Below are 132,768 nucleotides of genomic sequence, written 5' to 3' on the forward strand. Positions count from 1 at the left end.
GGCGGCATCTGGCACAATTCACGCGCATCACATTATTTTCTGTTAACACTCTACTACACCCCCATTTAATTTTTATAACACGATATTTTCCGATTTTCTAGTTATAATGATAAAAATATATCTAACAAAACTAAAAATAATCTTAACTTCTTTCCAAATATAGTTAATTTTCTTTTGTTATTTTGTGAAATATGGACCGATTTTTTAGATTTTTTCAGCTGTAGTTTTTATTTATTGAACAGAAACAGGTGTCGTTGTCCATGTAGCGATTCGCAAAAAGCCACAGGAGTTTCCGTGTTTATTTACATTGGTAGGTAGACAAGCCCTTTGATAACAGATCACGTGATAAGATCAGTTTCTGTAAACTTTACGGGCGACAGCGGCATCGCAGATACCCCACAAAGGAGTTATCACGTACTTGACAAACTGAGTCGGAAGCTTTTATTTTCTTAAAGAAATCAGTGGGATCCGAATGTGCTAATTTTTCGTTGGAGTTCCTGTCAATATAATACTTCCATGGACAGAATAACTGTAGTCTTTGGTTATATGATTTGAATTTATATTCAATTTTTTGGTTTTGTTCAATACACTGTGCTGTTGGAATTACCCCCTCCCCCAAAAATATATATATAAAAAAATATTAACCTCCTTTCTTTTTACTTTTGTGCAATACAGTATGCTGTTGTGTATTGATACCCCTTTTTTAGCAATAAAAAATATTAGAAGAAATTTTCTGTTAAATTTCTGAAATCTGAAATGAGAAGAAAATGCTCCCACCCTTTTTTTTAATTTCCCTCAAGATATGGTCATAATCTCAATTCACAATGTAGTTTGAAATCATAATTACCCATTTAAATACATCATAAAAGTCTTCAAATAGAATATGACATACATAATCATGGCTTAAATTATTATTCCTTAACCACCATTTAATAGTTACTTCTAAAAATAAATTAACAGCTAATCACCTCAAGACAATACAGCATTTCTCTATACATATTTTAAAAAGAGGTGTTCGGGAGGTTATCCAAAATTATCATAACATTGTAACTACTTAATTTATAGTCCATGAACTAGGATACCCTAGTTTTTGCCCCTTTTTTTGTCCCTAATTAATAAACGGTTTGAGCTAGAACCACTCAAAGCCAATCCTAACCACTCCTTGAAGGTATGGAAACTCCTGATATAATTTCAGAGAGATCAATACACCATTCCACAAGTTTTTGACTGACTAGAAAAATTCTTATCAGTGCCCCTTTTCGGTCTCTTATTTCTAAGCTGTAGCGACAATAACCCCCAAAATCAAATCCAACCTTTCTTTTGTGGTAATAAACCTTGTGTTTAAATTTTATCAATTTCTTTCTTCTTATACTAAAGTTATTGTCTGGGAACAAAATGTCTTCAGACGATGCTGATCATTCTGATGAGGACAACGCTATACAAATATATGACAGCCATTTTTTTGCGGTCGTATAAAAATCAAAGGATAGTCACCTATTGTCTTTGATAAGGGTTATGATTATAAATATTTTTTGCCAAAAAAAATAAAATCAATATTGAATTGAAACTTTTTATTTCCCATTATTGACAAAAGATTGCACTTCCCAAATCATTAGTCTTACACTTGAATAACCTTCACGGGATACAATATAGAAATTGATCTGTCACATTTCAAACAATTCAGCAAGTTCATCCTGGATCTACGCATCCTTTTTCACAGATCATAAATTTAGCAGTCTGTCCAGTCTTCTGAAATAAAAATAAATCAACTAATTCAAACCAGTGCTGTGAAGTGGCTTACTCAATAATAAATTTAAATTTGCAGTCTAAGCGGTATAGATTGTTTTGTCATGAGTACTATTTTTTTCTTATTTCAAGTCTTTGTAAAAATTCATATTTTTTCCCTAATTGTCAACATGTTTAATAAGATCTTATTATTTAATTGAGTGCTAACCATTAAACTTTCATACCCGTAGCCAGGGGGGGTTCGGGGGGTTCAGATGACCCCCCCTTGAAAACAAATAAGCACTGTTAAAGTCGATGTTCTGTTCGAATTGTGACTGTTAAAGTCGAGTTTGTGAGTCAAACGAACCCCCCTTTGGAAATTCCTGGCTACAGGCCTGACTTTAAATCTGTGTATCATGTATAATTTTAATATGCATGATATGTGTGAGGCAGAGTTTTGATAATAAAATTCAAATTCATGAAGGAGAGAGTTTGGAAATATCAAAAATGTAATATTTACATAAGCAATACTTGTAATATCTAACCTCAAGGTAGACATTCAAAATAAATAATATACTGTAAATACTGTGTGCATTTTTTTTTAATCCTTGGCCACAAATGTAAATGCAAAATTAAACAAAAATGCAAAATTAATAGCATTGCAAAATACTTGTGAAGGTAAATCACTCTGAAACTATGAATCCAAGTTTTAATTATTGCAAACCTAATACTGTCCTATTTTTTGCATTATGAAGTTTTCACAATAATCTATGAAATTACATTTAATTCATTCAACCTCAGAATCTAGTACTCTATGATGATATTAATAATAATGAAAGCTGTGTACAACCCAATGACAAATTTTACATTCTTGAACATTCATTTATGCCGATATAATTTAATTTTTGATGTAAAACGCCTTCTGATTGGCTGACGTCGATTTGTTTATCAGCTCACAGACATAATTTTGTCATGTGACCGTGACGTCATTAACGTTTTTTCATGATTTACTCTGGTTAAAAATGAATTAAAAAATTAAATTATAAGAAATGACGATTATATTTTTTCTGCCTATTAGAAACAACATAAAAAATGTGGTGCACACTTGAAATAACCCTCTACGCAGGTTATTTGATGTGCACCACATTTTTTTGTTATTTCTTCATAACAGAAACAAATATTACAGTCATTCCCTAAATTATCCATGAAAATTAGAACCCAAAAGAATAATAATGAATTCACAATAAAAATATTTGATAAACTAATGTACACTTACTGATCTAGAACTTTTGACAAGTACGAGTTGTCTCTCTTGGTCTCCCATACTTGACACCAATACTCTAGTGTGTGGTACATGTGACCAAACTTTGCCCAAACTTGCTTTCTTTTCTCCATCACTTACTACAACATTATTGCTCACCTAGAATTAAATTTATATTACGCACTTAAGCAAAATAATATCAAATAAATAGCATTGGAAACTTAGAACTGTCAATTAGCATGTTCTAAATTTATTAAGGAGATCTAGAAGAAAAATGCTTCCAGGTGGATAATTATATTATAAATACTTATTCATTTAGATAGATTCCCTTCATTGCTAGAGTATATATACAATTGCATATCAATGTGATTAAATGTTTGGTGAAGGTGTTTCCATAATTAAAGGTATTTTGTGTTGGGGTAAAATCACTTTTTCAAGACCTTGCCCACCTATAAAACTTTTAATCATTTTACTCATCATTCTTACAAAATTCTAAGATAATGCAATCACCAATATTTAATCAATTTCAGTTCTTCCCATAGTACAGCTCCTCACCACCAATCAGCCAAAAAAATGTGTTTGGCTTCCAACAAAATGAAGAAAAAAAAAGGAGTAAAATGTTCTTAAAAGGACTTTTTTTTGTGGACATAAAAAAAATACAGAACGGATATTTCTCTGTGTCTTGGTTAATAAATAATTGTGAAAGGGAAATAATCAAATCTCACCATTTCCAGTTAACATAGTTTAGTAATTCAATTTTGGATGTAACACATCTTCTGATTGGCTGACGTGATTTTGTTATGAGCCCAGAGACATAATTTAGTCATGTGACCGTGACGTCATCAACGTTTTTTCATGGTTTTCTACAGTTTAAAATGGAATTTAGAATTAAATTATAAGAAATGACTGTAATATTTTTTCTGTCTATGAAGAAATAACATAAAAAATGTGGTGCACACTGTTAAATAACCCACTACATGCGTTATTCAGTGTGCACCAAATTTTTTATGTTATTTCTTCATAGACAGAAAAAATATTACAGTCATTCCTTAAATATATTTCAATAATATTAATGCTAACAGCACTTACCAATACAGACAATGAATAATCAACAGCCAATAGTTTTAGGAGCTGTGACAACTGTGCAATTAATCCATGACCTGGAAAAAATTAATGATGCATTTTATATTTTTTTAAATAAAGTGTGATGGAAAACATCTGGTGATTAAATTATTTGTTTTTAGGAGTTGCTGGAATATATTTATGGCCTGGGTTCCCATATGTTATAACAAGAGACCTTAACATTGTTCATTGAAGACCCATTGGTGTCGTAATCTTTCTGCTGTTGTCTGTATTTTGGACGGGTTGTTGTCTCTTTCACATATACAATGTATCCCATTTCCATTCTCAATTTTTTTTTTATTGTTTTTCATTATGACCACGTTTTATGTACATGCAGATCAATGAATACAAGCTAACTACTATCTAACTGGTTTCAACCAGGTATTTGGTAAATCACTGAATACTTGTTACCTACCATCTGACTGGTTTCAACCAGGTATTGGGTAAATCACTGAATACTTGTTAACTACTATCTAACTGGTTTCAACCAGGTATTGGGTAAATCACTGAATAGTTGTTACCTACCATCTAACTGGTTTCAACCAGGTATTGGGTAAATCACTGAATAGTTGTTACCTACCATCTAACTGGTTTCAACCAGGTATTGGGTAAAACACTGAATACTTGTTACTTACCATCTAACTGGTTTCAACCAGGTATTGGGTAAATCACTGAATAGTTGTTACCTACCATGTAACTGGTTTCAACCAGGTATTGGGTAAAACACTGAATACTTGTTACCTACTATCTAACTGGTTTCAACCAGGTATTGGGTAGATCACTGAATACTTGTTACCTACCATCTAACTGGTTTCAACCAGGTATTGGGTAAATCACTGAATACTTGTTACCTACCATCTAACTGGTTTCCACCAAGTATTGGGTAAATCACTGAATACTATTTACCTACCATCTAACTGGTTTCCTCCAAGTATTGGGTAAATCACTGATGCAACATTGTCAATTATAATCAGCTTCAAGCCAGCATAAAAGGGATCAGACTGAAAAATAAACATGAAATCAAAACTTGTTTCATAGAAAAATAAGATTTCATCTTAACTAACTTGACCTTTGCCTAAATTTTATTTGAATTGACCAAGGGCAGCTATTGAGAATCTAGTGCAACTTAATTCTAGTTTTAAATAAATAAATGAAGTCAAAAATAGTACCAATAAGTAGTGCAAGCAGCAGGCCCTGTTCATGTGCTAGGTTTTAAGATATATTTAAGAAAATTTCATTTCATTTAATGATTGAAATTTTTTTCACTAAGCTTTGTCAAAATTCACGTCCTAGCTAGGCCTTTTATTGAGAAGACAGTTTACAAGGTCTCAAGACAGATTTGGCCATGTTTCAGCCACAACCTTAAAATAGCATTCACAAGTAATATCTACAGCTTTTAAGTCCAGGACAATTAACACTCTTGAATGAAAGAGGTTTGTATTGATTACCTGTTGTATAATGTTTACTTTGATCTGTTGAAGCTCTGATAATAGGCTGTATATATCATACGTTTGGATGCATCTGATATGGCTAAACACATCAGGGTTGTCCTACAAAAAACAACAAATGTCTATATGTATTTCATTAGTTGTACTAAGAATACAAAAAAAAACATATTAAATATAGAGCTTGGCACAAGGAAAATATTTAGTAGATGTCCTTTGTTTCTGTATATCAAATTAATTGTTTGTTATTTTTTTGGATTTACAATAATCAAACCTTTAGGTTTCTATTTTGGATTGTTTTATATTTGTCATTTCATGGTCTTTAATTAGGGGTGGATCCAGCTACTTTCAAAAGGGGATTCCAACCCCAGGATAAAAGGAGGGGGTTCAACCATATGTCCCCATCAATATGCAATTTATTGTCCAAAAAAAGGGGGATTCCAAAAATGTTCACAATTTAAATTAATAATAGCCTTAAAAATGCTGAAAAGTAAATCAATAATGAGGTAAATTGCTATGGTGTCCAATCACATGTAAGTGAATGTTTGCCATTAATCTGATATCTTCAACATAATTTTTACTCACCTCCTGTTGATATTTAGTGTATAAGATTTCCTCCAGTCTCTCTGCACAAAATCCACCTGCCGTATCCACATACATAACATTCTGTTTAGAATGACATATAACTGATGCTGTCATACTTAAACATATCTAAAACAAAAGAATATATTTACTATAAATTCTTTCAATTGCCATCTGTTTATAATATCTTTTAAAACATGCTTCAGAAGTATAAGTGCAGCAGGAAAGAATTCTTTATGTAAACATATAAAGGCATATAGTTTTCAAAATAAAATAAAAAACAAGTGAAACTGCGAGCTACTGCTCACTGATGATACCCTCGCCGCAAGTGGATAATATTAATAGTGTAAAAATATGCAAGTGTTCGGTAAACAAGAAGTTGTCGAGTGATGAATCTGAAAACGCATCACACGGTATAGCTGACTTATATAAATCCTGAAACCAAATTTCAGAAATCCTTGTATTGTAGTTCCTGAGAAAAATGTGACGAAAAATATTCATGGGACGGACGGACTGCCTGACGGACAGACAGAGGTAAAACAGTATACCCCCCCCTTTTTAAAGCGGGGGTATAATTAAATGAGATAACTGTATTGTATTTTAATCCATTGGTGATTTGATGGTTACAAATCAAGATTACTGGCGATGCGTTAGCAAATCCAGAAAAGGGGTAATTTTTAACTTCAAATCACAGATGCTGTCAGAGCTTAAAATTCAATATTTTATCTCCATTCTCATGAATCTGATGGAAAACAATGTAAAAACATACGTTTAAAATCTGCAATACCTTGTTTGCGTAATTAGAAAATCCTGGCCATGTTCTGAAAATGCCTTTCTAATAATCTGAGATTTACAGACAAACCTGAGTTTTGCCAGAAGCTATTTCTCCTGCTACTTCTGTTACCTCTCCAGTATACAATCCACCATCCAGTATCTGATCAAACCTAAATCAAATCATATCATGCTTTAGTATTACAATGTAGGAAATATACCACAGGCATCCTTTAGCCTGTATAATGCTAAGGATTGTTCCATAAAATATACATGGACAAGGGGAGGCAACTGTAATTTGTAGTAATAGATAGATGTGATATGTCGTGTTGTACAGTCTCAAAAATGTTAATGTTAGTAGGTACTTTATCTACAACATGCATTCCTTTAATACCAGTTATGTTTTAATGGAAACAGGTAAAAAAATTGCCCCTCACTTTTTATGTACATGTTTAAAGTCAGGAGCCTGTAACTCAGTGATCTTTGAGGGTTGATGCATGTTGGTCATAGTTTCTTTTGTCATTCAACAGTCTGCAGGTTTTCTCAATTGAAATACCTTGTAATGGTCAACCAAGGCTCTTTCATAGCTTTCTATTTTGCCTAATATTTATCACATCCCTGTCCCCTGACCTCTTGTTGACATTGCCTTATTGGAAACTTTACCACATTTCTTTATTTTTCTAGAACATTTAAAAATTGTTTTGTTCTGAATCAATATTTTTTTTCAATCTCCAAATGATTTTTTCTGATTGTGTACTTAACATGTGTATTTGTGTAGTTTCTGTTTTTCATGAAACTTGTCATTTACTGTTGTTCTTCTATTATTTGGTTTTGTTTCATTAATAAATAATGGAGATGTGAGGTATATCCTCAAATAAAAGATGGCAACATTACGCCTTTCAACAAAATATACTTATGGTCATGATGGTAGACAGGTTTTTCAAAAATATTTTTATTTTAAGTTTTAAACTATAAAATTGAGAATGGATTAATATGGGGAATATGTTAAAGAGACAACAACAGGACCAAAGAACAGATAACAGAATGTAAATAAAATTTGTATGCATATATACATGTACCATGTAAACAAAATGTATATGTAAATAGATTATTTTTAACATAAACTTACCCTTGACAAGCTGTAGGTAAGATTGAGGTAGATGTAAGGACAGTGTTATACAATGCTTCTCCAGTTACAGGGAATGAAGAATACTGTGCTAACAAAACATTAACAATGGCAACCAAATCCTGCAGGAAAAATGAATTCATCAGAATCTATAATATATTGTTACCACATGGGTGTTCCATTTTTAGAGTGTAATATTGCAGGGTATAACTTCTCTTACTTTTTCCTTTGCCCAACAGGGCACAAAGTGGAACATCAAATGAGATTAACGAGGCGCTTGTTCCTTGTTTTATTGCTACAATAACATCCAATTAACACCTTCATAACCTATACAATTACATGCACCAGAATATACAATCATTGTAAATACATGTAGTGATCACCTGTTGAAAATGGGTGAATGATATTTGCGCCAATTTCATTTTTACATTTGCGCTGTTTGAATATTTGCTTTTTTTTGCATTTACAGTTTAACATAGGTGATTAAATACTGGTCATACATATATATCAGAAAGTCAATGCAAATGATTGCGAGAAAGGTATACATATTTTTTCTAAAGTTGTTATTCTTTTATTTGCGCCGATTTCGTTTTTTTCCTTTGCGCCTAATTTAAATCTGTCCTGATTGCATAAAGTTTAAAATATAGGTGAGTAAATACTGTCCATACATATCGTAAGGTCAATGCAAATGATCACAAGATAGGCAATATGTCTGCAATATCTGAAGATAAAATTTTTAAGTGCTGTCTGAAATACTTTTATCTGTTATATACTTTAAACAGCTGTAAAAATGGAAACTCCGTAACTCTAATTTACACCCTCTTACCAGCGAAAGATAAACCGAGTGTTATGAAGTTAAGTATGTGGAAAATAACTTGGGATCCCTGTCGTTAAAAACAACTTTCCTTTTGTGGCCCACATTTTGCATATTGACTTTCAATGAGCAATGCATAATGCAATTTTAGATGCTTTTGTGCAATGTAGAATAGATTGTTGTTGTTTTCAACTGGCTCAGAACTTGGCGTAGGAAAATTGGGCTAAGCAGAGTATAAAGACAAATTATGTAAATGGCTATCCCTATTACGGTAAAGGAACAGTAAATGGGCTATGTCGCAGATTTTGCTAAAAAATTGCAAACAACCTTGGCTCGTTGAACTACAACTGAAAATCGAAAAAATAAGACATTTATCTCTTTTATTATCTGAAAAATTGCAGATTGATTGCGGTGACCCTATCTTTATTTTGCATCATTATAACGGAAATTTATGTATCAACAACATATAGTTTTTTAAGAAAAATCTATGGAGTAGAATTAGAGATTTGTCGATTTTAAGACAAATTTTAGAAGGGTTTTTCGATAAATGCACTATTATTTCGATTTTCAGTTGAAGTTCATCGAGCCAGAGTTGTATGCCAAATTTTATTGAAATCTAAGACATAGCCCATTTACTGTAACTTGACCTTAATTGACTATTTATCACATTTGTACAACAACATGTGGCTGACGGAAGAGGTCTATTAGGAATATAAAATGAAAAATAACCTTCACCTGTAATTTACCTGTAAACATTGGTAAAAAAAAACGCTGGTTGAAAACTCAAGATTGTCATAATTTCCTCACTCAATATGCATAAACATGATAATTATCTTTTAATGAGGCAATACACAACATAAAATTATAAAAATAATTCACATTTTAATATTCTTTTCCTCTTGTTTGGTTTCACAATTGTATTTCACAATTTGTTTCTGTATTTTCTGGACAACATGGAGACTGATGCACAAATAATGCATTTTGCAAGTTTACATGTATTATATATGTATACATGTATGTACAAAGAGTTTTAAACAACAAAAAAATACTAAAAGGTAAAAATATTATTATTCTAAAACACAAGTAAAGGTAATATATGATCTGTTATTATACTATGACAGGATAAATGTAATACTTGCTGTTATACAAAATAAATGATAAAATATCATGTAAATAAATGTTTTAATTTTTTCTAAAAAAAAAAACTTTCTTGTTGCTAAAATTGTTTTCTTTTGCATATTCTTTGTATATTTATTTGGAATAAAAGGGGGGGCCTGAACCCCCTAAATCTGCCTCGGACTAGCTGTGGAACCGTAGCTCATAGGTCCTTATGTTATTTTTTTACTATATGCGGACCCGCAAATAGTTAAAAAATAACATAAGGACCTAAGAGCTCAGTACAGTTCAGCAGCTGGCCTCTGACAAGAGTGGGTCAATTTGTCAGTGGTGCAATTTGCCAGTTGGACGAGTTGTCTTGCTTCCTTGACCCCACCAGAATTCAAACTTGATCTGTATGTAATGGTTATATGTGTTTTATGTGTTTACATAAGTAAGTTTCATAACATTTGGTTGAGGCAAACTAAAGTATCTATATAGGTAAGGAGAAGGAAAACAAAATGATTATCTGAACCTTGTATGACAGTTTTGTTTTCTGTGATAAGTCTTCTAGATTTTGAGTGATTAGATCTACAACAGATCGGATTCCATTGTCTTTTAATGTTGTTACAACATCATCTGTTAAAGCTGAACAAATACCACATCGCAAAACTGACATTTCTTCTTAGACCGGAAATCAATTTTCTAAACTTTGTGTCCATCACGGTATATTTTCCGGAAAACCATTCTATTTACTGTGACTTTTTTTCGGTGAATGCACAGATATTTTTGTATAGTATAATATTTATACGCCTAAGTGGACAGATTGGATCATTTCATTGAATCATGCATCAAATTTAAAATGATGAATTTACCTTTAAGTAAGTAGGTTAGTAAATTTTATTCAAAGTCGACATATGTAGGACAACTGACAAGCCGGACGTATAACTAGACTTGAGAAGAAGACTGAGAAGATGCTTTAGTTCCATAAAATAGGCTCACAAGGAGCATAATATAATATGATCTAATATCATTGTAATATTATTATTTTACAAATATAATAAACAATACAGTATATATATAGTTAGTACTTACAAACACAAATAAGACACATCAGTTTTCACATATTAGTATTTATATATGACATATATATATAAAAGAGAGTGATTAAGGGGGGTGCTGAACAAGGAAACACGTGAAATAAAAATCGCAAAAACGTAGCACGAAAAATAAAAATCGGGAAAAACAAAGCACGAGAAATAAACTCGTAAATATTAAGGAAAAAGGTAGCAGAAGTTATTACTCAGCTGTTCTTGGATATTATGTAGCCATTATTAATGGGCATGAATGAAGACCTTGCTGTCACATTTTAGCGTCTGCTACTTGCATCTGATTTGATTTTTTTAATTAAGTATGGTAATTTGATGGACTTTATTACATATCAAACATATACAATAGAAAGTAAAATGGTAACAATATACATCAATTTCTATAAGATTACACAAGTTTAAGAAGGTACTCATGATATATCAAACTCGTCATAGATACCAGGCTTAAATTTAGTATACATTTTTATATACTAAATTAAACATTAATTTTTTTTAGACTGCAGATGTTATTATCTTCATTCTATAACAATCACATACATTTAATTTCAGGCAGGATCAGAACCATGAAAATCATTACATTACGTGTATATATATGTGTTTATTTTTAGTATTTTGGACGAGGAGACATTGTCTATACACTTACCTTCGATGAACGATGTTTCACGCAAAATTCAGATTCAGTTTTTAGCAGTTATACATGCATTAAAAATAAGGGACAATATACCAAGGGACAATAAGAACCAGATGTCGAACAAATTTACCGAACAAGCAGCAAAAAAGAAATCAGACAAATAACAGTTCATTAAAGACTTCACAAAAAAAACTAACATTTGTACAGCTATAGAACGTCACCGGTAACCGGGAATAAAATTTTGTCCTAAATAATTATAAACATTTCCTGCTTAATTAAGGGGACCCGTCGCGTTGCGAATGGATATTCAAAACGATATGTCGTATTTAGTTGTGTCCCTATCGAGGAAAAGACGACAGATTTGAGGCTGCGGCAAGTGGAGCATATCTGTTGTCATCTTTGATTTATATTTTCCATAATGCACAACTAAATTATAATTTCAAAGAGATTACATAAAGTTTACCGTTGACCATTAAAAGATCTTGATACAATCCCCCTGTTAACTACAATTCCTAATCAAGGAAACCGTAATATATGAATTTTCTGGCAGATATTTATTTCCTATGCAAGCGCTTTTTAAATGACCGTAAACAAGAAAATTTCACAAAAGAAACACATAATATATTTTCTTGCAAAGTGTAGATCTCTTCTGTGTCAACCTATATAGCGGAATAGAAAGTTAGATACTCATGAATGTGTATCATTCTTCGTCATGCAGAAGCTCCTGCATAAATTTGAAAATAAGTAGACGTGGTACGATTAGATATAAGACTTTATTTAACAAAAACCAGAGGGACACAATTATAATTGTGTTAACAGTTGTTATGTCAAACAGTTATATAATTACACCACCGTCCTAGGATAATGGAGGATTATATGCCTGCAAACATGTTTCTGTAAATATGTGTCTGTAATTCTGCGGCTGTTGTTTTATTAATTTGTACTTAACCAAGGCCGTTATAGTTTTCTCGTTTCATTGAATTTGGATACAGAAATAAAGCAATGGCAACATCGATACATTAGTAAGGAAAACCTAAAATATGATTCGGATAAAAAAATAATCATAAATTCATATTGCATCTTCAAAGTAGAAGGTGTTATAAGTCTTAAGTAATTTATTTGTTGTAAATATCAATGAAAAAAATCTTGACTACAAAATACCAAGCTGGTATTCATGCTTTCACTTCACAGCTGTTCATTCGTTTGGTGTTTTTTATCATTTGATTTTGCCATTTGATGAGGAACTTTCCGTTTTGAATTTTCCTCGGAGTTCAGTAATTTTGTGATTTTACTTTCTATAAAATCAGCATAATATATGAATAACAGAACAACAATGCAAAATGTTTTTTAAATCCGGCAAGCCTGTGAAAAACTTGTACTTGTCTTTCCGATAGTTTAACATATCTCGAAAGACTAATTTTATGAGGGTATGGAAAAGTAAAATCACATAAATACTCAACTTAGAGGAAAATCAATTCGGAAAGTCTATAATCAAAAAAAAAAAAGTTACATGGCAAAATCAAATAACAAAATGCATAAAAAAAGAATGGACACGAACTGTCATATGGAAGCGGTTTGCAGATTGCAGAACAATGTGCAAAATATACAAAAGAATGAACAACAAAAAAACTATTTTAAACAAGTATAATGAAGAATATAGAAAATGTCATATACAATTAAAGACTACAGAAATGGAGGACCACATCCAGACCTTCATTTAATTAGTCTTGAACTCCTCGAGTTTCTTTTTAATGTTTCCAATATGCCTACAATAATAATAACACATAAAAAAAAACATATAAAAAACACAAAAAATATCAAAACGACACATTAACTTAGATATTGCGTCTTCAAGTGCTTGGCCATCATGGTGCTGGTTGCATATTTGTTACTGTATTCAAACTTTTTTGGACGACTGTAATACAATTTCCTCCTAAACTTGTGCATTGATTAATATAATACTGACTAAATCGTTCTTCTAAATGTTAAGTTCTTGTAATATGTTGGTAATGACCAAGCTATGTAAAGTCATTCTCATGATTTCTTGTTCGCCAATGGCGTATCCATATCTATTTTTACTTCATTTTTGTCTTTTAGTTCCAAGTAATGTTCAGGGCTGTAAGATTTATTGTCAACAGATGTAGAGGTGTTTTGAATTTCTGTACGAGAACAACATTTTTTGTTCACAAAAGTTCTTAAAAGGAACAGAAGAAATAAGATGATATGACAAATTGGAATCGCTACCAGTACAGTTATCAGTGACAAACCGGTAGTGTATCCAGTATTGCTCCAGTCAAAGGTTGAATAGATATAGGATTTCTCCTGAGCATTGGTACCTCCTGATACCGTATATATAATAGAGAACATGACATACGCTGCACCAAATACCATTGGATGGAAGAGATGATAGAAACGCACAGGGATTCCAGTCAGGAATAAGTTGACTAAAACGTACACCATATTCAATCCGTGTGTTTCTATGTTTACCGCTGTAGTTGTGCTGGAACCTGAAAATACAAATACAAAAGTGTAATTATAAATAGATATAAGAAGATTTGGTTTGAGTGCCAATGAGACAACTCTTCATCCAAGTCACAATTTGTAAAAGAAAACCATTATAGGTCTTCAACACGGAGCTTTGGCTCACACCGAACAGCAAGCTAGAGAGGGCTCCAAACATTTCTAATGGAAAAGCATTCAAACAGGCGAAAAAAACAACGGTCTAATCTACATAAAAAAAACAGAAATTCAGGAAAATAAGTTCATCTCAAAACCGGATTGATTTTAAATTACAAAGGATATTTTAAAGTCGACTAACAAAGTTGAGAACATTAAAAATTAACTACAGACAGAACTACTTACTTGAATAAATCAATCCCCAATACAGCATAGTTACTAAAATACTTGCTGAATTTGAAACGTTAAAAAACACCCAATCAACTTTCAGATACCACGGCATTTCCGAACACGCACCTGAAAAAGAATATGGAGAAGAAAAGAATTTCAATTTTATTTTTATCCTTAGTAATGTTCCTTTAAATATTCATTCTGCTTTTTCTGGGTTCATTTTGGCGGACCTAAGATTTTTGAAAGGGGGCGTATTCCATATTTTTTTTTTTAAAAAGTGGAAAATTCTTTTTACGGAGTATTTACCAAATGATTTCTGAACAGAAGACAGTACAATTTTTAAACTGAATTAAATAGTCAGATAAAAAGTAGAAAAAATTTAAAGATTAAAGCAGCCATGACAATTTATCAGATAACTTACCTAGAATTATGTCATCTCTTTTGACAACAATGTATACCACACATATAGCGTCAATGAGGGTAGAAAAGGTCAGGACAAAATATGCCCAGTTTGTTACGTATATAAACCATTTCACTTGTTGCGCAGGGTCATCTCCAGCCCATTGGTAACTATAAACTCCAGTCAAAACAATCCAGACTAAATGGTACAGCGCCCAAAATATACGCCAAATTATGTATAGCTTTTGGTAACCAAACTGAGAAAATAAAATAATGATAATAATGATGGTGTCAAAAGTGCTAAGAGTTATTGTACACGCTTATTTCAACGGGACAGTATATTCGAAATAGAAGAAAACACAAAATGTCCAGCTATACATACTACATTGATTGATAGTACACTTATATCATGGGCCACCAGTTTTTACGGATGGAGGGAGCTAGACAGCCCACAGAGAACTATCGATATAAGTCAATCAAGGTCAAAGCCGAACGCATGTTGCACGAGTGGAGTTCGAAGTTTACATTGGGAACTGCATTATTTGTTGTCTAATTGCAGGGGCGGATCCAGCCATTTTTTTAAAGTAGGGTTCCAACCACATGTCCCCATTCAAATGCATTGATCCTCCAAAAACAGGGGGGTTCCAACCCCCGGACCCCCACCTCCAGATCCGCCAGAGTTAGCAAAAGAGGTCGAACGCATACTTGATGATATCAGACAGGTCCTGGATTAATTTGAATTTGGTATTTGAAAACTGATATTGAAGGGCTCTCTCATCAAAATCTTGCAAATCTTGCAACAAGAAACGTTGTATTGTGTGTACTGTTGTTTGGTTGTCTTTTCGTCGTTTTTTGGTTGTTGTTTTTTTTTGTCATAACATTGCCTGTTTTATAGATAATGAGTATAAATATTTCTTTGTATCTTTCGGCTTTTTTTTATATGACTGAATTGTAAACAGTTATAATAAACGGCGTTGTGTTGCTTGGGTTATTTAAAGATTTCAATTTCATTTTATTTATTACAAGTGAATAGATCTTTTTGTTTATAATGATAATGATTATATCATATAATATTTAAGGTGTTTAATCAGTTTGAATGAAGCAAATGTTCTTCAAACTAGGTAATAAGTATAAATCATATCAAACAAAATAAATGTCAAAATAACTAAGACTTAGAGACGAAGAACATCCGTAAAAGTTTTTCCTTTGCTTTTTGGATGTTTCCCCTAATCTTTCTTTTATCTCTGTTAATTCCATTTCATTGTTTCAGAATCAATATTGCCTATAACAATATAATCTAAAAATTTTCTATTTTCAAATAATTACATCAGATGTATGTTTCATTATAAAACTTTATTCTGATTGGCTAACTGAACATCACGTGTTATTCCGTACGCAATTGCATCACTCAATAAAACTTTTCATCCATGATAACACGTGGTCCAACAATAAAGTGCACAGGTGAATCAAATAAAAAAATATAAAATTCGTGTTTTCTAGATTATAGCTTAAAAATGTTATTATAAGTATTGAATGCTTCTTTTTTGTAACTTCATAGGGTTGTAAAAGTGTGACCGAGCGCACATTTTTAGAATGAAGCGCTTCTGCGCTTCATACAAAATGTTTTTCGGTCAACGCTTTTACACCCCAATGAATTTACAAAAAGAAGCATTCAATTCTTAAATGGAATGCATTTTTTTCTTTGTCGGTTGCCAATGGACAAATGAATAATTTACGTTTTTTGATTGAGGTAAGCCTTCCAATTTATATTTTATCGTGTGTTTTTTCTTTGTTGTGATGCTATACTATTGCATAAAAAGGAAGATAGTTTGGAACCATTAAACGTTTAATCCCGCTTCAAATATTTCCGCCTGTCCTAAGTTAGGAATCTGATGTAGTTATCGTTTGATAATGTAATTTATAAGTGTTTCTCGTTTCTGGTTTTTATATAGATTATACTGTTGGTTTTCCCGTTTGAAAGGTTTTACACTAGTAAATTTGGGACCCTTTATAGATTATTCATCGGTGTAAGCCAAGGCTCCGTGTTGAAGGCCGTACATTGACCTATAATGGTTTACTTTTATAAATTTTATTTGGATGGAGAGTTGTCTCATTGGCACTCACACCACATCTTCCTATATCTAAGTAAATGAGAAACACTGAAAAAAATTCCCAAACTTTCATTCTCAATTTAGTTAAATTCTTTATGAACTTTCATGACCAAAAGGCTATGGACTGAAAGTAGAATTTATCCCCGTACTTGAGACTCTGAGACTTAAGGAGAGTTGGTGTTGTTGGAATGTATTCATATGTATGCTAGACACTTGTAACCGTATGTTGCTCACTTAAAGTCTGCTTGTTCTGTTGTGCGGTTGCTGTTTTATTGACATTTATGACTCATATCTTTTGTTCACGAATACATTTTCTCGCGCTATATATATTATAGAGAGATTTTCTTTAAATGTTCTTCAAAGTTTGAAGTATAATATAATCATAGTTTAGTTTCACTTGTCCATATAAATGACCATATATAAAATTTTATTGACCATGTGCAAATTTAACCAGTGGGGTTTATAATGTGAATAAACACTTCATTCAGATAACTGAATGACCATGTTACATAAACACCATGACACATGTTACTTTAAAGGGTATTGGGGTAGTTAAGACTTTTAATAAGGGAAATGCATCGGTCACTTCAAAGTTGCAAAAATTAAGTACCGACATTTATGACTTTATTTGAATAATGGGATAATTTCTCCGGGTACTATATAAGCAAGTTTGTTCAGTTGGGGTACTATCTGTATATTCCAACTGAACAGAGCTTTGTGTTTTTATTTAAAGGTTAGTAGACTTTCCACAATTTATTTGGTAACTTAATCAATTTAATTGAGAAAGAATTTATGGTTAAAAGTACATTTTTAAACTGTAATCCGAAAAAAGAAATTTTATCAATTTAACGGAAAACTTAAATTGTTCAATGTCATTTGATTTATTTACAACTTTATTGTATTTGTTAATTATCACTATTTCTAATTTGTATTTTAATTTGATGTTTTGTATTGTGTTATTATAATTAAACAAGATCTGTATATTCCAACTGAACAGAGCTTTGTGTTTTTATTTAAAGGTACTATTTCTGGAACCCTTGTGGCATGATAAAGTCCTAAACACGAATAGCATAAAAACTACTGGTTATCCGAATAGCACACAAAGCTTCATCCAACCTCTCGCTACACCAAGTCGAGTTATAGTCAAACCCCAAAAACAACAATCAAAAACAACTATAAAATATATACGTCTCTGTCATTTATAGCAAAGTGGCAGTGAGGTCTTCAACAATGAGCAAAAACTGTTACCTCACTGCAAGTTTAGGACGGCACCTATTGACCTAATTTTGAACGGTTTAAAATACCCTGTTAAGGTAACCAATCCCAATACAAGATCAGATGAGACATTTCACTCCTATTCTATAAATACATTCCATTTATTTTGTATTCTTGTCCTTCATTTCGGCTTATGTGGTTTGTATGCCTTTTTGTGTTTCTTCAATACATATGAAGTGGGCCTGTACTTATACATTCCGTCATTGTGTTATTGTGCTATGATAAATTTTGTATTATTGTCTTTAACTTTTGCTAATCTGCTTTGCCTAGTATATGTCTTTTTGTGCCTCTTTGTTACATATTTGTTTGTTTTTATCTATAATACTAAAAATAACGAGGTCCAATTTGTCAACCTTCAAGGGGTAAAAACGACAAATCAAAGAATTCAACTATTTATATAGCTAATATAGGACAAGGGTGCTGATTAAAAATTACACCACTCCAGACACTTTTGTTGTCCACATAGTTAATATTGCTAATAATTAACAAGTTCCGGGTCGAATCTTCGATCGAATCTTTGATCGGGTTGTTGTTTCTTTGACACATTCTCTACTTCAATTCCCATCAATTTTATCATATCGCACCTTCTTTTTTTATTTATATCTTATGCATCGTTCATTCTTAATGTTAGGTGAGAGATTTCAGAGTGATTTTGTTATCGTCGTTCATATTTTGTGTTGATCACTACTACGTACTCAACTATTCATTACAAAATAACTTTGGCATGTTATCCCCCCTTTTCCGACCCCCCATTTTTTTTAAAAATTAACAACAACAAAACCCCCCAAAAAAACGTCCCGAGTGGTTGAACAGAACACCTGCAGTAAAACACTAGTAAATTAAGAAAATGACTTACCTGAAATTTAATAAAATCATTTGGTTTGGAGTAATCAAGTTTAAACTCACTCAACAAAAAGTAATCTTTCCAGGCCATTTTTTATACGTTTAGTTGTCCTATGATGATTTGTAGGACATACGGTGACACATTTTTAGTAAAAGTGTGTTAACCACAATAACATCGATAAACGTGATCGTTACTGGTTTATAAATTACTTTTTACTATTAAAATCACCATCCGTGATGTTACCGTCAATGAAGCATGTATTTGTTTATTTATAATATTGTTTATTTTTTAATAGGAACTTTCAGGGGCAAAGACACTTCATTCTTTTAAATACCAAAACAGTTTGCACAAAATTTCCGAAAAGAACTACGAGTAGAGACAAAAATAATAGAAAGGGAATTAAAATTGCCACTTAGTTAGTAGAGACATCTTTCTTTTTCTTTTTAACAAGTCAATTATGAACATCTTGATCCTTCCGATAAAAATACAGGAAGGAAACGACAAGAAAATGTGACATGATATCAAAATTTTTATATTACAGTATCAATTGATTATTTTCAGGATAGAAACATTAAAGAAGGTTTAGAAAAATAGAGACTGTCTGAACAACAAAAACATAGACAAAAAGAAGGGCTATCTCAGGTGATTCGTAAGGGTTAACAGATAATGCTCCACATGAATTCAGGATCTCCACAAGTGTGATAACAACTCTATATATTTAACCTGTTATCTTAAAATTAAATTCATACTCCGATTTAGAAAGATCGAGGTAGTTCTACAATCGCTGTGCTGGAATAAGAGGACCGGTGTGAATCTTTCCTTTTTTCTTTCTCTTTAACATATTCAATCTTTTATAAGGATATTTGCGTGAATACCAATTATCTGGTTTCCACTTTTGAATAAAAAAAAATACTGAAAAGTTAAATTTATTTCCAGAAATATTTTCAAAAAGGAAGGTTTCTTAACTTTCCACATATCAAAAGCCTGTAACGGGATCGTTCTAGTTTAATTTTCGACCATATTTTACGTGACCTAACAAATTTCCTTTAAAAAAAGGGTGATGAACAACTCTACTGCTTTCAAAGTAAAAACCACAGGTTACTTAAATTTAAGAGAAGAAAAGACGCAAAAAGCTAATCGATATGCGATGTTTTTTTACAAAAATTTAGAAAACAACCATCTCAAAGAAACATAGTTCTGGAAACGATTCACAAAGGAGGTATTCTCATGCATGTTTCACAATTATTTCAGTCCAAACTATTATATACCTGTACCATGGTTTCACGTTTTTATTTACATATGTATATGTTAAACTATATGTTATAGAATTTTATACATCTGTCATACAAGTAAGAAGTAAAGCTATCTATACGACAAGGTTTAATCCACGATTTCTACATACCAAAATTCCTGTATCACTACAGGAATATGAAAGTTGTTGTCAATTCGTTTGATGTGTTTGAGCCTTTGATTTTGTAAATCGATAAGCCGGATAAGGGACTTTCCTTTTTAAATTGTTCTTGGAGTTCAGTATTTTTATGATTTAATTTTATTCGATTTGTGGCAGACATGCTACATGATTTTTCAAAATACGACTTAAATCTGTGAAGTTGTATTATAGTGGAAGCTATTTAGAAGTAATTTCCATAAAATCCAGTGTTTGAACGATATTCAAGGGATAAAATATAAACGTTATAAATATTAATGAACTTTAATTCAAAAATGAAACACTTCTACAAATGGCATGCCATCAACGGAGTAACCCATTGTTTTTGCCTTTTTAGCTAAACCTTCTGTTTCAATATGGTGGTCAAACAGAGTTTCTGGAAAATCTAAACCTTTTCTATGACACGGTGCTCGTACAAGAAGAGTGCAACCACCAACACCATCTAGGGGGACAATACGCCCTTCTCCACGCAGATCGGGTAAGTATATCCTAGAAGTTGAACCATAACCTTCGAGTATCAGATAATTAGCAGGCATTTTCATTTGTTTCTCTAGAGAAAGGGGCGTTTCTCTCCACATGTTTTTGTCATAATTTCTGACAGTTCGTCCTTGTTTAAATAAACATGAGGGATTGACGATAACCTTTTTGGCAAATAACAATTGTTGTATTATATCTTGAGGTAAGTCGCCTATGTCGCTTTCTATCCATAACACATAATCTTGATCGGATAAAGCGTTTTTTAACAATAAATTTCTAGCTTTAGCCAAGTGTTGTCTACGTTTATATTGTTGAATTCTCTGATGAATATTCCACCAATCCCCACTTACTTGTTTACCGATATCAAAATGATAAAAACTGATGTTTATACGAAACCCAGACGCCTTCAACTCCTCTATGATAATTTTAGCTTTCTTTACTGTTCCGTCCGTACTCAAAACTCTAAACAATGTCTTCTCACTATTATGTAACGGTGTTAATATCAATATCTTATAAGAATATATGGTATTGTCAAGCTTAAGATTTTCATGTCGTAATGTATCTGACAACCGGTAAACGATATCAGAAACAGAGAATTTTGGCACTAGTGGAATAAAATTAATCGGTTTTGCAGGATCATATCTGTTTGAATCGATACTACCTGCTTGTTTCACACCTATCTCTTCTGTATTGTCGTAACTAAGACGAACTCCAGCTCCAACTTTGTTCTCGTTATTCTTATTAAAAATCGGCAATCCTCGGGTGATTCCGCGACGAAGGTACGGAATTGACCGATTTGTAACGAATGACTTTAACATTGGTTCTTCTGAACGTTTGTCTACATTTTGATGCTCTTTGGGTTTATCTATAGAATCAGTAAAGCTCCGTATGAGTTTTGTAACTACGACAACGTTAATAGTTAGTAGGGCTGTTAAACATCTTATTCGACGATGAAAAATCCGTCTCAACATTTTTATTGAAAGAGATAATGCAAATAATGTACGGCTATTATACCGGTTGATAGTGTAGAATACTAAAGTTCTACAAACGCACAGTGAGTCTTTTAACGGTAAACGGATTTTACCAACGTACAACCTTGCCTGCATATTCTTCAATATAAATCTCTCCGTTCAGTCAACATTTACCTTCTAAATTATCCTTGGTATACCTAGGACTTGTTTCCACAATCTAAAAGTGCAATAAAGAAAAATATGAACAAATTGTCTTACTAATGGCTTATGCGTGTTAATACATGAGTTATTAGTGTAAATGATGAGTTACTGTACTTTGGTAAAATTAAACGTGTAACAATGTTAATAACAGGAATAATTTATTTGATTAAATTGTCTCCTCAAAGATGCAAAATTCAAATCTTCGGATTGCTCATGTGCATTGTCAAAATACAATTATAGTCCAGCTGGGCATGTCATTACTGGCGACCTTGGCATCGTTACCATTGAACAATTAAGAGTGTTGTTAGCCAAAGGAAAAACATACTGAAGTCCTCAGCGCAACAATTGAAAAAATAACTTAAGGTAACTGATGGAGGCAGTTGAGGACTTTGCTAAAAAATGGTTAAAGCACAAACCATATGAACCGTAACTGTACACTTTGTCTAAATATATCATAGCTATTTAACCATGCATTCAGAAACTACGGTGTTCTATTAGCACAAGGGGTTAAAGCCCATTCAAGAACCAGGGAATTGTGGATGCTTTATCCTCTCTGCATGACCAAAATGCTGTTGTTCCAAAGATAAAGCTTCTAATAAGAGTGTCTTCGTATATGTAAAAATATATGTATTATTGCAACGTCTTAAAAGAGCTTAAAATAGACAGATCCACTGGTAATCCTACATTTTCTTTAACAACATTTACATAGGATGACATTTTACAATATCACAAATCTGTTCTTCTTTTATTTGGAAGTACCTACAAAGAAAACAAAGAAATCTACCGTCATTATACTGGATACCAAAACTTCACCAAAGTTCATATAAAGAACGATGCATAGCTTTATGCACCAATATATTCAAAAGTTGTGACTACCTTTCTTTCTACAGTACAAGCAAAATGTTGTTAATATGATAAATATTTACCATCTGCAATCTTGCAGCAACATTTGGACTTCTGATTTTCTACACTTACACTACGCATCCTTATACTCTTTTGATAGATCGAGTGCACAAACCCATTAAACAGAGCTTGTTCTATGATAGGGAATCTTAGATATAAATTTTTGGGGGTTATAATAATTCTTATTTTGTAAATAACAACTGTGACACTGATTCTTTCAGAGAATACAGTGAACATGATATTATCAAAATACTGGACATTTCAAATGACAATATATTTTTTGAGTTAAGAGAATTGATCTTTCAACAAACAGTAGAACACGAAGAAATCTACCGTCATTATACTGGATACCAAAACTTCACCAAAGTCCATATAAAGAACGAAACATAGCTTTATGCACCAATATATTCAAACGTTATGACTACCATTCTGTCTACAGTAAAAGCAAATTGTGGTTATGATAAATATTTACCCAGTTGTGTCAATCAGATAGGTATTCTTAAAAACTCTAAAGTTCTACTGCTAAATCTCGAATTATAATATCTGCAATTTTGCAGCAACATTTGTAACTCTGATTTTCTACGCTTTACACTACTTATCCTTACACTATTTTGATAGATCGAGTGCACAAACCCATTAAACAGAGCTTGTTTTATAAATAGGAATCTTAGATATAAATTGTTTTGGGTTATAATAATTCTTATTTTGTAAATAACCACTGTGACACTGATTCTTTCAGATAATACAGTGAACATGATATTATCAAATTGCTGGACATATTAATTGACAAATAAATTTTTTGAGTTAAGAGAATTGATCTTTCAACAAAAAGTCGATATTCCAATAGGTACTAATTGTGCACCCCGTCTGATCGACTTGTTTTTACACTCGTGTGAAGAAGAATTAATATAGAAACTGCAAAAGAAAAAACAGAAAGGAGAAAAAAGTTCATTAATTTTACGTTCATATATATTGATGATGCCTTATCACTGAATAACCAATTTATCAGTTAGTACTTGCATCTCATATATCGCAGTGCACAATTAAGGATACTACTGAAAAAGGACTAATTCATACATATTTATTTTTGGATTCGAGCGTCACTGGTGAGTCTTTTGTAGACGAAACGCGCGTCTGGTGTATATACTTAATTTAGTCCTGGTATCTATGATGATAATAACATTGAGAATGGAAATGGGGAATGTGTCAAAGAGACAACAACCCGACCAAATAAAAAAACAACAGCAGAAGGTCACCAACAGGTCTTCAATGTAGCGAGACATTCCCGCACCCGGAGGCGTCCTTCAGCTGGCCCCTTAACACATATATACTAGTTCAGTGATAATGAACGCCATACTAATTTCCAAATTGTACACAAGAAACTGAAATTAAAATAATACAAGACTAACAAAGACCAGAGGCTCCTGACTTGGGACAGGCGCAAAAATGCGGCGGGGTTAAACATGTTTGTGAGATCTCAACCCTCCCCTATACCTCTAACCAATGTAGAAAAGTAAACGCATAACAATACGCACATTAGAAAAATGTTTATTTACAATTACTTGGTTGATGCCACTGCTGGTGGAGATTTATTTCCCTGACATGAATTGAGTCTTTTCTAGACGATACGCGCGTCTGGCGTATATACTAAATTTAGTCCTGGTATCTATGATGAGTTTATTTACAATCACTTGGTCGATGCCACTGCTGGTGGAGATTTATTTCCCAGAAGGTATCACGAGCCCAGTAGTAAGCACTTTCTGTGCTGACATGAATTGTCATTGATATGGTTATATTTATAAAAATTCACAGTTTACAAACTTTTGAATTTTTTGAAATACTAAGGCTTTTCTACCTCAGACATAGATTACATAAGCTGTATTTGGCAACACTTTCAGGTATTTTGGTCCTCAATGCTCTGCAACTCTGTACTTTATTTGGATTTTTTAACTTTTTTGGATTCAAGCGTCAATGATGAGTCTTTTGTAGACGAAACGCGCGTCTGGCGTATATACTAAATTTAGTCCTGGTATCTATGATGAGTTTATTTAGTTACGTAAGCGCGTCCCTTTATTTGATATCCTGTGGTGTTTATTTTTGATAAAATATTTTTGTTGTTGTACTGTGGTTTGCATGTTGTGTGGACTATTATATTGTTTGTTTATTAGTTTTTTTGTTATGAATGTTGTTGCGTGTGTCTGTGCTGTATTACTGTCACGTAGTGTTTTAGCGATTTTTGTTTCTAATGTTTGAAAGTGGGAGTTTTGACTAGCCATTAGACCAGGTTCAACCCACCATTTGTTTTACATATCCTAAACCAAGTCAGGAATGTGGCAATTGTTATCAAGTAATTGATTTTATCCTTAGAGTAATTTTTATTTTTTATATAGGGCGCTCTAAAAAATTTCATTATTATTATTATTAAGTAATTGGTTTTAATGTGTGTTGGTGATTGATTTTGTTGCACTTCGGTTTTCTTGTTCTTTGTTTTCCTCTTAAAATTGAGTTTTCCTCAGTTTTGTTTTTTAAACTGGATTTTTTTCTCTCAGTTGATTTATGACTTTTGAACACCGGTAAACTTTAATGTTGCATTCATCTATTTGTCTATAACAGATTGCATAATATACATTGTATAATATTATACATCACAGTGACCAAATCGAATTTTTAATGTACCAGAAGCAGCTTGCGACCGACCAATCATATATTTCTAGCAGTAAGGGTCATCTTTATTCTATATTAATCAGAGTTGCGTTGCCTTTATACTTAGGTTTATTTTGTTTTTGTTGTCTTTATATAATTAACTGAATTGTTCTCTCTATGTCTTTATAATTATCTGGAAAAATGTCCTCAGTTTGAATTGAGATACTAGTAACTAAACATTTTATGCCATTTTTTCGATTCTTTATATTTTTCTCATTAGTCTCTATTCAGTTAACCCTTATAAACCTCCTTATAGCAGTCTCAGGTTTGTTAAACATTTTGGGTAAAAAACAGTCTAAAAAAAGCAATACAATCAAGGAATGTATACATACGTTGCAGACAGAATTATGCAAAATAAATAAATTAATATAAAAACGTGCAAATTCACCAAAATCATTATCATCTAATTTTGTAAACGTTTATGACTTTTTTTGATAACTTCAATGGTTAAAATATATATTTTTTTAAAGAGCATTTCTGTAGGTTATAATGAATTAAGCGATAATATTTCATACATCACCTTGCTAAGGATTGTTAGCTTATTTCCGAGGACAGACAGAAGATCGAGGCAAAATATGTTATTTTAATCTAAACAAGAAATGATTATCAGGACAACACACACAGACCATACAAGTAGCTTTTAACATGTTTACTCATAATATGACAACGTGATGGAGGATTCTCAAACTGAATATGTTGAAAACAAAACTGATAATGAAAGAATAAATATTTTATGCCATAAACATGACAATAAAACTGACTCTAAGTGGCAATGAGGTTAATCATGACGACATAGAGTTAAACTCTCTGGCGTTCCAAAAAATTAAAAAAAAAAAAAAATGTAAAAAATAACGGATTTTGATGCTTCTGACATAAATGTGAGAGGTTTAGCACTATAAAACCAGATTAAATCCAACATTTTCTATATTTGAAAATTTCTGTACCAGGTCAGGAATATGATAGTTGTTGTCCATTCGTTTGATGTGTTTTATCCTTTGACTTTGCCATTTGATTGTGGACTTTCCGTTTTGAATTTTCCTCGGCGTTCAGTTTTTTTTTTGTAATTTTTAATTAAGGTACAGGCTATTAATCCTATTTTTGGAAGTTGCATTTTCAAGAGACACGACTTTAATCGTTTAATCTGTTTGACAAGCAAATACTTCAGTTAAATAAGTCAAAAAGCTTTGCACAAACAAAATAAGAATGATCGTTGTTCGAATATAATGTCCATTTTACTTTTTCTAATCTTAAGTAAACACGTGTTCAATACTAAACAGAATTGCATTACTTCTTCGTAGATACATTGAAAACGATTCAGAGTTTGAAAAAAATAAACATGTTATCGGGAAGTAAATGTGGACATGAACGCATGCTGATTAAACGATTTAAGTATAAAAGACGGCTGTGCTCTAAAAAAAACTGTAATCTTTAATGATGAAAATATCTGTTTGACGAGCAAATACTCCATTTAAAAATGCATCAACCTTTAAAAATGATCTATGTGTTCGTATGCTATGTCCATGTTATATTTTCTTATTTCAAGAAAACACATGTTCAGCAGAATATATAATTGCATTTCTTCTTCTCAGGGTACTGAAAATGATTCAGAGTTGAAAAATAAAAATGATATCGGGAAGTAAATATGCACATGAACGCATGCTGTTGAATCAATTTCAGTATAAATAACAGCTTATAAAAATAACTTTTAATTAAAAAAAAAATGAAAATATCTATTTGACAAGCAAATACTTAATTTGAAGGCAATAACCTTACTTGATAAAAATGATCGGTGCGTTCGAATGATTTGTACATTTTAAAATTTCTGATTTAAAAATAAAATCATGTTCAACACAGTATATCATTGTATTACTTCTTCACAGAAACACTGAAAGTTATTCAGAATTGAAAAATGAAAATGTTATCGGGGAGTGAATTTATACATGAACGCATGCTGAATAATTGATTTATGCATAAATGGCAGCTGTATTAAAAGAAATAACCTATAAATCTTCAATAATGAAGATATCTGTTTGACAAGCAATAACTACACTTAAATAGGTATCTTCTTGTTGGCACATAATACAAATGATCGGTGTGTTCAAATGATACGTCCATTTTGCATTTTCTAATTTATATAAATACAAAAAAACATCTCCAAAAGCATATATGATTGCAAAATAGTTATCAAAGGTACCAGGATTATAATTTAATACGCCAGGCGCGCGTTTCGTCTACATAAGACTCATCAGTAACGCCCAGATCAAAACATTTAAAAAGCCAAACCAATACAAAGTTGAAGAGCATTGAGGACCCAAAATTCCAAAAAATTGTGCCAAATACGGCTAAGGTAATCTACTCCTGGGCGTAAGAAAATCCTTAGATTTTCCAAAAATTCAAAGTTTTGTAAACAGAAAATTTATAAAAAAAAAGGGAATATCTTCTTAGAGACACTAATCATGATTCTGAGTTAAGAAATACAAATGCTAAGGGAACGTAAATTCACGAGTAAGCGCAAGCTGATTGATAGATTTAAGTATAAATGGCAGCTGTATCGATAAAAAATAATCTTCAAGTCATAATAAACGAGCGACCGGTGAAAAATAATATTATTCCAATATTCGAACCAATGCATACAAACATCATAAACTTAGTCTCCTGTGCACAATTTAATAATTTTTTCGCCTATAAGCATTAATCTACGAAAGGGTTTACCGGCTTGGTAACACAATACAATTTTGTCTAAAATTTGATAATCGGTCCACAAACCGTCAACACGAAGATGTTATGTGACAAATCAAATACACTCGAGGGTTCTACCAATTTGTCTGTCATCAGAAGAATACGTTACATTGCTGACTCGTTCTTTAACGAAATGGTGTTCTTTGACAATGACTCTAGGATTTTGTGAGAACAAAATACTAGTCTGACTCGTATTTCAAAGAAACTTGTTACTACATTATTATCTCCCCGTTTCGCTGGCTACGTATATCCTCAACAGACCTTCATTATTTGTGTAATTTATAAATGTGATTTTCTAGACAGACAATGTTATCAATTGTCTTATACACTTTAATGCGTGTTATGAACTAACCTTTTCGGGTTTTATGTATAAAAAAAATTAGTGTGTAATATTAAAAAACCCTGTATTGACGTCTGGCAGTACACTTTCATTTACAAATATATTGTGTCACCGACAAATATGTCTCACCTTAATTATTATATGCGGCCATTTGGTTTGTGCTGTGTACATCTGAGATTACATTTTGGGTTGTTACTGACATGTGCGACATACTTTTTATACCAAATATATATTCAATTATGATAATTAATCACGAATCAGAACTATGCATCAAAACAGTCAAAAAATATAATTTTAAGATTTACTTAAGTCAGATTTAGAATTTTTGTCAGATGGTGGATTTCTTCTCTTTTCCCCCATAACACATGTAATACTAGTATTCATTTTTGTTTTTATCTAAGAATTTGAATAATACTTATGTCTGATGTTTAAGTGTAAGTCAGTCATATCCATTCATTTTTAAAATATTTGATAAATCGAAAAAGGCTTCAAACTTTTCATTTTTTTAGCAGTGTTTACCTTAACTAGTGCTTTTTTTTTTATGAAAAGCTCCAATTTCAATTTGTATTTTTTTTTTTATTTCATGTAAACACATCCTTTAACTCCAATTTTAACCAATCTTTCGAAAAAACACTGTTGTCCTAGCAATTGAAGGTTCTTTATATTTTCTACAATCCAATGTACCGCAAACATTAATATATTAGGTAGAGATAATTGATCCTATTTTTCAAATGGATACCTTTGAGACACTGACATTCTAAATCTTTCATAATAAATAAAAACAGTGTGTTCGAATGATATGTCTACTTTTCATTAGGTTATATGAAAAATAAAAAATGTTCAAAAGAATATATGATTGCTTTACCTCTTCTTCTCAGAGACACTGAAAGTGTTACAGCGTTGAAATAGAAAATTGTTAGAAGGAAGTAAATGTACACATGAACGCATGCTGATTAATCGATTTATGTATATATGACAATTGTATACAAAAAAAATAAATCTTTAATAATAATAAAAAAAAAATGATTACAAATACTTTTTTTTTCATGTAAAAGACATCCACTTTTGCACACACAGAACAAAAATGATTACAAATACTTTTTTTTTCATGTAAAAGACATCCACTTTGCATGAAAATACGGATTTTTGTGTTATTAAAATTTGCTGTTACAAATATTAGAAATTATTATAAATTAAGGAATGTATCTCCCTCGTGCAAAGCTCTGATTCCTTTCACGGATTTGGCTATACTTTTTGGACCTTTTGGATTATTGCTCCTCATCTTTTATATAAGCTTTGGATTTTTAATATTTTGGCCACGAGCATCACTGAAGAGACATGTATTGTCGAAATGCGCATCTGGTGCAAGAAAATTGGTACCGTTTATTTATTACTACCACTGGTCGATGCCTCTGCTGGTGGACTCTTAGTCCCCGAGGGTATCAACAGCCCAGTAGCCAGTACTTCGGTACTGGCATGAAAATACGGATTTTTGTGTTATTAAAATTTGCTGTTACAAATATTAGAAATTATTATAAATTAAGGAATGTATCTCCCTCGTGCAAAGCTCTGATTCCTTTCACGGATTTGGCTATACTTTTTGGACCTTTTGGATTATTGCTCCTCATCTTTTATATAAGCTTTGGATTTTTAATATTTTGGCCACGAGCATCACTGAAGAGACATGTATTGTCGAAATGCGCATCTGGTGCAAGAAAATTGGTACCGTTTATTTATTACTACCACTGGGTCGATGCCTCTGCTGGTGGACTCTAAGTCCCCGAGGGTATCACCAGCCCAGTAGCCAGTACTTCGGTACTGGCATGAAAATACGGATTTTTGTGTTATTAAAATTTGCTGTTACAAATATTAGAAATTATTATAAATTAAGGAATGTATCTCCCTCGTGCAAAGCTCTGATTCCTTTCACGGATTTGGCTATACTTTTTGGACCTTTTGGATTATTGCTCCTCATCTTTTATATAAGCTTTGGATTTTTAATATTTTGGCCACGAGCATCACTGAAGAGACATGTATTGTCGAAATGCGCATCTGGTGCAAGAAAATTGGTACCGTTTATTTATTACTACCACTGGGTCGATGCCTCGGCTGGTGGACTCTTAGTCCCCGAGGGTATCACCAGCCCAGTAGCCAGTACTTCGGTACTGGCATGAAAATACGGATTTTTGTGTTATTAAAATTTGCTGTTACAAATATTAGAAATTATTATAAATTAAGGAATGTATCTCCCTCGTGCAAAGCTCTGATTCCTTTCACGGATTTGGCTATACTTTTTGGACCTTTTGGATTATTGCTCCTCATCTTTTATATAAGCTTTGGATTTTTAATATTTTGGCCACGAGCATCACTGAAGAGACATGTATTGTCGAAATGCGCATCTGGTGCAAGAAAATTGGTACCGTTTATTTATTACTACCACTGGGTCGATGCCTCTGCTGGTGGACTCTTAGTCCCCGAGGGTATCACCAGCCCAGTAGCCAGTACTTCGGTACTGGCATGAAAATACGGATTTTTGTGTTATTAAAATTTGCTGTTACAAATATTAGAAATTATTATAAATTAAGGAATGTATCTCCCTCGTGCAAAGCTCTGATTCCTTTCACGGATTTGGCTATACTTTTTGGACCTTTTGGATTATTGCTCCTCATCTTTTATATAAGCTTTGGATTTTTAATATTTTGGCCACGAGCATCACTGAAGAGACATGTATTGTCGAAATGCGCATCTGGTGCAAGAAAATTGGTACCGTTTATTTATTACTACCACTGGGTCGATGCCTCTGCTGGTGGACTCTAAGTCCCCGAGGGTATCACCAGCCCAGTAGCCAGTACTTCGGTACTGGCATGAAAATACGGATTTTTGTGTTATTAAAATTTGCTGTTACAAATATTAGAAATTATTATAAATTAAGGAAAAAGTAAAATCACAAAAATACTGAACTCAGAGGAAAATCAATTTGGAAAGTCCATAATCACATGGCAAAATCAAAAAACAAAACGCATCAAAAACGAATGGACAAGAACTGTCATATTCCTGACTTGGTACAGGCATTTTCAAATGTAGAAAATGGTGGATTAAACCTGGTTCTATAGCGCTAACCCTCTCACTTTAATAACAGTCTCAGCAAATTCCGTTACATTTACATGATGCGTTAAATAAACAGTCACAATCAATAAAATAGTCAAAATATGGGAACATCAGTCATCATCGTATAACAATTTAACAGGACACAACAACATCTACTATCTACGAACACATGGATTGATTTGAGTGTCTGACGTCAGAAAAAATATATACGTCATATAAATTTGTCGTTCAATGTGCATACAATAGTTATCAAAAGTACCTGGATTATAAACAATTTTAAATTTTACATAGGCAATGAGCGCAGACAGGGTTAAAAAATCAAAAGTATGTAAGAATAAATTACAGAAATCGAACTAGTCCAAAAGTTATACATAGAATTTATGAGAATCCAAAACTTTTAAAAGGAACAATTTAACAGGACACAAAAACCTATCCACGAACACATGGATCTACTTGAGTGTCCGACGTCAGAAAAATTATATACGTCACATAAATTTGTCGTTCAATGTGCATACAAACAATTTTAAAATTTACATAGGCAATGTACGCATACAGGGTTAAAAAATCAAAAGTATGTAAGAATAAATTACAGAAATAGACCGAGATTCAAACTAGTCCAAAAATTATACATAGAATATATGAGAATCCAAAACTTTTTAAAGGGAACAATTTAACAGGACACAATAACATCTACTGTCTAAGAACACATGGATTGATTTGAGTGTCTGACGTTAGAAAAATTATATACGTCACATAAATTTGTTGTTCAATGTGCATACAAACAATTTAAAAAAAAAAATCATAGGCAATGTACGCATACAGAGTTAAAAAATCAAAAGTATGTAAGAATAAATTACAGAAATAGACCGAGATTCAAACTAGTTCAAAAGTTATACATAGAATTTATGAGAATCCAAAAATTGTCAATTCCACTACGCCATTGATTGATTTTGACGTTTGTGGTTCAACGTATACAAGTAATTCATAATAGAAATATATCATAATGACATATTATAGACAAATATCATACTGACGGGATCTTTTAAAGTACAGAGTCACGTTATAAGCACAAAAGAAATACAAAGAGTCACATATACAAAACAAATCACCAAAAAATGAAAGCCAATACAAACACATTGACGAGATGTATAAGTACCGAGCCACGTCAAACGGATATCACATAAATAATGTATCTCCCTCGTGCAAAGCTCTGATTCCTTTCACGGATTTGGCTATACTTTTTGGACCTTTTGGATTATTGCTCCTCATCTTTTATATAAGCTTTGGATTTTTAATATTTTGGCCACGAGCATCACTGAAGAGACATGTATTGTCGAAATGCGCATCTGGTGCAAGAAAATTGGTACCGTTTATTTATTACTACCACTGGGTCGATGCCTCTGCTGGTGGACTCTTAGTCCCCGAGGGTATCACCAGCCCAGTAGCCAGTACTTCGGTACTGGCATGAAAATACGGATTTTTGTGTTATTAAAATTTGCTGTTACAAATATTAGAAATTATTATAAATTAAGGAATGTATCTCCCTCGTGCAAAGCTCTGATTCCTTTCACGGATTTGGCTATACTTTTTGGACCTTTTGGATTATTGCTCCTCATCTTTTATATAAGCTTTGGATTTTTAATATTTTGGCCACGAGCATCACTGAAGAGACATGTATTGTCGAAATGCGCATCTGGTGCAAGAAAATTGGTACCGTTTATTTATTACTACCACTGGGTCGATGCCTCTGCTGGTGGACTCTTAGTCCCCGAGGGTATCACCAGCCCAGTAGCCAGTACTTCGGTACTGGCATGAAAATACAGATTTTTGTGTTATTAAAATTTGCTGTTACAAATATTAGAAATTATTATAAATTAAGGAATGTATCTCCCTCGTGCAAAGCTCTGATTCCTTTCACGGATTTGGCTATACTTTTTGGACCTTTTGGATTATTGCTCCTCATCTTTTATATAAGCTTTGGATTTTTAATATTTTGGCCACGAGCATCACTGAAGAGACATGTATTGTCGAAATGCGCATCTGGTGCAAGAAAATTAGTACCGTTTATTTATTACTACCACTGGGTCGATGCCTCTGCTGGTGGACTCTTAGTCCCCGAGGGTATCACCAGCCCAGTAGCCAGTACTTCGGTACTGGCATGAAAATACGGATTTTTGTGTTATTAAAATTTGCTGTTACAAATATTAGAAATTATTATAAATTAAGGAATGTATCTCCCTCGTGCAAAGCTCTGATTCCTTTCACGGATTTGGCTATACTTTTTGGACCTTTTGGATTATTGCTCCTCATCTTTTATATAAGCTTTGGATTTTTAATATTTTGGCCACGAGCATCACTGAAGAGACATGTATTGTCGAAATGCGCATCTGGTGCAAGAAAATTGGTACCGTTTATTTATTACTACCACTAAGTCGATGCCTCTGCTGGTGGACTCTTAGTCCCCGAGGGTATCACCAGCCCAGTAGCCAGTACTTCGGTACTGGCATGAAATACGGATTTTTGTGTTATTAAAATTTGCTGTTACAAATATTAGAAATTATTATAAATTAAGGAATGTATCTCCCTCGTGCAAAGCTCTGATTCCTTTCACGGATTTGGCTATACTTTTTGGACCTTTTTGATTATTGCTCCTCATCTTTTATATAAGCTTTGGATTTTTAATATTTTGGCCACGAGCATCACTGAAGAGACATGTATTGTCGAAATGCGCATCTGGTGCAAGAAAATTGGTACCGTTTATTTATTACTACCACTGGGTCGATGCCTCTGCTGGTGGACTCTTAGTCCCCGAGGGTATCACCAGCCCAGTAGCCAGTACTTCGGTACTGGCATGAAAATACGGATTTTTGTGTTATTAAAATTTGCTGTTACAAATATTAGAAATTATTATAAATTAAGGAATGTATCTCCCTCGTGCAAAGCTCTGATTCCTTTCACGGATTTGGCTATACTTTTTGGACCTTTTGGATTATTGCTCCTCATCTTTTATATAAGCTTTGGATTTTTAATATTTTGGCCACGAGCATCACTGAAGAGACATGTATTGTCGAAATGCGCATCTGGTGCAAGAAAATTAGTACCGTTTATTTATTACTACCACTGGGTCGATGCCTCTGCTGGTGGACTCTTAGTCCCCGAGGGTATCACCAGCCCAGTAGCCAGTACTTCGGTACTGGCATGAAAATACGGATTTTTGTGTTATTAAAATTTGCTGTTACAAATATTAGAAATTATTATAAATTAAGGAATGTATCTCCCTCGTGCAAAGCTCTGATTCCTTTCACGGATTTGGCTATACTTTTTGGACCTTTTGGATTATTGCTCCTCATCTTTTATATAAGCTTTGGATTTTTAATATTTTGGCCACGAGCATCACTGAAGAGACATGTATTGTCGAAATGCGCATCTGGTGCAAGAAAATTGGTACCGTTTATTTATTACTACCACTAAGTCGATGCCTCTGCTGGTGGACTCTTAGTCCCCGAGGGTATCACCAGCCCAGTAGCCAGTACTTCGGTACTGGCATGAAATACGGATTTTTGTGTTATTAAAATTTGCTGTTACAAATATTAGAAATTATTATAAATTAAGGAATGTATCTCCCTCGTGCAAAGCTCTGATTCCTTTCACGGATTTGGCTATACTTTTTGGACCTTTTTGATTATTGCTCCTCATCTTTTATATAAGCTTTGGATTTTTAATATTTTGGCCACGAGCATCACTGAAGAGACATGTATTGTCGAAATGCGCATCTGGTGCAAGAAAATTGGTACCGTTTATTTATTACTACCACTGGGTCGATGCCTCTGCTGGTGGACTCTTAGTCCCCGAGGGTATCACCAGCCCAGTAGCCAGTACTTCGGTACTGGCATGAAAATACGGATTTTTGTGTTATTAAAATTTGCTGTTACAAATATTAGAAATTATTATAAATTAAGGAATGTATCTCCCTCGTGCAAAGCTCTGATTCCTTTCACGGATTTGGCTATACTTTTTGGACCTTTTGGATTATTGCTCCTCATCTTTTATATAAGCTTTGGATTTTTAATATTTTGGCCACGAGCATCACTGAAGAGACATGTATTGTCGAAATGCGCATCTGGTGCAAGAAAATTGGTACCGTTTATTTATTGCACACACAGAACAAAAATGATTAGTGCATTCGAAAGATATACCCACTTCAATGAAAATATTGATATTATTAATCATGTATAATTTGGAAAAAAAAGTCTTCCAAATCTATATTGCCCTCTGTGACCTTTGGTGATCTTCTTCCACATCTTCATCATCTGCAAGTGTTAGATTTGACATGCATGTGTCTGTTCACACTTGCCTTTATATTTACAGCCCTTCTGACATGCATGTGTCTGTTCACACTCGCCTTTTGATTTACAGCCTTTCTGACATGCATGTGTCTGTTTACACTCGCCTTTATATGTACAACCCCTCTAACATGAATAAGTCTGTTCACACTCGCCTTTATATTTACAGACCTTCTGACATGCATAAGTCTGTTCACACTCGCCTTTATGTTTACACGTAACAGCTCCTCTAACATTCATGTGTCGGTTCACACTCGCCTTTATATTTACATCCCCTCTAACATGCATGTGTCTGTGCACACTTGCCTTTATATTTACATACCTTTTAACATGCATGTGTCTGTTCAAACTCGCCTTTATATTTACAGCCCCCCTAACATGCATTCTTCTATTCACACTCGCTTTTATATTTTCACGTAACAGCCCCTCTAACATTCGTGTGTCTGTTCACACCTGCCTTTATATTTACACCCCCTCTAACATGCATGTGTCTGTTCACACTTGCCTTTATATTTACATACCTTCCAACATGCATGTGTCTGTTCACACTTGCCTTTATATTTACAGCCCCTCTAACATGCATTAGTCTGTTCACACTCGCTTTTATATTTACACGTAACAGCTTCCTAACACTCATATGTCTGTTCACACTCGCCTTCATATTTACAGCCCCTCTAACATGCACACTCGCCTTTTGATTTACAGCCTTTCTGACATGCATGTGTCTGTTTACACTCGCCTTTATATGTAAAACCCCTCTAACATGCACAAGTCTGTTCACACTCGCCTTTATATTTACAGACATTCTGACATGCATAAGTCTGTTCACACTCGCCTTTATGTTTACACGTAACAGCCCCTCTAACATTCATGTGTCGGTTCACACTCGCCTTTATATTTACATCCCCTCTAACATGCATGTGTCTGTGCACACTTGCCTTTATATTTACATACCTTTTAACATGCATATGTCTGTTCACACTCGCCTTTATATTTACAGCCCATCTAACATGCATTTTTCTATTCACACTCGCTTTTATATTTTCACGTAACAGCCCCTCTAACATTCGTGTGTCTGTTCACACCTGCCTTTATATTTACACCCCCTCTAACATGCATGTGTCTGTTCACACTTGCCTTTATATTTACATACCTTCCAACATGCATGTGTCTTTTCACACTTGCCTTTATATTTACAGCCCCTCTAACATGCATTAGTCTGTTCACACTCGCTTTTATATTTACACGTAACAGCCTCCTAACACTCATATGTCTGTTCACACTCGCCTTCATATTTACAGCCCCTCTAACATGCATATGTCTGTTCACACTCGCCTTCATATTTACAGCCCCTCTAACATGCATATGTCTGTTCACACTCGCCTTTATATTTACACGCCCCTCTGCCTAGGTTATTACTGAGTATCTAAACAGTATGAATATCCCCGAAAGGTGATACATCATGGTCTTAAGTTTAAAGTACATCAACACATTAAATGGAACCATAACTTCAAAAATAAATATGGATTCCATTAAAAGACTACGTTAGAGCATGTGGTAAACGTCACAATCATAAATCGAAAAACATGTGTGAACGATCGACCAAATTCCGTTTTTAAAAACAACGAGGCTGTAAAATGTATATCACATTTCTACAATATGTTTGTTGTTCCTAGCTGCAATAATATTGTCTTTATATGTAAATAAAGTAATTGTCCATTAGATTTACTTACGTTTTGTGACAGGTGGCCTTCAGAAATACTATAAAACTCTTTACTAATCTTGGGTTCTTAATAACTTTAAAGAACTTCTGTTTAATACAAAATCTCGATCTTTCTCTGAAATAAGCTCTATCAAAACTTTTCGAGTTCTCAACCATAAAATTTTGGACTCATTTAATGTTAAGTAGTTTAGTTTAATCAAAACTTTAGTCTAAATGATAAGTACATGTACATGTAACAAAAAAAGCCTTGAAATCCATGTACATAAATATGTGGCGTCAGTCTCCGATAAAAAAAATATTTTGCTACATGTAGCTGAAGTTCTGATACATATTTACCAGTAGAAAACAAGTATAAGGGTTGATCAAACTTGGAGATATAGTAAGCTTGATAATCATATGATGTAAAAAGAAGGCAAGTTAATCATTTAAGATAGCTTCATATTTGGCATTCTATATACATGTCCATGCACATGTACATGAATCATAATTCTAATCACATACGTAGTTATGTATAGACAATACTTTGGAAGTTCATGATGGTAGCAGAGTAGACCAGAAATGTTCAAATGTCCAGACATCTAATTTTAAACCTAAAAGGCCTAAGGATGTTCGCTTATCTGTTTAGAAATATCAAGACATTTATAACCACAACACTTCTGACAAGCGCAAAGCATTGGTCAAGTGCTTACCGTTTTTTGGTTATTACGGACTCTTCCACGCTACATAAAAAACTGTAAAACTAAATTAAAACAAATATACATATATCTTATCAACATGAATTTATGAATTTAGAAGCTACAATATTGATAGTCGGCTTTCTAAACAACATAGGAACCATCATTACAACAGGCAAATCATGGGAACATCAACAACTTCTCGCGTCAACACTAAACAAAAGCATGCCACACACAGGTAGACGACCACTTTCACTACCAAAAAAATGGAAGACAAAATATCACCTTGTACACTCTTAGTACAGTACTAGGAGTGTACAAGGTGATATTTTGTACTACTAGAAAACTATGTAGAACAAAATTCAGGGCATAGAGAAAAAAACAAAGCATTTACCCATTGGGCTATGTGATCACCCCGTAACATGCGGAAGAGCGAAGGTGTATGCTGCGATGATTGTGACATATGGCATCATATATCATGCATCGAATTATGCAGAGCTAACTATGTACTACTAGTAATCGAAAGATCTAATGTTCAATGGCATTGCTGTAAATGTGATAGCATTAATATATCATCCTTTACAGTTCATAACTACGAGATAATACTACAAACTATCATGACCCACTTTCACATAACATCACGTTTGAATCCATATCAGCAAGCATATTCAGCCCTTTGAAAGCCAAGATAAGACAGGTTTATTAATACACTCAGGCACATTGTGTCCAACAAGAGCAACAAAATGTAGTATACAAAATAATAAATTGGTCATTAAATATTACAAATAAAACAGAACGAAACACTTTTATAAAAAAAAATGTTTTCAGTATTTGTGAAGTAAGTTCAGGATACACAGGCAAAATTTGCTCATGTGAATTTCACATGAATCTCACATGAAATTCACGTGAAAAATTTCATGTGAAATTCACCTCAAACGAGCTTATACATGAAACTCACGTGAAACTTTTCATGTGAATTTCACGTGAATTGAGATTCACATGATACTCACGTGAGAAATTTCTCATGAATTTCACGTAAACTTTTCAAAAAAAAATATTGGTATTTTTCATGATTTTACTTGAATTTAAAAATTTAGATGTTGTATGAAATACTATATTTTAAAAATTCATGTGAACTTCGCGTGAACAAATTCATGTAATTTTCATGTGAAGTTCACCTGAATTTCACATGAGATTCATGTGAAACTCACATAAACTGATTTCACGTGAGTTTCACGTATAAGCTCGTTTGAGGTGAAATTCACGTGAATTTCACGTGAGATTCACATGAATTTATATTCACGTGAAATTGATGTGAATGTAAATTGCCTGTGTAGTACTCGTGTAGAATAACATTTTTAAGATTGATTATTGATAGCCAGCAGCCCCAAAATGAGAACAAATTCAAAAACCAGTCAGAACACAAAAAATAAGAGAAAAACAGAAAGCAAAACATCTTCAACATACCGGAATAAAGAAATCTACGACTACTAACTATTAACTGTAGGAGCATAACAGACAAATCATTAGAATTCAGTCAATTTCATAAAACCCGACATAATTTGTGGACCAGAATCATGTTAAAAAGGAAAAAAGGAAAATCCAACGAAAGATGCAATAAAATCAAACGTAGTATTCCAAGAAGGTTATAGAGCATATATAAATGATAGGATGACGCTTGGAGGAGTAGTCTTTATATATTAGTCCACAATGACATTATAACTGTAAAACAAACTGAACTTGTTGCAAGCTGTGAAATAGAATTGGTTAAAATACAACTTAAGGGGAAAAAGAACTACTTATCGGCTCATTCTATATGTCACAAATGAACATGAAATTAGTAGACGAATTAGAGAAATCACTTAATATGGCAATAGCCAGGAATACCAACATCATGTTAACAGGAGACTTTAAGATATTAACTGGGAAACATCAATAGTTAACTCAAAAGCAAACGATGAAGAATTCCAAAACAAAATTATGGAACTAACAGCCACATTCCAACTAACTCAAATACATGAACTACCAACAAGAGAAAACAACCTCCTTGATTTAGTATTCACCACAAATCCATCTTTAGTTAACACATAAAAAAAAACGCACCAAGCATACGAAATGGTGATAACAGACTGTGTCACTAAGCCCTCACAAATGCTATATATACTCAAAGGTAAATTGGAAAAAACTAAATGAAGATATCCATAAAACATGAATAAGAATGAAACAGATGTACACACAAAATAAGGAAGATGCTCAAAAACAAATAAAATTGTCAAACTACAAGCTCTTCTAAAACAAAGCGAAAAAAATAAGGAAGGCGCATGGTCATATATCAACGCCATTATACTAAATTGCATAGAAACAAAAATACCAAGCCATTCTAGAAGTACATCAAATCCAGAAAAAAAAACGTTAACATTGGCGTCGTCCCATTAAAAAAAGGGAAAGCTGAAATACTAATACAGTTTAAATCGGTTTTAACAATAGATTAATCCACAACAATATCAGATACTACAACACGTATTGATGAATATATCCAAACCTTATAATAACAGAAAAAGGACTAGAAAAACTGCTGAAAGATGTCAACCTGTCAAAAACTTCTGGGCTAGGTGGCTTTCCAAACAAAATTTTGAGAAAAATGTTCAAGCCACATTTCACCAAGACTGACAGCAATCTTCAAACAATCTATAGACACTGGAACCCTTCCACAAGACTGACTAAACACATATCATGCGTTTTCAAAAAAGGCGATAAACATGCTGCTGAGAATTACAGACCAGTATCGTTAACATCAGTATCATGTAATTACCTGGAACATATAATATGCAGGAATATAACGAAACATCTAGAAAAGCATAATGTGTTAACATCTTTAAACCATGGTTTTAGATCCGGGTACTCATGTGAAACCCAACTACTTGTTACTATGAAAGACTTCGCGAAAGCATATGATGCCAGACTACAAACCGATATTGCCATACAAAATTTCTCAAAGGCTTTCAACACATTACCCCATAATAAACTAAGTTATAAAAAATGGGCGATAATGCAATTTGTGGGTCAATAAGCAATTGGCTAAATATGTTATTGACAAGCAGGAAAATGAAAGTGTTAGTGGAAGGAGAACAATCAGAAGAAGTAACGATGGACTCTGGAGTTCCGAAAGGCACAGTCCTATAACCATTGTTATTCCTTTGCTGTAAAACTGACCTCCAAGACGCCGTTAAATCTTCAGTCAGACTTTTGGCTGATGGCTGTCTTTTTTAAAGAACATTGAAGTCTCCGAAAGACCACGACTTACATCAAGAAGACCCTCAAAGACCTAGAAGTAGGGGCATATAAGTGGGAAATCCGGTTCAATGCCAAAAAATGCTATATCCTAAGCATTAGAAACAAGAGCCATAAATTCTAGTCTAAATGGACACAGATTACAGCAAGTCCAGCATAACCCGTACCTAGGCCTACAAATATCGGAGGATCTCACATGGACCACCCACATATCAAACGTGGAAAAGAAAGCGAACTCAACACTTGGCTTTCGAAGAAGAAACTTGAAATACTACCCACATACTTGTAAAAAAAATACAGCTTACATCTCGCTCGTCAGATCAACGATGGAATATGCAGTTATAGTATGGGACCCCTACAAGGTAACAAACATAAATACTAGAAAGGATACAACGTCAAACGGCAAGATTTATCACCAGAGGTTACAAATCAAGAGAGGACGGATGTGTCTCTAAAATGCTTGCCCAAGTGGAACTACAAAATCTCCAGACAAGACAAACAAGCCAGCAGTTATTATTTATGAACAAAGTAGTTGAGGGCTGGTTCCCTCTACTAGACCAGACGAATTCCTTAAAAAAGGCACGTTCGAAGAGAACCATAATTACAAATACATGTAAATTCGAAGAATACCACGCAACAAATATTGTACAAAAGCAGGTAAAGAATAACTGTAAATGTTTTGAAATTCCACCCAGCAAAACACCACACCATTCAAGCTCTTTCTTTGTAAAGACAGTCATCGCGTGGAATCAGCTAGACGACACTGTAGTGCGCGCATCAAACATAGAGATCTTCAAATCAGCTCTCACGCCCCGTCAATAAATCGGCGGCGCTCTCTCAAACCGTTGTATTAAAGTTATATTAGGTTTGGACAACGTTTTCATACAGATACAGATTGCGACGGGGTTTAAAACGAGTTATGTTGGATTTAAACATTTTAACCATCCCCTTATATATATATATATATATAAAAAAAAATATGTGGTAAATTGCCAATGAGACAACTCCTCACAAGAGATTAAATGACACAGAAATTTACAACTATACCTCACTATACGGCCTTCAACAATGAACAAAGCCCATACCACATAGTCAGCTATTAAAGGCCTCGAAATGACAAAGGTAAAACAACTCAAAGGAAAAAACTAACGGCCAAATTAATGTACAAACAAATGAACGAAAAACAAATAAGTAACTGAATTACAAGCTCCTAAAAGAACGAACCGTGAAAATCAGATAAAAAATATTAACTCATCAGATGAATATAAAAAGAAATACATATGACAAAAACATAGAGTGAATGTGGCCGGGTACTTGTATATCCCAACAGGATAAACACACAAAGTATTGATATGAGAATACTCACAATAACTGACAGCTAATTCAAAGCCACTAACTATAAGACAATAACAATCAAAACCAAGGAGTAAACAAAGACTCATAAAAGTAAAAGACACTTACATCAACAGTTACAAATAATAAATAAGAAACAACACGAACTCGGCAACTGTCCTTTTATTTCTTTGTTCAGTTCGGTAATAATGGAAGGTTATTAAGACGTAGGAAGAATTTCAGATATGATTTCTGACACACTTTTGTCATAATGGCCAATCAGTTCATAATAGCGACCGTAACATTTCTTGAGTGATGACCTTCCTTTGATTGATTCATAGCCCTGTCTTAGCAACTTTGGAGAAAGCAGTATTCCTCGTTCAACAAAATCAACGTACTTTGAGCTAGCTCCAGAGTAACGTATCAATTAAGATACATATACTCCATATGCTGGTGCCGCTGGGATGTTGCTACACAGAAATTGAAAGTTGACAATAGGAAAATTAAAATCATCGCGTTTGTCATAAATTGGTGTTTAACCTACAATCAGTAGTCATTTCGAAATACCACTAACAACAAAAAAATGCATCTGAGATTAAATTTACAATCAGTACACATCTAAGATCCAATGGATTTAGTGTAAAGACGTCAAAAACAGAGAAATACATGACCTTGAGCAATGCAAAGATACAGATATCGACAGATCGTAGATCCATGAATGCATATAAGAATAGACGATATAAAACAGAGATGAATATATAAACAATTAAATTTGAAGAAACTTTAATTTAGAAATGAAACACTTCTACAAATGGCATGCCATAAACGGAATATCCCATTGTCTTTGCCTTTTTAGCTAAACCTTCTGTTTCAATATGGTGGTCAAACAGAGTTTCTGGAAAGTCTAAACCTTTTCTATGACACTTTGCCCGTACCAGAAGAGTGCAACCACCAACACCATCTAGGGGGACAATACGCCCTTCTCCACGTAGATCGGGTAAATATATCCGAGATGTAGAACCATAACCTTCGATTACCAGATAATTAGGTCGCATGTGTTCTTGATTCTCTAGGGAAAGGGGCGTTTCTCTCCATATATTTTTGTCATAATTTCTGACAGTTAGTCCTTGCTTAATTAAGCACGTGGGTGTGACGATATCCTTCTTGGCAAATAACAATTGTTGTATTATATCTTGAGGTAAGTCGCCTATGTCACTGTCTATCCATAATACATAGTCTTCGTCGGATAAAGCCTTTTTAAACAATAAATTCCTAGCTTTAGCTAAATGTTGTCTACGTTTATATTGTTGAATACGTTGATGAATATCTTCCCAGTCGCCACTTACTTGTTGACCAATGTCAAAATGATAAAAACTGATGTTTCGAAACCCAGACGTCCTCAACTCCTCTATGACAAGTTTAGCTTCCTCTACTGTTCCGTCCGTACTACCGTCTTCTCCAAAAGCTATTGATATCAACTCATGTGCATATTGTAGTTCGCGGATCTCACGTGCAAATCTAAACAAAGTCTTCTCACTATTATGTAACGGTGTTAATATCAATATCTTATAAGAATAAATCGTTTTGTCGAGCTCTAGATTTTTATTTTGTATTCTATCCGACAACCGGTAAACGACGTCAGAAACAGAGAATTTTGGCACTGGTGGAATAAAATCAATCGGTTTTGCAGGATCATATCTGTTTGTATCGATACCTCCTGCTTGTTTCACGCGATTCTCTTCGATGTCGTCGTAACTTAGGGGAACACCCACGATTTCCTCGTTATACTTAAACGTTGGTTGTCCTTTAGGGTGTTTGTTCTCATTTGGTAAATCTCTGGGCTTATCCATAGAATCAGATAAGCTCCGTAATACGCCTGACTGCAGCAGTATGAGTATAGTTACTACTACAACGTTGAGAGTTAGAAGGGCTGTTAAACAGCTGATACGACAACGAAAAATTCGCCTCAACATATCTCATTGTAAGAACTACTGCAGTTAGTGTACGGCTCTTATAACTGTTACCGGTGTAGAATACTGGACACTGTCAACGGACAGTAAGACTGGTAACGGTTCACAGACTGTACCTATGAACCACTTAACGATCGTACTCTTCAATGTATACTAAATATATTTATATCCTTCTTTGGTTCAATCAACACTTACTTAGTCCTTGCTATGCCTGGTGGCACTTAACACAATGCAAGGTCGACAGGTTTCCTCAATCGATTCTGAAATTTAAAAAAAATGAGATATACTGTAATTAGTCCAAATATTGACTAGTTATTGTTAATAAATGAGTAATTAGTATATCTTTTGAGTAACTTGGTGAAATGAAATGAGTAATATTGTCTATTGTTTATCAAAGTAGATGCAAGAAATATTGTATATCAATAAATTCTTATGGGTTCCGGCAAAATACAACTCCTGGAAATGTATTGCGTGTAAGTATTACAGAATAAAATAATAAATCGTTGATCAATAGGTCTGATAGTGTGATAGATTTATCTTTCTTAGCTTATTGAAAACTTTTCACATGTATCATCAATTATTAGCACTCGACATGTCAGTCCTCTATATCATCACCCAACTTGTATCATAATATGAATTCTTTAAAAAATACATGCGAGGTAGATTTCATTTTAACAAAAAAATAAGACATAAAAAACATGATAGACATATGCCTATTTTCGAAGACATTCTGTTGTCCACTAAAACAATTTTGGTTACATATATTTATCGTCTGGCATTTTTCAGGCAGTTGTGGTCGTTTTGTTTATACTGCATTCTTCAGTATTTCATTGACTTAATACAAATGCTTGTCGTCCAAATTTGCCAGAGTATTTGGTAATTCTATAACTTTCTAAAAATCATCATAATAAGGCTCCATTCGTTTAATGTGTTTTATCCTTTGATTTTGCCATTTAATTGGGGACTTTCCGTTTTGAATTTTCCTCGGTGTTCAGTATTTGTGTGATTTACCTTTTTTTAACACATTAATTGACAATTAATTATTGTATGATTTATCTACAGATATTAATGTTGTCTTGTTTGGACTCAGTTATAAACAATTATGAATTAGTCTCTCTTTGACTTTATTATTATCTTAAAAACAGTCCGTGTGTTTGATCTTTTTATAAAATTGTATTTGATTACTCAGACAAATTAAATACATGTACGTGTAACAAGAGGATTACTATAACAAGGAATTGTATATGTATACACTTCCTTGCTATTACACAATAGTAGTCAGAGGCGGATTTAGGGGGGGGGGGGGGGCCCGCCCCCCCCTTTTTGGGAAAACATTTGGTTGCTTATATAGGGAATCACTGAAGCGTGACTGAAGTGGGCCCCCTCTTAGGTCAGTCAGTGGGCCCCCACTTATGGAAATTCCTGGATCCGCCACTGGTAGTATCGGGTTTGATTTAACTTCTGCATAAGTGATAAATGATTTGGGTCTTATATTTATCTGCATGCATTCTTTCAAGTTAAAATAAGAATAAGAATAATTGTATTTATAATTGAAATAATGTGTCTTATTTGTATGAATTGTCTGTTATATATTTGGTGGCCTGTTTGGGAAAATTCATCTAAAGACAGGTAACATGAAAGACGTACTGTTCCGTGTACTGTCATGCCCCCTTTTTTAATCAAAACTTACCACTTAAGGCTCTTGCAATGAACAATATCGCTATGAAAAGATTATTGACCTATGTAACGGTACACCTAGATATTACATTAAATACGTGTGTATGTTTAGTAAACAACTTACCTGTCATTTACCTGTTGGTAAAAGAGTTGTAATAATTTTTATCCCGTTAACGGATACGAATTTATTCCGTTTTTAGTTTTTCGCGCACAAACGTATAGGAGTCCACACTGATTATGGAGTTAAAGTTGCGCGAGAAGTTGTGCGGCGCATTCAGTGTTATTTTTGTGCATTGGGGTATATTTAAGGATACTTTGAAAGAATAAAAGAAGAGATATGATTTAATGTAGAACCTATTTTGGAAAACATAACGTTCATGTTTGAATGTTAAAGTTTGAAAACAGTAAGCGGTAGAGACTGAATTTCGTCAGTAATGATTTTGGCTCCCTATGACCATATTTAAAGAACAAAAGGTCTAATGACCAACCATACACTTAAGTACTTGTCATATCTAAATGAGTTGAATGATATACATGTATAGGTTGGTCATCCCTACCCCTGTCATTTTAAAATACTAACTGAAATATTGTAAAAGGTTGCCTGTCCCAAGTCAAGAGCCTTTAATTCAGTAGTTGTTGTTTTTTATGTGCTACATATTTGCTGTTCGTTCATTTTTTTGTACATAAATAAGGCCGAAAGTTTTCTCGTTTGAATTGCTTTACATTTGTCATTCCTTCTATAGCTGACTATGCGGTCTGCGCTTTTCCCATGGTTGAAGGTCGTATGGTAACCTATAGTTGTTAATTTCTGTGTCATTTGGCCTCTTGTGGAGAGTTTCCTTATTGGCAATCATACCACATCTTTTTTTTAATATGAGGCGCCCACCCTTTAACTACATATTTTCTAGTTTGTTCTTGTGTGGCCCCATGTTTATTTTTTCTCTTTATTGAAGCCTATGTGAATATAATTTGATACAGAAAGGTCGTACTTGTATTGTATCCTATTTTTAAAAGAGTGCATATGAGTGTATCAGGTGAAGAATCAACATATAAAAAATGTCTCCAGGAATCACTCCTTCCCATCAAGTTTGTGAATGTTAAAATATCTTGAAAATGGTCGAGAACATCCCCTTTTACCACATATGTGTTTCTTTAATGTTGGGTATACTTCCAATGCAAGATATGGCAATTCATTAAAACAAGTAAGCGAATGACATCTTTATTATACATCTTGTTTCACATGTGAATGTGACGGAGTGTTTTGCAAAATAATATAAATTAAATTGTATTGCAAAACATATTCTACAGACACCATTATCATTTAATTGACCGTGATGGCAAAGAAGTAGGTCCGGTAAGGGCCGGTTATGGCCTCAAATTTCAAGTTCATCTGTCGAACGATTTTGGACACTTTTTAAACACTTAAATGTCTGTTTGAATCAATTGAAATAGACATTTAAATGTTTAAAAAGTGTCCAAAATCGTTCGACAGATGAACTTGAAAAACCAAAAAAAGACCAAAAAGGGGTTCTTCTGAACCTACTCAACAGATGAGATCATAAACAATAGAATTGACCAAGCAGATGCAGATTCAGGAGGGGCAGGGGACCTGCCACCCTATTGAAAAAAAGGTAAAATTTTGGTTGATTATCATGATAAGGAATCACTGACGCTTGACCGGAGCGGACCACCTCTAAGCAGGCAGTAGGTCCCCACTTATGAAAATTTCTGGATCTGCCACTGCCAGGGATATATTTCAAATGTCGAAGCAACACTCCTGTCTAGTTTTCCTAGATTATAGCTTCTAGTAATGAGACTTGTCATTGAACTTGTAGAAACTCATAATGTCAAAATCGTTTGTGTACATACATCTGTTGTGCACTTGAATTACATGTTTTATTAGTTCTAAAAGTGTTTGATATTATGTGTAATATATAAAAAAAAAACATTTCTCAGAAGGCACATTAAATATAGACAAGGCTTGAATGTAAACCATATTAATTGTGTTTTATGATTTAAGCGTTATTAAGGGATAAAAGCTAAACACGGTCCTAAACAAACTGCCAATCTTAACATGTTAGAGCTGAAACATGTTTACACGTTGTACACCTGACCGAAACAGTAAAATCACAAAAATACTGAACTCAGAGGGAATTCCAATCGGAAAGTCCATAATCACATGGCAAAATTAAATGACAAAACACATAAAAAACTAATGAATCAGAACTGTCATACTCATGATTCCAAGTGTTCTAAATGTGGTTAAAATTGAGTTTTGGATCTAAACACCATGTTTACGGTGAAAAAACAACACGACGGGTGAAATATACCGAGAAGAATCGTTTTAATCTTCTAGTGATAATAAAATAATCCATATTTTTAAATTCCATGCAGTGTTAGTGGACTCTTAAACTCCTTTTTGTCATTTTTCACTATTGCGACGATATGTTGTTTTTTATTCTACTTAAATAATCATACATGTATTTGTGTTTAATTGATTCAGCGTCTTTAAAGCCAAAACCTTGATGACTCCTTCATTTAGATAACTATAATATTTATTCATCTGCATCATCCACGAAGAGAACTTAACTAATAAAATATTTAAAATAAGATTGCTAATGACACAACTCTCCACACGAGACCAAATGACTCAGATGTTAACAGCTAAATGTCACCATGCGTCCTTCAACATTGAGCAAGGTCCATACCGCATAGTCATCTTTAAAAAGGCTGCATGTGAATTGACAATGTAAACTAATTCAAACGAGAAAACCAGCGGACCATTTTATCTACAAAATATAAACGAAAAACAAATATGTAACACATCAATAAACGACAACCCCTGTATAACAGACTCCTGAATTAGGACAGGCACATACATTCAGAATGTGACGGGGTTAAACATGTTATTCGGATCCCAACTCTCCCTCTAACCTGGGACAGTGGTGTACAACAGAAGACTGAACAATAAAAATTAGTTGAAAGCGGCTTGACTCATCAAATGAATACAAATAGAAAACATCTATCAAAAACACAGAGTGGACGTGTATATCTCAACAACAAAAAGACACTAATTGCAGATATGATGCTGCTTGCGGTTTGTTGTCACCGAACACTGTATACTTATGGTAAGATTATTACAAATGTAACTCGGTTATAGTCCATGTTTGGCCTGTTTTTCTCAGTTGGTATTTTCTATATTGTAAGTCGTTGTACTGATTTCCCCATAATGGGTCCTCTATTGGATGTGAATTTTTTATTGTCCCTTTGGTTTCTGTTATATAGTATTCTACAAAAGAAAAGTGTCTATACCATATGTCGAGTTCTAAATCGTCCAAACTCAAAAATTGAGAACCAATTAATCGTAATTCACCAAAAATCTGCTATCAATATTTAATTCTCAAAATAACAAAGAAATTAAAACAGTTTTTATTAATAAGCACTTAATATTTAAAAAGTTTCATTGTCATATTGGTTTGGTTTTTTTAGAAAAAAAAAATGTAGCTATTTCTAAACTGAACGAATTTTGAACCAGCAAAATTATGGCAAATACTCAACACCACTGTAAAAGAATATGGGTTTTATTATTGGGGTAACTATTGTCTAGGCGATTACTTAACACAAGCACGAGCTAGTAATTCAATTTGATATATTCTCTAAAGATTTGAAATAGAACAATATATATACTGGAACAGGAAATCAATTATATGATAACAAAACGCGCTATAAGGTAGCAACAATAAAAATCTTCTCATATTTTTGCCAGAAGGAAAAAAAAACTTTCCCGCGAACTTTAAAGACGTATTGTCGAAAACATATTGATGACTTGTCTGGTTAGAGAACAATGATTTGTTTGTGTAGTACCAGTCGTGGTCGGACTATCAATTCGGCAGTTAATTGGTTCTTTTGACGGGTAAGACAATGTTATTTATAGATCTTGTCCAGTGAATAATGAAAATACTTGGTAGGAATTTCAAGTTTATGTGAACGCTATTTCATAGATAAACTACAGCTGTCTTTTTCAGTTGTGCTTCAATTGAAATAAATCCAAATTGAAAGATATAAGTGTATATGTTCCGTACCATATGAGTATTTGGACCATACGCATATGGTCATGACCATATGGGTATATACTCATATGGTCGGGGTAATTAACACTCTGTAACAGCTTACTTTAAATACGTCTCAACTCTTCATATGGTATGACTGTTCATTAAAAAGACGCTATCATATAGGTAATTTTATATTAATTTATATAATCATAACAAAAAGATTAGCTAAAAAAAATTAGAAGTTTCAAATAGTTAATTTTATTTACTATAATAAACACATTTTATACCAATGGTCATTGCCGATGGTCATTACCGATGGTTATTACCGATTGTTATAACGAGTGAATGGCAATATGTCGACTTAAAAAAATATTTCAAAAAATTTCTTAATGAACTGTTACACAAGAAGTCAACTGAAAGTAACACATTTATTTAATTTGTCTTGTGAATATGGTGTATTGCAGTCATGTAACGATATTTGAGATCTAGAGCTTCTTAAAACATCGTAGATATATCGGAATGGCTCAAGACCTCTGTATCACTGTACGCAGCTGCAAAAAGGCTAACTTTTCATTCGCAAACAAAAGATGTAAATGAAAAGGATCGTGCACAACAAGGACTAGTAAATGCAAAAAAGCTATGATACCGTGTGGAAGTAACTGTCACCTCAGGCCTACATGCAAGAATCATTAATTAGCGATGAAAGCTAACTAGGGCATCAATATTTAATTTTTACGTAGTGTTTGAATTATAAAATTAATACATTGTCATGTAACCATCATTGCTTTTTTATTTAGTTTTTGTACTGATACGTTTATAATGTAATTTGAAAAAAATACCTATATGGTCCAAATACTCATATGGTCCGGCCCGTTAAGGGCATACGATACAGTTTTGATCCTGTATTTACAAGTTCGTGAAAATTTGCATATAGGCTATTTTTTACCTGATTAAATCAAATATGTAATAAAAAATATACCTTCATGTGCTACTTTTTGAGTGAAATGAATTCGAAATTTTGTATATTTGCTCAAAATTTAGATTTGTGGCCGTAATTTCTTTTTCGAGAGAAAGACATAACTTTTTTGTTATAAAAGATAACCACAAATTGTTTTCTGTTAAATAATCGGTAATTTCTGTATTTTATAAGTACCCTAAACAATTATGCATTTTTTATTCAGAAATAACTCATATTTATCAAATGTTCATGAATTGAGGAAAATATGCCATTTTTTTGCTGCATGTTTGTCAAAATTAAAAAAAATCCTCTATTTACAGTTTTATAAAATTTGGGTCAGATAATCTCCCTGCAAAATGAAACAAATTGCTGTTTTGAAAAATAGGGGTCCATGAACTTGTTTTTAAATTAAATCAGTTTGAATGATAAAAATCAGTCCAAAAATGCATCTTTTCCCGATATGGCAAAGTTTGACGTCGCGAAAATAACATTTTACGTTAGCAACGTCATTACCTCCCATGTAACTGTATCGTATGCCCTTAAGAACCAAACGAGTATTATACTCATATGGTCCGACCATATGAGTATACGCATATGGTCATGACCATACGCGTATGGTCCAAATACGCATATGGTCCGGAACATATACAACTTCTGTAATACATAATGAAGCATCACATTAGCTTCACAGTATATATTGTTAATATATTCACGGTATTAATTCTTACCCGAACATACCAGTTCTTATCGGACAATAGATGAATTATCACGTTGTGATTGGTTAAACGCCGTCACGTGGTGACCCCCTATGAGACCGTTGGGGGTTCATGACGCGTTAATGGCGACGTCATCTATTAATGTTGTTGCGTTTCATTGTTTATTTTACAACAAAACAACGCAGAAAAAGTCCAGCGTCCGATAAATTCGTTATACGGTTAACTACTGACCCCCTACGGATCCACAGAGGGTGAATAAAATTCATAGGGGACTCGGCCTCCGGCCTCTCCCCCTATGGATTTTACTAACCCTCTATCCGTATGGGGTCAGTAGCGAACCATATAACTAAAAGAATACTATACAGTACAGTCAGAACTAAAATATTTTTTATATCATTCTTATAGTATGATTTGCACATCTACAATTAAAAAGGATAGATCTGTAATGCCCGCCCCCCTTTTCAACGGTAATTTGCCGAAACTACTTTCGTAACAATGTGTACGCAAGTATGTAAACACTGAGCCGATATCAATATGATCTATTCATACGCGATACACAGTCAGTTTCACAAAAAAAATCTTATTACTAAGATTGATCATAAGTATACCGAATTGTTCAAAAATACTTCTTACAATTGTTTTGCTCTATGCAATTTTAATATTCATGTACCGTACCGGTATATATCGAACAACGGTGAATGTACTCATTCCGATTTAACTTTTACGATTTAACCTCTTTATGAAATCAAGCACTGACACGCATAGTAATGTGCGTGCTTGCCTTCAGATAGAATACTAGCTGAAGGTCATTATAACTGTCTCATCCAGTCAGTACAAGGCTGTTAAAACGATACAATTGGTATTGAAAACAATTGATGAGTAACAATTCCTTTAAAGAAAACCAGAACTCTCTTGACGATATATGTTGTATAGTTATGTAACGCTGGCAAATCTCTATCAGGCTTTATATCAACTATAACATCAATAGTGTAGATTATAGATGTGTGTCTGGGAGAAAACGTTGGATGTCTAGTATTGCATATTCATCCAACAGATCTGTTTGTGCTTTTGACCCACTTTAAATTTGGCAAAAACATATTTACCAGTCGATGTCGCATATATTTAAAAAGGGCACATACTTGAACATGTATTGATGATAAAATCAATGGTGATATACGTCATTATAGTTGTCTTATAATATTTCGAGTCTTTTGTTTAAATTATTGCCATTGTGTTGCCACACCAAGACTTATCCAATTAGGTATATGTGATCGATGATCAGTAAACAACACCCCCCCGGAAAACCCTACTTGGTGAACTTTAAACTGTTCGCCATACAATTTGGAATCATATCTTTCAATAATTACATTAGATGTATGTTTCATTATAATAGGTTTTTCTGATTGGCTAATTGCACATCACATGTTATTCCGTAAGCAATTGCATGAGACAATAACATTTCATTAATTATGACACGAGGTCCCACAATAAAGTGCACAGGTGAATTTAAAAATTAAACTTCATGAAATCGTGTTTTTATAATCCTAGCTAAAAAATGTAATTATAAGTATTGAATGCTTCTTTTTGTAACTTTATAGGGTTGTAAAAGCGTTGACTGTGCGTACATTTTTAGAATGAAGCGCTTCCGCGCTTCATAAAAAATGTACTTCGGTCAACGCTTTTACAAAAAGAAGCATTCAATTCTTAATTGTTATGTGCATTTATAAAATGAAGAGATGTGTTATAGCAACTTAAGAAAGTCCAAATTACGATTATTTTAGCAATTTTAGGTCATCGTATGGACTTCAACAATGAGTCAAACCAATACCATCTAGTCAACATTAAAAGAAACGGAAATGATAAAAATGTGAAACATTTAATGTCTCATTTTGTTTCTTTTTTTTTAAATTGAGTTTCTGTCATAAATTGATAAATAAAACAGTTTAGTTAATGTCTATAGCACGTCAGCCGTTCTATTCATAATAATTTAAAAAAAAAAAAGAGATGTGGTATGACTGCAAATAAGACAACTGTCCACAAGAAACCAAAATCACATTGAAATTTCCAACAATAGGTCACCGTACGGCCTTCAACAATGAACAAAGCCCATACCGCACAGTCAGCTATAAAAGTCCCCGAAATGACAATGTAAATCAATTCAAACGAGAAAACGAACGGCCTTATTCATGTACAAAAAAATAAACGAAAACAAATATGTAGCACATAAACAAACAAAATCAGAATTACAGGCTCCTAGATGTTTTAGGAAAAAGGACACGTGACGAATGTACTGAAATATATACGTTAGTCTTCTATCCTCACCAAATAGAAAAATAAATAAATCAAATAGTTAATTGTGAATATTAATATTATTTGACGATGTCCCACGAGAAAGTATTTTATACGACAACTATCAACAAACGTTTTCCAATTAATTTTCATTTTCCCTTTGGAATTACTGATTAATTTAAACTCTCTGTGTAGATTTATGAAAAGGATCCAGAAAACAAATAAATAAACACTATTCGAAGGGAAATAGATGAATATATTTTAGTTTTGTTTGAGAACTCTGATCAACTATTGCATATCGGATTTTATGCCATTTTTGATTAACTCATAATACTCAAATTGATGAAAATGCTTCATTTGATAATGACTATGAATTTATTTAATTTCATATGGTCTCTTTTATATAGTCATAACATCGGAATATGAGACTTGTAATTATAAGGAATTTAAATTGAGTCAGGAATTAAAGGTATAAAAAATCACATGATAAGTGTATTGAGTTGGATATGAGGTATTGTGCGGGGAACCTTAAATTCGGTATTTTTAAATTTTTCAGGTCATTGTAATATTCTTTATTCTTTATATTTTCAGCACTCTATTATATTCTATTCTTGAATATCCCAGCGGATTTTTCTCTTTTCTTTGTCCTTTTGTCTTTATTCTCCACATTTTACCCACAATTATCTATTCTATAAACCCCATCGAGATCATCTGGGATATACAATATACTTTATTTTCTTTTAAAATAAGTCGGTTAAATTGTACATTTGAAATAATCGTGTTTTATATGAAAATGAAAGTGAGCTTTATAGAAGCAACACTTTCAAAAAGCATCGTCGATAAGGGATATTCGTTTTCAATAAAGCAAAAATCATATTCAGTCATTTCAGGAGTAGACGAGGGACAAAAAGCACAATGTCCATTAAGGAAGAAAAAATCCAGACAACTATACTATAATAGTAATTACCCACAAAACACTTCACAGCAAGACTGAGCTAAACTGTGAACGCAACAAATACCACAAAATATATCAGTGTGCTCCCAAAGAGTAAGCACACTCTTATTTAATACTTTTCTCTCTTTTGGCAATAAAACATATATCGTTCCCTTTACGTTACCGGGATGGTGATCAGAAAAGAAAAGCAGCCAATCAGTAAAGATAAACAGAGAACATAAATAGCATACATCTAAAATAATATCTGATGTTTGTCACTTTGTGTAGACAATAAGGTTAAAATGCGATAAAACATTATAGCTCCATGCGAAATTCCAATTGAATTGTTCAACATATTGTTCATGTCTGGGCTTTTCATAGCCGGTTATACGGTATGCATGGATTTTACTCATTGTTGAAGGCTGTACGGTTGCCTTAATTGCTTACATCCACTTTTCAGCTTTCTAGCCCACATTGTAGTGACAGACGGTTATACTATATATAATGTTCTGTACTCATATATTGTCTAAGGTCGATCCTTGTTTTATTTCAATAAGACTTTAGCAGACACGGGAGATTAATTCGTAGCAGACATACATGGATTTAATATCATATCATAAACCTTTAATACTCAGCAGCGTACATATAGATTATCCACATATGTAAAAACGATCACCACTAGCCGCCTTCATTCGGCAATAACTCTCTTTGAAAGGTCGGCATGGACTTTCTTTATGTCATATTGTATTGTTTAAAGGTCAGACCATGTAGGCTCTGTTTAAGGTTAGTTGTGTCATTAAAAGAACAATATTTAAAAGTCGAAAACAATGCTTATTACTTTATATATAACGGTTAGCGCGTACTAAAACTTTTTACCCCGCTACATTTGTTTGCACCGGTCCTTAATTAGGAAACTGATATTCAGTGGTTGTCGTTTGTTGATGTGGTTCATAAGTGTATCTCGTTTCTCGTTTTTTATACAGATTATGCCTTTGGTTTCCTGTTTACACTAGTCATTTTTGGGGGTCTTTGTAGCTTGCTTATCTGAGTGAGGCATGGAAGGCTCCGTGTTGAAGGCTGTTCTTTGACCTATAGTGGTTTACTTTTACAAATTGTGACTTGGATAAAAGGTTTTGATATCTTCTTTATATATCATTTTAAGTTGCATATAATTGCTTACATCCACTGACTGATATGGACAATTTTAGGGTGGAGGTCAGGAATTCCTCATACATTAAGATGCTTTGATTAACACGTTTCGCAGGGATGTGTTGTTGACTATGTTGACCACCATAATAAACGTGTCCAGTCGGATTATTTAAATTTGGACATACCTGGAAAACGTTTTTGATCGGCCCTATACCTTTATGGTCACTTTTTCCTATCGGTTCTGTAGAGTTGTGAGACAGTGTCCCTATAATGAACTTCCGATAAACGGATATAAAAGTACATTTAACTTGTGTATATATATACATGTATATTGATTATAGTATTTTATAAAACATTATGCTGTTAAAATTATTGTATCTTTTTATTTATTCTAACCTGATTCCTTAAGAGCTATAATAATATTGCATGTAATTTTGATTGCGGAGGTAAATATTGAATGTTTACAAGAGGGAGTATTTTAATGTGTTTACTTAAGATATTAAAATTTTGTATCGCGAAGAACAAACATTGTGCTTTTTTTGTTTCTGAAATAACAATTATACTAAAGTCGCTTGTAAAGTAGCGAACAAAGCTGCAACTCACAAATCTACGGGATGTCGTCGAAATATCAAATTTTCATTTAGTTTTATAAACTTCATTAAGCACAGCTTTCACACAAATTTACGAAATTTCAAATATCTGACAAAAGCATATTGCAAACGCTGTTTCAAGATATCAAATATATTGTTTCTGATGTGGATCAGTTAATGGCGTCGATATGTGGGGAGGTATCGATTAATTGCAAAATAAAAGACACAACAAACACGGCTTCCTCTTCCTCATTTTTATACTTATACATGTATACATGTACCTCGAATTTGACATACGCGGTCATCTCAGTATTAGAATCTGTGACAAAAGAGACGAATTTGATTTTGAAATTATCAGTTTCCTCCACCTAAGTTACAATATACCAACTTCACCTGCATATAGGATAAAAATTTCCAAATTTATTCGGTAACCGTATTCAAGAGCTACTAAGACTTTGTAAAACGCCACCAGTGCATTAGTAGAAAGTTGATGAACCATGGTATGTCAAAGAACGTCTCGTCCTTTATGTTAAACAAGTCAATTCATATCAACTTCACAATTAATACACGAAGGTCTTAAATGATAGATTCTGTGATCTTGTCTTTATGAATTTTATACTTACTGTTTAGTCTGGTTTTTTTAATATCCATTTGACGTGGCTCTGTACTTTTTCATCCCGCCAAAGTGTTATTGTGCTATGGCCATATTTTTGTATATTTGTCTATATGCTAATATGCTTTGTCTATATGTCTATTTGTGTATCTTTGTAACATATGCTGTGGCTCTGTTCATTGTGTTATTGTGCTAGAATACATTTTGGTATTCCCCCTCCCAAATTCGCTATTTGCTTTGTCTGTAAACCTTTTTTTTTGAGTTTTTTATTAAATATTTATTTTTGTTTTGATAGGGATTAAGATTATAAATTAATGCTGTTGTGTTAGCCCAAATTTTTGACATTTTTACCTACTTTGTCTGTTCGTTTTGTTCACATATCGTTGTCAATATATTGAAACTTAACGCGACTGTCAATCAAGTGAGATGTTTAGCTAGCCACAAAACCAGGTTTAATCAACCATTTTGTGCCTCAGAAAATGTCTGCTCGTTTGATGTGTTTGAGCATCTGATTTTGCCATTCGGTAACAAACTTTCGATCTTGAATTTTCCTCGGAGTTCGGTATTTTTGTGATTTCACCATCTTTTCATACATTTGGTAGATAATGTTTTAGTTCTAATATACAGAACTCGATTATTGTTGATAAAAAACACGGCGTGGTTCAAAATGTCAAAATGAGGGATATACGGTTAGTTTTATTCTGGGTTCTGGCGTACTAAATTATCATCCTGGTACTGTTGTTTTGTTATTTGTTTTGTTTTTTAAATGGGTTGTCATATTGATTTTTGAGGGATCGAGATACCTCTTTGGGTTTCCAAAATTTTATCTCTGAGCTATTCCGGTGCTGTAGAAAAAAGACGTGGACAAACCAAACTGGTATGTTTTATTTCATTATATTTCTTGTCCAGGTCCTCTTTGTATTGATATTATTGTTGTTGACATTTACAGTTTCATATTGACTCACAATTCCATATTGGTTTTAATAGTTAATCGTTAGATGAACATTATTTACAATTGTATTAATTTATTTTGATTTGATCCCATGGGTATACTGTTTTGATATCTCCGTTTTGATTTTATTGTCAGTTTATGGTAAATTTCTACTTCAAAAGAAATAAAAACGTGTCATGAAAAACGTCAAAAATATTCTTTTTCAATAAATGTGTTTTAGGAATTATATTCTTTATTGAATTTTCAAAAGTGCATACAAAGTATCTAGCTTACGATTTTAAATAAGCATTTAAGCAAAACATACAATATGAAGGTTGAAGATATAAGTCAAATCAAAATAAAGCACAAAACAAATAGAGAAAACACTACAGCAAAGCGAACATTGGAAAGTGCACTATTCAAGACAAAAATTGTGGTCACAGCGGACATGTTTACCTGAAATTATCTGAGTATAGCCAACTTGTTGCATGGTACAGAGTTTGAGTTGTATTTGATTTTTTATATTTTTTGTCATTTGTTTTTAATTTGAAGTAAAACTTTATAAAACTAATGCCAGATGGGAAGAAAGCCTATTGTCTAAGTTGTCGTTTTTGTTACGACTCAAAGTTTTTTATTTCCTCTTTGGTTATTTTTGTCACTTTTTATTGCAATTTCCCGAGGAAGAGGGGGGGGGGGGTTACTTAGATATAAGAAGCTGTGGTATGAGTGACACTGAGAAAACTCTCCGTCCAAGTCAAATTTCTATTTTTTTTTATTACGTGTAATTACGCTTATATACTGAGTGCCAATGAAAACGCAACACTTGGTTTTTAAAAAAATAAAATTTATAATTGTTCTTGAAAATTAACAATTCTAACAATTATTGATCGATATCAAACAAAAATGTTTCATTGTCATCTTTTAGACGCTATAGGTAAACGAAACATACAATGTCGAATCATCAACTCACAGTCCTAACAAAACATGTTACAACCCCGTTGTGCAGCGCAATCTCGACAGGGCCGTGGAATTAATCATCCCGGACGTTTAATGTCATCTCCAGGAATGATGTTCCATTTGTCCCGCATATCAAACTCAAGCTGACTATATGATATTGGTGGTGGTTTTCATCGTCTAAACCATATCCAATCTGATGCAAAATTTGCTCGATCGGACCAAAATCGGGCGAAACACATGACTTTTGCCTAAGATGGGTGCCAAATGTCTATGTTACCACCACTGACGGTTTTTGGTACACAATGAATGATTTTTGGTCTACAGAATTCGATATTTACGGCTAACGGCCGTTTAGATCTCACTAAGGAAAGACTTTGGTGTTCTTTAACAATTTCTGGGCAAATGGTGCTTTACTGAAACTGCTCCTAAGGATCTACCGTGACCACCATTGACCTCTCGTGACCTTTGTATTCACATCAGAGTCAATATCGAATATGTTTAAGACCAAATGTATCGGTCTGGCTGAGCGTTTCTTGCTTTTTGTACCCGGGATGTCGGTTATCATTAAATGATCCATTTTGGTTGAATTTGTGGATGATTTGGGTTATTGTAGAGGCTACAATTTCAGTCTTCTCGTAATTGTATGCAATGAAACGCTTTATTGGATCATGCCCAAAACTGCATGTCGGTGGTTGTCAGAAAGTCCTGACATTTACTCAGATGTTTATTGCAGTTTCCTTACAATAAGGGCGGGAAAATTCATCGCATTAGCCAAGCTTTAAATGACAAAATCGTGAAAATGGTGCGTTTGTTGAAAAGCGGTGAACTTGGTTTATGTCCGTTCAAAATAACTCTTACTTCGCATTTGTTCCAAAAATCATTCAACCGTAAAGTTGTCGTCAATTGTCTAAAAAGTCATTTTAAACCAACTATACAAAGTTCTAATATAAATAAAATAAAAATTATAAGATTTTTTGGAAAAACAAAAGTGTTGCGTTTTCATTGGCACTCAGTATATGATATTTGTACACACATTTCATTAGTACTCGATTGGTAATAATGGTGATATATTTAACAAAAAATATTACGACCAAATTTGACGTCGTTAACTCACGAAACTAGCAAATGGAAACTGTATAACTTTCGATTACATGTTATGGAGTGTAATTTGTGACAAATTTGTACTTCGTTTAGTTTTTATATTATCTGATTTCATAAAAGATTCGAATTTCTGTTAATTAAGAAGTTCGTACCCATATAATCATTTTTTCAGTATTCTTTTTACATGTAATTATTTGTTTTCTGAGTATATACTATAATGAATTTATACTTGTCGTAAGCTTAATAAACAATATAGATGTATGCAACTTTTTTTTCCAATATAATAAAGTATCATTATCTTTATTATTTGATTATAGTTACACAATCATCACAGGGGGTAACAGTTTTCATAGAATAGTTTAAAATCTTTTTACTATTTATCACCAAGACAATTTAGAAATTATATCACAAATAAATACAGACGCCTTTGTACCCTACCACTTCAACATTTATTGATACTGAAATATAAAGGTTTACTCTCTTTTAATACAGCAATTATTTAGTCAATATCACACACAGAAATCTATATTATTTCAATGCCTACTTTTTCTAAGGTTAAATTGAAGCTTTAATCATATAAATATTTACTGTATCCCTTAAACACTTTGATAACAAAGCGCGCGTGCGACTTGAATGAAACATCTTCATCATCAATGGTGAATTGTTTAAACAATTAGATTAGTGAAAGTCTTCAGAGAATAGTGTCAGTTGGTTCATTTATTGAGTTCCATAGAACATGGATCAGACTTAACAGAAAAATAAAATAAATTGGTAGATTCCATACATAATTTAGAACATTAAATGCTATCAACAGTCCACTTTTCTCACTTAGGTACGTGAAGATTTAGAGTTCCTAAACATTAGGCTATAGTACGTGGTTACTTACATTGTAGATGTCAGATGGTTTTATATGATAAAGGTAAGAATAATTTTTCTTTTTTGCATATACAACTATTAATGAATATTGTTTAGCTTAGATCAACACTACCTCGGTTTGTATTCAGAAAATGCATTTGAAATGAATTGTCTGTGTGACTTGGACGTTAATGTAGTTTTTGTTTTTATGACTTCAAAAACTTATTATTCTTGATACTGTCCAGGATATGAGGGGCTAGATTGTGGTCCTACATTTTTCTTTTTTATTTTTCTGTCGTTTTTCTTTTTTCTCTATCAAATTCGAGTTCTATTCTGTAATCTTTGTATTTTAGCATTCCATTATTGGCTATGTTTTTTCTCTCTATTCTCTATTTTGTTTTGGCCCTTAATGATGCATCTTTTTCTATTATTCTATATTCTGCAGCTTTTATCTGTAACCCTTTATTATGTTAACCCTTCAAGACCCTCGTATATGTAATATGGCAATATGAAATTTAAACGGCACAAATCCTGATATATATAAATTTTTAATTTAATATTACAGTTTGTTTTTTTTAACTTGAATGAGTTTGGGAATATGATACAGTAAAGTAGGACACATTAAGGCACATGAGTTTATAAATAAACTGACAGACTTGTGTCATGTGATTATCAAATTGTGAAGGCTTTTATTTCGTATAAATGCATAATACCTCGTGTTGGGTAACGATATTTGATTCAAGCTACCTATCTTTTACCTTTCTATCAATTATGTTATTTATCAGTAGGTCCTGTTTTAAGTTAAAGTTTGGAAACAAATTAACGAACTGAAACCCTGCATCGGGGCCTTTTATAGCTGACTATGTGGTATGGGCTTTGCTCATTGTTGAAGGCCGTTCGGTGACCTATATTTGTTAATTTCTGTCATTTTGGTCTTTTGTGGCTAGTTGTCTCATTGGCAATCATACCACATCTTCTTTTTTGTATACAAAGGCTATAAGACTACCTGAAGTTGCTTCCATCTAGGCTACGGTCATCTACATCTACATCTATATCGTTGAAATGCAAAGGGTCTAAGACCCATCACGCAAGTACTAATTTTGTCATTCAATATGGTGCTCATTAAAAACGTATTTACATGTGAAATTAAAATGAAATGTTTGTTGCGTGACTACTTTGTTATATAAGATGTGAGGCTGTTCTTGAATGCCTCTGCATTTTCTATATTTAACAGTCTTATTGGTAGAGTATTCCAGTCTTTGATGGTACGTGGAAAGAAGCTGTATTTGTAGGTGTTTGTTGAAGTTTGAAGGTTTCTAAATTTGCTTCGGTGGTATTGCCGTGTTGTCCTGCCTTGTTGTTCTACATAAATCACAAATCATTCGAGCTTTCATTATGTTTTGATATATGCATCTATTGTTTTTAAAGTCTCTGGTTTGAGTAAATTGACTGAAAATTACACAGTTAAATTTTACCATGCAAAGCAGTGTGAAATAGCCTTATTTTCTAATTAATGAAGAAACATCCCATAATGCAATAGTAATTCAGTTGTTGATAAAAAAAAATTAATTGTCCGAACTCCTACTGAGCACTCTTTATAAAGAGTAATTCGACAATACATCTAAAACATTATATTTGAGGAGAAAAGTTTTTTCTATATACCTTGTCACAATGATGGTTTATTGAGAAAAGAGATATGTATAGAAAAGTTGTCAAGCATGGCTTTTAGAGGAAGCAATTATAACCTTGAGCAGTAATTACTGTTAATGGTTAATCTATAAATGACCTTTTAACGCGTTAAAAGACTTGACGTCATATATACTATGTAAGACAATGTACAAAACACTATTTTGGAAACTATTCTACAGAATACGTCATTTTCCAACATTTAAATGTTTTTAAGAAGGAAGCGAATTAAGTGCCATATTAGGCTTTACAGAAAGTGAAGCATTACAAAATTTCATTAATCTTCGTTGCGATAAAATTACCAGTAGCAGTCATAACTATGTGCAATCGACCGGCGCATATAATCGCATATAGTTCTTCATTTTACAATTCAATTCAATGCATTACAATATTTTATCTCTCAGTTATATATAACACACCATTACATTAATGACATTAAGTGTTATATATATAGACACATTAAAAAGTAGAGACTAAACAGACGTCTAGGAGACTAAAAATATAAAACGTTAGCAACACATTATATCATAAGCCATACGTATATGTACATTTTTACAGTATAACAAAGGAGTAAGTTCAGTAAGAGCCATTTTTGGCCCCAAAATATAGCCATTTGTCTTTACAATACACATATATAGGGTACTACTACCATTAAGTCATGCTAAATTACTTAAATCGTCATTATTTTAGCATTTTAGTTAACTTTTTAGACGGTTTCCGTCTTAAATGAAAGTGGCCGCATTCGTGTTCATTCATAATATTGTAATGTAAGTTGTATTTGATGTTAATACATAACATATATCAAGTTTGAGGATGAACATTGATGCGGCCACTTTCATTTTTGACAAAAACCATCTGAAAAAAGACTCTTTTTTTGCATATTTGATAGACTTAATCAGTTAAAATCTTGCACATAAACGAATTGAATAAATTGAAATACACACTAAAGTGTTTAAAAAGTGTCCAACATATTTCGTAAGATGAATCTGAAATTTGAGGCCAAAATCGGCCCTTACCGGACCTACTCCTTTCTACGTCTATTTACAACAAAAGATCACAGTGGTACGTGTTGTCAATTGGCAAACACTATGGCGATGCGGCTTTGCTTCAATTGAAAACCGACCAGCTCTTTGTATTTGCACAATCATATTTACTGAAATACACATTGTATCGTTTTGTGTTAAAAAAAAAACATCTAGATATAATTATACAAATTAGAATATGTTGTATAATTACCAATGAGACAGCTATTCACCAAAGTTTAAATGAGGTGAACGTAATCAATTGTAGCTAGACAAACGTTAGGTCTTTAACATTGAGAAAAAAATACATGCCGTATAGTCAGCTATCAATGTCTCCGAAATGATGGTCAAAACGTATAATTTTTAATTTACTGCATTTATATGCTGTGTAACATTCATTCATAAAACAACTATAACCTTTTTACCTAAATATCTTTTTATAAATTTGCTTTCAATGCATTTCAATTTTGTTTTTAATTTATAATTATAACGATATTGAAACAAGCTTCACTGATGAGTCTTATACAGATGAAACGCGTCTACTGTACTAAATTATAAGCCAGAATTTTTACCAGTATATCTATGAAAAATCGTTTTCTAAAAAAATCTTTGAAATTTTGTTAATTATCAAATCACATGCCGTAGCCTATATAGTGCTTCTTTCAACTTATATCTAAACCCCTATCGAAATACAAAAAAGATATGGTATGATTGCAAATGAAACAACTCTTCACAAGAGACCAAATGACATAGATAATAACGACAGTCCTATAGGTCACTATAATCCCATTTCAGACTATCTATAGCCTTATTACTATGTATGTTTGACCAAAGATTAAAAGAGCAATTGTCCTTATGATTGATATTTAGATGTTACCTTACGTAATATTGATTATACTATTGACCACATTCGTACAATTAAAACAATTGGTATAGTTTATCTATTCCCATATTGCTTCTAAAACTATATAACTGACAATTAAATATTTATACACAAATAGTACAATTAACGTGTAACAAAGAACATGTTATATCATTATTTATAATAAAACGTTTAGATTATTCTATTATCTGTAATCGTAGGAGTTCTTTGTTTATTAGTCATCTACTTATCAATATGTGATAATTTTTTACACCATTTTTTAATAGTATGGTATACACATGGGCGATTGAGTACAAAGAGTTAGGACAATAAAATAATATTATAATTTAGTAACAATAGCAAAATAGGGGATTGTATCTGAGTCGATAAATTAACCACAAACAAAACAAGACAAGCATAGTAGATAAACTCATCACATTTACAAGGATTGAAATTTAATATTTGCGCCAGACGCGCGTTTCGTCTACAAAAGACCCATTAATGACGCTCGAATCAAGTAGTATTAAGAAATTGATATACAAAAAAAATAAAATGTAATACTATATACAGACAATTAAAACAAAACAAACTATCTAATTCATGTAGAGAAAGTCACCTCCGGGTGCGGGAGTTTCTCGCTACATTGAAGACCCATTGGTGGCCTTCGTCTGTTGTCTGCTCTATGATCGGGTTGTTGTCGCTTTGACACATTCCCTATGATCTTTCGCAATATTATTTACCCTAAATATAAGAAGATGTTGTATGATTGCCAATGATACAACTCTCCACAACAGACCGAATGACACAGAAATTAGCAACTAAAGGTCACCACCGTACGGCCTTCAACGATGAACAAACACGAATTATGATAGTAAGATAAACATAGCATGTCAATTTGACCCTCTTGTTGCTTTAGCTGTGTCTAATAATTGTCCTATCTTTTTAATTGTTATTTTCATTCCAACGGAACTTGTTTCGTACACTCTAAATGCTATTTGTTAGTTTACAAATAGTAGTTATGGTACGATAATTAAACTAAACTAAACTATATGTAATACAAGAGGCATGTTTTGTGGGGTAGGTCAAACAGAAGGAAGGTTGGGGAATAAGGACGGTCACTGAAAAATGGGAATATGTTGCATTTTAAAGGCGGAAGATGAAATCAAATATAGGTGGCAATACAACCATCAGCAATGTGCAAATCAAAAAACCGGAATGTATGAGCTTTAAAGAGCTCCGACATGACACAATGTAAAAAAATCAATGGCCTGACTTTAAAGAATTAACGTGAAACACATATGAGACAGCTATAGGTCACTGTATTGCCTTTAGCAATGAGCAAAAACAAATACAAATGGTAATTTATCTATACAAGGCATGTAAAGAACATAATGCAATGCGCTTCAAACTAAAAAAAACTTTGCAGAGACTTATGCTAGATAAAATCATGAAAACAAAATATGACATAAAATTAAAACCAAGTAACGACATTTCGTAAATTGTTTTCAAAAAATAATTTTACTCTTATTGTTTGATCTGAAACAGACAAATCTTCATAATGGACACCGAGACAAAAACCTGGAAAACACAATTTATTTCAATAACATTGAATACATGAAAATTTAAAAAAAAAATATCATTCTATAGTATCAGGTTTTGATGTAATTGGTATGACATCATGTTTTAAAACATGTTTGTTATCATATATCAATAGCTCTGTGCTAAATAATAACAACGAATAGACAATGATTTTCTATTAATCTCTTTTAAACCTAACTTGCTGTGAAATACTACGCTTTTTCTAAAAAGCTTTCTCACACTTGGAATAAAGTTTCAGTGCTATAACGCACGGATTCATTGCGTATTTAATTTATCACATAATCCATAAATAGATATATCACGAGATAATTTATAGTTTTTAAGCATGGAGTTAAGTTGTATTATTTTCTTATTGTTAAAACAATATTAAGAAAAAAAAATCAATATCGCTTCAAACGATATCATTAATATTTCAAAATATTAACGATATATCCCACAGAATAGACAAATTAAAGGAAGCAAATTTCAAATCGTTTTTGACGGCGCAGTTATATATCATCAATGAAACAGTGCGGAGTAATAAATTATGATGGGCTGTAATTTGATCGAAAACAATTTGTTTTACATGCAAGCGTGACATGTCTTCATTTTCAAAGTCTCATTTGTTCAATTCGGTATAATATTCCATAGAATGATTTGTTTCAATTGTAATTTCACTGCATTTTGTCAGAATTTAAATACATAAATCCATGAGTGAAATATTTCATTTGAAAAGATAAGAATTTTAAAATTACTTTTGTTATCAGTTATAGGAAACTATCAATTGCAATTGTTCCACTGACTATGGTTCCCTACTTTTGCGATAAATGTGGTATCAAACAGCCCGAACGGATCTTTCCAGTCTAGTGTCATTCAGTGTCTTTTAACCCCTACTTTTTTACTCAGATTGTTCCTAGTGATTGGTAAATCCAATGCGCGGATCCACCATTGAGTTCAGCCATTTCAATTGAAATTTTAAAGTGTATATTTCTATATTGCGATGTTACACTATTGTTTAAGGTAAGGATGAAGGTTGGCACCTATTGGAACGTTAAATACCGCTTCATTTGTTTGCACTTGTCCTTAGTTAGGAATCTGATGTTAATTGGTTGTCGTTTTTTTTCTGATTTGAACGTAAACTTTGTTATTGATTAAATAATCTGAAATAGTGTTGAATAGGGTTCAGACCTATAACAATAATTTTTCAATCCTGCTTCATGTTTAAATACCTGTCAAAAGTAAGTGTCATATCCAAAAGGTCTTTGCTTCCATATGAAATTTTGTCTATTGCAATAAATTGGTGTTGGTGAGTTTTGATAATCTCATTTTAAATTGCTCAGCTATAGTAAAATTCGTGAAATTTAAAGTTTGGATTATGATATAAATACTTGGCTATATTTGATGACCTTTATGACTCTTCTAGTATTAATGTTATGTGTTTGCTGTGTCAGTTTATCCTTTTTACCTGTTTATTCATTTGAATATTTGTCTTGTTAATGAAAAAAACTCTCTCTGATAATTGACTGTTCAAAGATGAGTAAATATAGTATTAGCACAAACACAAAGGAGTAGGTTCAGTAAGACCCCTTTTTGGCCCCAAAATATAGCAGTTTTACAAAATTGTGAAAGTGTAATCGTTAAGCTATTTTTTTGAAAGCAAAATAATTCTGATACATAAATATGGGCCATTTTTGACAATACAATGCATATATATCGGGTACTATCATCATTAAGTCATGCTGAATTACTGAAATCTTCACAATTTTAGCATTCTTACTCCTTTCTGTGATCTTTTCACTGTCTTTTAGAAGTTTTATTGGCTTCCTCATACCGTCTTGTAAAAAAAACTCTCTCTGATTATGGACTGTTCAAAAATGAGTAAATATAATATTGGCACAAACACAAATATCTGTGATCTTTTCCTTGTGTTTTAGAAGTTTTATTGGGTTCTTCATACCGTCTTGTAAAAAAACCTCTCTCTGATTATGGACTGTTAAAAAATTAGTAAATATAATATTGGCACAAACACAAATTTCTGTGATCTTTTCATTGTCTTTTAGAAGTTTTATTGGCTTCCCTATACCGTCTTGTAAATTTCCCTTTAACGATAAACATTCCACTTTTGTTATCAGACAAAAGACTTTTACTGGGTAATGTATCTATAATCGTATTATTGTAGTAAGGCGAAAGAATTATCCACAGGCTCATAATCATATTTAACCGTTCTCTAGAGTAAATTCGCATCACATCATTCAACGTGAGACTTAAAAGTATGGATGGTTATGCGTATAATTCCCAGTACTCTTATTTATCTTACTTGTTACTTTAGATTGTAATTAAAGAAGATTATTTAAGCCGCTTAAGATGTTCATGTCTTTCATATTTAGGTGTCTGTTGTTGTCAAGACAAGTAGAGTAATCTGATTTTATTGTGGTGGAGTCTTTTGTTTCATCCTGGTTGGCTTTATGATATATTATTTTTCTCAATCTTTAGATTCGAAGAAGGTAGGTCTGACAAGCATTCATGGCAATCATGAATAGGAAGATGGAGATACTAAGGGGAAACAAATCTACAAATCAAAGAAAAGCACATATTGTCATGGCCAAAAAAAATGACAGAAAAACAAGCAAGTTCCTAAACACTACACATATACCTAAAGATGGATTAACTCCTTCTAAAACCTCTTCATTTAGCGACGTTGTTCACCATTGAAACAAGCGCTATTCTATCTTTCAGAACACTTGAGTTAACTCTTGATTTTGCTGGTATTCGTATTTCTCAGTTCTTTGTCTTCTGTTAAATGTTGACTCGGGTTCGTCGTTTCGTTGATTTAATTTCTGTCGATGTTGTTGTTGTTTTCCTTTTTTCAACTGATGTCTTTTTAATTGTTCTTTTGTTATTTTCTTCCTTTTTTAGATGTCGGACATTGACATTTTTAAAGCACGACAGTCCTTTTAATTTTGTGTTTACGACTGTTATTAGCTCACATTTTTATAATTTTGAACGATTTGAATCGTGTAACTTATAATTACAATTCAATAAAAATTTTATCAGCAACGCTTCTTTGTTTCAATACACATAGGAATTCAAAACTATTATGTCTATAAAATTTATAATGATGTAATTTCTTGCTATATGTTTCGTCTTTTGAAATATATTCTGATTTTATTACCCCCACTTGTTGTCAAAGTTATAGTTTTCCAACTTCTGTAATCCTCTACATAAATATACTTTCATATTTTTGTTTAGTTGTTTAGTATTTTACAAATATAGTTTATAATGACTGTGTTACTATTTTGAATTTAGCTGCTCAAAACTGATATTGACAAAACCAACACAATTTGTCTATATATGTTTGCCATTATCATTCCTCTCTATTTTGTTACAAATATCAATAGTTTACAATTTCCATTGAAATTAACGAAACTGAATAATAAAATTAGAAAAAAAAACTCGGAATGAATTTTAAAAACCTTATTGGAGTGTTTATGTATTACTGATGCAGTTATTTTTATATAGACTGATAATGTGTTACGTAATAGTTGTTTAATAACGTTTACCGCTGATAGATATAGACAAATTTCACACTTTGTGCGTTTTCCCGTAGATATCCGTTGTAACAATGCCACAGTAAGAGTCTTTTGTTGATCATTGTTCTTTGGAATCATTTACACCGATTGACATATAGGATCAATAATCACATTAATGAGACCATTTTTACTGATCCAGATGCACATTTCGACATTTAATGTCTCTCTAGGGACGCTCGAAGCCAAAATGTCAACCGGCGTTAATCTTTTTAAAAAAGCACTTGCAATTGGTCTGTATGGCTTGAACTTCGTGTACTGTATTCCATAACAGATGTTGTTGTTTTTTCAAAATGTGATTCTAACAACTTCCATGATTTCCGAAAGTTATTTTTTTTAATTTGATTGATCTTTAATACATCTTTTACATACGTTTAATATGGACACCAGTTTCATCTTTAAATAACCAAATATATGTGTTTTGCTAGATTGTTTTGTTTGTCTGTCACAAAACTCTTTATCAAAATCGGTCCCATCTTGTTATCATAAAAGACATTTAAAATCTCAGACAATGGTAAAATCTGGATATGTTTGCAGTTAAATGCATTTATGAAATGAAACATTTTTGCATAATAAGCTACAATTCTGTGTTTAATATGAAGAAAGTGGAAAACTTTGCATTCATTATTTGCTCTTACTAGTCATTGCTGAATGCAAAAAAGATCTGGTGTTAATTGACTTAATAGAGTTTTTGGATCTAACATTAAAATTTAACCGATATTATTTCGTAATCATGGCTTCATTCTGATGTGCATGATTGTTTACTGGTTTAGTTGATGTTCCTTGGGGAGATGCGTGTGTTGTCAGGTTTTTGTCAAGTGTTTGTTTCTGGGGTATTCACCAAATATCCCGTTTTTCCTCATTAATAACAACATTATTTTGTGCAAGCGTGCTCTAAAGTTCTATTATAATTGAGGTATTACTAATCTTTACTTTCTAAGCCACTCTAGCTATGGGCAAAGATCGTGATGACTAGGCAGTTTGTTTTTTTGTCTTGTAACAAAGTAACATTTAAATAAAATTCTATGTAGCATATGTAATGTGTCATCACTTACATGATAATTTATTATAGGGAAAGTTTTACTTGGATCAAATATCATGCCAAAGCATGTACTGTAAATAATTTGCTATAAAATCGTTTCTTCTTTTATCTGTTCGTGGAAAAATAGACTGAAATTTGTCCTAATCCAATCAAATCACAGGAAATAATTATCTGCAATAAATACCTGAATGAATCAAAATCGATTCATGAAAACACTTTTTTAAAAGTTAGACGTTATTTGTCAATAAACGCAATTAATTGTTTGAATCCTTACAAGGTAACCATGGTAGAGAAAATTGAAAACAAAATTCCTAGAAAAAAAGAAATAAAAAAGAGTCGGTTAATTTGTTCCTTTTTTGGTTAAGAAATAACAACATGAGATTATCAAATTTTGTGTGTTCAGATGCTATTTAGTTATACAACATAAGTAAAGAGATAAAGGAATATGTGGTGTAAGTGCCAATGAGACAACTCTTCATCCAAATAACAATTTAAAAAAAAAGGTAAACCATTATAGGTCAATGTACGGCTTTCAACGCGGAGCCTTGGCTTGCACCGAACAAAATTACTAGTGTAAAAGGTATATATTATGTTATATGAAGTACCTGTCTGCATGAACATTGTTCCTTTTCATGTAATAGTCAGAACAAAGCACTGCAAATTATTAATTCTTTTTCACACTTTTCTTTTTAGATCATTTATAATACATTTATTATTACCATGTCTAAAAAAACAAATCAATTTTAATTTTTTATCAAATACTTTTATTATATTTTACCTATATGTCTGTATTGCCAGTACCATTTCAAGAATATTTAGCTATTTGATTAGGGATTTTCCGTTTTGAATTTTCAGCGGAGTTCGGTATTATCGTGATCATTCTTCCTTTTTTCTCCATTATAATGTGAACCATTCTAAATAAAGCAACAGTAGTATACCGATGTTAAATAATCGATAACGGGAAAACCAATCCGGGGCGCAAACTAAACCCGAGGAAAACAAGTCTATTATGAGAGGGGTACAATAGAAACACTACAAAAAACGTTTTAAATTTTTTTTCATATTTTGGATCCTAAATGCTCTTCAACTTTGTACTTGTTTGGCTTTATAAATATTTTGTCCCAGGTTAGTGGGGGCTGGGATCCCGCTAAAATGTTTAACCCGCTACATTATATATGTATGAGCCTGTCCCAAGTCAGGAGCCTGTTATTCAGTGGTTGTCGTTTGTGTATGTTTTACAGATTTGTTTTTCGTTCCTTATTTGTTTTAGATAAATAAGGCCGTTAGTTTTCTCGTTTGATTGTTAAACATTGTCATACCCAATCTTCGTTTTTATATGAAAGAGAAGATATACCTAAGCTTCTTAATTGTTTGTTTCCTCTACATTGAAAAACAAGACATATGAAAAAAATAAAATAAACAAATGACGTTCTTCTGAAGTTAACAAGATATTAATTAGTCTATCATATGTTAAAGGAGCACAAGCTGTCTAATTCATGTTCATCGATTTTAATAAAATTCTCATATTTAATTTATAACAATGTAAAACATTTATCCAAACTATTAAAAGTCTAAAATAAACAAATGATAGGGCACGGGCATGGAAATATGTAACTTTGTTTCGTTTGTATTTTAGTCAAGAAACCATCTAATTAATTATCAAGTTGACTTCTAAAGTCATCCGTTGAATATATAAGCGATGTAAACATAAATATAGATATAAATAGATTAAACAAACTCGTGCTATTCTAGGTCTACTTAATTTCATATAATAGGTGTAAAATAAATGTTTATCATCGTTTTTACGTTTATAAGAATGATTTTTTGCTGATCAAATCAGTCAATCAAATGAGTTACCTTTGTTTCACTTTCAATGTTGACATTGTTTCCTTAAATAACTTTATACATGCAATTCACGTGTTATCAATCTGAAGCAAATATATTGGATTGAATTTTAAATGAATACGGATTTAATGAGGTCGAATTATTCACTAGCAAGTGCATAATTCATAATCAATGTTTTTTTAGCTAGTTTTGACAAAATTGAACCAAACTGGCAGCTAAAGGCGAATTATCATTTCACTATTTGGATTTCATTACTGATTGAGCAAAACACACAATTACATTAGATTTTTTATATACCTCGTAGCTAGTGACCCTTTAAGGCGACAGTAGCTTATCGGTGTACAAATCTTGGAAATTTTATAATTCGTCAAGAAAAACGTTCCTCAATTATCTGCTCGAATTGCTTTTGAAAAAGAAGCACATCCGTGTTCATAAGTCTGTATATTATAAATACTAGTATCTACGAGCGTAACACATTATTTAAAGTATATATGTTACAGTGAATTTGTATTATCAGTGATTATGTAGAATTCCTGATTTTTCAGGGATTATGTAGAATCACTAAAATCATTGGTGATTATACAGATTCCCTGAAAATGACCAGTAATTTTACATAATCACTGATAATTTAATTAGTATTGTACAAATTCTCTTAATATATGATTTCAGGGATTACCAATAATTAAAAGCTCCAAAGATGATGAAACAAATTAACATAGACAAATTATAATTTTGTATTCTTATTCCTTGAAAGTTTAAGTAAACATTTTTAATTCCTTATCTTCTTTGTGAATCTTAAGTGATGCGTTTTTCCCTTTATATTTTATTCAAGTGTTGAACCTCATAATTTCACTAACACATAAGTTCTGTACAGGCACATACCGGTATGTTGCTTGGGTTGAAGAAAACATAATTGTGCTCAAAAGTTAATGAAAATTGCAAAGGAAAAACAAAATGCACCATAAATCTCAAACCAATTCCACTAGAGGTTCTAGGAAAGGGAGATAAAAAAAATAATGGTCATTATTCATAAAGATTGAAGAAGGATATCGCCTTACCAAATAGTATGGACTCCTGCTTGGATCTTTAATACACGAAATCAGTTTGAGGTTGCTGATTTCCCTTCATTGGTACCTACAGATATTTGTGCTGAAAACTCTATTTCTCTGAGACGTGCGTAAAATATGATTTGAGGGAGGACAAAGTTTTTTTTAAATGTTGACATTGTGGAAAAAACAATATTAATTTGGTAGATATACCTGTAGAAAAGCAGGGCAAATGTGTAATAGTCGATGCCATCCAAGTTTAGTTTGTAAATAAAATGTTTATCTTTAAAATATTGTGCATAAAGTGTTCATTTTTCAAAACGATTGTACGCATAAAAATAGTTTAAATGACAATTTCATTTTAATTCATATTTTCAACCTAAAAACAATTGCTAAAACAATACGATAAAAAGAATAATCATTATGCCATTTAATATTTTCATACTTACTTCACCCCTTGTGGGCTTGCTTGATATTATTAATACTGATACAGCCAGAATCAAAAAGGGCGCGCTTGATATTAATATTGATAAAGTCAGTATTACCAAAAAAAAACATCAATTATTCAATATATATTTTGCTGATTATTTAAAAATATTGTGCTTATCATTTAATTAAATTGTGTTTAACATTTCAATATGTTTGTTTCTTTCATATGAATATATTATGCCTAACGTTTTACGATATTAAGGTTATTAGTTTGATATTATACTGTCAACCTTTATCATATTTCAATATGTATATATTTTAGTATCATTTTAGTTATTCTGTATAATCCCTGACGTTTTTTCTAGTGATTATACATAATCCCTGAAAATTTTATTGAGTATGTATAATCCCTAAACTAACCAGTGATTATACATAATCCCTGAACATTTTAGGGATTCTACATAATCCCTGATTATACAAATTCACTGTAACATATACACATCGCACTATGGCAATTTATCATCCGATATATCAGTATTTATCTTTTGAATTATGTCTAGTATATTTGCTTAACTTATTTTTTTGATTTTTTTATCATTAAACACCACCAAAATAACCTCATTTTAAGATATTGTCATCATAATTTAGACATATGCTTTACAATTTAGTATTGTTTTACAAGCTGTTTAAATAATTGATCTTGTCAATATAACGGAACCATAAACAAACGCCATTCCAGTGGGAGGGTGAAGCTAAGTAGATATGAAACAATATATATAACCCACTCATTTCTTCAGAAACTGCATATACCAAGACAGGAATATACAGTAGTTTTTCATTTATTCCATAAGTTGATATAGCTAAGTGTTAAAGTTTGTCAGTTACCATATTTGTTATTTTTTTTATATACCTTGGAAGTCGATATTTTTGTTAATTCTTTATTTTCTTCTAAACAAAATGTGTGTAAATAAACTCAACGTAGATACCAGGATTAAATTTTGTATTTACGCCATCTTAGTGTTAAAACCCTTGGTTTGTGTTAATTTTGATAAAAAGCTACTTACTAAATGTTAGATTTTATTCAATGCAATTATCACGTCATATTGACATCACAACTGAAAATGTTTTGTCAAAAATATACCATTCTTTTAATCGCTCAATACAACATTTAAGAAAGGATTGACGAATTTCAGGAACATGATAAACCCCCTCCTATCACAAATCTAAGTAGTATATTATTATATCTCCTAGGTTCAAACAAAAGCAGAAATTGGAATTCCCCATTGTAACCATCGGGAGCACACATATTGAAAAGTTTCGTATTTCCTGCTCTGACGCAATACCCGTACTGATATTTCAAAGTTACAGAAAGGATATACACAATAGAGATTTACTCTTGTGGACATCATAAAGCAGATAGATACTAGGCCTACAATAACTATTGTGCACCATATTTTGATTTTTTTAAAATTTGTTATTACAAAACGCTGGAAATCCGAAAATATCAAAAACAGCAATGAAATAAGACACGATTTTAATAAATTTTGAAATAGAGAAATGCTTATTGAATAATTTAGCACACAAATGAATTTCACATTAAATTTCATGTGATACTCAAAATGAGTAACATATCAAATTGTAACTTTTCTATGTAATGCGATTATAATTTTATTACTCGCACGTTTATATTGTATTAGCTGAAAACAATATAAGGAAGCTCACACAAAATATTTCGTACAAATAGTTTTTGATTACTTGTCAAAGCCCTAGTCCCCCATGGTCAAATCATGGCAAATGCTCATGAATCTTGAAGTAACACTGTTGTCATAAAATATTATTTATTTTTCATCGGGGGATTTAAAATATCATAAAATATATTGAGAACAATAAATCTTGACAAATCCCTCCGTTCTATGCAGTGGTTTTTTCAATCACCACTCAGAAATAAAGCATGTCTTGCAGATTCTTCAGTTAATCTCGCGAGATTATCGCAAGCAATTGTTTTCTAATAAAGGAAAATCGTGGAAGTATTATCTCTTGAGAATTAGAAAAAAATCTCATATATTTTATATGACTTCTCAATTATTAGGTTCTTGTTAGTTATGTATAGATAAAGTACATGAATACGTTATATACACGGTTACAGTCAAAAGTAAAATCACAAAAATACTGAATTCCGAGGACATTTTAAAACGGAAAGTCCCTAATCAAACTGCAAAATCGAAAGGTCGAGCTCATCAAATTAAACGAATGGGTAACTGTCAATATTAAAGGGAGATTCCAGTTTGTTTTTTCTAAAGACATTTAAGGTTCAAATGACGAAAAAAAACAACCACTAAGCCTTTAGAAAGACGAAAAAGTGAATTAATATAACATACGTTTTATTCTATGGAGAAATCACGAGTCATTGTACTTCTGAGAAATTTCCAAACTAATCACTTGAAAAAATTGCAAACCATTTTAGAAGTCCTTTAAAGGTTATTAGGCACATAAAGGATATCAAACTAGATGCAGATAGTTATATTGAATGCATCTCTTAAAGGGAGCATTGACCATGTGACGACTTGTTTGACCTCAAAGAGTAATTGTGCACCAGTATCCCATGGATCAAAAATAGAATAACAAAAAAAACCTAGTTTATGATATTGCTTAATGCAACTTTTGGCGTATATATGACTTAGACGTTTAACGTCATGCGATGCTTTGGACTTCTTTTTTTACATTTTGTAATGGTTTGGATTTTTTAAACATTTTTTAATGGTTTGACTGTCTTTTCATTTGGCGATAGTTTGAATGTTGTTCGACTTACGGTTTCTGAATGTCACCTTGGTATCTGCATAACAAATATATAAACAGATTCAATTGGTACCTAAAGAAATAGAACATTTTTTGAATTGTCAGATTTTTTTTTAAGCATTTAAAATTGAGATTTTTTTTTTAGCATTTACGCTTTTTGAAAAATTTTGATTTGGGAAATTAATTCATTACCATTTTCATGTTGATTAACCTTGTTTTTAAAGGCCAATATGTGAAGATAAAAGGACGCATGTGGAAAAATTTAAAGAGACAGCAATCTAACGTCACAAACATCCCTTTTAAACCTACAATGTATCAGTATAAGCATCCCTCATAATACACCAACGTAAAAGATTGACACACTTACCCTAATGATGCAATAATAAATTTTTCATCCAGCCTAAATACTATACAATAATTATTTAGTAGGACATGAAAATATATTTTGCAAGGTCAACAATGTGATTCGTGGCTTGATACAAGCAATGTTTGATCTAATATATATGTGTCTCCTATTTCTCTTTTTACATCGTGTAAAATAACATTTCCAGCGGGTATACTTTTGTTATAAATTTCAGATTGTATTTTGCGCCGACGGGTAAAAACAGTCTGATTTGATGCCCATTAAATGAAATGAATTATTGCTTGAAAAAGCGAATATTGGAAAGTAATTTACTTATTTCTGGTGAATGATCAGTAATGGATAATATTTAAAACATCTAAGAACATCTGAGATCATTTTTTCCATCACGATAAATTAGAATTATTTCTCACGTGCGTGATCGTCTGGATATTTTGTGGTTTGTCATTATATGTCATTATTGAACCTTACTGAGTAATTACAATAGCTTAGACTGATGAACGAAAAAAAGAAAATCTTCTTTTTTGTGATTTCTAAACAATTCACACATATTACACTGCTTCGAACCAAGCTCGTGTAGAAATTTGAAGGCTAAGTTATTGATTTTATAAATGAAATAGTTGCACTTTTGTTCCTTTGTTTAGAAAAAAAAGGATATGGAGTATCTATCAATAACACAGATAAGTTCATAGTTAGATAATATAAATATCTGATCTCCTACTATTGTGACGTACTATGTTGCTGTTAGATGTAGTTTTCTGTATAAACGAAAGAACAAAAAAAGAAACACTAAAAGTGAAAGATTCCATCCCTAACATGATCCTTGGTTCGGACATTTTAAACACAAACAGTTTAACAATCAGGATTCTAACGCATTAAAAGCCGAATGACAAATAGATCAAGATATATAACATATTATGTTTTGTCTGGTCAAGTGATAAAGGACAAACGTATTCTCAATGTCAATGTGCAGTTAAACTAAGCTCATTAAAATATAATAACATGGCAACAATGGTTCTTTTTGGAATTAATGTAAAACCCCATCAAAGATACCAGGCATATATTTTCACCGGTTATATTTTCCTCTGTTCATAGCAATTATTATCAATATGTTCTTATTTATGAATTATTATTTTTTCAAAACTTTAATTTGTTTGAAATAACAAGGATTTTTTAAGCTACGAACAGATGTCCTGATCTGTATTTTTCAAAACCTTTCAGAACTCTGGGTCGTCAATTTTATTATTTAACTTCGTACTTTACCATGTTTACTTGGCATTTTTGTTCTTACCAGTAATTTCTTAATATGTAGATAATAAAATTTAGTATGCGATTTATTTTGTAACTAAAACATGCAATATTCAGAAAAATAAATTTGACAACTATTCATCAGAGACCAAATGATATAGATGCAAGCAGGTATATGGCACCGTATGGCCTTCAACAGTGAAAACAAATACCGTACTAAACGCGAGAGTATGCTCCACAATGACATAATACACAACAATTTAAAACAAGACAATCAATTTAGATTTAGGTACAAAGCAATTAACTGTCTATTTGAGAACTATTTTATGAAATATTGTAGTTGATAGAAGAAGGAAAAATAATTAGATATAAATTGATGTAAAGCTCAATAACATTTTATCCTTTTAAATTCATATCACAATTTGAAGTTCTTCTTCAGATGATTTGACCCATTTTCATTTATCGCTTTCATTTTTACAAACATCAGCATCAATATTTTGAATAGGATCGAATATAAAATTTGACAATTGATGAATATAATACTGATCACAACTTCGTAAGTTTGACAAAGAAACATGTCACATTTATTATATTAATCACGTTAAAGGACTAATTCGTTCATAGTTTAAAACACCTAAAATCCTAAAAATGATTGACTTTCCCATTCCATATCAAAGTGATGGTCATATTTCACTGAAACCGTAATCCCTCCTTATTCGTTAATTGCAAAAAGGATCCTTCTTATCTGTAAGCTTTACGATCATTTGCATATGTTTAATATTTAATCATTAGATATAATTATCCTATTTTCTTTTAAATAAGTATATACTGTATAAACTTACACTCGCGGATATTTTATTTCCTGTTGAGCACTTTTTAGCCAACTTTGCGCTGATTTAGTATCGCGATTTTACAATTTATTTACGCGTTCAAAGTTTAAGAAATTCGCATTTCGCGAAAATTACGAAAAAAAGTTTGTTTACATTTTGTATAGCCAGTAAACTCTATGACCATGAGAGTACTGACAACTTCATACTTTAATATATGTATCAGGATTAGCGAATTCACAAATTCCGATGATTTATGTATGATTAGACATGAGATATTTATTCTCAATGCTCTTCAACTTCGTACTTTATTTGGCATTTTAATGTTTTTTTGGATTCGAGCGTCACTGATGAGTCTTTAGTAGACGAAACGCGCGTCTGACGTATATACTAAATCTAGTCCTAGTATCTATGATGAGTTTATTTATATACACTTCGCCCTTGTGCCTTACACCTGATATGTACTTTTTTCAACAGATTTAACACGATTGTGTTGACAGATGTACCAACTGAATCATTGACGCTTACCTTTTACCTCTATTTTATTGCAGGGTTCCTTTTGCCATGTGTCATATCGTTATCGGCAATTTCTGTGGAAGCTAGCTTAACCTCTCACTTGTTTGATTTCATATATTTTATATTATTTTATATATGGAAGTGTTTAACGACCTTGACTGGCTTTTCGGCCCACGCACGATCGGTCATATATTTTGTCTTATCAAATGGCAATGGTTTAATATGTTTTGTTCGACTTATTGTGTTGTTTTGATTGCTCCCTTGGTATAACCTACCCTATCTTAAAACTATGTTCCGAATGATACAATGATGGTTTATATCATTGTTGTAATCTAACCACTGTGACCAACACCAAGTTTAAACAGTTATTTGTTTAGCTGGAAATGCAATACATATCATTTTGAATAATTAAGGACTATTGATTAATAGAAAAACAAATGATATGGAGTGTCTATCCATAACACAGATCAGTTCATGCTTAGATAATATAAATATCTGATATCCTACTTTTGGGACGTACTTTGTTGATGTTCGGTGCAGTTTTCTGTATACACGAGAGAAAAGAAAAAGAAACAATGCAAGTTAAAGTAACACAACCAATTTAACACCCAGGATCCTTACGCATATAACACCGAATGACAAATAGTTCAAGATATGTAACATGTTATCTTTTGGCTGGACAAGTGATAAAGGAGAAAGGTATACTTAATGTCAATGAGCATTCAAACTAAGGTTATTAAAACATAATAACAACTCAATCGTGATTCGTTTTGGAGTTAATGTAAAACCCCATCAAAGATAGCAGGCATATATTTTTACATGATATATTTTCCTCTTTTTAGACATGAATTACTATCAATAATCATACAATGACTGTTTAAAAACTTTGATTTGTTTGAAATACCAAGGATCTTTTTACGATAAGAACAGATGCCATTATTTGTATGTTGCAAAATGTTTCAGAATTCTGGGTCGTCAACTTTGCCTTTCAACTTCGTACTTAACTTGGCCTTTAGCTGGGTGATTTTTCTTACGAAATTAACTTATTAAAATTTACCAGTTACTTTTTGATGAGGATAATGGCAGTTGTCATCTTATAGTTCGTTTCTATGTGTGTTACATTGTCGGTTGGTCTTTTGTTGTACATCAGTTTTTATATTGTTTCATTGTTTCTTATAGTTGACATGTTTCCCTCTGTTTTAGTGTGTAACCCGGATTTGTTTTCTCTCAATCGATTAAAGACTTTCAAACAGGGCTATTCTACTGTTGTCTTTATTTATGCACATAATAATATGCAGTATGATTGAGATTTTTTGTTTTTATATCTAAAAAAAAATGCAATATTCAGTAAAATAAATGTGACAACTATTCATCACAGACCAAATGACATAGATGCAAGCAAGTATATGGAACCGTATGGCCTACTAATAAAAGCGATATACTGCTCTACTATTACGAAATACAATACAATTCAAACGAGACAACTAATCTAGATTTCAGTACAAAGCAATGAATTGTGTACTTGAAGATTCTTTATGAAATATTGCCGACGACAGCAGAAGGAATTATGATTAGAAACAAAATGATGTTAAGCTGAATAACATTTTATCCTTTTAAATTTATATTACAATATGAAGGTCTTCATCAGATAATTCAACTCATTTTCATTTTTATAAACATCCGCATCAATATTTTGAGGAGGATCGACATGAAGTTTCACAATTTATGAATACAATACTGATTATATCTTTGCAATTTTTACAAAACAATCATGTCATATTTATCAAATATGTTTTATGGTTTGATTCTTTCATAGTTTAAATACAAATTGTAGTGTTGACCATGTTGCGATGAAACCTCGAGATCAAAATCTCATTACACATTCACTTTCAAGTCATTTTGATTTTTATTTATCGATTGTTATTAGTCTTAATATCTGTAAGCCTTAAGACTAGTTGAATAGAATTAGTAAGACATCATGAGATAGGTTTATCATATTTTCCTTATAATAACCATATAAAATACGTTCGAAAATTTTCCATTTCGTTGTGAACTCTTCCATATAACTTTGCTCTGATTTGTAATCATGATTTTATCATTTTGTTGACTTTTCCATGTATAAGAGGGGAGAAAGATACTAAAGGGACAGTCAAACTGAGAGATCGAAAATAAACTGACAACGTCATGACTGAAAAGAAAAAAAGACGCCATCACGAGTTGGTTGACCGTTATGGAATAAAAGAGGGACGAAATATACCAAAGGGACAGTCAAACTCATAAATCTTAAAACAAACTGACAACGCCATGGCTAAAAATGAAAAAGACAAACAGAAAAACAATAGTACAAATGACACAACATAGAAAACTAAAGAATAAACAACACGAACCCCACCAAAAACTAGGGGTGATCTCAGGTGTTCCGGAAGGGTAAGCAGATCCTGCTCCACATGTGAATAACCGTTTCACAAATGATGTCGGATATGTTCCTTACGTCGTAACTACAATACTCTCCCTGTCATAAATATGACCTACCGAATTAGACTATCTACCGGATTTGTTATCTCATAAGCAACACGACGGGTGCAATATGTGGAGCAGGATCTGCTTACCGTTCCAGAGCAACTGAGATCGCCCCTAGTTTTGGTGGGGTGCGTGTTGTTTATTCTTTAGTTTTCTATGTTGTGTCATGTGAACTATTGTTTGTCTGTTTGTCCTTTTCATTTTTAGCCATGGCGTTGTCAGTTTATTTTCGATTTATGAGTTTGGCTGTTCCTCTGGTATCTTTCGTCCCTCTCTTTTAATTACCTAGATGGCGTCTAGACTATAATACACAATAAACCGAAGCTACAGATAATTGAGACCATGCCCTGTAAATTATTTATTTTAGGCTTTGGATAGTTTTGATAAATGTTTAACATTGTTATAAATAAAATATTAGAATTTGAGTCAAATCGGTGACAATGAATTTGACAGCTAGTGTCCCTTTAACAAGGGGTTTGTTTACTTAAACATTGCCGCAATACTGTTACCCACAGTTTATTGTAGGGTTTGTTTTACTATTTCTTTTCTTTGTAGCTTTTGATTTCATTTCTTTACACTATTTTTCTTATCAAATGGTAATAGTTTTATCTGTTTCATTCGACTTATGGTGTTGTTTTGATTGTCCCCTTGATATAACCTACTCTACTTTTAAGGTAGGAACCGTATGACACAATGATAATTTGTATCAGTGTTGTAATCTAACCGCTGTAACCAACACCAAGTTTGAACAGTTATTTGTTTAAACTCGAAATGCAATAAATATTATTTTGAATAATTAAGGACTATTGGATTAAGATGTAATGTGATGGTTTATGATATTAGATCGATATCAATCGAGCCAGATACCATGTTTAAACGTTGTTTGGTATCATTTGACTGAAACATATACAACATATGGTTAGTGATGTCGGAATTAATTGAAATTAGACAAAAACATAGTTGGGTATTGACAGAATAATTAGAAAATAAAAGTTGTAAAGGGATTGGACGATTGGTTAAGATAATGGGTTTAGTGATTAGGATAAAGTGTTCAGACAAATCAAACTGTTTTTGTTCGCATTATTTTTTTCTCAAAGTTATTGTTAAATGTTACTTGCTGTGGAAATTGTTTCATTAAAAACGGCACCAGACAAAGTGACTAATGGAAATTTAATATTAAGTGAAAAATTCAATCATAACAGGCATGAATAATGGTTCCTGGGATAACTTTTTTTTTCAAACATGTCAAACTTGATATGATTTTTTAATGTCTTTTTAATGAAAGGTTAGAAGGTACAAATGGGTGGGGTAGTACAAAAAATAAAATTCTACCTATGATCACAAGGAAATAAAGAACGAACATACAAGCAACAGTTAAAGGTATGAATATAATATGATTCGACGAATCAAAGGGAATAATGGTTCATATTAATTGATTTTTTCAATCCACAAACCCAAGGGTGTCTTGGATTACCCGCTTAATGATGCCAGCTTTTGTTCGTATGTGTCTATTTTAAGATATAGAAGATAAAATGGGGAATTACAAACTTAGATTTTCTATAAATGTTCTATATATATATATATATTAACTGATAATCGATTAAAATGAAATTTGATGTAATGTACATATAAAAGTTCCAAACGGATTTGCCAACATTTACATGTTGTGTATATATGAAATTCAAATGTTGTGAACATTCCGGCTATTGCTATAATAGCATACAGTTTGGTAAGCTGTATAAACTAACGCAATTTGATTTCTATCTTTATCAAGTTCACTTTTCCTTAAAAGGTCTGGATTTAGTTACTCAAGTAATTAATTAAAGGTTTAAATTCATACTTTTTATAGCCTCAAAATATAACAAGAAAATGTACTTATGTGAATTGTAGTAATAGGTTTTATGATTCTTTAAAGAAAATATAGTATTACAATAGAAAGATGAAATTATCGCTTCATATTTAAAAATATAAACTATGTGGTTGTATATGATGTGATGAAGCAGCTTCCTTAATCTATGATGCAATTCCCGTTTAATTGAAACATCATAATTTATTGTCAATTTGCATTCATATTAAATTCCGTTGATTCGCATGGTGGGTGATACAGTCATAGGTAGAGATGCTTACAGTGTGTGCTCGCATCTGGTCTCGTTGTTTATGTAATTTCTTTTTGCTCAAATTGTTTGTGTGCCCTTTTTTCCAAATCTATTTTAGTGTTGGTAATATGATACTGTTTATAATCTTCTGTATGACTTAGTCTTTTAATAATTTGTTTTTTTCTTAATGCAAATGTTGAAAGGATACTATTCTATAAAAAAACGTTACAGATATGTTGTGAAAGGTATGTGAATTTTACACAACTTATATTAGAAGAGCATAGATATTATTTTCTTGTTAAGCTAATACATTTGTATACTTTTATTATACATTTTTTGGTTTACGTGTTTTTGTGATGGACAAGATATTGTGCCTTGAAAACAACATATTGGAATATTCATATACCCGCACTGTGTCGATATTTTTAGTCTCGATAGGTATCATCAGTTCATTAATCAGAGCTTTTGAACTGACATTATGTACTACCTAATGTTCTTGAATTCTTCGTTAGTTGATTTAACAAACATTGGATATGTTATATAGCTGCCGAAATATTCAAATATTTTTACATCCTTGGACATTAAACTTTATGGTTTTGTTTCTGATGAAGAATGTTAAAGAACAAATCCGATTGGGCGCACGATATTCACTTATTATCTTCTTTTGTATTGTATTTGTCATTGAACTTTACAACTGTAGATAGCCCTATCATATGTCTTTGTTTTATGCCATAAGGAGCTTAACGCGCGACTGGCGTATCAAATTATACGGCTGGTACCTTTGATGACTATTATTATGTACTGTTCATTTGTGTATTTCTCTGTCCTGAACGTTCTTGCATTTATTTGTTCTGTTGTCCAGTCGTGTAATATTGTTATTTTAATATTATATTAAACATTGACATAAAAGTGCGAGGTTTGGCTTCCACAAAATCAAGTTCAACCCACCATTGTTTTCTCAAAATGTCCTGTACCAAGTCAGAAAAACGGCATTTTTCATCTTAAAGTTCGTTTCAGTGTGTTACATTTTCGTTTGGTTTTATTTTGTTGTTGTTCTTTAGTATTTCTGTTGTTTTCCTTTTATAGATGATGTGTTTTCCTCGGTTTTATTGTGTGACGCTGATTTTCACGATTTATGACTTTCGAACATCTGTATACTACTGTTATTTATTTATTCAACCCACAGGAAAAAGAATATTCCTCTTGTATTTGTATTATATCACATTACTGAGCAAAGTTGAGACGTTGCTATTTTTCATTATTAGATGTAGCTCTTATCAATAATTGACAGATAAGACCGTGCAGCTTATTCATAATTAATAATGATGACATAGTACATTTTGTCATTGACGGATGCGGCACCTAATGATGCGACTAAAGACAATCATTCTTTTTTTAAGATATATATTTGTACATATGTGCTTGTTTAAAGTAAATCAAATTACTTTAAAAAGTTTAAAACTTGATTATAGAGAAGAATTTCACAAATACTGGTACCTTCCTTTAAATATTAAAGTAGTTTCGGTAATTATACGGCCAAAATAGAAAAGAAATATAGACCCTAGACAATAGTGGTCACCCTTTGTTTACTATAAAATACATTTGGACTTATTCTGTTTTACCCAAGTTAGTGCAGCCGGTAAAAGTTTCCTATTCTTGGCCCGTTAGCACATTAGTATAAGTTTAAGCAGTATTTTCGAATTGAACATGCAAGTATGTGTTAGGTGGTTCGTTATAAAGAAAGAAAAAGATAAAACAACAATTAACTTGAGGCAATTATAAGTTGGTGTAATGAACTACAGGTCAATGTGCGCCTTCTAAAAATGAAAACTCACCAACTGTAGCAATACTTTATAGGTCTTTAAAATGCAAAACAATTCAAATGTAAAAATACCTATTTTCTAAAAGCTAGATGATACATTTGATTTCAACCACAAATATATTAACAGACTACAAATTCAACAGTTTGACGAATTCTTAAAAGATAGTTATAACATTGTATTTATCATACCTTGTAACCGTAGCTTTAATTTACCAATGTTTAATAATGGTCACGGACGGTCATAACATATTCTGAGACTGAGTATGCAACATAAAAGTGCGACATAATTATTATATTTTGTTATTCATTAAGAGAGTAATTATAACAAATTGAAAATTAAAAGTCTCAGTCATAATTCATTGTTCCCATGCGTCAGCTTGTTTTACACGCTAAAGGTTGTAGACCATTCTTGCAAAAAGCTGCCGTACTTTTTTTTATAAATAACTCTCAAAAGAGCAATTAAAATTTGTTACAACTTTTCCAGACAATAGCATTTAACTTGAAAAATATAATCTAACAAATTTTAATCATTTTAATCAGAAATGTCTCCAAGAGTGCAATATATATCATTATGACCTTATTGGTTTATACCACGTGGTTTATACCCTTTTCCGGGATTAACAATTCACGTTTGTTATTAGTTTGTTATATCTTAAGAGACAGTTACTGTATGTCTTCACTTTGCGTGTCATGTATAATTATATAATACTGACAGTATTAATTTTTCTTAAAACACGATTAACCTCTTGTTCCGAAACAGTAATGGCCGCTCAGAGACCTCTTCCTTACTCAGACACAATTAGATTAACACGTTTTAGTGTGGGCAACAGCTAAGAAGTATTATTATGTCTTTGGTAAAATATTAATATCCAATAGACGAGCAGATGCTTTACACTTTCGTTTCTTGAGAAGGAGAGTTAGGTTTTAAATTCTTAAGGAGTGAAATCTCAATACGTTTGATGCTACAACATATAACTGAGTAGTCGAAGAGGTTTCTGACAGAAGCTCCGAGGTAAAGTGCTTTATATATAATTATTTGGTTTGATGGCATGGTATCTAAATATGTGAATATGTGATATTGATTAGGAGAACGTGTAATAATAACTATATTTGAGTCTAAAAAACAAATTGTACGTAAAATAAATACCTCACTAACGAAAAGTTGTGACAACATATAGTCTTAAAGATTTATGGTAAGACTTAATAATGTAATATATGATACACATGGTAATAACAAGTTATGTTTCTTCATTTTATTGCAAAGCCATAAGGAATAAGCTTTAGAGTTATTTAGATCAATTTCCAAGGAATTCATTTCACAAAAGTTTATGTTTTTAAAAAAAGAGAAATGATCAAAAGTTTAATAATATAAACAGTATCACCACATTACTGAGTAATCGAAAAAGACTCTGACTGAAGCTCCGAGGTACAGTGTTTAGTTTTGTATAGTGTTTCGTTTTGTATATAATCATTTGGTTGTGATGGCATATTTAAATATGTTAATGTGTGATTTAAATTTAAAGAACATATGATAATACCTATAATTAAGTCTAAAAAATAAACTGTACGTAAATTTGATACTTTTTTTGTTTTGACAACATATAGGATTAAAGATATATCATGTATATGGTAAGACTTAATAATGTAATATACGATTCACATGATAATAACAAGCTGTGTTTTTTCATGTCAAGGCAAAGCTATATGATGGAATAATATTTAAAGTTGTTTTATCAATTTCACACACATTTATTTCACAAAAGATTCCAAATTTTACTAACATTAACAGTATCAAATCTTCACATGTGCATTTTTTTGTGAGGTTTTTACAGCAATATCATTGCTAGTTCTTTTAATATAAGATTGCTTAAAGATTTTAAAACTGTAGTAATTGGAAAAATTATTGGTGCATTTTGACAGGTATTTAACATTTTTCTACCAATTATCAAGGAAGATACTCTTAAAGTAACCCAATAGAAACATTGGAATAAAAAGTAAAACCACGAAACGGAAAGTCCCTAATTAAATGGCAAAAACAAAAGCTCAAAAACATAAAAGATAAAACAAATTGATAACATCTATCACATTCTTGACTTGGTTCAGACTTTTTCGTATGTAGGAAATGGTGGATTAAATCTGCATTTATAGCTAGCTAAACCTCTCACTTGTATGACAGTCACATCAAATCCATTATATTGACAATGATAGTGTTCTTTGTATATGAATTAATTCAATCTGGTTTACGATATAATTAAGTACATACTATCAACCAAACACATGCAAATTTACAATAGTGTATTAATTGCAATATCTTATCAGACTTGTTTTCAAAAACAGTTTAGGCGTTGAATGATATGTTTGTATAATGGATAAGTACAATTGTAGCATTTCGAACTTTGATTTTAACCCAATGAGTGAAAAAAGTCCAGGGAAATTTGTTAAACATAGTTGTCATAGTTGTCCAATAATTTAAGGTTTATCATTTATAACAAGCTATGACCCATCGTGGTCTGTTGACAAACATATTTAGCTTCATCACACAAAATACTGTCTTCTTGAAATCAACACCGAACCTAATGAAACTTATCTTTGACATAGACAAGTGAATGTTTTTGTCACACTTTTCCGCATACTAACCAGCATAGTCCGTTGTTCTTAATATAAATAAAAGTGAAATAAAACTGTCAAAACATCGATGTTTAAATGCCGCCTTTATCAATTATACGTATTTTAGTTTGATTAACAAGTACAATAACAAGCGTTATTATTAAGTTGTAACATATCAAGATCTTTTGACAAGCCAGTGACTATTGAACTAAAATGTCATAAAAATGACAAATTTTGAAAAAAGTACATTTGATAGGACATTTGTTTTACATATAAATTTCTAATTGAGTCAACTTTTTAAATATTAAAACATGTAGATACTATAGAGATCTGAAGAAGTTTTTAAATATTATCAATAAGAAGTAAAACTGGTTGCAAAAAGATCAGTTTATTTGAAGACTTTTGTTAATATCATTTGCCCTTTAGATTCTAAGATCTGATTTGTCTTTTGTCCAAGTCATCGATGTTTTATTGGGGAAAATCTCTAGTGTCTATAACACATAAATTTTGTAAGTTCCACAACAAGTAAGCAATGACATTACACAATGCAATCAAGGACTAAATAATCTTCCATTGATGAAAAAATTCCCTGTCAATATATTGACTATTAACGACAAATATATCCCTTTTACATCAGTTTAGTATTGTGACAATACTATCTCTGATTACAACGTAAAAAGCATTGTCCACAGAGGGCACTCACTTATGCTTTATTGTGTCCGAAGAATATGTTGTGTCTATATTTACAATGTAATTTGTTATAGTTATTGAGATTATGGTTGTCTCTTCTTAGTCACGTGATTGGAATACCGAAATATATATTTTCCTGAACCACTTTAAAACAACATTTATATTATTTATTTTCATATATTGGATACTTTTTTTAAAATATTTGACAGTTTTCGTAGCATGTCTCGAATGCTTGATTACTTCCTTGGTATATTTTACCATTTTTTGACTCGGATTATGATTATGCCAGCTCATAAATTCTAATTTAGAAGATTTAAATATTTTATAACTGGTACGACAATTATAGTTATATTTTGTTTTATATCTTGCTATTTAGAGTTGTAATATTATAAAATTCTCTTTTAGACCATACTTGAAACTGTACATGTGTGTAATCCTGCTTGATTGTTTTTGTCTATTTTATAATAAAAATAAATAAATGAAATAAAAATTTCTTATTTAGAAGAACAATCTTATATACAATGTTATCTCCTGGAGCCTAATTATTGTCTCATTTACCTTTAATGTCAGTTTTAGTTGCTCACCTAATTTTGACAATATAATGGAAATATATAAACAACTGCAACAGCTAGCTATAAAATAAGGTTTTAACCCGCATTTTTTTTTTGGAAAATGCCTTAAAAAAATGTTAATATGACAGCTATCTATCACTCATTCGATTGATTGATTACGTTTTATTTTGTCAGGTTTTTATGAACATACACATTGGAGTTTGGTATTCTCAATATATTTATTTAAAGGTTCACCAACTATGTTTAGCTAAAAAACCTTAATCGTAATAACCAAGAAAAACGAACCACAACTGCAACAAATGTACAATTGCAGACAACATCAAAAACCACAGAAAAGATATTTCAAATAAAAGACCATGATTTATTCTATAAATAATCTGTAAGAAGATAGATTATAAAACAGAATTCATTTCAGATGTGTCAAAGCGACACGAATTGCCCCGTCTCAAAAATTCTGCAATTTCAATAACACATGTGGACACACACATGAAGGTAGTCTCACATATCAAAGATCAGCTCAAAATCTGGAGGCGTATAGAAAAAAGTCTGTATAACTGTGATTTCTAATGCTGTAAACCCTCGCATGACAAAAATCATCACAATATCTAAAAGCATTTAGAAAAAAAGTCTCTATAACTGTGATTTTCAACAATTTTTCAAAGTCCAAAGCCCGTTATTTCGGTAAAAATTAACGGAGCTGAACGCAACTTAAACTTGATCCGTTACTCATCATACCTGGTAAACTCACATACCAAAATTAAGCCCAATATCTGAAGGCGTTTAGAAAAAAAATCCGTATAACGGTTTGTTGCGGAATGACGGAATGACGGCATTACGGATTTACGGAGTTACGGAATTACGAAATTTCAAAATGTCGGAATAACGGACAAGGGTAAAACTATATGACACCGACAACTTCGTTGCGGGGCCATAAAAAAGCAAACGTTATGTCATCATATTAGTTTATTTGCTCATCAAAAAATGTGTTTTCTTATGTATATTGATGATATTGATTTGATTCTTATTTGGTCTTATGAAATCAAAACATATCATAGGTAGGGAATATTATTTGAGCAACTTTTATTACAGAAAGAATACAAACTTATTAAACAGCGGTATACTACTATTGCCTTTATTTGATAAGATTCAATTGCAGAGTATCTTTTTTACTATATCTATTGATATTTATATATATATAAACGAGTCTAAATTGAAAAGTACGTTCAAACCTATGACTGCGTTGGATAAAAACCGCAGTTTTTATACGTGTGCATGTCAAACAAATTTCGTTGTAGAAGGGTCTAAAAAACAGCACAAATAACATTTTCCAAAAGACCAAAAGAGTGAAAAAGTATATTTAAACAAAACGCATTTGACTAACAGGTCGAACAACTGATGTTCTTTAACCCTGCTGACTGCCATTGACGATTGCCAAATAAAATTGATCACAAGATGCCGCAATCTACATAATTGACAATAATGACACAATCCATTTAAAAAAATGAGGCTACAAAAGAGGGACGAAAGATACCAAAGGGACAGTCAAACTCATAAATCTAAAATTAACTGACAACGCCATGGCTAAAAATGAAAAAGACAAACGGACAAACAGTAGTACACGTGACACAACATAGAAAACTTAAGAATAAACAATACGAACCCCATCAAAAACTATGGGTGATCTCAGGTGCTCCGGAAGGGTAAGCAGATCCTGCTCCCCATGTGGCACCCGTCGTGTTGCTTATGTGATAACAAATCTGGTAAATAGTCTAAATCGGTAGGTCACATTCATGAAAGGGAAGGCGATTGTATTTACGACATAAAGACTCATCAGTGACGCTCGAATCCAAAAAAGTAAAAAAAAAAGGCCAAACAAAGTACGAAGCTGAAGAGCATTGAGATCCAAAACTCCTAAAAGTGTTGCCAAATACGCAACCGTTTTCAATTGGTTTGAATATAAATGTGTTTTTATTAACAACAATGAACTTTTCAATTGGAGATAAAGATTGAATATATTCTTAAAGACATGATAGGAATGTTGGGGAAATGATCACGATGTTCGTCCTATTTAAAACAGTGTTAAGAGAGAGCCATATTTGTTGCACGTAAAAGACACCTTTGTAGATTTCTAAAAAGAGCAGGCTACTGCCGCTACAAGGCAGTACTCGCACCCGCAAAGTGGAAAGGGATTAATATAAGCTGCAAAACTTGTTTCCCAATCCACTTTAAATAAAACAATGTTGACCAATCAATCAATCAATCTGAATTATTATGCAGCTAAACATTCATTTGCTTTACTGTTGAAAGTGTGAATTTGTAAGTGTACATTACCTTTATTGTACTATAATAATCGTTGAAAGTGACTCTTCCTATGGCAGTTTGGTCTAAAGGAAGCCGGAAGCTCAATTCCATTTAGAAAATTAATTACTATAGAATAAGAATCCAAATGGGAATCATTACGAGTCAAATTATATCAAGGTTTGTAAAAGTTCAAGTGAAGGGAGAAAATTGTTTAATTGATTTGTAAAGTTTTGCAATCTAAATCAAAAGGATTCCATTCTTTTAAACCATGTCAAGAGTTACGTAAGTACAGACATGTCGTTATTTGTAGGCTAAAATGAATCTCGTTTCATCATCTCAAAACTAACATATTCGTACTAAGTTATCCAGAGATGTATATTGACTAGGATTACTTATCTTGACGTTCTACAATACTTGACATGCATATTTCCAACAAATGTTTGATTACCTATATGCTTATTGAATAAAAGTCAGTAAATATTACATGATCGTACAGTGATTGCGTTTGCGACCGTACTGTATAAGAGTAAATGTCCGCCTTTGGTCGTAAATAGTGTAACCTTCATACGTATGTTTTAATTCTTATAGTGCAACAGACTTTGCCTACGTTAGATCAAGTTTGATACACTGAAAATGCGCATGTTTTATGGCAAATTTTATAATGGTCTTTGTCTTGATTGTAATCGCGAAGTGTACACATATGCTTATGCTGTATGACGCATTGTTTAAAAGTCTTTGTCTGTGTTTTAGGTGTAATACCAAAAATCATGGTACGTCACATCCGGATGTATGCGAAAATAGGTCGAAAAAAATATTCCCTTGAATGTGACAATTATAGGTAATTAATCCTACATTTTATTGCAGTAAAACATTTCTGAGTCACGAACACATGTCTTGGGTATTTGAAAGCACCATTTTTTTATTTGGGATTTCTATAGAATATTCTATAGTCTTGAGGTTACATGGTGACTTAACCTTGTACACAGATAAAATAAGGGGAGATATTTGATTGGTTAACTTCAACTGATGGTATTGAATTATATGCATTGAAATGTTATGTGAATTTTTTCTATAGTGCTGGACAGGATAAATCTGTACTCATGCCAAGTATTTCTTTATTTGAAACAAAGATAAATTCTGCTCATTTGTTTAAATAGTTCAAATTTAACAAAGAATAATAGGGGGAAATCAATGGTGGTATTACAACTTTACCTAGTATTCTAAACGTATTTACATGTCGTGTATTGAACACATATGATGACGTTTAATGATGTTTTGTATATCAGCCGTTGTCAGCTGATTATGATGTATTGTTAATAGAAATTTCGACTTTATACATTTTTGTGGCACATTGGCATTGGTCCTTTTTTTTTGCTATCCATCTTTGACAATAAAGCAAAGAACTACCTCTATTTAATATTTATGCTTGAATTTGACGAAGACCTTATTGCACCGAAGTATTTTAGACTAACGTATATAACCTCTGGTTGTTTGTTTCAGCGTCATGTTTCTCGTCGTGGACTTGTGGCATCCGGGCATGCGTTTTATCACTGTCGCCTGCCTGTCTTTATGGGTCTACGAGGAATTATATAAAACCATGAAAACTATGTCTGACCTCTATCAAAATCAATTTTTCTAAGAATTATTATTATGTGATATATGAAATAATTCTTTGTGTCTGACGTTTATTTCTGATTTGAAATTCAATGTTTACCCAATATGAAGATTTGATCTGAATCTATAGACAAGTTGTTCTTTTGGGACTTTTGCTATCCATTGATTTTCACCGAGTGTCACGTTAAATTAGCTGAAGAATTATTACATGATATATTTGTCAGGTCTGTAGAGGATGTTAGTTTCCATGTGAAAATGATGGATATATAAGTACCAAAATGAATGTAGAATGTGTTAATTAAATTTTCACATTATGAATTGGAATTTTTACTTACTTAGTGTTATAACTATAAAAATATATTCATTATTCAAGACGAAATACACTGTATCATATTGAATATTGATAAAAGCATACCTGTAAAAGAATTTTAAGTGTTCTTTGAAGTTTTCATTTCCATGATAGTTGACGTAAATAGAAGTGGCTGTGAAATCACACCGTATTACCTAGCATTTACTGTTCGTTGTAAGGAGAACAGTCGCCATCATGAATTGGTGGACCTAAGTGACACTTCTGTGTCTCAAATCACAAGCCACTTAGATAAGCTTTTATTAAATACCAGAATAGTCATTTAATCTGTAATTTTACCGATTTCGTCCTTTTCCAAATTGTGATATTTAGAATGATCGTAGAATTGTATGGCGGATAATGCATGTAAAAGCACATACATACGCTTAATCTGTCGGCGCACGCGGTCTCGCTTCATTTTGGAGATTCCCCTGGCTAATGTTGCCTTAAATTGTCCTCTTAATCGATTTATAAAATTTTGACATCTTTAAACTACGGAAACGTTGTCTTTATTAATCGATGATCGATGATCAAATCTCGTACACAAAACGCGCAATAGATTTAAAACATGCACTTCAAACCCCAAAAGACTTGAACAAAGTAAAAAACAAATTAATCAATTGGTTGATTTATTTAAGAAAACAGGGTCAAAATTCTATCGAATAATAGTCCTTACAACTTTCCGCGGGAAAATATGCTTCAGAAAGAAAAAAGAAAAAAACACTCCTTCGAGACTTCTCTGTAAAATTCTGTGGACTCCATTCTGTTATAGACAAGAAGACTATAGGTTTTTATTTGTTTTAGAGATAATTATTGTTACATTTGATAACTTCAATGTACGTGGAATTTGATTACGTTGGTGTCTAGTAAAAAGATTCATTCTTCCTACACATCTATTCTTTTTAAATTCTGTTAGCGCATGAATCGCACTCTGTGGTGACCTTACAAAACAATTATTTTATTATCTCTCCCACTATGTCAGTCTGATATTTCAATTTTCTAACTATTTAATTAGCCCTGAATCAATATTTGTTCTCAATGATAAATCACTGTCCAGAAAAAATCATATTTAATGGAATATTGTCCTTTCATATTGAAATATCCAGTAATTAAGTTGCTTAAATGTTGTAATTTCACTTGAAAGATCAAGCAGTGAAACAAAACTGAGAATTGTCCATGAAATGTATCTTATCGATAGTGATTTGATTGGCAGGTAGAATGAAGCTCTATTTGACATCAGCATGATCGCTATCGAATCAAGTTTATGTATTTGCAATGCTATTTAACACCAAGTCTTGGCTTTTCTGATGTATGATACTGCGGTCTATATGTAAGTGCTTGTACAATTGATGTCGAGTGGTAGTTTAATTATTTCCGTAATGGAAACTTTACACTCTATTTGTAACATTATACGTATTGTTGAAAGTATCATAACTTTTTTTTATAGAATTAATGTGAAACAGTGTGTGTGTGATAATAACTGAGGAAAGTTTTAACATAACAGAAGTCATTGAGAAAACAGGTTAGTTTTAAGTAACTTTAAGTCACTTTAATTTATCATAGGTGGATCCAGGGGGGGGGGGTCGGTTTGTGGCCGATCAATGCATTTGAATAGGACATATAGTTGGACCCCCTTTTCGTCCTGGGTTGGGAAACCCCTTTTTCCTTTTAAAAATGGCTGGATCCGCCCCTTATTTATTAAAATTAAAGAAAAAGGTGAATATTTTTTTTTCATTGTTGGAGGCCGTATGGTTGTCTATAATTGATTACATCCATCTTATTTGAACTTTAGTTTATAGTTGTCTGATTGGAAATCATATCACATCTTTTTATATCTATATTGAATACGTTTGTAACTCTTGCATACCTTTTGAAAGTTGGAATAACTTTGGTCATAGGAGAAATCATGTGAAGTAAAAATGAACTGAATTTGATAGTTGGCTATTGTAATACATGTACATCGTCATTAATATGATTTAGTAAAATGAATTTTACAATATAAGGCAGTATTTTCATGTTATAGCTTATTCAATGCCTTTGAATGCGACATCTGAATTGTATAATTAAAGTCAGTATTTTACTTTTAAACTTTACAATTGATTCATTTACTCATTGTCTTTGCTTGCAATGTACGACTTTACATGTTTAGGCACAATTCAATTATAGTTTTCGTAAAGTAATAAAAGGCAACAAACATCTGGATTCGATCGAACCTTAGTTGGTTAATTCAGTTAGATTTGTTCACTACTTGTTTAAACTAGTGGTAATTTAGACATGACCAGATGCTATATAGATACTTGTCTTCAGTGTTAACATTTTATATAGTTGTCTTTTGGTTTGCTTGTGTTGCTAGCATGGTAATACTGCCTCATTGGACGTCATGTTAACCACTATATACCTTTTTGTTCATATACAACAAACCCCTTTGTATATATGTAGTCTGCGTTCAATAAACTGAAAAAGATTAATTTGTCAATGAATTTGTAGTCATTTAATAATTGCAAGCAGTAGTTATTGCTTCGACAGATACTATATAGTATATACCAATCTGAAAATGAGTGGGTCACTGGAATTACCTTATGTTTTGCTCAATATATGTTCATGTAAATGAGCTTCTGTTTAAAAGAGAGATGAATTAAACCCAAAGGGGAATCGAAACTAATAAGTCGAAAATAAACTGCCAACTCCATGCCAGAAAAAAAAGTAAAAGACCAAAACACAAACACAAACAACAGTATATAAATCACAAACTAGAAAACTAAAGTATGTACAAGACCCCACAAAAATCATGTCCTCCAGATTGGTGAGTATATCCTGCTCAACATGTGACTCCCGTTCAGAGTTTTGGTTTAAAGTAAATAACAATGTAGTGGAAGTCATTTTGTTTTAAATATATGCCAACCTAGCGATCTGACCCAGATTTCGAGGTTCACTAAACATAAAAATATGACAGTATGAGTTTGGCATGATGTACTATGGACACAATTATTTATTAGTCAATGTAAGTTTAATATGTATGGAAGAAATTATTTCGAATTCGGTCTCGAGATTAGTTGTATTGAATTATGTGTAATTATTATTGTTGATATACCAGCTGATCATGACATGTTTTATTTACTTATTATTGGTCTGTATGGAAAAGAACTGTATCATGTTTTTGTCTGGAGCTTGTGTTTATCTATATCTCGACAGCGACTTTTAAACTGACCAGCAGACTGTAATTTCCTGTTTGAATAAACAATGACATCGTTATATCAACTAAGCACGAGGTTTTTTTTCAATGGATTTTTCCTGGCTATATGTAAAGTGTGGTTTATTTTTCATCTAGATATTGTCAGGGACGATACCAATCTTGTGATTTCCCCCTGTCCAATTGTTTACATCTTACCATAGACAATTGTGAATAGTAGAAGGTATGGAATACAATAAAGAGACCACCATAAGATAAGACAAACATAATACAAAATGTTCTATATGTTTTAAAAACTGAGATAGAAGAGGGTCTAGATATATCAAAGGGATACTTGTAAGTTGAAAACAAACTGACGATTTCATGGCAAAAAAAACGACAAACGTTAAAACTAAACTTACAAGTTTAACACAATATAGAAGACTACAGACTAAACAACGAGACCTGCCCCCCCCCCCTCACGGCGACCCCCCCCCCCCCCCCAAAAAAAAAACAACACAAAAACACAAAAACAAATAACCGTGGTAATCTTGAGAATAGTCAGCAAATCCTGCTCTACATCCAGCAACTGCCATGGTGTTTGTTTAAGTACAAATCTTTTGATATGTCTAGTATACGACACTTTGTGTATACTTTATATCGTTATCATTGTTGTGCTCCCCTGGTATTTTAAAATGTTACTGGATAAAATATTACCAAGGGATGATTCTAATTATTTGCTTTGAAAATTCACAGAAAAATATGACATGAGAATCAATCTTTTATGTTATTTTGGATGGGTGTACTTTAGAAAGATAGTTAATTTTAGATTGGGTTAAAATATAACGCCTCCATGACAGTCAGTTAATTTGTAAAGCTGATTGAATTTTTCATTGCATTATCACATGCAGGAAAAGGATTGTTTCTAAAACGTTTAACAAGGTCTTTGCAATGGGTTTAATCTCTACGGCTTCTTTCACTAGTTGACATGCTATATTTCTTACAAATTACATACTTAAATTTTGAAGAAAAGAAGATGAATGATAAATATCAATAAAACAACCAACCATGGCAAACAACATAAAATAGGAAACTTATACATACATATACTTTAGGTGGTCATTGCAACGACTGACTACTCGTAGTTTTTATAACAAACTATTCTTTGTGTGTCCGTTAACTAGAAATGATTATTTGAAACTAAGATTTCATTAAGATTTTCAACTCTTTCGGTTCTTGCCCATCCTAGACTTTTACATATTCGGCTGGAGCCTTCCTGATTAATGTTACTCTAAAAAGGCAATTCAGACGAATAGTATTTGAATAGTGTTATTTTCATTTATTGTGCATAAATTTAATAGAGTTAGTTAGCACAAACAATATGTTCTACGATAGACACAGAGAAGTTGGAAACCACTGGGAAAATCCCTGTTTTTTTGGACTCCTCCGGTGTGGGATCTTCTCCCTAAGTTTAAGACCAATTGCTGGCCTTGGGCTGTTTTCTACTCTTTAGTCAGGTTGTTGTCTTTTTGACATATGTCCCATTTCCAATCCAAATTTTACATACACATAGACATTTGGATTATCGAAATGTTTGTGCACTTGGACTGCATTGTTACGCAATACTCTTGATCTGGGAGTGAGCGTCGGACCTTGTCTAAGCCGGTTATTTGTATGTATTTTATCAAATATTATACACATTATGTTGCTTCTTACTGCATGAAACAAAGCAAATTATTAAGACCTTATAGCTGAAGCTATCAATCACATTAGGGAATAACAAGAAAATATGACAATGTCGCATCTTCCCCCACGTTTAAGACTGATAAATGGGAAATAAGGTAAATTATCCAAAGTATATATTTATCAATGTATGCACACCCATCCGCTATGATGTTTGGTTGGACATATCATATACTATATGACTACCGGATTTCTTTGGTCATCTTTCACTATGAGAGATTCTCCTAGGGATGATCCAACATGATTATTTACTTATATCTTCTCGCTCTATTCTCGCGAGAGTTAAACTATCTCACCTAATTCATCAAATCGCCGTTTTATTAGGGAGTGAAAAGTAAATAGGTCCACAGAGACGGTTGTTCTTTGCAATTGTAAATTTCAAGTAATACGTGATGACAAATTGATGCTGACATTGCTAGAACTCTTGTTACTGTAAGGCGCGTTTAGTCCGTTGTATAAAGGGCTGACTTCACGCATGTGTTCTGAAATCATCATAAGTATCTTGGCAGTTTTTTGCATTCTAAAACAAAGCTGGTTATCAAATTTCCTTTTGATTTGCAGAATTGGAAAACTGAATAATAGTGACTGTTGTTATAATGTATAGGAGGTTTATTGTTCAGTAGCAGAATATACTGCTGGTATGTTTTATAATTAAGTGAACTGTTACATTTAGGGACAAATTCACTATGCAGTGGTGAGTAAATAAACATGTTACTGGAATATACGGGAAAAATTAACCTTCAATTTCGACTTCAATTGACAAAATTGTTATAATGATGAATTTTCTTATTCGTTAAAATTATTAAAAGCACTTTTTACAATAAGTCATACTATCTATAATAGTGTATGTTGTTTGGTTTCATTGTAAAGTGCATGCTTTCTTTTATTAGTTCGTAATATGTCATTGCAATTTTGCTAAAAAAAAAAGATGTGGTATAATTGCAAATTTGAAATCTATCCACCTTATTCGCTGTGACTTTCAGTTTGATATTTTGACTTTTTTTTCCTATTCTACGACCAAAAATTGAATATGAAAACGCAACTGTCAAAATTTTCAACACATTGTATAAGGTTGTTTTTCTTTTCATTTATCGCATATTGTGATTATGGTTGGACATAAATTCCTCGGAAGGCAAGCAATCTCGTAACGAATAAAATACATGTGATACATGAAGTACCAGTCCTATTCGTTATGTCATTAATTAAGACCAGACGGGACGGGAATGAAGTTCTTATAGGCAGAACATATCCATGGTATACCTTTCGATTTATCTTTGAAAAGTGGTATTTACTTATGAAATTCAATTTGTTTAAACAAATTTAGTAAACTTGCTCCATGCATGAAATTTAATTTAACGCTTTCTCTGTTTTCAACAGTTACCGTTTACATACATTTTCAAATTCTCTTAATTATAAAATGGTCGCCTGTGGTTATAGAATCAGATATTTCAGACGATAAGGTCTTTAACTCTAAGAGTCTATTATTCGACTTGGCACGAAACCTGCGAGAAGGTAAACGAAAGATATTAGTTAAATTATTGTAGACTTTTGCTTGAATCAATATCTCCAGTGCTTTCTAGTTATATATCAGACTATTATATTTAATAAAGACACTCTCCTGTGATTTTGTGCACGCACTGACGGCCATTCTTCTCGTGATATCTCTTTTTTATTGTTCTCTGATGAATTATTCCGAATGAACAATCAACAATTGTATAATGTAACAAGAAAGACAAATAAATTAAATACAGTTGGTTTTGTATTTTAATTAATTATCTATCAATTCGCTTTTTAATTATTTTTTTCTTTGAAAAGAAAACGCCAGGGGATAGTTGGTCAAAATATCAATAATTATAAACATATTCTTTTTCCATTGTGATAGCAAACGTTAAATACGGATTTTATTATTGAAATTGGAGTGTTCCCACCGATACATTGGAAAAGAGTTTAATATTTAATGTAATAATTTGACAATAAATTGATATTTTGCATCATATAATATGATATATTACCTGATAATTTGAAACTCAAAGTCAATGGATCTTTCTAAATTATCCAATTATTTACCTTCTACTGTGATATTTTCCCATCATGATATCTTTATTTTTCACAGTATAATCACTTTTGCATAATATAACGATTGATGGATGGAAAAATGTTTATTGTTCAGTGACAAATATTACATGCATAATAAGACGAGTATATGATTACTTCTTCGTGCTCGAACGACACCATTATTGTAAAAAGGCGATGTTGTATGATAGTCAGTGAGACAACTATTGACCTAAGTTCAAACAAAGTGGATATAAGCAATTATAAATATAATTGATAAAAACCCACTGACATAAAACATATGAAACAATTCAAATGTGAATACTATTCGCCTGATTAATAGCAAAACGATTTACGAAAAAGAAATAGCCGACATCCTTGGGAGAAAGGTAGAAAGACCATTCACAATTTGTTTTACATTCGTTTCTTCTCTTTTAATTAAATACAAATAATAATAAACCTTTTGGACAAATGTAGAGTTCATAAGATAAAAATATTCCCTGTGGAACACCTCTCCCCCTTTTTGTACTCTCTATTTTCAACCCTCGAATTCAGCTTGCCAATCTAATTAAAATTAAAACCTTGCTGTTTAACCAATCTGTTCATGTACCGGACCAGCAATTTTCTTTATTTAATACGAAAATCTACAGTGCCGTTATACACATGCATGTTGTTTGCTTGGAGTATACGCCCCGAAAAGAAACAAGAGGCTCTCAAGAGCCTGAATCGCTCACCTTAATTCTTTTGGTTAAATCTCTCATCAATGATTATTTTGGCTTTTCAATTTATTTAAATGTTCTTTGGATCGTCCTATTTTCTTCAAAAGCCAAAAAAAAAACATTTTCTCCTATGTTCTATTTTAGCCATAGGAGCTATGTTTCTTGACATACAAAGAAATAAAATATAAAATTTATACTAGATACTCTGAAACTCATTTAGCCTAAGTTTGGCTGAAATTGATACAGCAGTTTCAAAGGAGAAGATTTTTTTAAAGTAAGTCAACATGATGAACAAATTGTGAAAAAAGTCTAAAAAGGGTAATAACTCCTTAAGGGGTCAATTGACAATTTTGGTCAAATTGACTTATTTGTAGATCTTACTTTGCTGAACATTATTGCTGTTCACAGTTTATCTCTATCTATAATAATATTCAAGATAATAACCAAAAACAGCAAAATTTCCTTAAAATAATCAATTCAGGGGCAGCAACCCAACAACAGAATGTCTGATTCATCTAAAAATGTCAGGGCAGATAGATCTTGACCTGATAAACAACATTACCCCATGTCAGATTTGCTTTAAATGCTTTGGTTTTTGAGTTATAAGCCAAAAACTGCATTTGACCCCTATGTTCTATTTTTAGCAATGGCGACCATGTTTGTTGATAGATCAAAACTTCGGATACAATTTATAAACTAGATACCCTAAGGAACATTCCATTAAGGTTTGGAAGTATTTGGCCCAATAGTTTCAGAGGAGAAGATTTTTGTAAAAGATTACTTAGATTTACTAAAAATGGTTAAAAATTGACTATAAAGGGCAATAACTCCTAAGAGGGTCAACTGACCATTTCGGTCATGTTGACTTATTTGTAATTCTTACTTTGCTGAACATTATTGCTGTTTACAGTTTATCTCTATCTATAATAAAATTCAAGATAATAACCAAAAACAGCAAAATTTCCTTAAAATTACCAATTCAGGGGCAGCAACCCAACAACGGGTTGTCTGGTTCATCTGAAAATTTCAGGGCAGATAGATATTGACCTGATAAACAATTTTACCCATGTCAGATTTGCTCTAAATGCTTTGGTTTTTTTGAGTTATAAGCCAAAAACTGCATTTGACCCCTATGTTCTATTTTTAGCAATGACGACCATGTTTGTTGATAGATCAAAACTTAGGATACAATTTATAAACTAGATAACATTCAGTTAAAGTTTGGAAGTATTTGGCCCAGTAATTTCAGAGGAGAAGATTCTTGAAATAGTTTACGACGACAGACGACGGACGACGACGGACGCCAAGTGATGGCATAAGCTCACTTGGCCCTTCGGGCCAGGTGAGCTAAAAAATTGCTTAACTCCAAGATACTATATTCCTGCATCACGTGATTTTTACCACGTGGAGCTTACATTAGAATAAAAACCGAATATGGAAAGTGAAACTACAATTCAAAACATAAAGTCCGAAGGCACAAAAGAGAAAAAAAAGAAGTTTTTTTTTGGCAAAGGGTGCCGGGATAATTGTCTGTGTGTTCAAAATATACATGAAATATTTGCCACTGCCCCTTTTTTGTTTTATGAATTCTAACCTTGAGTTTATAACTATCTGTTACTCCGTGAAACACATGTTTTTTTTCCAAGGTTTTAAAGTTTTATTCAACTGTAAAATACAAGTCAGAGTTTTAGCTAGCATTTAAGGCAATGTTTAAACCACAATATTCTACACAGGCAAATGTTTGTAAAATGTCAAGAATATGACAGTTGTTTTCCATTCGCTTGAAGTGATTTTGATACTGATTTGTGATTGGGCGCCTTGTCCCTGTCCTAACCTTGGACAGTTATGTAACATTGCAACGTAAGAACACTATAAAAACTTCAGTTGCAAAGGACTTGACTCTGCAGATTGATACAAAGCAGAAAAACACATAAAACGATATGTAGCACTGACGTGACAAGGAAATAAATCCATTACAACAAAAAAGACTGATCAAAGAGTAATCTCTGTTAAAGACAGCTAGTTCAAAGCCAAAAACTAACGAAACGATCATGTTACCTGGTTATAACATGTTCCTGATCAAAAGTTGACACTCACCAGAAAGACAAACTACTCTATTAAAGAGGATAAAATGATTCCTTTAACACATAGGGTTATTATTGTATGGTTAAATTTATATTCTTTTGAAAATTACGCGGACGCTATTTATGATTTAGTTGACCTTTATGAAATATCTGGTTCGAAGATGAGCACATGTATCTTCCGTTAATAATTTTCTTAAAACCACCATCTTTATTTCGATTGTACAAAAATTTAACACTCGAAAAAAGACGGTACTATTAATTCTGCCATAGGCGACAATATTAACATTTTCTAAATTCATCACTTTTTAAGATAAAAACCAGGATAAAACAGTTATATGTTGGATTTGTACTTTATTATTATCTTCGAGAAATTAAAACCAAATAGTACCATGCCCAACTTCTAACGGAGCTTGTTAATGTTATCCATGCCCACAGTCATTTTGCACCAAATTTATAAAATTTTGCAAGTCTTTTCGAATAATTCTCTAGAAAATATGTCAATAGGATTCAATTTATATTGTAAATATACACACTGCAGTTATTCATAGATAAATGAAAAATTAAATTGTACCCTTACATCCAATCACACATGTTGATTTTATATTGTACCCTTACATCTAATGACACATGTTGATTTTATATTGTACCCTTACATCTAATGACACATGTTGATTTTATATTGTACCCTTACATCTAATCACACATGTTGATTTTATATTGTACCCTTACATCTAATGACACATGTTGATCTATATTGTACCCTTACATCTTATGACACATGTTGATTTTCCCAGACTTGTGATATTCGTATGTTCTTCTCCTGTGCATTGGAGTCACACATAATGTGTTTGAATAATATATATTTAACTGAAACTAAACGTCTAATATTTGTTATTCATGAACCTATTAATCATCATACAAGGAGCAAAACAATATAGAACTTTACATAGACATTGTTTATTCATAGCAAAAATAAAAAGGTACATGTAGAAACATTTTAATTTAGATCTGTCAAAGTGTAACTAATTAACGAATATCAAATTAATGTATTTTAAACCATTTTGACATACAAAATATTAATTAATGTATTTTGTACTTTAACGTGTATTTTTCCTACTCCGTTTAAAGACCTCTGTTTTAAGAATGTGAAAGAAATCACAAGTTCTTTTCTCTTTTCGTGGTAGATATGAAAATACCTTAAATATAATATAAAAATTAACCTATTGAATTCAATAGACTTAAAGAAAAATAAAATAAATGTTCTATGTTTTTTTAAAGAACAAAACTACCAGGATCGTATTGTATGCGCAGATACAGTTGAGAGCTCCAAGGCTGCTCTCTAACACCGCCAATAGGTGTCTCTCTCTCCCGTTGAGTAAAAGCCAGAATTGGTATCTTCAACGTATACATACAGATACAGAACTATTTGTATAAAAGAAAAACAGAAAGGAATGCACATGTACAAAGAAAAGTAATAGTAGACATATGTTTTAAGAAAAAGGGAATATCAATACATATTTTCTAGAAAGAACCATGTAACTCAGTGGTCGTTAGTTGTTGCTTAGACTTGCTACATGTCCCTTCCTAATTATGTTTTTTCTTCTTTTTTTCAATTTTGCCCCTTTAATAGTTTTACTGCTATAACTAGGAGATTACAATTATACTGACATCTGCAGGGCAATCAGTAGGCTAGCACTTATCAGTAAACATATAAATTAGTAAAAGAAAAATAATAGAAAGGGAATTGTAGCAAGTCTAGTTGTTGCTGTATATCATGTTTGTTTTTCGTTCATTATTTTGTACATAAATCAGGTTGTTGGTTTTCTCTTCCTGTTTAAATTGTTAAATAGTTGTTATTTCGATGCCTTGAATAGCCTACTATATACTGTATGGTTTGGCTAATATTGAAGGTTGTTTTGCGACCTATAGTTGTTTTACTTCTATGTTATTTTGGTCTCTTGTATTGAGTGGTCTGATTGGCAATTATACCACATCTCCTTGTTTCATAGGAAAACAAAAGCGGGAAAGCATTACTTGTATACTAGGAGGGCAATAGAAAGAAATTAGTAGAAGTAAACAAAAATGATACATTAAACGGTAGAAAGAAATAACAGTAATACATTTAAGTTGAATAAAATAATGAATGGAATAATCACTTAAATGGAACTGTTATATAACTACTATGTAAGCGATAGATAATATTATTGGATTTACTTTTAAAAAAAATTAGTCCGCTTTATTTCTGAAGCTTTTTACCAGTTCTCATGCTGTTTTGAATAGAATTAAAATCGTTATGCAGATTACGCTAAATTTCACTAATTTTCCACACGATTTAAGCAATAGCATTTCAGTAGGCTCATAAGAGGCATGTATAAATCATTAAATAACTCATCTACATAAAACTATAAATACTAATTGATGAAACTGTTTTCATACGAAGTAATGAAAATCAATGAGTTAGTAGAATTGTTAAAACCCAGTTGTGTAAATAATGATTACATTATTGTAGCGAGGGTTTTATAATACAAATTAAGGTATAGAGTATGGGCGCACTGTCACATATAATAGCAAATATCAATCTCAAAATTTGACATCATCAATAGAGGGAAATTCATTATTGTTAAGTGAACGGGATTTAATTCTGATGACATGATGCTGTATTATAGCGAGGAATCTTGTCTATATCAAAGCAGCTTAAGTTTGATTTGGAATGTAAGTTTTTATTTATTCACTTTCAAATTGTTACTTTTATTTACTCTTTCAATTAGAAGAATGTTACATCCGTTATTTGCCTTGTACAGATTATGTTATAGTGAGTCACATGCATACCGATTAGATTAATGCAAATGAGTAGTGCTATACTAACTGGGTTATTCATTAAAAGTTTTAATTCGCAAAAAGACAAATAAGTACAATGCAATGACAATGCAATGACAATGACGAAAAGACACAAATTTTACAATAAATACGAAGAAAGCTGAAGATACAACAATATCCATATTTTGACCATTATAAAACAAGGAGACGAGTTAGGTTGCAGTGAGATATATAGATATATACAACTCGTCTAAACATCAGACCAACAATGTTAGATATGTAAATATGCTTTTGCATTTTTTTTTCTTCCCTCGCCGGGATTTGAACTCATGCTACTGAGATATCATGACATCGATTCGTCTGCACTGTATCCGGCGTGCTAGACCAGTCGACCACCTTGGCTTGACAAAATTAAAGCTTTCGGTGGGCAATGTTACCTTTCCGCGTCAGGTTTAATCTAGCGTCGTAATACAGTACATAAGGCATGGAGATGGTATTGTTACAGATCAGCTTAATTATTTTATATAAATCCTTCAAATTAATGCAAGATACAGTCACAGAAGTCATTATATTTATAAGTACGTCTGAACCATTGACAACACTACAACAGATTTGTCAATCGGACCACCAGCAGTGATGGTGATACATGGCTGTGTACATTCTGTATAATTATACAACTCGTCTTATCATTTTTACTATCGCAAAAAATGCAACAATTAAGGTGGTACCCAACACCTTGACTAAAATTAATTTGGCTCGTTTAATTTTCATAAAATTTTGACAAAATATTTACTTTGAACCTTTGACAAAAATATAAAAATTTCCCAAAAAATTGAACCAACCAATTTATCAGAAAAACTACATTGGTTATATAGCAGTTTGACAAACACTAATTTTGATCATAGAGAAGCTTTACATTGCCTTCAAAATGCAACGTAATTAAAACGTTTAGCTGATATTACAGAGTTATCTCCCTGTAGTGTTAGGTACCACCTTAAGTCTCGTATTCAGATATGTATGCAACTTTTCCTAAAATAGGTAAAAAAAATCTCGCATTCCCCCCTCCCCTGTTCCTTATTAAGAATTCCTGTGATGAGCCCCGATTTGTTCGTGTAGTTCGTGTTTCTTGGTCTTTCTATGCTAAGTTTTGTGTCATGTTGTTAGCCTATCCATCGGATTACCGTTTTTCGGGTTTTTTTTCATGCATAGCCTTATTTTTTCCTAATGAGTTTGAATGCCTATTTAGTATCTTTCGTCTCTCTTTGAATAATAATTTTCTTTCTTATGTTTTTACAGGAGGTTCTTAACAAATCACCATGGCGACCAGAATCCAGACAAATAGCTTTGCTGCTATTGCGATCCAATTAATGATGAATGTATGGTTGATTTCAAGTGTTTTGTCCAATTGCCAGTTTCCTGACTTTATAAATCACCAAGATGTTTGGACACGAAAAAATGGCGAAGGAGCTACTTTAACAGCGTACATCAAACCACACATGATAACAGCGAAGTACTGTCCATATGTTGGATCTGCTTGTCAACATTATGTCCAACATTGTGTGGAAAAACGAGATGACAACCAATACATCGTTAAACACGAGATTCGTTCGACTGGTTTTTCTCCTCCTCGTTATCTCTGTATACAGTTTATCTTCCGGTCGCCGACAGTCCTACAGATGAAAGAATCCGAAAAGTTCGATAAACCCTCTGCGGAGTTATGTAATAATATTGTTTTGAATAATTGGCCTCTGTTTTCAACTTCACTCGGAACAGCCCCAGCAATTGCTTGTCCGTTCTCAGGTGGGTACAATATGCGCATAAGCTCAAACGGTCACGAGTTGTGTTCGAATAAAATGCTCAGTCCGAGAATTGAGAGTGAATGCGAGGCAGGAGACGGAATATCAGTCGACTTCAAACACAAAGAGTGTATCCATGAAAATTTAAAAAGCATGAGAATGAGATTGAGACAACACATTGATTGCATGGCCACGTGGACTGATCGGAATTACCAGTTTGTCATTTTGCGACCAGATTCGGACCATGCTCTTTGTTTACGTATTAAGAAACCATTATCTAACATCAGACATGCATATCTTTTTATGGATTTAGTGTGTGATCCAGGAAACTCTGTCGGTCAGCCTGAGGACTCTCAAAATTTTCTGTCTATTGAATTTGAAAGAAAATATATCCATTCAGTATGTGAAAACGAATTTGAAGGTTGTTCGGATGAACGATTTTGCGACTCTGATATGAAATCTCATTGTAAACTCACATGTGGACCGTGTCGCTCTGACGACATATGTGCATTTCCAGAATACCTCAGACGTGTTTGGAGTATTTACGACCGGAAATATGCCCAGACAAATAAAATGCGGTATGTGAACATTACAAATTATGAAATAGATTTCCCGGATGTTGGTAAATTTCAGTGTTTGTTCAATAATGTCACTGCTAAACACCGATCCATTTTATTACACACGTTTGATAACGGTTGTTATCCAAAGTTCACATGCATGGAAACGTATTACTCATCTGATACCGTTCGTCAATTTAGACTCGGAAGGCGCATTAATTGGCCAGTGTATGACTTGTCACGTGTCAAGAGCCAGGCATGTAAATCTATAATGTTTAAGAAAGATTACCAAATTGGTGATAGCAGTGAAAAATTCAAAATTCCAAAAATAACGGTAATCGATGCAGGTTATACATCAAGTCAAAACTGTAAACTAGACTATGAGTTTCGGAATCACACTAATGGACTTTACTTCCGGGAAGGGAATAAATGTGATGGTTGTTTGTACCACGACAATATAATAAATCCAGAATCTTTCGAAGTGAGAACAATAAACTGTCCTTCATCGTTGAATTATTTAGAATATGTATGTATGGCATCTTTTAAATTTGATAACGAGACTACCGCCGTAGTTACAGGTACCCGGATTAGAGGTCAAGTTACATACAGACAATTTTTATGTTGGGTTTTTACTGGGACCGGTGAAAAGAGAAAAGTTGTTGTATTTGATGCTGCCGATTGCAATGAAGTTCAATTACAACTAACATTAGCCGGGGATGTTGTTCCAAAAAGTATGTTTGACGTAATGGAAAAACCGCCAAAACTCTGTCCTCGTCCACTAGATGACGATCCACAACCAGATATACCAATATTTCCACTAGACACGAATTCGGTAACGGCATCACCTGTCAAAAAGAAGCCACTTAATGGGTACAAACTAACAACTGATATTATAAAAGGACCCCCAGCTCCAAACAAACCTGTTAAGACAGATCGACAGAATGCCGATTCATCCGCATCATCATCATTACAACAGTCACTTTTACACACTATTATTTGCTTATTCGTGCTGTTACGAACATTATGCACTACATAAACATACATAACGTCACATCACAGTACAACAGTAGAAAGTGGTGATTCTATGTGGATTAAGACAATACATGTATCAAATAGTTTATGTTCACATGTTTTAATGTGTTCTAAATTTTAAACTTGTAAACATCATACAAGAGCGAGGGAATCCATCTCGTACTGTTGCTGGAAACCTGGTTGAAATCCGCACACAACACGCTAGATGGAGATGGTTGGTTGTGCGCAAGTGTCTGATAAGAGAAACTGTTTGCATCTTAATATTTCATCTAACATAAGTGGAATGTCAAAGAAAAGAACATTTTGATAACAAGATTGTAAACAGATATGCAAAACTTCTAGTTTAATTGTACTTGCTGAAACCTTGTCATTGCTTGCCACTTTTTAGACACTTGAATGTAAGACAAAAGGTTATCGACTTTGTATGTGGAATTTTTATTTGCTCAAATAGGATCTCGTTAGTAAACCGTAGTGTCTTTGTAATCATAATTTGTCATATGTGTTTCATGAAATCCTATGAGCCCCAGAAGAAGACATTATACTGCAGTTCGAAAAGAGAAACTAATGTACACATATGATACAAGAGTATCCAGAGAAACTAATGTACACATATGATACAAGAGTATCCAGAGAAACTAATGTACACATATGATACAAGAGTATCCAGAGAAACTAATGTACACATATGATACAAGAGTATCCAGAGAAACTAATGTACACATATGATACAAGAGTATCCAGAGAAACTAATGTACACATATGATACAAGAGTATCCAGAGAAACTAATGTACACATATGATACAAGAGTATCCAGTGTCAAAACATATTTGCACACATTTTCTGTTCGGAATTTTTCTGAAATTGGTCATACCATTACGTATACAAGATATGATACAATGAATAGAATATGGTTTCATATCAAATTACATGTGCTTTTGTAGTTTAGATAAAACAAAATGTATGAAACCTTATCAATTCCTCAACCCACCATTATATCACGACAAGGTGGAAATTCTTAAGCAACATATATATTGTAACCTTGGATGTCATTTTCAAGTTAATGCTAATTGTATCGTATGAAATGCGTTGTGTCTTAATGATAATGACACTTTAGAAAGACAGGTTATATTAACTTCATATTAGCATGACCCAGTCATGAAGTCCAAAGGAATTTGAATGCATTCGATGGGTACAACTGACAATGACATCTGCTCTGAACATCAGTTCGAACTAATTATTGTTTTCGTTTTGGTTTATACGTTCATTACGATGCCAGAGTTGCATAAAACAATATATATAGGTTAAGCTTTGTTTTGTTAAACATTTCAAAGTGTATTATTTCTAGAGACTAATGAAGCTTTTCTTTGTTATTAAGTAGAAGTTTTAAAATTTTAATATTGTTATTTGTATATAAAACTTTTCGTTTCACTAATTCATTGTGATGAAGAAATTATTCCATTGTTGCTCAATGTACATAATTTGATATACTGTAAATAGGTCGTATTTTTATACTTCATAGAATAGCAAAAATATTCCAATTACTGCATGTAACATTTTTAATGAGATATGTCACGCACAGACATTGTTTTATTTTACTTTTTGTGTTTATTGAAAGATTTAATACATTTGGATGTATTGTTTTGATTATACAGAAATATGACTTGCACAGTGCATTTCATCATTCATTAATTCATATTTTTAAATAATCACTGTTGATACAAACACTGAGTTACAACTAAAAAAATCAGATTCATGTTCATCAAAATTCTCCAGTTGTAACTTTGGCACTATCTAAAATTCTTCAAAAGCTTGAATAATGACATTGGGCCTTGTAGGGGTCAATTGAAATTTTCGATCTCGTTTTGTTCCATTAAAGATAACTGTTCACTATTGGTTATTCCTGGGTTAATTGTTAACTATTGGTTACTCCTGGACTGACTGTTTACTATTGGTGGTTCCCCGTCTATTTTATATGTACATCTTCGATCTAGCCAACCATCCATCGAATTATTTCATTATTCATATTTTTTTAACATATTGCTTTGTTATTTTTTTTGTCACATTATGTCATTTAAATATAAAGTTGTTTTTTATGTGTTTTAGTGTAGTCATAATCCCGAAAACACGTCTGGTATTTCATACTGTTATAGAATCTGCAGTCCAAATATTGCAGTATATGTGAAGTTAACTTTTTCTGTAATTAAATTCATTCGAAATTGATTACGTCTATAATAAGAGATGTCTGTCTAAAAGAGAGCGTGCATAAAGAAACTGTTCGTGACAAAAAAGACATATTGTTTATCAGTCATTCTATGTAATTTGTACTTTTATTGTTTTCTGTATTCTCTATAGTATGGTTGGATTTAATTTCATTACTGACATTGTGTTTTTTAATTTACCATGTATGTACTACAGCTGTGGTTTTCTGGAGAACGTTGTCTAGCAGGATGAATATGTTTCTGCTTGTAAATTGTTTTATTTAGAAATTGACAGCTTACAGAACAAACTATAACATATGAAAATAAACTCATCATAGATACCAGGACTAAATTTAGTATACGTCAAACGCGCGTTTCGTCTACAAAAGACTTATCAGTGACGCTCGAATCCAAAAATGTTAAAAAGGACAAATAAAGTACGAAGTTGAAGAGCAATGAGGACCAAAATTCTTAAAAGTTTTGCCAAATACAGCTAAGGTAATCTATGCCTAAGGTAGAAAAGCCTTAGTATTTCTAAAAAATCAAAAATTTGTGAACAGTAGTTTTATAAATATAACCATATCATCGTCAATTCATGTCAGCACAAAAAGTGCTGACTACTGGGCTTGTGATAATATGCCTATATATGGTATTTTTTTTGTTTTGGTTAAAAACAGATTCGAAAAATCTCCCATTGTCCTATTCTGTATTTCAGCTTTTGCCAGGTTGATAAAATTATCCTTATTTTTTCAAGTTCATGGCCATCATTTGCTCATACCGACCGTTAAAATTTGTATATTCCGTAGGCTAACTGGATATTTTAGATAATAATAATGCACATAGTATCCAAAAATATCAAATAACAAAGATGTGAACAGTTACTGTACGTCCTTATATAATACGTTACAACTAATATCAAGAATAACATTTGCTATCAAAACAATCTTCGGAAGTAAACTCATCAAAGACACCAGGACTAAATTTTGTATATACGCCAGACGCGTTTTTCGTCCACAAAAGACTCATCAGTGACGCTCGAATCCAAAATTTTTTAAAAGGGCCAAATAAAGTACGAAGTTGAAGAGCAATGAGGACCAAAATTCCTAAAAGTTTTGCCAAATACAGCTTAGGTAATGTATGCATGAGGTAGAAAAGCCTTAGAATTTCAAAAACTTTAAAATTTTATAAACAATTGATTTATAAAAAAAATAACCATATCAAGTCAAGCAGTATTACTGACTACTGTAAACCAACTTATTTTCGCGAATACTGTATTTCGCGATTTCCCCTTTTTAGTTGACTTTGTGGCTATTTAATGTCACGATTTGAGGTAGTTTGATGAGGAAAGATCCAAGTTGTACCTATTCGCAACGATTTGTTTTCGTGTTATTTTTCTACTCACGAAAGTCGCGAAAATACGTTGGTTAAAAGTATTTTATCCATTTGTCATGTCTAAGACATTGTAAACTTGTTTCTCATCAATGTTATACATTCGCATTTTGCAAGGTCTTTAACATTCATATACTGTGAGACGAGAGTACAACTAACCGAGTAATGAGCAGTTTTGGCTGTGCACTATTCCTAAACATGTTGATATTACTTTTGCTTCCTTGTGTTATATTATTCATGTAGTTTTAATTGTTTACATTGTAATTATTGTTTACACTGTGTATTTAAAATTGACATTTATTATTAAACTGTTTTTAAATAAAGACTATTGAGACTAAACTAAAGTTAATTACATTGTTACAGTAAATAGTTTTACACTGTATTTGATGATCCATTGATATTTTAAGGGTTTGTCTGATGATATCTTTACTTTATTACGCATCCCACTCACATGGAAAAGGATAGTTCACTACCCTTTTCAGTTGCATAGAAAAGTGGACATTTTTACATAATCCTAGAATAACGCCATGCTTTTTTGCAGTCACTTTTAACATTTGATAACTGAAACTGAAATGTATACTCACTACATTGTATGATTTTTTGTTTACATTTATTGATGTGATGAAATTGATAGGTTCTTCTAAGACAAAATGACAATTATCACGGTTAAGAATACAAATTGAAGTTGTAAAATCCATGTAATAGAGTCGAGAATATTTATAATAAGGGAGCAACTGACAAATAATCATTTTGTCAGCTCTTCTGTGTAAGAAAATGTGGTATGAGTTCCAATGAAACAACTCTCAATTCAAATCACAATTTGTGAAAGTAAATCATTATAGGTCAAAGTAAGTCTTCAACAGAGTGCATTGACTCACCCAACAGCAAGCAATAAAATGTCCCCATAAAATGACTATTGTAAAACAGTCGATTATCTTTGCCTGGGATAGGAAAATCCTTTGTATTTCGAATAATTCATAGTTTTGCTAACAGTAAATTTATAAAAATGACCATATAGTTGATAGTCATGTAAACACCGATGTGCTGACTACTGGGCTGGTAATACCCCGAGGTACGAAACGTCGACCTTCAGTGGTATCGACCTAGTGGTGAAAATAGTTATCAAAGTCAGTAGGCTTACAATTTAATACACCAGACGCGATTTTCGTCTCCATAGACTCATCAGTGACGCTCATATCAAAATGGTTAGAAAGCCAACAAGTACAAACTTGAAGAGCACTTATGACCCAAAATTCCAAAATGTTGTGCAAAATATATTTAAGGATCATAGGCAAAATCAACTTAAATACATCCCAGGGATTTAAATTTTTAATGTCATGAACAGTCAAAGAAGACTTGTGCAATGCCAAAAATAAATGTATCGACATACAGTAGGATGTTTAGGGACTTGTTGATGACAAAATCGATATATGTTTCAATATAAACTATATTCAATGATCTGATTACAACATTGGTAAGATAACCTTTACTAATAGTTATGTTTAAAGTTTCGATGAGTTTACACGGATCACATAGCATATACAAAAGTTGATATGGTCATATTTATGAACTAATAATTTATAAAACAAGCGCTTTTTGTTTTGAAACTTTTGTTAACCGACACTTTCAGTCAGTTTTTATTTAATTTCATAGAAAGGATAAAAAGAAAAACTGGGTATGGTAACGAGTTGTTCTTTTAAAGTTTCGATGAGTTTACACGGATCACATAGCATATATAAAAGTTGATATGGTAATATTTATGAACTAATAATTTATAAAACAAGCGCTTTTTGTTTTGAAACTTTTGTTAACCAACACTTTCAGTCAGTCTTTATTTAATTTTATAAAAAAGGATAAAAAGAAAAACTGAGTATGGTAACGAGTTGTTCTTTACTTCAATGGTCCAGTTAATAAAATAACTTGCGCATGGGTAGAACTACTCAATCTGAAATCAATGATGCAGATACTTATAAATTTCTAAATGGGTCGGTACCGCTGCCGTTGAACTATTAATCCCCGCGGGTATTATTAGGGTAGAATCTTTGGTACTGACATGATTTATGACAGACCATTCATACATTGTCCGTTTAAAAGTTTAGAAATCGATAAACAAAAACTTTGGATTCAACTCCCTCAGTCAAAGTTGATCCATAGATATATTTTGCAATTATGTTCAGGTCCCTTTCGTGCATATAGTTCCTAACTGAACTATGTCGTTTTTTCACACTATTATCTTTCAAATATTCGGCTTTAGTGTTCCTGATGAAGGTACAATTAATCGAGATAATATCAAAAATATGGTGCACACTTTGAAATAAGCCGCTATGCGTGCTTTTCAGTGTGTATTATATTTTGTTTGTTATTTCTTCATTGACAGAACGAATATGATAGTTATTCCTTACTCGTTTTTATATTTCCAGCACTGTGATGTGTCTAGTAATTGCCTGATCAATCCCCACAAGATAATCATTAGCTGAGTAGTCAGACATTATTCCCCATTCGTATGATGTGTTTGATCTTTTGAGTTTGCAATTTTTTTACGGACATTTAAAGTTGAAGTTGAAGTGTGGAATTTCGTTGGAGTACAGAGTTTCGATAACTTTAATTTTGTTTCGATAATTCTGCTGGCGGACTATCAATCCCCTAGGGAATAATCAGCTAAGGAGTCAGTATTTTGGTATTCAAATAATTTATGACAAATCGTTTCAAAATTGTTTGTTTTTAGAAGTTTTTAAGTAATAGTATTTCAGTCCCTTAAGTCATAAAATTGTTTTAACTATTATTTGGACGGTGTTTTTTTATTGTCATAAGCTTCTTTGGCTGTTTCGGTTTCTGTTGCATCCAAGGATTTCAAACATTCGGCTTTGATTGTTCCACATGACGGGGAATTCAAGAACATGATTCAGACACTTGTCAGGTATAACAGAGGCGACAACATACCAAAGCGACATTCAAACTCGAAAATAAATTTACAACACCATGGCTTAAACACAAACTAAAAAGATAAACAAAAGCACAAAAAAACATAACATAGAAAACTCAAGACTGAGTTACACGAACCCCCACCAAAATTCATGGGTATTCTCATTTATCTCGGACGGGAAGGCAGATCCTGCTAAATATGTAGCACCTCTCGTGTTGCTCGTAAAGGAACAAAACCGGTGACATGTTTTCATAGGTAAGTAATACAAAAATGTTGGTTTGACCTTGTAAATGTGTTTGATTTACATAAACCAACATACCACCGACTGTATAAACAAATCACAGACTTTTCGATCTGTTTATCTGTTAATAGATTTACTAGATGTGAACATAGGTAAACTACTTTTGTCTTTTTTTTTACATAATTGAAGACATTGAAGGAATGGAATTTACAACAGGAAGTGCAAAGCAATTACTGTTATACAAATTGTTTAGAATTAAAAAACAAAAATCATAGATATAATTTATCACTCTTCAACATACATTAAAATTTCACTGTTTACGTATCTTCTTAGGTACGGACATTTGAACGTTGTAGAAGGCTAAAATGTAACCATTGTCTTTTTTTTTGGACAATCCAGGTCTTTGACTTTGTTAGCTTAATCAGCTCTTCGAAGTTTGTATATAAGATGTTGGACTTTTTTTCATTGGATCATTTTGTCCTGTGGCATGATGGAGAAGCATTAATTGTCGCAATGCGCACCGTTTAGAGGTTAAATGGTACCATCAATAGTTATTGATTGAGCTCTATCTCGTCTCTTGATCTTTGATGTACGTTTAGATGTATTCCCTTTCTGATTATCACAATTAAAATGTGGATACGCATTGATACAGTTCATGTATCAATCATGACTGTTTGTGCGGTTTGAATCAATCCTTTATTAAGAGGAAGCCAAAATTTTACAAAACAAATAATTTACTCAAAGTTTCTTGTACTTTTGTATACAATTGTTAATCAGTAATGAACGGTCTCATGATAAACTTGTAATTTTGTAGTTTCGGTAATTTCAGTTCAGATGATGTTAGTACTGTGACAATGCCCGTTCCGGGTTGTGAAAGCAATGATTCTTTTGCTGTTTCAAAAACCTTAGAAGATAAAGTTACACATCACTGTTACAATACTGATTTTCTAAGTAGTAAAAAAAGCCGGACTGAATATAAAAATAAGTATATCATATTATATATCCATATACGTATTTTATTCTGCAGTTCAGAATTTACCAAAGGCACAACATGACAGTTTTACCATGAAGCCTTTCATTACTGATTTTCCAAGAGGGTAGAAATTTGTGTGTAAATTATCGGAAGCGCAGTACAGAGGTTTGATGTTGGCGGTGCAGTGTACAAGATTCATATTTCATTGTTTTAAATGTCTCAACATGTAACGGGTTAACCCTACTGAGGAAAGTATATCAATTGCAAAATATCATAACTTTCATTACTCGAATGAGTTACTATATAGGAGCATACATGGCCATAGTGATATTTTGCAAACATCGTGGACTAATTTGTTTTATATGTTTTACACAATCGTAGTTGATTTCTCCTCCCAACAATTTGGAATCAAGTGTCACTAGAAACTCTTGATTCTTTGTGTAGACGAAAAGAGCGTCTGACGTACACCAGTTTTTAAATTAAGAGCCTGCTTACTATAATAAATATTTTTTGGAAGGAGCTAGTCAGCAGTGTCGATACCAAAGACATTGTATTTGAAAGTTTTATGGTGGATCAGAAAGAGGAATATTAATGATCGTGCATCTAAAAACGGAACAAGACTTTCCACAAAGGGTTGAATTGTTCCAAACTTGTTCGCACATTTACGATGGGTACAATAACAATGTTCCTCATGCACTCGTTTTGCTTTAATTTGTCTAATGTGTTGGTTTTTGTTATGGTGAAACAGGTGTTTCTCACTATTAAGAGTTTATATTTATTTGTTTCTTTTACCCTTTTCTCCTTTGAAATTTTCATCCAATTTTGTCTATTCAAGTGAGTGTGAATTTGTGTTTGTTTGTTGGTAAGTACATGTATATCTCTTTGATGTTGTTGTCTGTTCTGTTCGAGTTGTTACTCATTTTTTTATCTTCATCCTTGTATTCTCTTGAAGAAAATTTATAAAGGGGTGAATTGGTTAGATATTGTCATATTCAGAAATATATGCATCCAAATAACCAAACAAATAGAGATTGTATAACTGAAATCAAATATAACACGAAGTTTTGTTTTATACTGCAACTAGTTGTGTTCATTTCCTAAATATAGTAACATAGCTATATTTTGTATAATGTCCATTACATCATTCTCCACAATTAGAGGTCCATTGAGGGATAGAAACAAGTTTGACATTTTATTAATTTAAGTTGCAGTATAAAATCAATATTAGGTTAATGTCATGAAAAAAATATACTTGTGTGTACTTGTCTAAAAAAATTGGAGAAGGGCTTGTTAGAACCTCGCCCTTCTGCAGTTTCTCAGTCTCATACAAACAAGTTAATATTTTCCTGACATTGACCTAATATTGTACATTTACATAACATAGAAATGTACTTATGTTGACAAAGAATAAAATTGGTTACGTAACATTACATAGGGAAAAACGTAACACTGAAACTTGATAATTGTTTCGTTTACAAAAGGGTAATGCAGATTTTATTTGTGCCTCAATTCTAATTGGATCTGAAAATAATCATCAGAATCAAATATGGTTTTCTTTTATTGTCCTACATAGTGCACCATTATCTGTCGACATTTTAATTGCGGCGACTATAGATTTTGAGGAGAATTGATACAATAATTTCACTCCCACAAAACAGCAACTATTTTTTATCCCCTAATGTTTATACAAACAGTATAAAAATCCATGATTCCATAACCCTGGGTATTTTCACTGTCAATAAATTGACATTAACAGCATTATTGACTTTGCAAATTTAATAAAACAACAACGAATCTATTTACTATTTACATATATGTTAGACAAAAATATACAAAAATGTCGGCGATATTGATTTATGCCTACCATTAGTACGGAATATTACTTTCTCGACCTTCCTGGATCTCTTTTGGTTTTTAGGCATTCTGTTTTGCAGTCCAATTATTTACATTAATGGCTGCATAATATACTCCTAAACCCTACAGAGAACGAACAAGTACACTTCATCACGGAATATATCATGCTACAAAAATATTAAAAACAAAATATTGAAAAATATTTGTGTAAATTAAACATCTCGCCAAATATATACAGTTATTCGTTAATAACAATGTGACCGACAACAATATTGAATCGCACATAGTATTATTTCAAAGGAAATATATTGTCGAAAATTATTAGCTAATATGATGGTGTCAATAACCTATAACCTATAAAAATATCGCATAATGACCGGAACAACGATTAATTGCCATTACCAGGTTTGTTGGCTGTTTTGCGTCGATCGATGTCAGTTTTTGAGGTGGACAAAAGTCGAGATCACAGAGAAAGAAAACGATCTTTTGTAGAAAAACGACAAAATACCAAAGCGTCATTCAAACTCGAAAATAAATTTACAACACCATGGCTTAAAAAAGGACCATAAAAGATAAATAAAAGCAAAAAAAAAAACATAACATAGAAAACACAAGACTGAGTTACACGGACTCCACCAAAATTCCTGGATGATCTCATGTACCTCGGACGGAAAGGCAGATCCTGATCACATGTAGCACCTATCCTGTTGCTCGTAAAGGTCCAAAACCGTTGACATGTGTAAATAGGTAAGTAATAAATAATATTATTTTGACCTTGTAAACGTATTTGATTTACACAAACAAACATTCAAATGACTGTATAAACAAATAACAGACTTCTCGATCTGTATATCTGTTAACAGATTTACTAGATATGAACATAGGTAAACTACTTTTGTCTTTTTGTTTATTCAATCGCAAATATTGAAAGAATGGAATTTATAATCGGAAGTGCAAAGCAATTACTATTATACAAATTGTTTAGAACTTAAAAACAAAAATCAAAAGTATATTTTTTCACTCTTTAACATACATCTACATTTCATTGTTTACGTATCTCCATATGTACGGACATTTGAACGTTTTAGAAGACTAAAATGTAACCATTGTCATTTTTTGGACAATCTAGGTCTTTGACTTTGTTAGCTTAATCAGTTCTTCGAAGTTTGTATATAAGATGTTGGACTTTCAATCATTTTGTCCTTTGGCATGATGGAGAAGCCTTAATTGTCGCAATGCTCACCGTTTAGAGGTAGAAAAACTAACAATACTGATGAATTTATATGGAAATCGAACACACCTGACATATGTAGGATTCTGTTGTTAATCGTGATTGGATGCATTGGACCAATTGACCACTCAAGCCCCACCTACACACGTAGATGATTATAGTGTAAAGCGACATTATATAGAATATTTATCAAAATCATGAATTATTAATTTGTGTTTTGCGTGATATTATAAATAGTATGTATCTTTCGATATTTTCAAGAAAGCATTTAATTTTCTTCTTTTTTTATACAGATTGTTTAATAAAAAAATTGATAACAATAAACAATCTAGGATGCGCGAAAGAATTCAAAACTGATGAGTTATTTTAGAAATGAAACTGCTGAGCATTTAAATGACAAATAAGTATCATTTTTGTTTCAAAATGAAACCGCTCAGCAATTTCATAGCAAATCTTCTATTGTTTTGTTTGAAATTAAACCGCTTAAAATTATGATTAAAGATTCAGTGCACATCATGCATTATGGCAACTATGACAAAAGTATGAACCGGGCATTAATTGTCTTCAATTTTTAAAATGATAACAAGGCCCATAAACTGACATTATGTGTCATAAATGTCTTCTTTAATATACCATCTTGTTTTGCAAGTTAATCAGATATACCGATTATGAAAACAACAATCACATAACACAAACAACAATCACAAAACATAAACAACAAAACGAACAAAAAACAACAAATCAAAAGAGATTTACCCGATCCTTCTCACCATTAAATAACCACCTACATATACAACAAGAAGCTAAGCGGTTCGAAGTTACTACTGTAATTACATTTTAGTAATAACCATGATCATTATTAACATAAAGGAATAACTTTGATGTGTTCTCTGCAGGTATTATAGAATTGATATTATCTTTTTTCACAGCAAAATGATTTGCACTTCAGAGTAATTTTCCCATGCACTTATTTACGATGAAAGACAAAGTGGTCAACAAGCACAAATAAATCAACGCATTAAATCATACAAACATTTTCATTATATTACAATAACTGAGACAAATCAATTGGAATGCAGTCTAAACTTTTAGTTAACGTTATTACATAACCCATTAAACGGTTCGGAATCAAACACTTTATTTTCATTGATCATAAGCTTTGGATAAAAAGAACACCTTGAAAGATACTAAAAATGGCAAAAGTGAACCACGCCAATACAAATACAATTATAATAAAGATTCATAAAATGCAATTATTTTCAATTTTATTTTATTGCATGTGAACACTGTAGGTGTAATTCAATTATAGTTATTAAAAATATGCATATATCTTTAGAAATTCCAGTTCATAAATGTAAGAATGCTATCGAATTTATAATTGTTACAAAAGCTTTTAAAAACGATCGAATGGGTTTTTTTTCGAACAAGAATGAACAACAATCGAATATGGATTACATCATTCTGTTGAAGGTTACACAAGTATCGAGTATATCACTCGTTTTAAATGCTAGAAAAGATAAAATTGATGATTTAAAAGAAAATTACTGAAAACATAATGGTTCTAGACATATATCTTGGTGTAAAATCTGCTTCGCGTCGGTGGTTTGAAGACCTGCAAATTAACGCAATATCTGCAGTTTAATTGCTAGTAATGGTTAAATTTGTCTTCCCTACATACGAATTATAACCGAATTATTATACTCCAGACCATTTAGATTGCTGCCCGGTTTTTTTCGACCGGTTTTAGGGTATTGATTAAATTATCCAACGTATTAAGCTTGCCTAGTTTCATTTTTGTGTGTTTGGAAATACTCAGAATTTAAATTTACAAGTCTTATGTTCATAATCGACAGAACACATTCAGTGTTCGTTACAATTTATCAAACAAAGATAGCCTAAAAATGGTATTAAAGAGTTCATTCGAATTATTATAGAAAAATATATAATCAATAACATTTCTGAAATTTTGTATATAATTTACCCTATATTTCATTCAAAAATAAAATCCACATGTTATGTTCTGATTATGATAGTTCATGTGTATGAAAAAAGTAAAAAAATCAAAAATATCGAACGGAAAGTCCGTAATAAAAAATCAAAATCAAATGTTCAAATGTTCAAACACACTAAAGGAATGAACAATAATTGCCACACTCCTGGCGTGGCACAGGCATTTTCCTCTTGAAGAACATGGTGGATAAAACCTAGTTCTGTAGCCAGCTAAACCCTCCTACTTGTATGACAGTCGCAATCAATTTCATTATATTGACCACGACCAGATACAATAGGTAAAAATGTCAAAATTAGGGGTACAGCATGCAGTCAACATTGTGTTACAATCTTAAGCATTATAATACAAATAATTAACAAATACCATTAGCAAATATGAACGACAAGGAATTTAAGTTTATCTAGTTTAAGATTCGAAGATATTGACTGCTTGTTTTGTTCATTCGTCTTCTATATAATTATGTTTTTAAGCAATTAAATGATATTTGAAGCGTTTTAGAGATTGCCAACAACGCCAATATCTTATACCTATTTCAAACCAATTGCAACTAACATTTGCAATTACAAACACGTTTTGAGGATCTCAACTTTGTCGACTTCAAGCCCAAACTTTCTGATTGCACCTCGGCTAGTTCCCAATACACATAAATCCGTCAGCCGAAATCCATAAAATTGGAAATACAACTTCAAAATACTGATGGATTCAGTCGAGAATTATGCCAGCTAATGGGTTACACGCGGAAAAGAAGACGTAGATATTCTTTCCAAATGAATTAAGGCTGTGATGTCGTTGATACAAATCCGAATTAAGAAATTAATGGGGCTATTAATACCCACTCTACGTCAATTGTTAAAGACCCAAATGTTGCAAAACACATGTCCTACCTCCATGCATATGACAACTATTGTGTTGTCCTTGCATATATAACCTCAAACAACATCGTTTTTGTGGTTAAGTATCTTTACATAAACTGCTTGATAAATGAATTGGGTATTGATAATTCATTTGGAAATTCAACAAATACACTCACGACACATACCAAAGATAGTCATATGACTTTTCTATGTTCCTTTGGAATTTCAACCAAAGATGAAGAACTGGATATGCCATCACTGTATTGGATACCTACACTACATAAGTCTTCTTACAAACAACGGCATGATGCTGGGTCTTCCATTGCTCAACGAAACCTCTTTCTAAATTATTAACATTTATGTCCATCAGCAATCAAAGCCGGGTTCCAAATCTATTGTGAACCTGCCTATTCTAGAGGTGGCGTGTATCAGATGTGGATACTAAAAGTTCCAAAGATCTTTTATGAGTACATACAATCTAAAAGACTCTCTCATCTTGCAATACTGTGGATTCATTTTTATTTGTTGAATTCCAATTTTCGTGAATTTCGTGGGGACAGGGGAACGAATACTAATGTTCAACGAAATACAGATTTTCTAAAGGAATGTGTGCAGAATTTGCCAAAACAACGAATTTACATATCCACGAATATGCAAGTTTTCATCAATCCACGAAAATTGGTACCCACGAAAATAAATGAATCCAGTAGTTTTAAAACATTTGACTTTTCTACATTTTACACAAGTATTCCCCATTCCAAACTACAAGACAAATTGGAAGAGTTGGTGTAACTGTGTTTCATTAAAAAGAATGGCAAACGTAGATACAGTATCTTTTCTTAGGGGAATAAATCCTACTTTGTAAAGAATAATTCTGATTCAAACAAACAATTCTCTGAATATGACATTATCAAAATACTTGATTCTTGATTGACAACATATGTGTTGCGTTTTGAGGGCGTGTTTTTCAACAGACTGTCGGAATTCAAATGGGAATCAATTGTGCCCCTCTTCTTGTCGACCTGTGTCTTCGGAGGCTGATTTCATACAGGAACTTCTTGGGAAGAACATAAGAAGTTTAGCAATATCCTTTAACTTTACGTCCGCTATAAAGGTGATAATCACTCATGAAATAATACAAAATTTTGTGACTATGTTGAACGAATCTTTTCCATCAACATAGAAATAAAGAGTACTACAGATACAGTTAAGTCTGCGTCATATTCTTTTGGAAAAAAAATTTACAACAAAAGAGATGATTTCAGCTTTACAATTGTGAATTTTCCATTTTCTATGTAGCAACATTCCAGCAGCGCCTGCATACGGAGTGTATATCTCCCAATTGATACAATATTCCCGGGCTTGTATTTCTTACCATGGTTTCCTTGATAGAGGATTGCTGCTCACAGAGTAGCTATCAAAACAAGAGTTCTAAATGATGGAGTTGAAACCATCCCTTCGTAAATTTTACGGACGCCATCGCGAGTTGGTTGACCGTTATGGAATAATCGTTTCACAAATGATGTCAGATATGTTCCTTATTTCGTAACTACAATACCCTCCATTTTTCACGAATGTTAACTTCCGAATAAGGCTATTTACCGGATTTGTTATAACATAAGCAACACGACGGTCGCCACATGTAGAGCAGGATCTACTTATTCTATCTGGGGTACCTACGATCACCACCATTTTTGGTGGGGTTCGTGTAGTTCGGTTAGTCTTTGGTGTTCTCGGTTGTGTCTTCTGTACTTTTATTTGTCTGTTTGTCTACTTACTTTTCAGCCATGGTATTGTCAGTTTATTTTCAATCTATGAGTTTGACTGCTCCTCTTGTTTCTTTCACTCCTCTTTTGAAAGGTTAATCCACGTGGTTTAATCAATAGTTATTAAATGAATGTAAATGTTAATTAATGTCAATCTAGGAACAATCTTGTTGCAAAATGTGTATGTTGCTCAACAATGAAAGTATGGAACTTGTCCATCGAACAATATTAAAAAAAAAATAAGAGTTAAATAAATGGCGAAAACAATATTAGATTTATTTTATAAGAAAATTCTTAGTTAAGAATATATATATGCGTCTTGGGAATACAATCGTGTATGATATATCAAAGATGTCTAAATTTTGAATGGCGACTTACGTGTCCGATGAGAACGCATTTCATTGATTGTGTCTTTCTTCATTTTGCAGTATTTGAAACTATTATAAATCTTGTTCCATGTTTCACTTACTCTAGGGTATTGTTGGTTAACTTAGATGTCAGATTGTCTGACCTTTTGATGATATCTGTGACTTTTTGGATTTAGGTCTCGCAACGTATGTTTTCATATGTTTTATGTTTTCATCTTTATAACGTATATATTTATATATATTGTTTTGAACTAGGAACAATCTTTTTGCAATTTCTTCTATGTTCCCTAACCATGAAATTGAAAAATAAACTTGTCCATCGAATAATATCTAAATAATTGAAGAGTTAAATTATAAACTTTCAAGTTCGTAGGCTTGTTTTCGACATTCGGAAACAATATTTTTGGTTGGTTTTTTTTAGTTGGAGGATTGTACGTAATCTTATAAAACCATTGAGGTTGACTGTGAAACATTGAACGAATGATTGATCTACTGTTTAAATAGTTTCTTATAGGACAATTTTTTTCAAATGTTTGATTTCTGTTTAGTTGTTGACAATTTTGTACTTGACTCATAACTTATTTTAGTTATTCTGAATTAAGAACAAGCCTGTTGCAATTCTTGTATGTTTTTAACCATGTAATTGAAAAAAAATACTTGTCTATCGAACATTATCAAAATAATCGAAGAGTTAAATGAATAGCTATAACAATATACGATTAACTTTATTGAAGACAGTGGCATCATTAGTTAAGAATGAAGATATATGTATCTGGAGAATACAAGCATGTATGATATATCAATGATGTCTAAATCGTGAAGTACGACATATGTGTCCGATGAGAACACATCTCATTCATTTTGTCTTCCTTTATGTTGTAGTATTCGGAACTATAATAAATCTTGTCCCATGTTTAACATACTCTAGGGTAATGTTGGTTAACTAAGATGTCAGGTATGCTTTCCAGTTATATTAGGCAGGAACTGCTTGTCTGGACTTTTGATTATATCTATGACTTCTTGGATATAAGATTAATACATATGCATTTATTATTGTTAGGTCATTCTCTTGTCTTTACGAGAATCGCCTTTTTATATAAAAGTTGTCTAAATAAAGGTAACAGTAGTATACCGCTGTTCAAAACTCGTAAATCTAAATCGTGTAAGACGACTTGTGTGTCAGATGAGTCGGTTGTATCTGTGACTTCTTGGATGTAAGTCTAAGAACATTTTCATATATGCATTTTATGTTGTCCTTTGATCTTTACGTGAGCCACCATCATTTGAACTTTTACTAAAATAAACTTGCAAATTCGTAGGCCTGTTTTTTTTTCATTCTCAGACTATATGTTTGGTGGTTTTGTGGTTTATTTTCAGTGGATTAGATGTAATGTAATAAAAACATTTCAGTTGATTGTGAAATATTGAAAGAATGCTCGAGTCGCTGTTGAAATGGTTTCCTATTGAGCAAGTCTTTTTCAAATATTTGATTACCGTATTGTTGTTGTCGGTTTTGTATTTGACTTATAACTTATATATCTATTGTTTTGAAATAGGAACAATCTTTTTGCAATTTCTTCTATGCTCCTTTACCATTAGATAGAATAATAAAACTTGAACATCGAACATTATTTAAATAATTGAAGAGTTTAATAAAAAGCCAAAACAATCTACGATTAACTTTACCGAAGAGAGTGACATTCTTAGTTAAGAATATAGATATATGTATCAGAAGAATACAATCATATATAATATATCAAATATGTCATAAATCTTGAAGAACGGCACGCGTGTCTGATGAGAACACATCTCATTCATTTTGTCTAATTTTATGTTGCAGTATTTGAAACTAAAATAAATCTTATGCCATGTTTAACTTACTCTAGGGTATTGTTGGTCAACTTAGATGTCAGGTCTGCTTTTCAAGTTATAGTAGCAGGAACTTCTTGTATGGCCTTTCGTTATATCTTTGACTTCTTGGATATCAGGCTAATAACATATGCATGTATTCGTTTTATGTCATCCTATTTTCTTTACGAAAACCACCTTCATACTTTTATTACATAAACCTTAAAAATCGGTGGTTTGTTTTACTTTTTTTCAACTTTTACTAAATTAGTGTAATAAATATATTTAGGGGATGTAAAATATAGCACTAATCGGTTTGCTGTGTCAGACTGAAAGAATAACTGTGTTGCTCTGTAATCTTTTATTATTGTTGCACATCTTTTCCTAATTTTTTATTTTTATTTCGTATTGGTGTTGCTGGTTTTTTATTTGACTTATAATTTCAGCTACGTCTGCTGTATTCTGTTTCTTTTTATTAGTAATGTGATATTTGTTGCATGTTGGAAACATGAAAACTTAAATGTTGAAAATTTGATTCTCCTGCAGAAAAACATTTGGCATGACTTCGTTGATACAGGATGACCGAATGAAAGGAACAACTTACATCACTTGATCATAGATCCGAACTTGCCAATAATCATAAGTCGAGAAGACATCCAGACACAGTGCTCTTTTATCAAACATGACCTGTGTGAAAACAGGAAATATTTTCACTGAATTGAAAAAAAAAGATTATTCAAAGTTTGTTTGTGCGATTTTTGTGTAGCATGGCAATATATCTACTGACTTCAGTTGATGATTAGAAAAATGTTTTACTGATTGAATGTTGTTTGTCCAGTAGCAAATAGCTCATGATTTTCAGGACAATATCAATTTGCGACAAGAAGAAGAAGAAGAAGAAGAAGAAGAAGAAGAAGAAGAAGAAGAAGAAGAAGAAGAAGAAGAAGAAGAAGAAGAAGAAGAAGAAGAAGAAGAAGAAGAAGAAGAAGAAGAAGAAGAAGAAGAAGAAGAAGAAGAAGAAGAAGAAGAAGAAGAAGAAGAAGAAGAAGAAGAAGAGGAAGAGGAAGAAGAAGAAGAAGAAGAAGAAGAAGAAGAAGAAGAAGAAGAAGAAGAAGAAGAAGAAGAAGAAGAAGAAGAAGAAGAGGAAGGAAGAAGTGTGGTTGATAGATAAAAGTAGAATATCAAAATATCATCACATTATTTGAATATAATGTATAAATGAAGAGGAAAACGTTTTAGCTATGTATTAGGTGAGAGGGTTAGCTAGCTATAAAACCAGATTTAATCTACCATTTCCTACATAAGAAATATCTGGATCAAGTTTGAAATATAACAGTTGTTATCAATTCGTTTGATGTGTTTAAGATCTTGATTTTTGCCATTTGATTAGGGATCTAGCTACTTTCCTTTCGGTATTTTAGTTAATTTTCTTTATACCAATATGATTCATTCGGAACTATCATTTTTCGTCTGGATTTTTTGTATCACATATAACTTCAGAGATGATTATACCATGTATAGTACGTTGGGGAATAAAGAAATATTCCAAACATCAAACGCTTCAAACTGTTATTAATATTGACAGTCATTTAAAGTCCTACCGTTTCATGTGTGACGTGGTATTGGTTTTGTAAAAAGTACAATCCCTTTAATTTCGACCCACTTGTTGCTTAATCGAGTATTTCATCTCGTATAATCATTGAAAGTTGTGCCTTTGAAACCATGTAATTTTTAATGGATTTAAATTCATATTCTATGGTTCATCGTGCTGTTTCACATGGGATGAAAATGATGACTAAACATTAGAAATTCGCTAGGTAAACTTAATTTTGGACGTTAAAACCTACGCCTGATTAAGAACAAAGCGTAAAAAATAAAAGGCATTTCCCAAAATAACGAATTATTCGATTTATCAAATGACGAAACGGGAGACAAAAATAGAATTGAGTTTAATTTAAATATTTCTATATCTGTTCAAAATAGACACGGTTTCAAAATAAAAGTGCTACTTAATTTTCGTTTTGACAAAAAAGTGATGCGTATTTATTTCTCATGAAAAAAAACAACTATCCATACAGACCAATGGACCAAATTATGTGAAAATAATACGTGAAATCAAATTACAAAGTACGACTATTAGACACTTCAAATAATCAATAAACTATCGGTAGGTGGACACTCAAATGTTGTCTTTTATGCCATGGACAGTGATATATTTCATGTATGTGTTTCTACCATTAAACTCTTAAGTTCCGGGCAGTGTGCCTAATTTGATTGACAGAAAGGCTGCAAACATAATTTGTACAAACATTGACAAGAAACGCAATTTAACTTGCAATGGATTACTAAGAAAACTTGACTGTCACTAGATGCATCAAACAATTAACCATACTTGATCTCTTTATTTAATTAGTCCAAACGGAAATTGGGTTTCTGGTAATTCTTGTTAGCGACAGAAAATGATTACGATCAGCAGGGCGCTTTCATTAATATTACAAACGATATCTTGTTAAAGCATTTGATAACAAGGATTTTAAAATTAGATAACAAAGTTAAAATATTTTTAAGCACAAAAGACGTGCCATGTTAAATTTCTTCCTTAATGAGATTGTAACGTCTGACATATTTTTTTTTCAAAATGATTATTAATGTTTCAGTTAAATAAGATTGAACAATGTGTTTCCTATTCATTTTTACCTTATATTTTGATTTTGTTTTTAATTTGCGACAAAAGCGAATGCGTTCATCATGTCCATGAGCAAATATCTCGGACACCCAATTGTTGATTTAAAATGCGAAGATATAGATCTGCATAGCTTTTATAAGCTTTGGAGCGTTCAGATAGTTATCAAAGGTATCGGGATTATAATTTAGTATGCCAGACGCGCGACTTGTCTACACAAGACTCATCAGTGACGCCCATATAAAAATAGTTATAAACCCAAACAAATACAAAGTTGATGTTCAAATGTATTAGCTCGAATATTACAAAAGGTACTCTAATCTGTAGAAATGAGCACACTAAAATTTGTTCCGTTGAAGTTAACTATTTAAGAATGTAAAACGCTACTTTTTGGAACCATTGGCTATCTATTATCCGAGTAACTGACTTCCGAACCGGGGTCTTTATGTCATCTATTATATGGTTCTCCGAGTTTTATGCATGCATCGTTGTCAATATAATGAAATTTAACTCGACTGTCATAAATGTGAGAGGTTAAGCTAGCTATAAAACCACGTTCAATCCACCGTTTTCCACATTTGAAAATGCCTGTACCAAGCCACGAAAATGATAATTGTTGTCCATTCGTTTGATGTTTTTTATCATTTCATTGGGGACTTTCCGCTTTCAATTTTCTTCGGATGTCAGTATTTTTGGGAGTTTACTTTTTACTATAATAGAATGTAGAGGGCAAATTTTTGGTACCATTAAATATATATGTTATCTGATTAAATAAATTCTGAGCCGGGGTCATTATATCATCCCTGATGGAGAATCTATTCACTCATCGTTGTCAATATAAATGA

At 32.2% G+C, this 132,768-nt stretch overlaps 5 protein-coding genes across 8 annotated transcripts; 1 reads left to right on the forward strand and 4 right to left on the reverse strand.

Moving 5' to 3' along the window:
* Positions 1–1,613: 1,613 nt before the first annotated feature.
* Positions 1,614–10,664, reverse strand: LOC134728266 (DNA repair protein RAD51 homolog 4-like). Its single transcript, XM_063592811.1, has 9 exons — positions 10,477–10,664; positions 8,036–8,154; positions 6,998–7,079; positions 6,139–6,264; positions 5,557–5,658; positions 5,019–5,109; positions 4,076–4,146; positions 3,002–3,145; positions 1,614–1,749 (listed from the first exon to the last, which is right to left on the reverse strand). The coding sequence occupies exons 1-9, from the start codon at positions 10,618–10,620 to the stop codon at positions 1,690–1,692; spliced, it is 939 nt and encodes a 312-aa protein (XP_063448881.1). The 5' UTR covers positions 10,621–10,664; the 3' UTR covers positions 1,614–1,689.
* A 2,629-nt stretch (positions 10,665–13,293) lies between these two features.
* On the reverse strand, positions 13,294–19,577 carry LOC134681646 (protein rolling stone-like). The gene is made up of 4 exons (XM_063541299.1): positions 19,170–19,577; positions 14,950–15,184; positions 14,544–14,654; positions 13,294–14,188 (listed from the first exon to the last, which is right to left on the reverse strand). The coding sequence occupies exons 1-4, from the start codon at positions 19,245–19,247 to the stop codon at positions 13,716–13,718; spliced, it is 897 nt and encodes a 298-aa protein (XP_063397369.1). The 5' UTR covers positions 19,248–19,577; the 3' UTR covers positions 13,294–13,715.
* A 1,296-nt stretch (positions 19,578–20,873) lies between these two features.
* Positions 20,874–22,052, reverse strand: LOC134727327 (uncharacterized). The gene has a single exon (XM_063591706.1). The coding sequence runs from the start codon at positions 22,050–22,052 to the stop codon at positions 20,874–20,876; it is 1,179 nt and encodes a 392-aa protein (XP_063447776.1).
* A 22,123-nt stretch (positions 22,053–44,175) lies between these two features.
* Positions 44,176–47,202, reverse strand: LOC134728267 (uncharacterized). Of its 2 annotated transcripts, none has more exons than XM_063592813.1 (2): positions 47,181–47,202; positions 44,176–45,639 (listed from the first exon to the last, which is right to left on the reverse strand). In XM_063592813.1, exon 2 carries the CDS (start codon positions 45,380–45,382, stop codon positions 44,198–44,200), a length of 1,185 nt encoding a protein of 394 aa, XP_063448883.1. In that variant the 5' UTR covers positions 45,383–45,639; positions 47,181–47,202; the 3' UTR covers positions 44,176–44,197. The 2 variants fall into 2 exon arrangements, with proteins under 2 accessions (XP_063448883.1, XP_063448882.1); XM_063592812.1 differs by lacking the exon at positions 47,181–47,202 and adding an exon at positions 47,070–47,166.
* A 3,644-nt stretch (positions 47,203–50,846) lies between these two features.
* On the forward strand, positions 50,847–115,496 carry LOC134728268 (uncharacterized). Of its 3 annotated transcripts, XM_063592815.1 has the most exons (4): positions 50,847–50,969; positions 62,179–62,265; positions 97,062–97,136; positions 109,495–115,496. In XM_063592815.1, exon 4 carries the CDS (start codon positions 109,515–109,517, stop codon positions 111,585–111,587), a length of 2,073 nt encoding a protein of 690 aa, XP_063448885.1. In that variant the 5' UTR covers positions 50,847–50,969; positions 62,179–62,265; positions 97,062–97,136; positions 109,495–109,514; the 3' UTR covers positions 111,588–115,496. The 3 variants fall into 3 exon arrangements, with proteins under 3 accessions (XP_063448885.1, XP_063448884.1, XP_063448886.1); XM_063592814.1 differs by lacking the exon at positions 50,847–50,969 and having other exon boundaries at positions 62,038–62,265; XM_063592816.1 differs by lacking the exons at positions 50,847–50,969; positions 62,179–62,265; positions 97,062–97,136 and adding an exon at positions 107,890–108,093.
* Positions 115,497–132,768: the final 17,272 nt, after the last annotated feature.

Source organism: Mytilus trossulus, chromosome 8, assembly GCF_036588685.1.
Source record: "Mytilus trossulus isolate FHL-02 chromosome 8, PNRI_Mtr1.1.1.hap1, whole genome shotgun sequence".
NCBI classification, from domain to species: domain Eukaryota; kingdom Metazoa; phylum Mollusca; class Bivalvia; order Mytilida; family Mytilidae; genus Mytilus; species Mytilus trossulus.

Excerpts from the sequence above, each read along its gene's own strand:
- LOC134727327 (XM_063591706.1), bottom strand. The coding sequence starts at position 22,052 with ATGTTGAGACGGATTTTTCATCGTCGAATAAGATGTTTAACAGCCCTA.
- LOC134728268 (XM_063592815.1), top strand. The coding sequence starts at position 109,515 with ATGGCGACCAGAATCCAGACAAATAGCTTTGCTGCTATTGCGATCCAA.
- LOC134728267 (XM_063592813.1), bottom strand. The coding sequence starts at position 45,382 with ATGTTGAGGCGAATTTTTCGTTGTCGTATCAGCTGTTTAACAGCCCTT.
- LOC134728266 (XM_063592811.1), bottom strand. The coding sequence starts at position 10,620 with ATGTCAGTTTTGCGATGTGGTATTTGTTCAGCTTTAACAGATGATGTT. Across the intron at positions 6,265-6,997 it reads TAGCTTCTGGCAAAACTCAG|ATATGTTTAAGTATGACAGC; the intron begins GTTTGTCTGTAA and ends CTTTTGTTTTAG. Across the intron at positions 5,659-6,138 it reads ACACTAAATATCAACAGGAG|GACAACCCTGATGTGTTTAG; the intron begins GTGAGTAAAAAT and ends TGTTTTTTGTAG.
- LOC134681646 (XM_063541299.1), bottom strand. The coding sequence starts at position 19,247 with ATGGCCTGGAAAGATTACTTTTTGTTGAGTGAGTTTAAACTTGATTAC. Across the intron at positions 15,185-19,169 it reads ATGATTTTATTAAATTTCAG|TTTGGTTACCAAAAGCTATA; the intron begins GTAAGTCATTTT and ends TTATTTTCTCAG. Across the intron at positions 14,655-14,949 it reads AAGAGATGACATAATTCTAG|GTGCGTGTTCGGAAATGCCG; the intron begins GTAAGTTATCTG and ends ATTCTTTTTCAG.